Source organism: Pelophylax lessonae (assembly GCF_965119305.1).
Source record: "Pelophylax lessonae genome assembly, chromosome: 6".
NCBI lineage: Eukaryota > Metazoa > Chordata > Amphibia > Anura > Ranidae > Pelophylax > Pelophylax lessonae.
In genome coordinates, this window is record NC_138773.1 from 45,013,481 (window position 1) to 45,120,877 (window position 107,397).

Here is a 107,397-nt window from a genome sequence, read left to right on the forward strand (position 1 = left end):
TTCCCTACTCATCTTTTCTGACTGTTTTTCACTAGTTTTGCATTTGGCTAGGGTCTCTGTTACTACTGGTAGCATAAGATGATACCTGGACCCTATAGAGGTTGCACAGGCAGTCCAACTCCTCCAGGATGGCAAATCAATACCTGCCATTGCCAGAAGCGTTGCTGTGTCAGCAAAATCTCAAAAGCATAGAGGAGATTCCAAGAGACAGGCAGTTACTCTAGGAGAGCTGGACAGGGCCGTAGATGGTCCTTAACCTATCAGCAGAACCGGTATCTACTCATTTATGCAAGGAGAAACAGGATGAGCACTTCCAGACCCCTACAAAATGACCTCCACCAGGCCACTGGTGTGAATGTCTCTGACCAAACAATTAGAAATAGACTTCATGTTGGTGACTGGGGGCCCAAGGTCCTAGTGGGCTCTGTGCTCACTGCCCACGACAGTGGAGCTTGATTGGCATTTGCCATTGAACACCAGAATTGGCAGGTCCGCCACTGGCACCCTGTGCTTTTCACAGATGAGAGCAGTTTCACCCCGAGCACATGTGACAGACATGAAAGGTCTGGAGGAGCCATGGAGAACATTATGCTGCCTGTAACATCGTTCAGTATGACCAGTTTGGTGGTGGGTCAGTGTTGGTCTGGGGAGGCATATCCATGGAGGGACACACAGGCCTCTACAGGCTACACAATGGCACCCTGACTGCCATTAGTTATTGGGTTGAAATCCACAGACCCATTGTCAGAATGTACGCTGGTGCAGTGGATGATGGGTTCCTCCTGGTGCAGGACAATGCCCAGCCCCATGTGGCGAGAGTATGCAGCCAGTTCCTGGAGGATAAAAGAATTGATACTATTAAATGGCCCCAACGCTCACCTGACCTAAATCCAATACAACACCTCTGGAACATTATGTTTCGGTCTATCCAACACCACCAGGTTGCACCTCAGTCTGTTAAGGAGTTCAGTGATGCTCTGGTCCAGATCTGGGAGTATTTAGCCAAGGACACCAACCGTCGTCTCATTAGGACCATGCCTGACGTTGGCGGGCATGCATACAAGCACGTGGGGTCCATACAAACTACTGACTCCCAGGCCAGACCTCCTGCCTGCTGGAGTGGAGCTGTCTCCAACTGGGAGCTCTGAGTGCTAACCCTGGGGATAATATGAATCCAGCCCACAGGTGTGCAATCAGCAGGCCTTAATCAAAACCAGGCGTAGATTGCTAACACACACACAGTGATCCGGGGTCGCCTTCCTACTATATATATACATATATATATATATATATATATATATATATATATATATATATATATATATATATATATCCATATATAGTAGGAAGGCGACCCCGGATCACTGTGTGTGTGTTAGCAATCTATGCCTGGTTTTGATTAAGGCGTTAGCAATCTACGCCTGGTTTTGATAAATATATATATATATATATATATATATATATATATATATATATAATTTATTTATTTATTTTCCTTCTTCTTTGTATATACTAACCATTTTTTTGTCTCTGTCTTGGAGCTGAATTATTGAAAGGTTTTATTTTGTCAGTTTTATATAATATCATGTATCTGTGGACCAATCTTTTATATTTTTTATATATATCTTTACTTATTTCTATGTTTTTTACATTTATACCCAGGCGTGACCTTGATTACAGTCTTGCCTGGCAGTATTGCCTCCCAGTAATCATAGTTGCAAGTGTTAAACTCTTTACCCAAGGTATAAAAAGCACCCTAACATCCAATCAAACAGGCTTGACAAAGGGGCAGGTAAGGTATGGCTGATTGTCATATGATGTAATTTCCGGTCCAACGCTGCTCTCCACAGTGGCTTTACTTCCTGTTTCAGGTATTTCCTGGTTTCTCTCTTATACTCAGCTGATGGTGGTGACCAAGCACCCTGGCTTTGAAATAAGTCTTTTGTTTCTTCCTTTAAATGAGAGCAAGTATAACAAAGTGTGTCATCACATACAATATAAACGTAAAAAAAACAAACACTTTATTCCTAGACAGTGGTCCAAGACATGTAAATCATTCATTTTTGGGCTCCATGGTAAGCTGTACATGCAGAACCCACCAATGTATAGTACAGAACAGATACAGCCTAATTATACAGAGCCAGCTACCTTCTCTTGAATTGCAAGATTTGGAGCACAAGAGGCAATGGAAGAGGAAAGGAGCGGAGCTCAAAGGGAGTATTTTGTTACACTGCGCTCTTTTCATTAATGCAGCAGCAACTCGGACATCTATTACTGGGATCTGTAATGGAGATCTTGCAATCACTGCAGCCCTTATTTGAAATTTCCCTTTTAATAACCTGCTTATTAGGATCAGCTTTGACCAACACCCAACGTAGGTTTGTGTTTGGTGGGGCAGCCTCCCAACATGTGTATGTAGCACTAACCCCACAGGAGTTGCAAATGTTAGGGATACCCACTGCTGTACAGCCAGTCACTTAGCATTTTCAATATGCATCCAGACACAGGAAAACAGTCCTTGAGCTTTGTTTTGTTGTTTATTTCAGGGGATGATAAATAGGAATTTATGTGATGCCCAACTTGACAACAACAGAAAATACAGGGACAACATCCTCCCTACTTACAGCTCCTCTTCTTCCTCCTGCACAAACTTGATCCTTGTACAGATCCGCTAACTCTATGTTAGTTTAGCAAAAGCCCCTTACAGCTAGGAACTCTTAGCCCTTTGAAAAGTAGCACATGTGGAGTGAACTGCATCTTGTACCACCTTCTGCTTTCCTGTGGATATTGATCGCAGTTCTACTTCTTGCAGAAATTCTAGCCCACCTGACTGCCACCAGCCCACCAGCCCACCAGCCCACCAGCTCACCTGGGTGCTTCTTCTTCCCAGTCCTCCTGACTGACACACACTCGAGATCTCCCAGGGCAAGGTTAGATGAAGACTTAGCACACTGCCATCTTCAAGGGAGACCTGCTACAGCTGGCAGTCTCTCCCCTTCTCTGTCCCTGGACCATGCTGATCCACTCATTCTGTCTCTCTTTGCTCCTGCTGCCTCTCAGGAATAGTTTTCCTCCAGTTTCCTCCTGTGGTAGGATCCTTCCAGGCCAGCCTCCCGAGCTCCGGCCCAAAGTAAATCCCCTCCCCAGCAGGGGTCCCTCAATGGCCACTGACAGACTCCCTCAGCACTGCATCTCCATCTAGGGCTCCTAAGTTCCCTGCCAGTCCCGCAACCTGAGGGATTGGCTAAAGGCCCCAAAATATGCAAGACAGCCCTCCAAGTCTTTACCCACTAACCACTAGCCTCTAATAACCCTGACCCAGATTCAATGACTCGGCTTTATCCCTAAGCCAGATTATGGCTTGCCTGTAGAACACTAGAGAGTGCTACATGTACACGTTGGGGTCAATGGTTAACATGTTAGGAGGCTGTCCCATGGAGTGAGTAGACGTACTAAAGTGTGTGTTAAAGCTGATCTAGTTAGTGGGATATCTGAAGGTTTACTCAAAGTGGAGCTCTACCCATTTTTGTGTTTATTAGAAGTCATTAAAAGTGTAGCTGCTGACTTTTAATAAACACACACTCTAGGCCTAGGCGGCCCGAGCGGAAGTGGGAGCTGGTACCTGTCAAATCTAGGTACCCGCTCCCCCCCAAAGAAAATGACATGCCAGGAGGTCTTAAAGCTGAAGTTCCACATTTGGGTGGAACTCCACTTTAAAAAGGGCTGATTTATGGCACAGTGATGTTCTATAGCTAGATCTTAAATTTGTTATCCAGCTTATGGTAGACCAGTCCAAAGTGAACCCAAAAGTCCTTCCTTTACAGTACTACAAAGTAGAAAATACATGAAGCGGATCACGTCCACTTAAAGCTGAGAAAAGACTAAAACCTGTTTAGTTATAGATTCATCTCTGTCTTCTACAGGTGTCAATGAAGCACAAGTAATACAGGCTGCAATGTCAGACATTGAAAGCCTCACTTGCATCCGTTTCATCGAGCAGACATCAGAGGTTGATTACCTTAGCTATAAGCCTCAGGATGGGTATGTATATATAGCATGTGTCTAGACATGCCCATGCAGGAAAAAGCAACAGGTTACTTGCAGTTTTCCACTTATAATTGTATGTTCTATTAGTTTCCCTGTTATTCTATTCAGACTCTGGAAGTGATGTCAATGGTGTATCCTCCATATGTGCAATGTGTGTGGTGCACATGAGCCTCAAAGAGAGTGGGTCCCACTGTGCCCTCACACATTGTACAACAAGTGTTTGGAAAAGCCGTTCAGTTCCCCCTTCTGTGCCTCTGCTGCAGCTTCGCTTGTCATACTAAGTTCAAAGGTAGTAAGCATGTGATGCAGATTTCATAGGTCGGTTGTAAGTGATACTGCATCATGGGTCAGTAGTAGGCGACGCAGAGTTCAGAGGTCAGTGGTAAGTGATACTGAATTCAGAGGTTAGTAAGTAATGCAGTGTGCAGGGGTAATCCACTTACTGCTGACCTTGAACACGTGCCCCAATGTCTAATGTTGGGCCCTAAACCCTCTAGTCTACCTCCACAGATAATGTGCTGTACATTCGCTATTCAACACTGCCTCATGCTATACTATGTCAACTATGTTGACTAATGGCGCTTTTCCACTGCATGGAACCGAACGGTTCGGCTCACTTTTGTTCTTTTCCACTGCTGGTACCGCATGGTACGGTGTAGGAACGGTTTGGTACGGTACGGCGGCGCTTTTCCACTACATGGAACCGAACGGTACGGTAAACAGTACCCACCTCGATTGTGGTTCCAAGAGGTACCATACCGGTACCATATCCCACAATCCTTTGCATGCAGTCACTACTAGCCACTGATTGGTCACAGAATCGTTGTTACCCCACCCACTTAACTTTAGTACTACTTTAGTGGAAAAACAAACCATACCAAACCGTACCGAACCGTTCCAACACCGTACCATGCAGTACCAGCAGTGGAAAAGCTAACCGGGCCAAGCAGGGCCGAGTAGAGCCGAGCCGGTACTTGCAGTGGAAAAGTGCCATATGTCAACTGAGACTCTACTCACACCTCTATAAGCCATGGCCGATATTCAGTACAATGAGAAATACACCCCACTGTTTTCAGTGGCGTGCTATGTGCGCCGCCTTTTCTGGTTTGCAGCCAAACTTATAATCTTGCACATAAGTCCACTGATTTCAAAACCCCTCGTTAAGTGAGGTCTTTATTCATTAAGTGGAAATTGTGTCCTAGCTCACTGCCATCCTCTAGGTTTCAGACTACAGCTGCAGTTTCTTTTTTCAGATGCTGGTCTATGGTGGGACGAATTGGAGGTGAACAGCCTGTCTCTTTGGATATATCTGGATGTATATGGAAGGGAATAGCCATCCATGAATCCCTACATGCCCTAGGTCTCCACCACGAACATGTTAGGAATGACAGAGACAGCTATGTGAATGTGCTGTGGAATAACATCCAAGACGGTATGTAAATGAAGCCACTGAGTACTGAAGCTATTAGATGACCCCAACACAGATGGCCTTTTTGAGGCTTGTTTAAAAAGTGGCAGCAAGGTGCAATGGACAGGACAGACTATTTATTTTCCTCAATTGTGATATTGGAAAGTCAGAATTGTAATCTTTCCAAAACTAAGCTTGAGATCTAGTAGTGTTGACTTGTCTGTAAACTTGGCAGTCCGGCTGGGATGGGAGACAATGCTGATCCAGGTTTCCTCCTAATGTTGGCCCCACGTCTGATGGCCTAGTCCCTGGGTCACATTTCTGGTGAAGGTGAGGATCAGTTCTGACTGGCTGATCGTGTGATCTTTGTTTCTTTAAATTTTCCCATCCTCTCTGGTATTCCAGAGCCAAAACACAACAACTGAAATGTTCATTAGGACTAAGCATGTAAGCAGAGTCCAGGCATTTGTCTGATAGGGGGCTAAACCCACAAAGTAAACATTTTGTAGGCTTGGGAAATGTGGTTTAATTGACCAGACGAAGTAGTCATCTGAAGAGGGACAGTGCTATAACTAAAGGCTGGCTCCAAGAGAAAATAGGAGTTAATAACTACTCATACAGTGTTTGTATGTTTTTGTTACTGGTGTGAACATTTGTTTCGTCTTTCATTTTAGGCCTCGCTTATGCTTTTAAAGAGGTTGATACCTTCAATGTTGATCTCACCATGTACGATTATGGCTCCATCATGCATTACTCCAGGTGAGTCTAGTTTGCTGTAGACTACATTTTACTAAAAAAAAAAAAAACCTTTATCTATCTTTTAGACAGCAGCTTGACAAGGCCCACCAATTTTCTTACCTTAAAGCGGAGTTCCGGCCACAAAATCGACCTAATCGATTTTGGGGCCATCCGCTTGCTATTTGTTACCTGAAAAACAAATGGGTAGTTACGATTTTGTTTTTTTTACTTACCTTATTATTGAAGAAAATATACTCACCTTTCCTTCCACTTCCTCCCTCTGCGGCCGCTGCCCGCGCCGTCACTTCCTGTCCCGGCAATGCGTCCTGGGAGCTCTTACTCACACTCCCAGGATTCAATGGGCAGTGACGTAGGCAGCCGGCCGCTCCTCTCATCGCGTTATTTGCAAACAGGAAATAACGCGATGATAGGCATCCCTATACTATGCCGATCGCATAGTACTGGGCATGCGCGAGATTTCGCACTGCATTCACCGGCCCCCCTCCATCTCGAACCAGGAAGCAGGGCATCCATTTACAAACAGCGGCTTCAGGGGAACCCGGAAAAAGATGGCGGCGCTCAGGTCACATGGGGGGGGGGGTGACAGTTTGGGAAGTATTGATAAAAAAAAATGATTATTTGGGCGCAACTTCGTTTTAAGTTTCTATTGCTGTCTATGACCCCATTGGAAGGATTTTGCTTCCTGTTCTAGTGAAAGTGGGACAAGAAATGAGAGGAGTGGTTGTTAAAGGACCAATTCGGTACAAACTCGACAGTCAGTCTAATCCCTTACAATTTTACTTAAATAGCATTGTTGCAACTTTTATCCCCACAGAGAAAATGTTTTATTATGTCCTATACAGACGTTCAACAGGAAGTTAGGGGAAACCTACTCAATGGAGATTCAGATCACAAACAAAAACCTACAGTTCTATTTCTTCCACGGTCTTTTTTCTGCTCAGCGAAATTTGGAAAACATAAGGCACACTCTTAAGGAATAGCTTGATCACGCAACATAATTGTTGGCTATTGGAGCTTAAATGCCTTTAAACTTTGATTAATTGTTTCAATAAAAGAATTGGAAGTGGGGTGCCCTGAATGTTTCTCCAAGGAAAAAAAAGTTCAGAAAATATACTTGGTGATCCAGCAGTTTTGTGACTCTGAATTACTTCATGATACCTTCCGCTAGAGAGGTCAGTAAGGGCTTGTTTTAATGCATTTTTACTGTTGAAGATTACTACTTTTGTGTAGATAGTTGAATGTCTATAGCCTGACATTTCAAACCTATTACTCATTTTCGGTTTCCTTCCTACAGGTATAGCTTCTCCAAAAATGGCATGCCTACACTGGAAGCCATTCTCGACAGCAGTGTCAGTTTTGGACAGAGGTTTGCCATGAGTAGCCTGGATATCATAAAAATCAATACTCTGTACAACTGCCGTAAGTTTTTCTGAAAGTGTAGACTAAAAGGGTGAATTTTTTTATAAACAGTTTAAATCAAAGTGGAAAGTGCAGTACCCTTGGTGACCAATCCCAATCTGACCTCTTTAAAGTGGTTGTAAACCTCAGAAATTAAATGTGAACAAAACATATCCCTCTATGGTGTGTGCTTGTCTCCATTAAAAACACTAAGGGGTTGATTTACTAAAACTAGAGAGTGCAAAATATGATGCAGCTCTGCATAGAAGCCAATCAGCTTCCATTTTTTTGCCAAAGATTAACTGAACAAGCTGAAGTTAGAAGCTGATTGGCTCCCACAGCTGCACCAGATTTTGCACTCTCATGTTTTAGTATATCAACCCCTAAGTGCCACATCTGTCTGCTGCTTCATTCCTCTGCTATCAGCATGAGTCACTTCTGACACGTTTTCCTGACACCATGAGCAAAATGGTGACAGGGGAGGGAATCCTAGGTGACTGACATCTTCAGCTCTGTTCCTGTGTGCTGTGTGAAGGGGGATGGGGAGGGGGGGTGTCCCTTCCCTTCCCTCTAATCAGCTCTCAGAGCTCTTCTCACTGAGCTCTGCAGTGTGCAACTTCAGCTCTCAGCCCCCCTTTTTTTTTTAAATCTCAGACAAGCTTCATAAATTCTGGTCTTTTAACAGCTGTAGAGAAGAGAAGACTGCAGATACACAGGTACAACTTATGTAGGAGGAATTTTTTCATCTCTGTGTATCACCTGAGAGGGGAAGGTTTACAACCACTTTAACGCAGCATTAAACCCAAAACCAAAAATGTAATATATTGTGGCTTACAAATCATTTGATGTGGTGGCTACATCCATTTTCTTTTCTTTGAACTTTTCCCCTCTGTTTTCACCTGCTGATCTGGCCAGGAACATATCTCCTGTATTAGTAAGACAATGTTTGTCAGCTTGTGGGTGCAGCATGTTGCAGTGGCAGAAAACATGCAAAGTCTAGGTGCAGCAAACAGAACTGTATTGAAATTGAATTTGGCATTGCAACTAGGAGCACTCACAGGATGTAACAGTAATGTGTAGTAGCAGAAGGTCTCAAGTGTGCTGACAGCATCTCTCTCGAGAGGGGGATGTGGCCTGGCGTGTTCCTGCACTTTCCTTACTCATCTGAACCCAAGCACTGTCCCTGACAGACGGGTGACCAGCCACTGACGTAGCCACGTGTGCCAAACACGGAAACCAGGGTCTTAACCAATTGCCTACTAGGCACTTTCACCCCCTTCCTGCCCAGGCCAATTTTCACCTTTCAGCGCTGTCACACTTTGAATTACAATTTCGCGGATATGCAGCACTGTACTCATATGAAATTTTTATCTCTCTTTTTTTTTTTTACACAGATAGAGCTTTCTTTTGTTGTTATTTATTCGCCAGTGGGTTTTTTATTTTTTTCTAAAAAAACATTTTAAAGAAAAAAACACGTTTTTCTTAGTTTTTGTTTAAAATTTTGCAAACAGGTAATATTTCTCCTTCACTGATGTGCACTGGTGAGGCTGGACTGATGGGCATCGATAGGCAGCACTGATGGGCACTGATGAGGTTGCACTGATATTGGGCACTGATAGGCAGCACTGATGGGCACTGATGAGGCTGCACTGCTTTGAAACTTTGATAGGCACTGATTGGTGGCCCTGATGGGCACTGCTGGGGCTGCACTGATAATCAGGACACTGATGATCAATGCCCTGGTTATCAGTGTAGATGTCCCCTTTCACACTTGCCGGTTACCGGCTCTCCTAGGAGAGGAATGGCGACAACTGGCAAGTGTGTTTATTTTTTGCTAAACAAACAAAAAAAAGACCAAACATTTTGAAAAAAAAAAACAACAACTTTTTCTTAGTTTTTGTTTAAAATTTGCAAACAGGTCATTTTTCTCCTTCACTGTTGTGCACTGGCGAGACTGCACTGATGGGCATCGATAGGCAGCACTGATGGGCACTGATATGCAGCACTAATGGGCACTGATAGGAAACACTGATGGGCACTGATAGGCTGCACTGATGGGCACTGATGAGGAGGCACTGATATGCGGCATTGATAGGCAGCACTGATGGGCAATGATGGGCGGCATTGATGGACACTTTAAAATTTTGCAAACAGGTCATTTTTCTCCTTCACTGAAGTGCACTGGTGAGGCTGCACTGATGGGCATAGATAGGCAGCACTAATTGGCACTGATAGGCAGCACTGATGGGCACCTATAGGCTGCACTGATGGGCACTGATGAGGAGGCACTGATGAGGCTGCACTGATATGCAGAATTGATAGGCAGCACTGATGGGCACTTATAGGTGGCACTGATGGGCACTGATAAGCTGCACTGATGGGGAGGCGCTGAAAGGCTGCAATGATAGGCACTGATTGGCAGCACTGATGGGCACTGTCGGGGCTGCACTGATAATCAGGACACTGATGATCAATGCCCTGATTATCAGTGTGGATGTCCCCTTTCGCACTTGTCGGCTCCCGGCTCCCCTAGGAAAGGAATGGCAACAATCGGCAAGTGTGTTTATTTTTTGCTAAACAAACAAAAAAAAAAATTAGAAAAAAAACACGTGTACACAATGTGTAGTAGCAGAAGGTTTCAAGTGTGCCGACAGCGTCAGTCTTGAGAGGGGGGACGTGGCCTGGCGTGTCCCTGCACTTTCCCTGACACATGGGTGACCTGCCCCTGCTGTAGCCACACATTAAACGTGTGCCAAACTCGGAAACCAGGGTCTTAACCAATTGCCTACTAGGTAGGCACTTTCACCCCCTTCCTGCCCAGGCCAGTTTTCACCTTTCAGCGCTGTCACATTTTGAATGACAATTTGCGGATATGCAGCACTGTACTCAAATGAACTTTGTATCATTTATTTTACAAAAATAGAGCTTTGTTTTGTTGTTATTTTTTCGCCATTCGATTTTTTTTTTTATAACAAACCAAAAAAGACCAAAAAGTTTGAAAAAAAAACGGAAAATTTATATCAAATACTTACCGTAATTTTCCTTTCCTGACGGACTCCATGGCAGCATACGTATCGGGTTTGGCCCCGCCTCCAAACCTACCCATAGGACCTCACTCCCATAAATCTTTGCTCCTGTTCAGCACACGTGTTCTGTAACTATCCTCCACAGAAATCCGGGAGGGAACTCCTGCTGCCATGGAGTCCATCAGGAAAGGAAAATTACGGTAAGTATTTGATATAAATTTTCCGTTTTCCTGACAGACTCCATGGCAGCATACGTATCGGGAAATAACTCGCCGTACACACAGGGTGGGCAGGTGCTGAACAGAAAAGTTTTAATGCATTTTGTCAAACAGACAGGACTTGCAAACCAAAATTCACAGAAGAAAGAGCCGCTGGCTCAACACAGTAATGGGATAAGAAAGTGTTAATAGAGGACCACGACGCTGCTCTGCAAATGACTTCAGGAGCCACATGTCTGGATACTGCCCAGGAGGTAGAGATGCTCCGCGTCGAATGAGCTGTAACTACTGCTGGAGGGGTCAAGCCCTTAGCCCTATAAGCCCACTGGATGGTCTGGATGATCCAAGAGGAAATGGATCTTGTCGAGGCTCTTGAACCTTTGTTTTTTCCATAGAAGGTAACAAAAAGATGTTCTGATTTTCTGAAAGAGGAAGTGGCATCTAAATATTTCTTAATACACTCTCCAACATCCAGCGGATGAACCGAAGATTCTTCCTCTTCCTGTCTAAAGGTTGGTAATACTGTTTCTATGTTTTCATGGAAGACAGAGGTCCTTTTTGGTCTCGCATCCAGCATGGGGATGAGCACCACTCTGTCAGGAAAAAAGGTTAAGAAAGGCTCTTGTGTCCCAAAGGACCCAATTTCCGACACTCTTTTTGCTGAGGTTATAGCTACCAGAAACACTGTTATCAGTGTAAGCTCTCTTATGGTCAAAGAATCAGACATGTCTTGAATCTGACTCGCCAGGAAATCCAGAACTAGTGGCAGATCCCACTTGGGAAACCTGGGTTTTCTCTGAGGTCTGATTCTCACTGCCCCTTGGAAGAACTGACGAATTAGGGCATGAGTGGCCCAGGAGATCCCTGTAAAAGCGGAAATAGCCGAGACCTGGACTCTGAGCGAACTCACTGATAGAGGCAAATCCAGTCCTGATTGGAGAAAGCTCAATACATCCTGGATCTTAATTGAAGATTGAGGATCAGGCCTTGTATTCAGTTGTGCAGAAAATTTTTCCCAGATTCTCTGATACACCCTGTTCGTTGAGCTTCTTCTAGCACTAAGTAATGTCGAGATTGCCGTTTCTGGACAGCCTAAAGCCTGTAACCTCCTCCTCTCAACATCCAGACCCTGAGATGTAAACGGTCTGGGCACGGATGGAGTACAGACCCCTGGGACAACAGATCCGGTCTGAAGGGTAGCGGGATTGGGTCTCGGACACTGAGTAGCGTCAGAAGGGGAAACCATGGCCTGTTCGGCCAGAAGGGAATCACCGCCACTACCTCCACTGGCTCCGACCTGAGTCTCCGAAGGAACTGCAACACAATCGGAATTGGTGGGAAGGCGTATGCCCTGTGGAATCTCCACTGATCCGAGAGTGCATCTATCCCTGATGCTTGTGGATCTCTGAATCTTGAGTAGTACTTCGGCAGTTTGTGATTGCAGGGGGAGGCGAAGAGGTCTACCTCTGGAGAAAGCCCCAATGTTAGGATCCAGTTGAACGTTTCCTTGTGAAGGGACCACTCGTTGTTGTCCAGATCCACTCTGGACAAGAAGTCTGCTTTGACATTCTGGACTCCTGGAACATAAACCGCTGAAAGATTCGAGAGATTTTTCTGTGCCCAGGACATAATCGGCTCCACTTCCCTCAATAGGGACCAGCTGCGTGTACCCCCTTGTTTCCTGATGTATGCCACTGCTGAGGTGTTGTCCAGGCGCAGCATGACAGGTTGGTCTTTTGTCAGGTGAGCAAATGCTCGAAGAGCTTGGAATGCTGCTCGGAGTTCTAGTATGTTGGATACTATTCCTCGAGTGGAAAACTCCCACCTGCCCTGTGCCACCTCCGACAGACAGTGGGCACCCCAGCCTATGTTGCTGGCGTCCGAGGTAACCACTACCCACGGAGCTGGCTTCAGAGAGTGGCAGTTCAGCAGGTGGTCTCTGCATAACCACCAGGGGAGACTCGCTCTCATTGAAGGGGTTAAGAAGATGCGTTGATCCAGATGCCACGTATCCCATTGCTGAAGGAATCCCTTCTGAAAGGGTCTCATCCTCCACAGGGCCCACTTCACCATGGGGACTACTGCGACCATAGTCCCGATCACCTTCAGGCATTGACGTGCCTGAAGATGAGAGGATGAGAGGGCAAAGCGAATCCTGTCTCGAAGAGTCCCTATCTTTTCCTCTGGAAGAGAGATAGTCGCCTTCTCTGTGTCGAACAGAGCGCCCAAGTAGATCAGGGACTGAGTTGGAATCAGGTGACTCTTCTCCTTGTTGAGTAACCAACCAAACTTCTGGAGAGTGGACACGACCTGCTCCAGATGAACTAATAGTTGGTCTCTGTCTTGGGACAACAGGAGTAGATCGTCCAAATAGTGGTGAAGACGGATACCTTTCAATCTCAGTAGGGCTACCACGGCCAATAAGATTTTTGAAAAGGTCCGTGGAGATGTTGAGAGCCCGAATGGGAGACAGATAAACTGAAGATGTAATCCTCCCACTTCGAACCGGAGAAACCTTTGAAAATCTTCGTCCACAGGGACATGAAAGTAGGCGTCTTTCAAGTCGATGGACACCATCCAATCTGCCGGCTGGACTGACTGCTGTATGGACAACAGGGTCTCCATTTTGAACCTTTCTTTTTTTATGAATTTGTTCAAGAAGGTCAAATCTATTACTGGTCTCCATGATCCGTTCTTCTTTTGGACCAGAAAGAGCGGAGAATATATTCCTTGGCCTCGCTCGGACTCTGGAACGGAGATGACAGCCCCTTGAGCAATGAGAGCTTCGACGTAAGAAAACAAAATCTGACGCCTTTCTTCTAGGCATGGTATGGCAGTAGGCAGGAACCTTGAGCCTGGCCTCTCCTTGAAGACCCACTTGTGGCCTGAAGACACCGTCCTGACGGCCCAGGGGTCCTGAATCGAAGCCGCCCAGACATGTCGGAAGGAGCGTAGACGCGCACCCACCCGACATGTCTGAGCGGGCCCACCTTCAAAAGGACTTAGTGGGCTCACGGTCCCCCGAGGAGACGTTCTTTGTCGTCTTCCTGGAAGACTGTCTGGATCTCCAGTTCCGGTTGAACTCCCGACCAGGTCTATAAGAACGAGCTTCCCTGGCCCGGTCAGGCACAAATTTTCTGGTAGGCTGTCCTTTCTTGACGTTGAACTGGCGCCGATCCTGGGGAAGAAACCCAGACTTACCGCCTGTAGCCCGGGTTATGGCCTTGTCAAGTTTATTCCCGAAAAGGGAGGACCCCTCAAAGGGAATACGGCACCAAACTTGCTTTGATGCCGGATCCGCCACCCAAGGGCGGAGCCAAAGAGCTCTCTTAGCTGTGACCGAGGACAGCATAACTCTTGCCAATAGACGGATCAAGTCTATGGAAGCCTCCCCAAGGAACGACGCGCCCAGCCTAAGCTCCTGGATTGGAGCGCTTCTGGCCACCTCCTCCGAAACCGATCTGACCGATTCGTCTACCACATCAGCCCAAGACTCCATGGCTTTGGATAGAGCAGCTAAAGCCAGGACTGGTTTACAGGCCATACCTGCTGTAAGGTAGATTCTCTTCAAATCAGAGTCCATCCTTCGGTCCAACGGGTCTTTAAATGAGACCGTATCCTCTAAGGGAAGGGTCACGTGCTTGACCAGTCTCATGACTGCTGCGTCAACTAGGGGAGGAGACTCAAGATGTTTCACATCATCTTCTTTGAAGGGGTAAAGTTTAGCCATCTTGGATACTAAGGAATTCTTTCGTTCCACCTTTTTCCTCTCCTCCAAGATGATTTCACCCAACTCTCCCAGGAAGGGAAAATTAACACGCTCCTTATTGAGCTGTTTAAAGTACTTCTTCTGCTTGGGAGGGGGAACAGCTGACTCTTCCCAATTTAAGGTCTCTCTGACTGCTTTAACCAGGGAAGGCACCAAGGTATATTCAAAACCCAAGCAGGGATCCTCATCTTCAGAGTCGCTACCTGACAAGAGCATCGACTGATGGCTTGTGTGGGCCGACTCGAAATCTTCCTGTACCTGTAGAGCTACAGGGGAGGGGCTTGGGGAAGCCGTTGCAGTGTCTTGAGAACGACTGACACCCAACTCTGCCAAAGAGTCCTTAACCACTCTCTTGACCAAAGCCTCAATGCGCTGATCGGAAGTATCCCTTTCTCCCGCAGCCTGGGAGAAACATCTATCACAGAAAAGCTTCCTCTCCGGGACACTAGCGCCACAGCCTCTGCAACCTGCTTTGTCAGGTCTCCGTGCGTGGCTGGCTGAAGTAGATGATTTTTGATGATGTGAGCCCGAACGGGACTTTCCTGTAGAGTGCCGGTGGCGAGAGCTCGAGCGCCTTTCACTTCTTTGAGAAGAGTGCCTAGTCTCTGAACGAGGAGGGCTGTGAACAAGAGAAAAAAACAGAAAAAACAGACAGGAAGCTAGGAACACTTGAGTTCCTACCCCCACCCCCTATAACACACAGCCCCACCAAGAAGCCCCAAATACCTGTTAGGGGCGGGCTGACCACCGGAGGGCAAAGTAGCTTCCATTCTGATGCTGACCTACAAGAATGATCCGGACAGCAATGTCAGAAAACCAGCAAAAGAGGAGGGGGGGGGGGGGGCGCTCCCAAACTGGGGCCAGTACTCACCAAGAACCAGAGGTTAGCAGGCAGAGCGGCAGCGAACAGCAGGCGTCCAAAAACCGATCAGATGCGGAGTATAGAACACCCAGTATCAGCAGTGTGTATAAACACAACACTGCTGACAGTTCTGGGGTTTAAATATGGCGCCTGGTGACGTCATCAGCGATCGCCACCGACGCCAACTCACTGCGCATGCGCCGAGCTCCTACTGCGCACGCGCGAGAGCCAAGCCTCGTTCTCGAGGCGCCGCACATGCGCAGTAGCGTACCGCACCGGCGGCCGGTCAGGAAGTGAACCGCTGACCGGCCCCGGACCACTAGCCACCAGGGAAGGCAGGAAAGACCAGGTAAGAGACACATATATAAGCAAGGCAATATAAACATATAAAATAGCTGTATGGAGTGTACTCACGAACCGCAGACCACCAGGGATGGATGCACACCGGACTTATCTCTTCAAGGGTACCGGCCACCCGCAGCAGCTGGGCTTTTTGGCCAAGGCTGCTACATCTTCGCCCCTACTCCATACCCCGCAGCAGCTGGGGCTTATTGGAGAGCTCCATACCCGACTGGTAGAGCCATCCATCACCCGGAATCCCTCTTCAGGTAGGATATCAGGTAATCCTTTGGAGGACAAAAAAAGAACACGTGTGCTGAACAGGAGCAAAGATTTATGGGAGTGAGGTCCTATGGGTAGGTTTGGAGGCGGGGCCAAACCCGATACGTATGCTGCCATGGAGTCTGTCAGGAAAAAAGTTTTTCTTAGTTTTTGTTTAAAAATTTGCAAACAGGTAATTTTTCTCCTCCACTGTTTTGCACTGGTGAGGCTGCACTGATGGGCACTGATAGGCAGCACTAATGGGCACTGATAGGAAGCACTGATGGGCACTGATAGGCTGCACTGATGGGAACTATTGAGGAGGCACTGATATGCGGCATTGATAGACGGCACTGATGGGCAATTATAGGCGGCACTGATGGACACTTTAAAATTTTGCAAACAGGTAATTTTTCTCCTTCACTGATGTGCACTAGTGAGGCTGCACTGATGGGCATAGATAGGCAGCACTGATGGGCACTGTCAGGCAGCACTGATAAGCACTGATGAGGCTGCACTGATATGTGGAATTGATAGGCAGCACTGATGGGCACTGATAGGTGGCACTGATTGGGAGGCACTAATAGGCTGCAAAGATAGCCACTGATTGGCAGAGCTGATGCACTAATAGGTAAAGCTGCAAAACTGGGATCAGTCATCATATTGGGGGACTTCAATTATCCCGACATTGACTGGGAAGAGGGGACTGCACACTCGCATAAGGCCCGTCTATTCACGGAAACCTTACAGGATAACTACATGTCACAGTTGGTGGATTCCCCTACTAGAGAGAATGCAATCCTGGATCTATTGATCACTAATGACCCAGACATAATCTCGGAGGTAGGAGTCCAGGACAATCTGGGCTCTAGCGATCACAGGATGATCACATTTAGTATATATAACAATATAAAAAGGCAAGTGGGGAACATAAGAACCCTAAACTTCAGAAGGGCAGACTTTCCAAAATTGTACTCAATGATGGAAAGGGTAAACTGGGACCAAACCCTGGGATCCCTGACCACTGAGGAAAAATGGGAATGCTTTAGGAACATATTAAGCAAAGGCATCTTGCAGTGCATTCCTATGGGGAATAAATTTAGAAGAGACAAAGCCAAACCTGGCTGGCTAAACCGTAGCGTTAAAAAACTTATTAGGGGAAAAAAATTGGCCTTCAAGAAATATAAATCAGAGGGCACAGTATCGGCCTTCCAGCAATACAAGGAGGAAAATAAGAAGTGTAAACACGAAATCAAGATGGCTAAAATCAACTTTGAGAGACAAATAGCGGAGGATAGTAAAAAAAACCCAAAGAAATTCTTTAAATATATCAACAGCAAAAAAACTAGGGCAGAGCATATTGCACACATAATTAACGATGATGGGAGGATGGTTACAGAGGACACTGAAAAAGCAACCGTGCTGAATGCTTTTTTCTCGTCAGTCTTTACGCAGGAAAAGGAGGGGTACACTGACCATGACTGTATGGTTAGTAGTAATACACAGGACTTGCCACTATGGCTAACAGAGGGGGAAATCAGGGAAAGACTGGATAAACTTAACACAAACAAATCACCAGGCCCGGATGGCGTACATCCGAGAGTGCTCAAGGAACTCAGTATGGTTATATCTAGACCACTGTTCCTAATCTTTGCTGACAGTATTAGGACAGGAGATGTACCAGGGGATTGGAGGAAGGCTAACGTGATTCCGATATTCAAAAAGGGCCAGAGACATATCCCGGGAAATTATAGGCCTGTCAGTTTGACATCAATAGTATGTAAACTTCTGGAGGGGATGATAAGGGACTATATCGTAGAGTATGCTAAAGACAACAACATCATCAGTAGTAACCAACACGGGTTTACAAATGGGCGTTCTTGTCAAACCAATCTCTTAGCATTCTACGAGGAAGTGAGCTGTGAGCTAGATAGGGGCAGACCAGTGGATGTGGTGTACTTGGATTTCGCTAAGGCGTTTGATACAGTTTCCCACAAGCGCTTAATTTATAAAATAAGGTCTGCAGGTATCGACAGCAGGGTTTGCTCTTGGATACGGAACTGGCTAAAAGGCCGTGTCCAAAGGGTGGTAATAAACAGCGCATACTGAGACTGGGCTGAGGTAGTAAGCGGGGTGCCCCAGGGCTCAGTCCTGGGACCAACCTTGTTCAATTTATTCATAAACAGCATTGAGGACGGGATCAGTAGTTCGTTATCAATTTTTGCAGATGACACAAAATTGGCCAGGGCAATAACTGCACAGCATGAAGCAGATATCCTACAGAATGACCTGGACAAAATTACGGAGTGGGCAACGACATGGCAAATGAGGTTTAATGTGGAGAAGTGTAAGGTTTTGCACTTGGGGACCAAAAACATAAAAACACAATACATGTTAGGAGGGGAACCCTTGGGGGACTCAAAAATGGAGAAAGATCTGGGAGTCTTGGTTGATGATAGATTAGGCAACAGCATGCAATGCCAAGCGGCAGCTTCCAAAGCCAACAGAATATTAGCATGCATAAAGAAAGGGATGTATTCCAGAGATAAGACTATAATCCTTCCACTTTATAAAACTCTGGTCTGACCGCATCTGGAGTATTCTGTCCAGTTCTGGTCGCCAGTCCTCAGGAGGGATGTGTTGGAGCTGGAGAGAGTCCAGAGAAGGGCAACTAAACTAATTAGGGGATTGGAGGACCTTACCTATGAAGAGCGGCTGCAATCGCTCGATTTATTTTCCCTGGAGAAGAGACGTCTGAGAGGGGACATGATAGCAATTTATAAATATCTTAACGGGGATCTCAGCTTAGAAAAAAAGCTGTTCATTCGAAGGAATTGCATGAGGACTCGAGGACATACAATGCGATTAGAGGAGAAGCGTTTTAACCTCAGGCAACGTGGGGGGTTCTTTACTGTTAGGGCTACAAGATTGTGGAATTGTCTACCACAAGAGGTGGTTTCTGCGGGTAGTATGGTGACTTTCAAAAGACTCTTAGACTTACATCTCAAGGATCAGGAGATAAAGGGCTATGTTAGATGATTACAGTCACACACACCTACACAGGTTGAACTGGATGGACTATTGTCTTTATTCAACCTCACCTACTATGTAACTATGTAACTATGATGGGCACTGTTGGGGCTGCACTGACAATCAGAACACTGGTGACCAATGCCCTGATTATCAATGTAGATGTCTCGTTTCACACTTGCCAGTTCCCGGCTGTCCTAGGAAAGGAGTGGTAACAACCAGCAAGTGTGTTTACATGGTGATCAGCTGTGATTGTAGGGCGCGGTTCTCAGGAGATGTCATTAGATGCCCTCCCAGAACTCGATGACCGCACTGTGCCGTCATTCAGCTATAGCATGGTGGGCAAGTGGTTAAAAAGACTCAGCCTTACCCAAGATGGCTGCCAAAGTCACATGGGATACCAGCATCAAATAGGATGCTGCCTTTCTGAAACCAAGGAAACCATAGTGGAACTTCCGATCTGCACCACCAATGGTTGAGAAAATAGACTGCCCCTAACTACAAGCTGGTAGTCCAGGAAGATACAGACCTAGAAAAAAGGATGCATTACTTATTTAATTAGCTTATGATTTATTTATTTTTTTAATTCCTCCATCTCCAAAGGGACTGTTTATCACTTACACTACTGATAGCAGGAAATATATGCCTGAAGATTTCATTGTAAATACTGGCAAAGCACCAGGTTCATATATTTAAATCTGAACCCCAGCCAGGTGTAATTGAATGCAATGTGTTGATACATCATAAATTACAAGCAGTAACTAAATTGAACTTGGCATTGGCCTCTTCTAGCCCTTGTATAGGAGATCTCAGAGAGAGAAGCGTGTAGACAGTCAGGTGTGCTGCGGTGCAAGGAGCATGTTGAAGGGAGGAGAGCAGAGTGATCAAGATGACCATATCTGTCTCCCACTTCTTCTTTCACTGTCCAGTCAACATTGGTAGAACCTATAAAAATAGAACTGCAACAGAGAAAGATGGAGGTCTCCCCCTCCCCAGCCAGGACTACGGGACTGTGCTGTGTGGCAGAGCTGTGTAAATCTCAGAAATTGATGAACAGAATTACAGCTGCATTGCATTTAACCTGTTAATGGGTTTCAGCTGAGTTTAGTTTTGTTTATTTATGTCTGAATTGTTTCTGAAATGTGTTTTCTGCTTTTCCTTAACAGCAACACAATCTGCTTCGACATCTTCCAGTGATCAGACAAACACCATGACAACTCCAACCACCACCACAACATCAACTACAAGAACCACCACCACAACGGCACCTCCCACCATAACACAAACAACCACAACAACACCAACTACTACCACAACACAAATTACAAAAACCACCACAACACCAACTACTACAAGAACCACCACCACAACGGCACCTCCCACCACATCACAAACAACCACCACAACACCAACTACTACCACAACACAAATTACAAAAACCACCACAACTCCAACTACTACAAGAACCACCACCACAACGGCACCTCCCACCACATCACAAACAACCACCACAACACCAACTACTACAGGAACCACTACTACACTCAGAACAAACAGAACAAAAACTAGGAGAACCACCACAACAAAACCTCCCACCACAACACAAACAATCACTACAACACCAACTACTACAGGAACCACTACTACTGCCACAGTACCAATTACAAGAACCACCACAACAGTACCTCCTACCACAACACAAACAACCACAGCAACACCAATTACTACAGGAACTACTTCCACCACAATACCAATTACAAGAACGTCCACCACTGCAATGCCTAATTTGGTAATAACCAATGGTAAGGAAGTATTTGGGTTGGTACTGTAATAGTTCCTACGTCAAGTTACTAACCTTTTCCAAAACTGACATCTCAGATTTTGTGGTGCTGACTTTAAAGGTGTGTGTGTACAAAACTATTTTGTTTTTGTTGAATAAGGAAGGGTTAAAAGTTTTTTCTGCCCATGCAAGTTCTACTTTGAACAGAGACACAAATGGCAATAAGCTGTCAATAGTTCTAAAATTCCCAACGCTAGCCAAAACTGAAAATGAAATTGCTTTACATACACTTTAAAGAGTAATTAAATAAAACTATAATTTGTTTATGGGCTTAGATACTTTTAAGGTTCTATTAAGCTGCCTGTTCATGTACAGTATCTCACAAAAGTGAGTACACCCCTCACATTTTTGTAAATATTTTATTATATCTTTTCAGGTGACAACACTGAAGAAAGTGAGTGTACAGCTTGTATAACAGTGTAAAGTTGCTGACCCCTCAAAATAACTCAACACACAGCCATTGATGTCTAAATCGCTGGCAACAAAAGTGAGCACACCCCTAAGTCAAAATGTCCAAATTGGGCCCACATGTCAAGAGCTTCACAGGTTGCCACTGGAGTCCTCTGCCATTCCTCCATGATGACATCACAGAGCTGGTGGATGTTAGAGACCTTGCGCTCCTCCACCTTCTGTTTGAGGATGCCCCACAGAGGCTCAATAGGGTTTAGGTCTGGAGACATGCTTGGTCAGTCCATCACCTTTACCCTCAGCTTCTTTAGCAAGGCAGTGGTCTCTTGGAGGTGTGTTTGGGGTTGTTATCATGTTGGAATACTGCCCTGCGGCCCAGAATCCAAAGGGAGGGGATCGTGCTCTGCTTCAGTATGTCACAGTACATGTTGGCATTCATGGTTCCCTCCATGAACTGTAGCTCCCAAGTGCTGGCAGCACTCATGCAGCCCCAGACCATGACACTACCACCCCCATGCTTGACTGTAGGCAAGACACACTTTGTCTTTGTACTCCTCACCTTGTTGCCGCCACACACGCTTGACACCATCTGAACCAAATACGTTTATCTTGGTCTCATCAGACCACAGGACATGGTTTAGAAGAGGCTTCCAACTGGGACGACAGCCATGCAGACCAATTTGATGCAGTGTGCGGTGTATGGTCTGAGCACTGACAGGCTCACCCCCTCTCCTTTAACCCCTGCAGCAATGCTGGCAGTACTCATATGTCTATTTCCCAAAGACAACCTCTGGATATGACGCTAAGCACATGCACTCAACTTCTTTGGTCGACCATGGCGAGGCTTGTTCTGAGTGGAACCTGTCCTGTTTAACTGCTGTATGGTCTTGGCCACCGTGCCGCAGCTCAGTTTCAGGGTCTTGGCAATCTTCTTATAGCCTAGGCCATCTTTATGTAGAGCAACAATCCTTTTTTCAGATCATCAGAGAGTTATTTGCCATGGGGTGCCATATTGAACTTCCAGTGACCAGTATGAGAGAGTGAGAGCGATAGCAACAAATTTAACACACCTGCTCCCCATTCACACCTGAGACCTTGTAGCACTAACGAGTCACATGACATTGGGGAGAGAAAATGGCTAACTGGGCCCAATTTGGACATTTTCACTTAGGGGTGTACTCACTTTTGTTGCCAGCAGTTTAGACATTAATGGCTGTGTTGGGTTATTTTGAGGGGACAGCAATTTGACACTGTTATACAAGCTGTACACTCACTACTTTACATTGTAACAAACTGTCATTTCTTCAGTGTTATCACATGAAAAGATATAAAAAAATTTACAAAAATGTGAGGGGTGTACTCACTTTTGTGAGATACTGTATATTGTGTATGTATGTATGTTGTGTATTTATGCAGCGCGACAGATGGCTGTGGGATGCCCTTCCTCCCAGGCTCCCCCTCATCTTGACATGTCAGAGTTGAGGAGGAGCCTAAGGGAAGCTGACTTTAACACATTTGACAGGCAACCGGTAGTAAGAGGTGCCACAGGAGGATATGGGGGTGGGTAAGCAAGCCCTGCACAGTCCCAATCTGACAGTATCAATACAGGAGCACTGCAGTGGCACGAGGAGAAGCTAGAAGGGAGAGAGAGCACAGCCTGCACCTCCTTCTGACTCTCTCCTTCTCTTCCAGATTTAGCTTGTGTCTTCCCGGCTAAACTGATAGAAGTAGTTGATGCCACTCCCACTACTCCTGTCAGCTTGTAGTGGCAGGCACTCCCCTGCACCCCCCCCCCCCAACACACACACACACACGCACACACATCATATGATACCACAGCGCCCAGGGCAGCCACCCCTCCTGCCCCCCCTCCCTCTTTTTCCTAGCCCTGACTAATGCTCCTAAGCATTCCAAGTAGATAGTGTGTGTATAAATTCTTCAGCAGGAAAAAAAAAGAGGGGGTAATTATGACTTTTCTTTTTGCACAGGAACTTTAGTGAGCTCAGACAGTGTCATTGGGTGCTTGCAATGTCACACAATTTGCGGTTGCAGTACTTCATGATGTCTGCTATCCAGCTAAATCCAGGGGTCACATACTGACACAATACTGCAGGTTTATTTATTTTTTTTACATAAGCATGTAATGTACCTTTACCAAATACATATAGCCATACAGTTGATTATAGAGCCAAATACATAGTATAGCTATACTGAAGTATTTTCTCTTCCAGCTTGTGGTGGTGTGCTGACAGACCCACAGGGAGTTATTACTTCCCCCAACTTCCCGAACAACTACCCCAATAATGCCTTCTGTTACTGGAACATCACCACCACCTCCAAGGTAAGGATGCACACTATTTATCCAAGCCTCTTGTATGATGGATATTTACCCAAATCCTATATGTAAATTGTCATGTGCAAAATCATACCAAAGAGGAATCTCAATATTTTGCTTAGTAGGTAAAATATCTGCTTCCATTTTTTTTATTTGTTCTCTCCTTGTTCTCTCTCTCTTTTTCCCACTCTTGCTGTTAATAGCTCCGGTCTTTTTGTCTGGAATAACTGAACAAGTCATCTGACATATTATATTTGCATCTGTTTCATTCCAGATTAGGATCAACTTCACAGATTTTGATGTAAATGGTGATATGAACATAGGTTGTTCTGATAAGCTTTATATCTACAGTGCAAAGTATTTATTTGCTGCATACCAGAATATCTTTTGTGGGCAGACACTGCCAACTTCCATTACATCCCAGGAGAACGCCATGCAGATCATCTTCATTAGTGATTCCACTGTCTCTGGGAGAGGGTTTAGGCTCGTATATGGACCAGGTAAGCTCAGTCACAATTCTGCCCTTATTTTATTAGTTAAAGTCATCCCCTAAAATGGCAGTTTTATACTTCTGAGGGTCCAGTCTTGGTATGATGATCCCAGCTTCAAAATGGTCATATTTTATGTGTTTTTTACATTGATGGGGGAATTGGGGGATCAGGGGTAAGGCTTGAAGTGTGTGTCAACCAAGAATTTTTGTTGTTTTTTGGAGGAAGAATTAAAACTCCCATCAGGCTTTCATTACTGTCCAGGACTCAATTTCCCAGCTTGCTGACAAAGTTTTTCCAGACCAACTATTTCCCCTAAACCTAAAGCATATAACCAAATACTTGTCTTAAGTACAGTAAAAAATTGCCTAAATGTAGCTTGTAATTCTATGTCTAGGCCATGCGTGTAAAATGCAAATAGAAATTGGACAAACTGTGTGAAAAAATCTTCAAGGAGCCACAATATACCCACTTATTAGACACTTGGAGACCCTTTCAACTCGCCCATGCAGGACAAGGTGACAGTGTCCCTGGAAAATACATCTCTTGATTGAGCTTATCACAAGGGATGAGCTTCAGGTCAACCATGTGTTCAACCTGAACCCAGCCTGTTCATAGTTCTCCAAAATGGGCAATCAATTCGGCCAGTTTGCCTATTCACCCAAACCTCTAGCTGATACAGCCAGAAATCTGTCATGTAGCGGTGATGTTCTACCTCCTCTAAATGACAGTTCTTGCCAGCTTGTTTTAAATTGTAATGGCATTATTGACCAATATTGTCATGGCTATATTCAGTCAATGACATTACCTAGATTCCTGGTTCTGTTAATAAAGGACAGTGGTGTCAGAATATTTATACTGCTCTGAATATAACAGTGTCTATTTATGTCAATAAGCAAAGATCTGTAAGGTAGGAGAATCTCAACTTATTTCCACAAATCAATATGTAACGAATTATTTTTAATTGATTAATTTCTTTTTAAAAGCATATACCAATCTTAGTGAAAACAGTCTACAGTATGGAATATATAAGAATATTTATTCACAAGACATGTATTCACAATAAATGATCAAACTTGAGATGACACAAAAAGATAACTTTACATAAAATACAAACTTCAAACAACAAATGCAATGTGATATGTAGCTCAATAATGAAAGTGAAAATAAAACAAGATTACCTTTTCCCCAGGTATAGCATAAACCATAGGTAAGTGTTCTATATAATCAGACCACAATTGTCTGCGAATTGTGCAGCCGACAGTCACTCCACTGCCGATGGAGCGAGAATAAGCTATGCAAAACGGAAGACTAAAATCGCAAATAATGCGCTAAATCTGATATTAATAAAAATGTATAAAAACAAAAATCAGCTTTTTAGAGAAAAATCTACCATGGTTTATATGGCTGGGATTGTAATCTCATTACCCTTAAATATGCAATATAAAACATATAAGGAAGGAAATAAACAATATTGAATAAAATCAAATAAACAGCAAGGTATATTTACCACAATTAAGATGGCTGCTAGCTTCAAATGGTCATTACCAGAGTCCTTAAGATGGATGCCTTCTTAAAATGGTGGCCAGTTAGGGAGGAGTTTCGTTTGGCGTCCCTCAAAGTTTCAGATAAATGATGGAGCAAGATGGAGTATGTGTAGATGAGTATATAGATGTGTGTTGTTAGTAGTGTAATGTCTCACATCTGGGTTCTCCTTTTTATATGGTATTGAACAAAGGATTATTAAAATTACCATAAATTAAATCCAGAGGGATGAAGCTTTATCCCCATTGGTTAGGATATCTTCTCCATTAACTGGTGATGTCATTGGCAACACCTCTTTACTAGTGTTGAGCGAACACGGACTGTATTATTCGTGTTCGTACCGAATAATTGGATTTTTTTTACCCGAACACGGACACGGACACTTTACTGTATGTTCGGGTAAAAATCCGTGTTCGGTCGTTTTATTTCCGGGTTTTGCATGCTTTGGCGCTCTTTTCATGGCGGGCTTTCAACAGCCAATCAACAATCGTTTAACTGGTGTGCCTTAAGCCATCCCAGCCATGCCTGCAAATGTCTTAGTAGCTGTGATTGGCCGTCTGAAGCATGTGACCAAGTCTTTATAAGTTCGAGGCAGCCGCCGCAGCAGCGTCATTCTGCTGCTTAGCTAAGGGACAGAGCACACATCAATGTGCTGGCTGCTGATTAGGGAAAGATAGGCAGGAAAAAACCATTTGTGTCCGGATAGAATTGAGGGACAGGTCGGAGTGTTTAGGCAGGGCGAGTTGTAGGCATTTTAGGGATAGAGTCTGCTGAATTATAGGGTCAGTGTCTTCTACAAACTACAATCGATATTGCTGTGTGGGGGGTGGGGTGAATCTGCACTCAATCCTGATCTACGATCTCTTCTCAATCCTGTTAGGGACAGAGTCTGCTGAATTTTAGGGAAACTGTGTTCTACAAACTACAATCGATATTGCTGTGTGGTGTGGGATTGGAGATAGGCAGGTGTCAGTGATCCACATCCATTTTTCTGTGTGTGAGCTGCAGTGAACACAATCTTTTTGGGCTGCAGTGAACACAATCTTTTTGGGCTGCAGTGAACACAATCTTTTTGGGCTGCAGTGAACACAATCTTTTTGGGGTGCAGTGAACAAAATCTTTTTGGGGTGCAGTGAACACAATCCTTTTTGGTGTGCAGTGAACACAATCTTTGTGGGGTGCAGTGAACAAAATCCTTTGTGGGGTGCAGTGAACACAATCTTTTTGGGGTGCAGTGAACAAAATCCTTTTTGGGGTGCAGTGAACAACATCCTTTTTGGGGTGCAGTGAACACAATCTTTTTGGGGTGCAGTGAACAAAATCCTTTGTGGGGTGCAGTGAACACAATCTTTTTGGGGTGCAGTGAACACAATCTTTTTGGGGTGGAGTGAACAACATCCTTTTTGGGGTGCAGTGAACAAAATCCTTTTTGGGGTGCAGTGAACAAAATCATTTTTGGGGTGCAGTGAACACAATCTTTTTGGGGTGCAGTGAACACAATCTTTGTGGGGTGCAGTGAACACAATCTTTTTGGGGTGGAGTGAACAACATCCTTTTTGGGGTGCAGTGAACAACATCCTTTTTGGGGTGCAGTGAACACAATCTTTTTGGGGTGCAGTGAACACAATCTTTGTGGGGTACAGTGAACAGAATCTTTGTGGGGTGCAGTGAACACAATCTTTGGGGGGTACAGTGAACACAATCTTTTTGGGGTGCAGTGAACACAATCTTTGTGGGGTGCAGTGAACACAATCTTTTTGGGGTGGAGTGAACAAAATCATTTTTGGGGTGCAGTGAACAACATCCTTTTTGGGGTGCAGTGATCAAAATCCTTTTTGGGGTGCAGTGAACACAATCTTTTTGGGGTGCAGTGAACAAAATCCTTTGTGGGGTGCAGTGAACAGAATCTTTGTGGGGTGCAGTGAACACAATCTTTGGGGGGGGTACAGTGAACACAATCTTTTTGGGGTGCAGTGAACACAATCTTTGTGGGGTACAGTGAACAGAATCTTTGTGGGGTGCAGTGAACACAATCTTTGGGGGGTACAGTGAACACAATCTTTTTGGGGTGCAGTGAACACAATCTTTGGGGGGTACAGTGAACACAATCTTTTTGGGGTGCAGTGAACACAATCTTTGTGGGGTGCAGTGAACACAATCTTTGGGGGGGTACAGTGAACACAATCTTTTTGGGGTGCAGTGAACAACATCCTTTTAGGGTGCAGTGAACACAATCTTTGTGGGGTGCAGTGAACAACATCCTTTTAGGGTGCAGTGAACACAATCTTTGTGGGGTACAGTGAACAGAATCTTTGTGGGGTGCAGTGAACACAATCTTTGGGGGGTACAGTGAACACAATCTTTGTGAGGTGCAGTGAACACAATCTTTGTGGGGTGCAGTGAACACAATCATTGTGGGGTGCAGTGAACTCAATCTTTGTGGGGTACAGTGAACACAATCTCATACTTCTGAAGATTTGAGGGTGCTGCCTGTTCCATACTCCCCCTACTCCTCATCTAGCCTTTTAGGGGTACAAACAATAGTAATTGGGGCCTAGTGTGGTTGTGTACGTGTGATATACATACACTTTTTTTGGATCATATTTTCTATTCCGCTATTTAATCAAAAACCTTTGGGGATCAGTTAAATTGGGGGATAGTCTGTGTTGGTACGTGTGAGAGAGATCCACCTTTCCAAGTTGTTGGGGTTCATCTCATACTTCTGAAGGTTTGAGGGTGCTGCCTGTTCCATACTCCCCCTACTCCTAGCCTTTTAGGGGTACAAACAATAGTAATTGGGGCCTAGTGTGGTTGTGTACGTGTGATATACATACACTTTTTTTGGATCATATTTTCTATTCCGCTATTTAATCAAAAACCTTTGGGGATCAGTTAAATTGGGGGATAGTCTGTGTTGGTACGTGTGAGAGAGATCCACCTTTCCAAGTTGTTGGGGTTCATCTCATACTTCTGAAGGTTTGAGGGTGCTGCCTGTTCCATACCCCCCCTACTCCTCATCTAGCCTTTTAGGGGTACAAACAATAGTAATTGGGGCCTAGTGTGGTTGTGTACGTGTGATATACATACACTTTTTTTGGATCATATTTTCTATTCCGCTATTTAATCAAAAACCTTTGGGGATCAGTTAAATTGGGGGATAGTCTGTGTTGGTACGTGTGAGAGAGATCCACCTTTCCAAGTTTTTGGGGTTCATCTCATACTTCTGAAGATTTGAGGGTGCTGCCTGTTCCATACCCCCCCTACTCCTCATCTAGCCTTTTAGGGGTACAAACAATAGTAATTGGGGCCTAGTGTGGTTGTGTACGTGTGATATACATACACTTTTTTTGGATCATATTTTCTATTCCGCTATTTAATCAAAAACCTTTGGGGATCAGTTAAATTGGGGGATAGTCTGTGTTGGTACGTGTGAGAGAGATCCACCTTTCCAAGTTGTTGGGGTTCATCTCATACTTCTGAAGGTTTGAGGGTGCTGCCTGTTCCATACTCCCCCTACTCCTAGCCTTTTAGGGGTACAAACAATAGTAATTGGGGCCTAGTGTGGTTGTGTACGTGTGATATACATACACTTTTTTTGGATCATATTTTCTATTCCGCTATTTAATCAAAAACCTTTGGGGATCAGTTAAATTGGGGGATAGTCTGTGTTGGTACGTGTGAGAGAGATCCACCTTTCCAAGTTGTTGGGGTTCATCTCATACTTCTGAAGGTTTGAGGGTGCTGCCTGTTCCATACCCCCCCTACTCCTCATCTAGCCTTTTAGGGGTACAAACAATAGTAATTGGGGCCTAGTGTGGTTGTGTACGTGTGATATACATACACTTTTTTTGGATCATATTTTCTATTCCGCTATTTAATCAAAAACCTTTGGGGATCAGTTAAATTGGGGGATAGTCTGTGTTGGTACGTGTGAGAGAGATCCACCTTTCCAAGTTGTTGGGGTTCATCTCATACTTCTGAAGGTTTGAGGGTGCTGCCTGTTCCATACTCCCCCTACTCCTCATCTAGCCTTTTAGGGGTACAAACAATAGTAATTGGGGCCCAGTGTGGTTGTGTACGTGTGATATACATACACTTTTTTTGGATCATATTTTCTATTCCGCTATTTAATCAAAAACCTTTGGGGATCAGTTAAATTGGGGGATAGTCTGTGTTGGTACGTGTGAGAGAGATCCACCTTTCCAAGTTGTTGGGGTTCATCTCATACTTCTGAAGGTTTGAGGGTGCTGCCTGTTCCATACCCCCCCTACTCCTCATCTAGCCTTTTAGGGGTACAAACAATAGTAATTGGGGCCTAGTGTGGTTGTGTACGTGTGATATACATACACTTTTTTTGGATCATATTTTCTATTCCGCTATTTAATCAAAAACCTTTGGGGATCAGTTAAATTGGGGGATAGTCTGTGTTGGTACGTGTGAGAGAGATCCACCTTTCCAAGTTGTTGGGGTTCATCTCATACTTCTGAAGGTTTGAGGGTGTTGCCTGTTCCATACCCCCCCTACTCCTCATCTAGCCTTTTAGGGGTACAAACAATAGTAATTGGGGCCTAGTGTGGTTGTGTACGTGTGATATACATACACTTTTTTTGGATCATATTTTCTATTCCGCTATTTAATCAAAAACCTTTGGGGATCAGTTAAATTGGGGGATAGTCTGTGTTGGTACGTGTGAGAGAGATCCACCTTTCCAAGTTTTTGGGGTTCATCTCATACTTCTGAAGATTTGAGGGTGCTGCCTGTTCCATACCCCCCCTACTCCTCATCTAGCCTTTTAGGGGTACAAACAATAGTAATTGGGGCCTAGTGTGGTTGTGTACGTGTGATATACATACACTTTTTTTGGATCATATTTTCTATTCCGCTATTTAATCAAAAACCTTTGGGGATCAGTTAAATTGGGGGATAGTCTGTGTTGGTACGTGTGAGAGAGATCCACCTTTCCAAGTTGTTGGGGTTCATCTCATACTTCTGAAGGTTTGAGGGTGCTGCCTGTTCCATACCCCCCCTACTCCTCATCTAGCCTTTTAGGGGTACAAACAATAGTAATTGGGGCCTAGTGTGGTTGTGTACGTGTGATATACATACACTTTTTTTGGATCATATTTTCTATTCCGCTATTTAATCAAAAACCTTTGGGGATCAGTTAAATTGGGGGATAGTCTGTGTTGGTACGTGTGAGAGAGATCCACCTTTCCAAGTTGTTGGGGTTCATCTCATACTTCTGAAGGTTTGAGGGTGCTGCCTGTTCCATACTCCCCCTACTCCTCATCTAGCCTTTTAGGGGTACAAACAATAGTAATTGGGGCCCAGTGTGGTTGTGTACGTGTGATATACATACACTTTTTTTGGATCATATTTTCTATTCCGCTATTTAATCAAAAACCTTTGGGGATCAGTTAAATTGGGGGATAGTCTGTGTTGGTACGTGTGAGAGAGATCCACCTTTCCAAGTTGTTGGGGTTCATCTCATACTTCTGAAGGTTTGAGGGTGCTGCCTGTTCCATACCCCCCCTACTCCTCATCTAGCCTTTTAGGGGTACAAACAATAGTAATTGGGGCCTAGTGTGGTTGTGTACGTGTGATATACATACACTTTTTTTGGATCATATTTTCTATTCCGCTATTTAATCAAAAACCTTTGGGGATCAGTTAAATTGGGGGATAGTCTGTGTTGGTACGTGTGAGAGAGATCCACCTTTCCAAGTTGTTGGGGTTCATCTCATACTTCTGAAGGTTTGAGGGTGCTGCCTGTTCCATACTCCCCCTACTCCTCATCTAGCCTTTTAGGGGTACAAACAATAGTAATTGGGGCCCAGTGTGGTTGTGTACGTGTGATATACATACACTTTTTTTGGATCATATTTTCTATTCCGCTATTTAATCAAAAACCTTTGGGGATCAGTTAAATTGGGGGATAGTCTGTGTTGGTACGTGTGAGAGAGATCCACCTTTCCAAGTTGTTGGGGTTCATCTCATACTTCTGAAGGTTTGAGGGTGCTGCCTGTTCCATACTCCCCCTACTCCTCATCTAGCCTTTTAGGGGTACAAACAATAGTAATTGGGGCCTAGTGTGGTTGTGTACGTGTGATATACATACACTTTTTTTGGATCATATTTTCTATTCCGCTATTTAATCAAAAACCTTTGGGGATCAGTTAAATTGGGGGATAGTCTGTGTTGGTACGTGTGAGAGAGATCCACCTTTCCAAGTTGTTGGGGTTCATCTCATACTTCTGAAGGTTTGAGGGTGCTGCCTGTTCCATACTCCCCCTACTCCTAGCCTTTTAGGGGTACAAACAATAGTAATTGGGGCCTAGTGTGGTTGTGTACGTGTGATATACATACACTTTTTTTGGATCATATTTTCTATTCCGCTATTTAATCAAAAACCTTTGGGGATCAGTTAAATTGGGGGATAGTCTGTGTTGGTACGTGTGAGAGAGATCCACCTTTCCAAGTTGTTGGGGTTCATCTCATACTTCTGAAGGTTTGAGGGTGCTGCCTGTTCCATACTCCCCCTACTCCTAGCCTTTTAGGGGTACAAACAATAGTAATTGGGGCCTAGTGTGGTTGTGTACGTGTGATATACATACACTTTTTTTGGATCATATTTTCTATTCCGCTATTTAATCAAAAACCTTTGGGGATCAGTTAAATTGGGGGATAGTCTGTGTTGGTACGTGTGAGAGAGATCCACCTTTCCAAGTTGTTGGGGTTCATCTCATACTTCTGAAGGTTTGAGGGTGCTGCCTGTTCCATACTCCCCCTACTCCTAGCCTTTTAGGGGTACAAACAATAGTAATTGGGGCCTAGTGTGGTTGTGTACGTGTGATATACATACACTTTTTTTGGATCATATTTTCTATTCCGCTATTTAATCAAAAACCTTTGGGGATCAGTTAAATTGGGGGATAGTCTGTGTTGGTACGTGTGAGAGAGATCCACCTTTCCAAGTTGTTGGGGTTCATCTCATACTTCTGAAGGTTTGAGGGTGCTGCCTGTTCCATACCCCCCTACTCCTCATCTAGCCTTTTAGGGGTACAAACAATAGTAATTGGGGCCTAGTGTGGTTGTGTACGTGTGATATACATACACTTTTTTTGGATCATATTTTCTATTCCGCTATTTAATCAAAAACCTTTGGGGATCAGTTAAATTGGGGGATAGTCTGTGTTGGTACGTGTGAGAGAGATCCACCTTTCCAAGTTGTTGGGGTTCATCTCATACTTCTGAAGGTTTGAGGGTGCTGCCTGTTCCATACTCCCCCTACTCCTCATCTAGCCTTTTAGGGGTACAAACAATAGTAATTGGGGCCCAGTGTGGTTGTGTACGTGTGATATACATACACTTTTTTTGGATCATATTTTCTATTCCGCTATTTAATCAAAAACCTTTGGGGATCAGTTAAATTGGGGGATAGTCTGTGTTGGTACGTGTGAGAGAGATCCACCTTTCCAAGTTGTTGGGGTTCATCTCATACTTCTGAAGATTTGAGGGTGCTGCCTGTTCCATACCCCCCCTACTCCTCATCTAGCCTTTTAGGGGTACAAACAATAGTAATTGGGGCCTAGTGTGGTTGTGTACGTGTGATATACATACACTTTTTTTGGATCATATTTTCTATTCCGCTATTTAATCAAAAACCTTTGGGGATCAGTTAAATTGGGGGATAGTCTGTGTTGGTACGTGTGAGAGAGATCCACCTTTCCAAGTTGTTGGGGTTCATCTCATACTTCTGAAGGTTTGAGGGTGCTGCCTGTTCCATACCCCCCCTACTCCTCATCTAGCCTTTTAGGGGTACAAACAATAGTAATTGGGGCCTAGTGTGGTTGTGTACGTGTGATATACATACACTTTTTTTGGATCATATTTTCTATTCCGCTATTTAATCAAAAACCTTTGGGGATCAGTTAAATTGGGGGATAGTCTGTGTTGGTACGTGTGAGAGAGATCCACCTTTCCAAGTTTTTGGGGTTCATCTCATACTTCTGAAGATTTGAGGGTGCTGCATGTTCCATACTCCTCTTCCTCATCCTCCCTTTAGGGTAGGAAAAAATTTAATCGGGCCTAGTCTGTGTTTGTACGTGTGAGATACACAGTTTTTTATCCTATTCCGCTATTCAATACACACCCTTTTGGTGTAAAAAACATTAAATTGCGGCATAGTTTGCATATTTGACATTTGCATATATTGTGCCTTGTTGCGCTGTTTTGGGTACTCCACCAACATGGCCAGTGGCAATGACGCCATTCTCAGCTTAACTATCCCACTTCTATGCCTCCTTGAAAAAACAATTTGGGCGATGATGGAAGAGGATGTGGCACAGGATGAGGAGGAGGAGGAGGAGGATGAAGAGGTAACATTTCAAAGGCTTTCAGGGCAGTCATTCGCAAGGGGCTCCGAGGGTGGGTTCCTGCACACACAAACGCCAGGGACACAATTGTCCAGCAGGGGCACAGTTCTGGAGGATGAGGAGGATGAGGAGGAGGAGGAGCTGGAGGAGGAGATGGAACCATGTTCACAGCAGGGTGGCACCCAGGCCAGCTCATGGCCATCACTGGTGCGTGGCTGGGGGGATACAGAGGACACGGACGATACACCTCCCACAGAGGACAGCCTTTCGTCGCCTCTGGGCAGCCTGGCACACATGAGCGATTACATGCTGTAGTGTCTCCACAACGACCGCCGAGTTGCCCACATTCTAACTTGTGCTGATTACTGGGTGGCCACGCTGCTGGATCCCCGTTACAAGGACAACGTACCGTCCTTAATTCACTCACTGGAGCGCGATCGCAAGATGCGCGAGTACAAGCGCACGCTGGTAGACGCCATGCTGCTGGCATTCCCATCTGACAGCGGGGCCACAGTGGAAGCACAAGGCAGAGGAGGAGGAGGAGGAGGTCGCCAACGCAACCAGGGCACCGCCAGCACCTCAGAAGGCAGGGTTAGCATGGCCGAAATGTGGAAAAGCTTTGTCAGCACGCCACAACAAACAGCAGCACCAGCAGCTCAGATGGAACGTCTTAGCAGGAGGCAGCATTTTACCAACATGGTGGAGCAGTATGTGTGCACACGCCTACATGTAGTGAATGACGGGTCTGCCCCCTTCAACTTCTGGGTCTCCAAATTGGGCACATGGCCTGAGCTTGCCCTTTACGCCTTGGAGGTGCTGGCGTGCCCTGCAGCCAGTGTATTATCTGAACGGGTATTTAGCACGGCTGGGGGCGTTATAACAGACAAGCGCAGCCGCCTGTCCAGAGACAATGTGGACAAGCTCACGTTCATTAAAATGAACCAGGCATGGATCCCACGGGACTTTTCCGTACCTTATGCAGAATAGCAATGGATACCGACCTTACCCACCCATTGTTCCATTTTTGCTCTTTCTCACTCTTTTGGGGTGTACCCTCATTTAAAATTTTTGAAAAGAAGCAGTGTTGGCTACCTCGTCCTCCTCCTCAGGGCCAGATTAATGTAGGGGCTATTGGAGCTGCAGCTCCAGGCCCCTACCTTTTATATAGGCCCCGGGTTGGCCATATTCACTGTTACCGCTCTTCTGTCACTTGTAAACACAGAAGTCTGGCTTCTATGCTCGCTTCCCCAGGCAGCACCCTCAGAACCTCCCCACACAGCGTGAAGGCCGGACAAGGAGGGACAGTTGGCGATGCATGGATGTGTTTATGGGCTTCAGAGACAGCATCCCATGTTGAATTAGGCATGCATGGCTGCACCCTTCCTCCTCTGGGTGCATGGCAAGGCACGGCCCTTAAGGCCCTTCAAAATCCTCAGCACCAAGCCCATGATGCTGTTAATCCGGCCCTGGTCCTCCTCCACCGCCGCTTCCACCTACACCGCCCATAGGTGTGCGCAGCCTATTGCATTAAGGTGTGCACCCCAAAGTTGAAATACACATGCATGTGTTTGCCAGCAGGGAGAGTAATGTATCGGGGCCATGTACCTGTAGGCAAGGAGAAATAGAGCAGAGCAGGTCCCAGGGAGATCTTTCCCATCTCCTCACTGGCAATGCTATGTGCCCTAGGTGATTAGGGTGTGCCCAGGCACACCCAGCACACCCTGTGCGCACGCCTATGTCACCGCCACATCCACCACCACCTCAACCTCCCTCCTACTCCATATGGGCCTCGTCCTTCAGAGATGAAGAAGAACATTGTTTTATTTTTCTGTTTTTTTTTGTTGTTTTAAGTTATTTCCCTATCCACATTTGTTTGCAGAGCACTTGCCATGCTCTTAATTACGTTTTGCTGCCATTTGCAGCACTCTAGCCCTTTCCTTTGGTGTTTTAGAGCCATTTTAGTGCCTTAAAGTTCGGGTCCCCATTGACTTCAATGGGGTTCGGTGTCCGGGAAAAGTTCGGTAAAAGTCCGGGACACGGACCCGGACTTTTTTTTAAAGTTCGGCCGAACCCGTCGAACACGGACATCTAGGTGTCCGCTCAACCCTACTCTTTACTAATTATCCAATATTTTGGATATTAAAGCTATATGATCATTTCTTTATATTCAAGAGTAATCATAAACACAACATAAAAACTTGTCCATACTCTCAGTACATAAATGTCCATCTAATATCTCCATCACATACCTTGGCAGGAATTGGATCTGGTAAAGCCATTTATAAGATTATATTTTTAATACAATATATATATATATTTATTGGAAAATACTGAGTTACCCCGAGACTGCATTTAGTAGCATCTCCAAAGGGGGCACTATTGTACTGCTTATTAAATTCAGTATATAGAATAATTACCACTATTATCTGATGACCTATCCCGACCTCTTGGCTAGTGAAAATCCATTAATTATTTGGATTCTGTCAAACACTTCAGACATTTAGGCTAGCCAAGGCTGAAATAAATCTTATACAAACACTCCTTACAAGTGAAGCAATTTAAGTGGAATTCGTTTTACCTAAGTAAGATTTGTTATGTGCAAAAACCAAAATATGGTATAACATTCCTAAATATATATGTATACATGTACGTATAATTATTACTCATATTTTCTTACCCACGATATAATTTATCTTTAAAACTTATATAGTTTAAATGTCTGATAGAGTACACTGGACTATTGCCCATTGTTAAAATACAGATAAGAATACAAGCGATGGCAGCGGAGCGGGGGAACTCTCCCCCCCCTTTTTTTTTTTTTTTTGGGAGGGAGGGGGGAGGGAGGGTAAGGGACAAAAAAGGAAAATAAGGAAGGAATACAAGTTAAAGTAAATGATGAAAGAGTGGAATTAACAAAGGTTAAAATGAGATTGTACTACCTGCTGAATTGTAAATGTACTCAAACTTCCTGAATAAAAATTTATATTTGAAAAAAAAAAAAAAAAAAAAGAATACAAGCGAGACTGGCCACCAGTAACTGTTGGTGTTTGGCTAAAATGACCCTTATCTGATGAGATGTCTTTGTACTACTTATTTAAGACTACATAGGTAGACAGAATTTTCTGTTGAAACCATAGACCCTCTGTAAGAGACATCTTGTTTAAAAAAACATTTGAACTTTCATTCACCTTCAAACAAGATGGAAGCTGTTCTGTTCACAATCTATATATATAAGACTGAATTTACATGTAGCTTTTAATAATTCAATTTTTTTTTCTTTTATTTTATCCCCCAATAATCCTGACAGTGTAGTCTATAGTGTGTTTTTTTTTTCAAGAACAAGGGGTGAGGGCCAGATATCTGGGGCTCACCTATTGTAAAAGTGCTTCCAGATTTAAAAAAGTGCTACCCCCCCCCCACACACACACACACACACTTACAAAATCACACATCCATTATTAATGCTAGCCTTTCTAGTGGAATTTAAACATCTTTTACCTGCTGAATATCTGTTTTGTTTTTTTGCACCGGTACATGTTTCTCAGGACAGTGCCTGACCACCCATGCCTATTTTTTACCAAAAGCTTGCCAAGTTGGCCTGCAAACTGAACCCAGGCCAATTTACCAACACTCCCCAAACCTTGCAGCTTTGTGCTATTTTTGCAGCCGGTGGGAAGATCAGTTGTGTCTCCAACCTGGGAGAGTGGTTACAGGTTCAACAGGATTGGCTGTTAGACCTAAGCAGTGTCACAGATGGGCTGGTCACATGTTTATCCATACATGGAAGTGCCAGGTATTTTGCCATGGAAGAGCAGCGAAGGACTGGAGGTAAGGTGAGTATATGTGGGACGGGGAATGGATATGGATGTATGGACAAAGTCACAGTGTTTAATTGCAAATATATTTTTTTAACACTTTGGTCTCATGTTCATACGTTATAGTAATTGCAAACATTTTAGCCAAGAGTCAAACCAGTGTTTGCTCATAAAACATTTCCTAAGTACTGGGCTACAACTTTACATAAGGAAGTGGAGGCTTTTTCAACTGGGGAACAGCCAGGGCCTCATTCAGTTTATACTTTTTAAACCACTGAGCACTCCACTAAGATGCAAGAGGGCCACATCTAACCCCCAAAAACAGTTTGACTTGCCCGCCCTAGACCAAAAAAAGCTAGAAGAGAACCATTGTCATGCAAAGGCAACAGCAGGTGCCATTCTGTTTGGATCATTGACTCAAGCTTATTCAAAAGTGTGTGGCGAATGCTAAAATGAAAACCCAAAGGTATAACTAGAACCTTCAGGGACACGGTACAAAAAACCATGATGCCCCCCCCCCCCCCATCCCTTTCCATCGGTCCCCGGAACCTTCTGACTGATCCCAGGGACTTTAATCCCATCGCCGGGCTCTTTATTAAAACCAAAAATGCAGGAGCTCAGGATCCCATCAAAAATTAATAGTTTTTATTGCATACAATATAGCACACTTGCATTCAAGCAGCTCTATATCAGCATGGATAGAAGGGCCTGAGATGTTCACACAGGTGGGCAAGGCATTCCAACTAGGAGCACTCACAGTAATGTGTAGTAGCAGAAGGTCTCAAGTGTGCCGACAGCGTCAGTCTTGAGAGGGGGGACGTGGCCTGGCGTGTCCCTGCACTTTCCCTACTCATCTGAAACCAAGCACTGTCCCTGACACATGGGTGACCTGCCCCTGCTGTAGCCACACATTAAACGTGTGCCAAACTCGGAAACCAGGGTCTTAACCAATTGCCTACTAGGTAGGCACTTTCACCCCCTTCCTGCCCAGGCCAGTTTTAACCTTTCAGCGCTGTCACATTTTGAATGACAATTTGCGGATATGCAGCACTGTACTCAAATGAACTTTGTATCATTTATTTTACAAAAATAGAGCTTTGTTTTGTTGTTATTTTTTCGCCATTCGATTTTTTTTTTTTTAACAAACCAAAAAAGACCAAAAAGTTTGAAAAAAAAAAAAGTTTTTCTTAGTTTTTGTTTAAAATTTTGCACAGAGGTAATTTTTATCCTTCACTGATGTGCACTGGTGAGGCAGCACTGATGGGCATAGATAGGCACCACTGATGGGCACTGATAGGCCGCACTAATAGACACTGATGAGCCTGCACTGATATGGGGCATTGATAGGCGGCACTGATGGGCACTGATAGGCGGCACTGATGGGGAGGCACTGATAGATGGCAATGATAGGCACTGATTGGTGGCCCTTATGGGCACTGTTGGGGCTGCACTGATAATCAGAACACTGATGATCAATGCCCTGATTATCAGTGTAGCTGTTCCATTTCACACTTGCAGGTTACCGGCTCCCCTAGGAAAGGAATGGCGACAACCGGCAAGTGTGTTTATTTTTTGCTAAACTAGCAAGAAAAGACCAAAAATTTTCAAAAAAAAAAAACAAGTTTTTCTTAATTTTTGTTTAAATTTTGCAAACAGGTCATTTTTCTCCTTCACTGTTGTGCACTGGCGAGGCTGCATTGATGGGCATTAATAAGCAGCACTAATGTGCACCGATAGGAAGCATTGATGGGCACTTAAATGCTGTATTGATGGGCACTGGTGAGGAGGTACTGATGAGGCTGCACTGATATGCGGCATTGATAGGCAGCACTGATGGGCACTGATAGGTGGCACTGATGGACACAACATTTTGCAAACAGGTAATTTTTCTCCTTCACTGATATGCACGGGTGAGGCTGCACTGATGGGCATACAGTAGATAGGCAGCACTGATGGGCACTGATAGGCAGCACTAATAGGCACTGATAGGCAGCATTAATGGGCACTGATGAGCAAACACTGATGAGGCTGCACTGATGGGCATACAGTAGATAGGCAGCACTGATGGGCACTGATAGGCAGCACTAATAGGCACTGATAGGCAGCATTAATGGGCACTGATGAGCAAACACTGATGAGGCTGCACTGATAAGCAGCATTGATTGGCAGCACTAATGGGCACTGATTGGTGGGACTAATGGGCACTGATAGGCGGCTCTAATGGGGAGGCACTGATAGACTGCAATGATAGGAAATGATTGGCGGCACTGATTGGGGCTGTAATGATAATCAGGACACTGGTGATCAATGCCCTGATTATCAGTGTAGATGTCCCGTTTCACACTTGCCAGTTCCCGGCTCTCCTAGGAAAGATATGGCGACAACCGGCAAGTGTGTTTACATCGTGATCAGCTGTGATTGGTGGACGTGATTCTCAGAGGATGTCAATAAATGCCCTCCCAGAACTGGATGACCACACTGTGCCGTCATTCAGCTATAGCATGGTTGGCAAGTGGTTAAAAAGACTCAGCCTGCCCAAGATGGCTGCCAAAGTCACATGGGATGCCAGCATCAAATAGGATGCTGCCTTTCTGAAACCAAGGAAACCATAGAGGAACTTCCGATGAGCACCACCAGCAGTTGAGAAAATAGAGTGCACCTAACTACAAGGTGGTAGTCCAGGAAGATACAGACCTAGTAAAAGGATGCATTACTTGTCTAATTAGCCTACGATTTTTTTTAATTCCTCCATCTCCAAAGGGACTGTTTATCACTTACACTACTGATAGCAGGAAATATATGCCTGTAGATTTCCTTAAAAATACTGGCAAAGCACCAGGTTCATATCTTTAAATCTGAACCCCAGCCAGGTGCAATTAAATGCAATGTGTTGATACATCATTAATTGCAAGCAGTAATTAAACTGAACTTGGCATTGGCCTCTTCTAGTCCTTGTATAGGAGATCTCAGAGAGAGAAGCAGCACGAGTAGACAGTCAGGTGCGCTGCGGTGCAAGGAGCATGTTGAAGGGAGGAGAGCAGAGTGACCAAGATGACCATATCTGTCTCCCACTTCTTCTTTCACTGTCCAGTCAGGATTGGTAGAACCTATAAAAATAGAACTGCAACAGAGAAAGATGGAGGTCTCCCCCTCCCGAGCCAGGACTATGGGACTGTGTTGTGTGGCAGAGCTGTGTAAATCTCCGAAATGGAGGAACAGAACTACAGCTGCATTGCATTTAATATGTTTAATGGTTTTCAGAGGAGTTTAGTTTCAGTTATTTATGTCTGAATTGTTTCTGAAATGTGTTTTCTGCTTTTCCTTAACAGCAACACAATCTGCTTCGACATCTTCCAGTGATCAGACAAACACCATGACAACTCCAACCACCACCACAACATCAACTACAAGAACCACCACCACATCGGCACCTCCCACCATAACACAAACAACCACCACAACACCAACTACTACCACAACACAAATTACAAAAACCACCACAACACCAACTACTACAAGATCCACTACTACCAAAACACAAATTACAAAAACCACCACAACACCATCTACTACAAGAACCACTACTACAATCAGAACACAAACGAGGAGAACCACCACGACAAAACCTCCCACCACAACACAAACAATCACTACAACACCAACTACTACAGGAACCACTACTACTGCCACAATACCAATTACAAGAACCTCCACAACGGTACCTCCTACCCCAACACAAACAACCACAGCAACACCAATTACTACAGGAACTACTTCCACCACAATACCAATTACAAGAACCACCACAACGGTACCTCCTACCACAACACAAACAACCACAGCAACACCAATTACTACAGGAACCACTACTACTACTACCACAATACCAATTACAAGAACCGCCACAACAGTACCTCCTACAACAACACAAACAACCACAGCAACACCAATTACTACAGGAACCACTACTGCTACTACCACAATACCCATTACAAGAACCTCCACCACTGCAATGCCTAATTTGGTCATAACCAATGGTAAGGAAGTATTAGGTTTGGTAATAGTTCCTACGTCAAGTTACTAACCTCTTCCAAAACTGACGTCTCAGATTTTGTTGTGCTGACTTTAAGTGTGTGTGTGTACAAAACTATTTTGTTTTTGTTGAGTAAGGAAGGGTTAAAACTTTTTTCTGCCCATGCAAGTTCTACTTTGAACAGAGACACAAATGGCAATAAGCTGTCAATAGGTCTAAAATTCCCTACGCTAGCCAAAACTGAAAACGAAATTGCTTTACAAACACTTTAACAGCCCATTCAGACTGGCGCGATCCGACTTCAAGGGGCGACTTGCAGGGACTTCACATAATGGAAGTCTATGCAAGTCGCTCCCAGGTCACCCCAAAGTAGTACAGGATCCTTTTTCTAAGTCGGAGCGACTTGTGTCGCTCCTATTAGAACGGGTCCTGTGCTAATATATGGCGAGCGACCGAGCACGACTTGTCAGGCTGACAAGTCGCCTGACAAGTCGCGCTAGTCTGAATGGGGTCTAAAGAGTAATTAAATAAAACTATAATTAGTTTTTTGTTTATGGGATTAGATACTTTAAAGGTTTTATTCAGCTACATGTTCATGTGTATTGTGTATGTATGTTATGTATTCAGCTCTCTGTATGCAGCCAACATTGTATCTAGTATTTCATATAGTCTCCACCATGTGCAATGGTTTCTCCTGTTAGCTTCAACATCTGTAGAAATAAACAAGCCATCAGGAGAAATCACAGAACAGTGGTAGTGTTATCAGATGTTTTTGCCAAAGGGTGCCTACACCTAGATGGACGTAATACAACAAGAATCAGCATTATTTGTGAAAATTTGAAGTTGTTGGGTCTGGGCCCCATAACTAATGCCAGTGCAGGGACAAGGTCATCTAGCACCCATGGCGATCATACCTAAATGCACCCAGAAAATATTCCCTCCCCCCAAAAAAAACAATAGCACTAATCTGCGTCTTCATCCCCTAAGCATAAAGTCCCCCTCCTCCAAGTACAAATACCCTCCTTACTGAAGTCCCGCCTCCCAGCACAAATCTTTGCCTCAACCCCCCTCCAGCTCAAATCCTCTCTCTCCCCAAATCCTTCTCAGCACAAATTCCCCCTAATAAATCACCCCTCCTAGCACAATTCCTCTATCCCTCAAATTTTCCCTCCGAACACCATGCCTCTTCTAACCTCTAAATCCCTCTCCCAGCACAAATCCCTCCACCAATCCCCCCTCCTAGCACACATACCCCCCCCCCCCCCAATCATCCCTACTAGCACAAATCCTTCCCAAAAAAAATTCCCCTCCTAGCATAAATCACCTCCCCCTTCTCCTAAATCACCTATTCTAGCACAAATGCCCCAAATCTATCCTCCTAGCATAAATCCTCTTCCCAAATCCCCTTTCTAACACAAATTCCTTAAATCACCACTCCTAGCACCCCCTCCTCCTGCACACACACACACACATCCCCCCTCCCCCAGAACAAATCTCACCGCTTGCTGACTACAAATTCCCCCTTTCAGCACAAATCCCTTCCCCGCCCATCACCCCCCAACACAAATCTCCTCTTCTAGCACATACCCCCCCTAAATCCACCTCCTAGCACAAACCCTCTCCTCCCTTCGCCTGCTAGCACAAACACTCTTTTCTCCTTCACATGTTTGTTACTCTACTATCCCCACCCCTCTCAGTTCTGTACTCAGTACAATTCCCCCCTTCCTCCAACACTAATACCACAGATGCAGCGCGACAGATGGCTGTGGGATGGCCTTCCTCCCAGGCTCCCCCTCATCTTGACATCTCAGAGTTGAGGAGGAGCCTAAGGGAAGCTGACTTTAACACGTTTGACAGGGAGAGATGCTGCAGGAGGATATGGGGGTGGGTAAGCAAGCCCTGCACAGTCCCAATCTGACAGTATCAATACAGGAGCACTGCAGTGGCAGGAGGAGAAGCTAGAGAGGAGAGAGAGCACAGCCTGCACCTCCTTCTGACTCTCTGATTCAGCTTGTGTCTTCCCGGCTAAACTGATAGAAGTAGTTGATGCCACTGCCACTACTCCTGTCAGCTTGCAGGCACTCCCATGCACCCTCCCCCCCCCCACACACACACACACACACACACACATCACATGATACCACAGCGCCCAGGGCAGCCCTCCTGCCCCCCCCCCCCTCTCCTTTTTCCCAGCCCTGACTAATGCTGCTAAGCATTCCAAGTAGATAGTGTGTGTGTGTATACATTCTTCAGCAGGAAAAAAAAAAGAAGGGGGGTAATTATGACTTTTCTTTTTGCACAGGAACTTTAGTGAGCTCAGACAGTGTTATGGGGTAAGAAAAAACTATATAGACTGCGCTAACTAAATATAAACAAAGCTGCTAGCACAAAACCGACAAATAGGTTAATAAATAGCATGAATAATGTGTTAGAAAAGATTTTTCTTTTTTGTCTAAAATGTGGTCCCTGTAACCCTTGTCAACCAATTTGACCAATTCATTTTTGTATTGAACAGTGGTATTATCAGGTAGTTGGATCTAAGTATCATGATCGCTCAGAATCCTCTCCATTTCAGATAAGAGTGATTATTATTTGGAAATGGAGAGGTTTCTGAGCGATCATGATACTTACATCCAACTACCTAATAATCCCACCAAGTATTAAGGTTATCCAAGACCTATTCTATGAGCACTATCTGACCCATTTGCCTATGGGATTTTGGGTCTACAATCTCTGGTGAGCGCAATATTATTTACCCTCTGATGGTGTTGGGATCTGGATACCACCTTTATCACGCACATCAGTTTGGGTTGCTTGTTGTACCATTCACTTGGGACTTCCTTAAATTCATTATTTTTTTTCACTATATTTAATTTTTAAATGGACTTTGATAATCATGGATTCATTCACATATTCATTTTATGAAAAAGTTATATAATAAAATATAATGGCTGCGCTCAACCTATTAGTTAAATTGTATGATATAAGTGAATATAATAACGAGTAGTATAAACTAGCAAACCCAAATATTAGGTTTCAAATGCTATGAATTGATTAAATAGCATTAAATAGATTATGTGATATAAATAAACGTAGTGAAATATATTATTAAATGAATTAGCAGAAACCCAAGTGATTAGTTTCAATTTCTAAAAATAAGTGCAATAGCTCTCATAAATAAATATGCACATACATATATTAATAAACAAATACATACTAAAATAAATATTAATACAATAAAGTGCAAGGTGACTAATAAATTAATAAGCAAACAAAAAGTACCAACAATAGAGGTTAATGGACCACTGAAAACAGTCCAAATAACACCATCCAAATATATATGGAATGACTGAGGGATCCTATAATAGTGCTTCTTCTGATAGCAATACCTCCACCAAATAGCAGGGCCACCCGGTGTGTCAAACTATAAGCCTTTATCACAGATATATGACAGGGTTATTAGTCAATTCTCACTGTATTCATCCAACCGACTCTATATCATCCGCCTTGGAGTGTTATCCAGGATACAAAGCTCCCATAAATTATGCAGAGATGACAAGAAAGAACTCCATGGTGAAGTATATCGGTACAACATAAATTTATTATGAGAATAAAACTTACAATGTTGATTCTTGGTTCAGAGCGGATAAAAGACAATGAATGCCGAATGCCAGGTGAACGCTGCTTCCGCGTTCCGGTTTGCGTTCCACCCGGAGCATGACGTGGCAACGTAATGCGATCAGACGTTCCGACGCGTTTCGTCTTCGTCGTTTTCAAGGGTATTTTTTCCACTGCGCGGGATTGTTGGTGCTTAACACCAATATTTTTCACATATTCATTTTAGCGCTGCACTGTTTACACATTATTAGTGTTATGGGGTGTTTGCCATGTCACACAATTTGCAGTTGCAGTACTCCAACTAAATCCAAAGGATACACACTGACACAATACTGCAGGTTTATTTATTTTTTTACATAAGCATGTAATGTACCTTTACCAAATATATACAGCTATGTAGTTGATTATAGAGCCAATTACATAGTATAGCTATACTGAAGTGTTTTCTCTTCCAGCTTGTGGTGGTGTGCTAACAGCCCCACAGGGAGTTATTATTTCCCCCAACTTCCCGAACAACTACCCCAATAATGCCTTCTGTTACTGGAACATCACCACCACCTCCAAGGTAAGGATGCAAACTATATATCCAAGCCCAAGAGGAATCTCAATATTTTGCTTAGTAGGTATAAAATATCTGCTTCCATTTTTTTATTTGTTCTCTCTCTTTTTTTGCCACTCTTGCTGTTAATAGCTCCGGTCTTTTTGTCCGGAATCACCGAACAAGTCATCTGACATATTAAATTTGCATCTGTTTCATTCCAGATTAGGATCAACTTCACAGATTTTGATGTAAATGGTGATATGAACAGAGGCTGTTCTGATAAGCTTTATATCTACAATGCAAAGTATTTATTTGCTGCATACCAAAATGTCTTTTGTGGGCAGACACTGCCAACTTCCATTACATCCCAGGGGACTGCCATGCAGATCATCTTCATTAGTGATTCCACTGTCACTAGGAGAGGGTTTAGGCTCGTATATGGACCAGGTAAGCTCAGTCACAATTCTGTCCTTATTTTATTAGTTCAAGTCATCACCTAAAATGGCAGTTTTATACTTCTGGGGGTCCAGTCTTGGTATGATGATCCCAGCTTCAAAATGGTCATATTTTATGTGTTTTTTTCATAGATGGGGGATCAGGGGTAAGGCTTGAAGTGTGTGTCAACCAAGCATTTTTGTTGTTTTTTGGAGGAAGAATTAAAACTGCCATCAGGCTTTGATTACTGTCCAGGACTCAATTTCCCATATTGCTGACAAAGTTTTTCCAAACCAACTATTTCCCCTAAACCTAAAGCCTCTAACCCAAAATACTTGTCTTAAGTACAGTAAACAGTGCCTAAGTGTAGCTTATAATTCTATATCTAGGCTACGTGTGTAAAACATGAATAGAAATTGGACAAACTGTGTGAAAAAAATCTTCAAGGAGCCACAATATACCCACTTATTAGACTCTTGGAGACACTATCAACTCGCCCATGCAGGACAAGGTGACAGTGTCCCTGGAAAATACATCTCTTGATTGAGCTTATCACAAGGGATGAGCTTCAGGTCAACCATGTGTTCAACCTGAACCCAGCCTGTTCATAGTTCTCCAAAATGGGCAATCAATTCGGCCAGTTTGCCTATTCACCCCAACCTCTAGCTCAGTGGTCCTCAACTCCGGTCCTCAGGGCCCACTAACAAGCCAGATTTTAAGTATTACCTTGGGGAGATGCAGACTAGAGTACTGCAATCACTGAGCAGCAAATGATATCACCTGGGATGTATTTCAGTTATCTTGCAAACCTGGCCTGTTAGCGGGCCCTGTAGGCCAGGGTTGAGGACCACTGCTCTAGCTGATGCAGCCAGAAATCTGTCATATAGTGGTGATGTTCTACCTCCTCTAAATGACAGTTCTTGCCAGCTTGTTTTAAATTGTAATGGCGTTATTGACCAGTATTGTCATGGCTGTATTCGGTCAATGAAATTACCTAGATTCCTGGTTCTGTTAATAAAGGACAGTGTAGTCTATAGTGTGGCTTATTTTAAAAACAAGGGGTGAGGGCCAGATATCTGGGGCTCACCTATTATAAAAGTGCTTCCAGTTTCAAAAAAGTGCCCCCCCCCCCACGCACACACACAAACACACACACCCATTATTAATGTTGGCCTTTCTAGTGGAATTTATACATCTTCTACCTGCTGAATATCTGTTTTGTTTTTGTTTTTGCACTGGTACATGTTCCTCATGACAGTGCCTGGCCACCCATGCCCTTTTTTTGCCAAAAGCTTGCCAAATAGGCCTGCGAACTGAACCCAGGCCAATTTGCCAACACTCCCCATACCTTGCAGCTTTGTGCTATTTTGCAGCCGGTGCGAAGATCGGTTGTGTCTCCAACCTGGGAGAGTGGTTACAGGTTCAACAGGATTGGCTGTTAGACCTAAGCAGTGTCACAGGTGAGCTGGTGACATGTTTATCCAAACATGGAAGCTCTAGGTATTTTGCCATGGAAGAGCAGCGTAGGACTGGAGGTAAGGTGAGTATATGTGGGACGGGGAATGGATATGGATGTATGGACAAAGTCACAGTGTTTAATTGCAAATAAAATTTATAACACTTTGGTCTCATGTTCATACGTTATAGTGATTGCAACATTTTAGCCAAGAGTCAAACCAGTGTTTGCTCATAAAACATTTCCTAAGTACTGGGCTACAACCTTACATAAGGAAGTGGAGGCTTTATCAACTGGGGAACAACCAGGGCCTCATTCAGTTTATACTTTTTAAACCACTGAGCACTCCACTAAGATGCAAGAGGGCCACATCTAACCCCCAAAAACAGTTTGACATGCCTGCCCTAGACCTAAAAAAGATGAAAGAGAGCCAGTGTCATGTAAAGGCAACAACAGGTGCCATTCAGTTTGGTTCATTGACTCAGGCTGATCCAAATGTGTGTGACGTATGCTAAAATGACAAACCAAAGGTGTAAATAGAACTTTCAGGGACATGGTACAAAAAAACCATGATAGCCCCCCCATCCCTTTCCATTGGTCTCGGGGGCTTCTGACTGATCCCAGGGACATTTAATTCCGCTCCTGGGCTCTTAATTAAAACCAAAAATGCAGGAGCGCAGGATCCCATTAAAAACGAATAGTATTTATTGCACACAATATAGCACACTTACATTCCAGCAGCTCTATATCAGCATGAATGGAAGGGCCTAAGATGTTCACACAGGCAGGCATAGCTATATAAAGCAGAAGCAGCTGTCGATCCCATTTCCGGGATAGGTGAGGAAGTAGTGTTCCCTGCAGCCGTTCCACCTCATGTCGATCAGTGTGACCCTTTCACATGCTTTGCTGCAGGCCCACCTAAAGAGTCGGAAAGCCAGGGCCTAGTTGCAAGTGTGACCTTTGCTAACCTAGTAGTTCCGCCACTGAGACAACCTGTAGTCTCCATCAGAAGGTCTTGTGACAAGGTGACGATGCAGGAGTACAAACTGAAATCTAAGCAATGTCACCTTGTAGCCAGAAGTGCCTAAACAAGCCCTTCATGGTAGGATCACCAGGTTTTATTTGAAGCAGTAGATTAAACAGTCAAACCATTTTAAAGATGAACACAAGCTTTAAAGTGGATGTAAAACCTCACATATATCCAGTGAAGTGAACAGATGATACATGGAAATGAGACAAAGCTCCCTACATAGGTTTTATTTCTATATCTGCTGTCTTCAGTTTTCTATACTGTTTAGAAAGTGCACATTGTGTTAGAATAATCTCTTCCTGTTCCAGCACTGGGTGTGGAGTCACACCCCCCCCCCCCTCCACATAGACAGAGGAAGGAAGCTCTCTGCTAATCTATCTCTATGCTCCCACCCCGACACAAATTTTCAGCTGCTTTTATCTCGTGTGTCTGAGAACTTGTCAGAAGTTATAATGCTGATAACAGAGGAACGGAGCAGCAGAAAAACACGGGACTTAGGGCTTTTCAGAGAGATAAGTAAACACTACAGATATATGTGCCCAGGTCAAATTTAATTAATGGGGTTTACATCCACTTTAAGTAACTGATTTTACATCTATCTGAAACAAGTTCTTTCTCTTGCAGCATAATGTATGAAAACCCGACTTCTTGAAACTCTCAGGACTGATTTTTCCTCATTCTCAAGACTGGAGAAAAGAAATTATATGATTTACCATATAGTATTTTACAGTATAATGTTTTTCATGTTACTTTTTATGCAGCTGTCTTTAAAAGATATGTAGTGTTATCCATTCGAACAATTGATTCCCTTGTTTATAGTTACTATCAGTCAAAATCCATTGATTCCCCCATCTACCTTAATTAGCACGGTTGGAGGAATCTCCACATGCGAGCCATTGTATTCTGTAATATGCAGCCACTGTTCAGCCCATAATTTTTCATCCTGCTCAGTCGATTTACAGGCAGTCCACCTCCGACTTACAAATGACTCATACTTACAAACAGAGGGAGACAACAGGGAGAGAAAATCTACCCCTAGACAGACAGCAAAACAAATGTTACAGGGGTGTTAACTCTTCCCTATGCCAGCCTTTTTCAACCAGGGTGCCTTGAGGTTTCTTCAAGGGTGCCTTTGCAAAATGCATAAAAATTGCACAAAAATTGTATACAAGCCGGCATGTGGATGAAGGCTGCACTTTTAGTTACACAGGTTTTCATTGTGCACCATTACAATCTTCTAGCTGTGGGCGTACTAACCAATGGCGCCATCGGTTAATAAGGAGGATGTCAGTCATTTGTATAGCATCCTTGTCTGCCCCTCCCCATCAGCCTTAGGGTAACATTAGCTTGAGTGATGGAGTAAAAACTGAGAGAGAAGAAAAACATTGGCATACTAGTCAGTACTAGTTTGCAAAAGTATATTTGCTTTGGAAGACTAAATCCCCTCTAATGTTGGGTGTCCTACATGGACTTGTGGATGTTGCTGGATTATGTAAAACTATTAGAATAGCGTTTACATTTTAGAATGGGGTGCCTCAAGACTGTCCATAAATTTTTAAAGGGTGCCTCGAAACTGTCCAACATTTTTTAAAGGGTACCTTGGCTGAGAAAAGGTTGAGAAACACTGCCCTATGCTAGCCAAAAAACTTTAAAAATGTTTTTTTGGCTGGAGTTACTCCTAAAAAATGTGTCTGTTCCAACTTACATACAACTTCAACTTAAGAACAAATCTACAGACCCTATCTTGTTTGTAACCCGGGGACTGCCTATTTAACTTGACTTTTGTCAGGGATGATGGTGCTTGCAGGGTCACCCACAGCTAAAATTTTGGCATCAGCCAAAATTTGATCCATCTATGACCACTAGTGTGGTAGTAAACTTATGGGTGGCTAAAAAATTACTATTTCTGCAATCATGTTTCTTTTGTTTTTAAAAATGTATTTACTATGCAAAGTATGACATGATAAGTGTAAAGTAAACTGTTTTAATGTGTATTGTAATAAAGAAGAATTGCCTTTGTCTTATTTATTAGTCTGGAACTTTTGTTTTGGCACCTTTAGGGCCAGTTCACACCACACTTAGTCCAGTGTGGGTTTTTTTTGCATCAAAAAGGCATGGACAGTCGGCTACATGATTTTTAATGGCAAAGTTCACACCCATTTATGGGTTTAGACATGTGCATAATGAAAACATTTGTTTTGTTTAGATTCGTTAATCTAGTTATTTAGTTTTGTTAAGTTTGGTTGATTCATTCAATTTGCATTTGGGATTCATATTCAGAATTTGTTCTATGTATTTTTCACATTTTCTACAAATTTACAGATCTTTTTCTTGATTTGAAACATTCGAATCGATAAATTTTGAATCAGTCGAATTGAAAGTTTTAGATTTTTTTTTATTCGAATGTGGCAGCCGAGTAACCAAACATCTGCTTGTTATTTATACACAATGATCTTGCTTGTATTAGAGCCGGTTAACACTGGGGCGACTTGTCAGGCGACCTGGTCGCCTGACAAGTCGCCGCGGGTTGCCTGCCATAGATTAGCACAGGACCCGTTCTAATAGGAGCAACACAAGTCGCTCCGACTTAGAAAAAGGGTCCTGAGCTACTTTGGGGCGACCTGGAGCGACCTGCATTGACTTCAATTATATGAAGTCTGTGCATGTCGCTCCGAGGTCGCGGTGCGAGCTGCGCACCGCGACTTCACAGGTCGCCCGGCAAAGTCGGGTCGCGCCTGTGTGAACCGGCTCTTAATATTAGGTTTATTCAAAATATGCAAAATGTTCTAATTAATAAAAATAGCATCTTGCTTTCAACATTTTACTCATTTTTAGCCAGCTGAGAAAAAAATGTCAAGTATAAATGCTTTTAAATATTTATATTTTACTGGTTTCTTTTTATCAAATTTACACTTTCAAAATGAACGAACAAAAGAAAAATCATCATACGATAACAATTACTCTTTAAATCACCTTTGGCTTCACAAAAACAACATTTTTTCCAAATAGTACACTAATAACACACACAGTCTTTGATTTCAACAATATGTTTACAGCTCGAATTCGATGTAAAATTTTAGTCAAATTTCAATTTGAATTTCAGAAATTAGGAAGAATTTTGTTTTGTTATTCAAGGAATTTGGTAACATTTGTCTGTACTGTTAATCGGGTATTCGAATATATCCGAATCTCTGAATATCGAAAAATTTGTCCGAATATATATTCAAAATGAACCGCACATGTCTAGATGGCGTTAGTTAAGCTTTAAGCAGGCAGCAAATGGTTAGCCACAAACTGCTCCTGACCTCCAATCACCCCAAACTAAAAGAAATAAAAAAAAAAAGGAAAACACCCAGGAGAGGGCAAAAGTAAGAGTTATCCCATTTCTAAATCTCCTCCACTAACTAATCTGTCCTTATCCTCTCACCATCACCTGCTCTATCACACAGACACTGTGGGGTTGATTTACTAAAGGCACTCAATTTGCAAAAAATACCCAATCACATGCAAGGGAAAAAATAAAGCATTTCAGCTTGTACATGATAGGATGATGGAAGTATTCAGAACTTCACCTCATTCTATAAACTCTATTGAAAATTCCCTTGCAATATACAACTTCCCTTGTAAAATTTGCCTTTAGGAAATCAACCCCTAGGGATCATATAGAGAGTTGCTGGGTTATTTAGCTCCCACACCATTGGCTTTCGTGAGGCAGCCGACCAAGGTCAAAAGGTGCACAGGACATTATAAGTCAGGGCCAAAATTCGCCAACCAGGACTTTGACCAAAATTTGCAATCAAATTGAATTGGAATCCTGTGAAATTTGGTGCAAATTTAATTCAACCCAATTCCCAATATCATCCCTGCAAGTCACCCTGCTATCCATTCCTAAAATAGAGGTCCCAGACTAAACTAGATGTCAGCTGGTTTTTGGGCATCATAAAAGTGTTGCCTATCTCTATGATTACAAAGATGCATCCGTGAGACAATATGCTAGAAATATGTTATTGGTGTTTAAGGGTGATTTCCAATATTGCTGTCAAAATCATCATAGAGAAGGGGTCTCCAAACTGCAGCCCTTTGCTAGCCTTTCTCCAGCCCTTGGGGCACTATTCCTGCCAATAATATGAGGCACTATCCTCCTTCAAACAATGGGGCACTATTTCTTCCACTGATACTGATGACGCCCTCCGTAGAAGTCCTTGATGACGAAATGCGTAAGGGCGTGAGCACGCGGTCACCTTGGTTACGCCCAACGCCACGCTGCAGTCTCCGGCCGGCTTAGGTACCGAGCGGTCTTATGGTATAGAGAGCAGCGTTGGACTAACGGCTATTTTGATACAACGTCTGATGTTTTGTGCAATATTGTGAGTAGCATTCTGATGGGAACGGGGTTTTATTCATTGTGTGATGTTTAATAACACTTGACAAAGTCCCCATGCTCAGTAGAAATGTGTTTTCAAGTCTTTGCAAAGTAACATGACTAGAGGATTCATCAACCTTTTGGTCCTCAAACTTATAATAAAGACACAAACTGTGTGACGTGGGTTTGAACAGTTACAGCAGCCAATTTATTAACAAATGAATAAATAACAGAAATTTAGAACAAAAGAACAATTTCGACAATGTAAATTCAATAATGTAACCAGGAGAGGGTCTTTGGGTGTTCTTAAGGCACACTTTTTGACTATAATTGACCATGTCCTCAACCACGCCCCATCTGGCTCAAAGACGTTGTGACTTACACATTTTAGACTTTCCTCCAGGGGGCCTAGCTCCTGGGAGAACCACCAACAACCAACCAGGTGGAAGTGTCATACCCTAGATTGGCCCCCAATTCTTTAACAATATGGTTATTCACTGACTTCCCAAAGACCCCCTGATCCGCAAGCTGCTGCGACAAAAGTGCCAAATGTTCAAATCCTTTTCTTTTTTTGATGATCAAAATGATCAACACAAAACACTGCCCCTCAACCCATAATACACCATAAACCCAGAGTACAGGGCCCGAAAGTCTTCCCATTGCCTGAACTTTCCAGAATAGCTACCCATCAACCCCTGCACTGGACCACCATTGCGGCTCCACCCTACCCATCTGACCCTCAGCCACCAATCAGGCAAGCTACGCTCCTACCACACTAAACTACAGACTTCTTTAAACCCTCTCTGACTGTTCCTCTATTAGTCATGATGACCCTCCATCTATTCTCTCTTCTCCGGATTGCACTTAATTTCCATGTATATGATATCCTTAAAAATGGCTACAGATCATTAACAAATGGCAAATGCAGAATAAAATAAAAAACTTCAATAAATTAGAAAATGTGATGCATTATTAAAATACAAAAGCCCCCCACCAATTTAAAATGAGTACACTATCATCAACACCACTCGTTTCGGAAGCTATATAGCTGACTGTACAGTGCCTTGCGAAAGTATTCGGCCCCCTTGAACTTTGCGACCTTTTGCCACATTTCAGGCTTCAAACATAAAGATATAAAACTGTAATTTTTTGTGAAGAATCAACAAGTGGGACTCAATCATGAAGTGGAACAAAATTTATTGGATATTTCAAACTTTGTTAACAAATAAAAAACTGAAAAATTGGGCGTGCAAAATTATTCAGCCCCTTTACTTTTAGTGCAGCAAACTCTCTCCAGAAGTTCAGTGAGGATCTCTGAATGATCCAATGTTGACCTAAATGACTAATGATGATAAACAGAATCCACCTGTGTGTAATCAAGTCTCCGTATAAATGCACCTGCACTGTGATAGTCTCAGAGGTCAGTTGAAAGCGCAGAGAGCATCATGAAAAACAAGGAACACACCAGGCAGGTCCGAGATACTGTTGTGTAGAAGTTTAAAGCCAGATTTGGATACAAAAAGATTTCCCAAGCTTTAAACATCCCAAGGAGCACTGTGCAAGCGATAATATTGAAATGGAAGGAGTATCAGACCACTGCAAATCTACGAAGACCTGGCCGTCCCTCTAAACTTTCAGCTCATACAAGGAGAAGACTGATCAGAGATGCAGCCAAGAGGCCCATGATCACTCTGGATGAACTGCAGAGATCTACAGCTGAGGTGGGAGACTCTGTCCATAGGACAACAATCAGTCGTATACTGCACAAATCTGCCCTTTATGGAAGAGTGGCAAGAAGAAAGCCATTTCTTAAAGATATCCATAAAAAGTGTTGTTTAAAGTTTGCCACAAGCCACCTGGGAGACACACCAAACATGTGGAAGAAGGTGCTCTGGTCAGATGAAACCAAAATTGAACTTTTTAGCAACAATGCAAAACGTTATGTTTGGCGAAAAAGTAACACAGCTCATCACCCTGAACACACCATCCCCACTGTCAAACATGGTGGTGGCAGCATCATGGTTTGGGCCTGCTTTTCTTCAGCAGGGACAGGGAAGATGGTTAAAATTGATGGGAATATGGATGGAGCCAAATACAGGACCATTCTGGAAGAAAACCTGATGGAGTCTGCAAAAGACCTGAGACTGGGACAGAGATTTGTCTTCCAACAAGACAATGATCCAAAACATAAAGCAAAATCTACAATGGAATGGTTCACAAATAAACATATCCAGGTGTTAGAATGGCCAAGTCAAAGTCCAGACCTGAATCCAATCGGGAATCTGTGGAAAGAACTGAAAACTGCTGTTCACAAACGCTCTCCATCCAACCTCACTGAGCTCGAGCTGTTTTGCAAGGAGGAATGGGCAAAAACTTCAGTCTCTCGATGTGCAAAACTGATAGAGACATATCCCAAGCGACTTACAGCTGTAATCGCAGCAAAAGGTGGCGCTACAAAGTATTAACTTAAGGGGGCTGAATAATTTTGCACACCCAATTTTTCAGTTTTTTATTTGTTAAAAAAGTTTGAAATATCCAATAAATTTCGTTGCACTTCATGATTGTGTCCCACTTGTTTTTGATTCTTCACAGAAAATTACAGTTTTATATCTTTATGTTTGAAGCCTGAAATGTGGCAAAAGGTTGAAAAGTTCAAGGGGGCCGAATACTTTCGCAAGGCACTGTATATGAGTGTTCCAGATGGGGGGGTGGGGGGATGTGTTGTCATTTTAAATTGGTGAGGTTTTTGTTCATTTTAGCAATTAAATACATGTTCAAATTTCAAAAAGTTTTTTTTTTTTTTTTTTTTTATAACTTTATAAAGCGTTAGCCTTTTGTGCATCATCCGTAGCCACTTCTTCAGTTGTATTTTGTATATAGTAATTTTTTTGGTTATGGGCTAGAGCCTGAATATTTGGGTGGTTTAGTATCACCAATCAGATACCAACTTCCAAGATTAGCTAACAAGGTTATGAAAAAAAAACCCCAAGAGCAATGATTATTTATTTCTGCTTCTCCCTAAAGGGCTTAATACATTTTCCTTTTAACAAAAATACTACCGGGAATATCACACTGAGATTTGTACAATATGAATGCTGCGTGTTTTCTGCTTATTGTCAGCTGCAGCTCTATACACAGAGGTAGGTCAGGGTACTCTGCTCTGATACTTATTTCTTAAAGTGAATCCAAAACCAAAAACAAAAATGTATTATATTTCAGCTTACCAGTCCTTGAATGTGGGGGCTACATTTGTTTTTTTTCCCCCTTTTATTTTCACCTGAAGATCCTGCAAATAACAAACGTATTGTCCCTGAGTTGCTACATTTACCTTTCCCGCGTATCTACCGTATGGAGGAATCCATTGTAACCCCCTCCAGGATGGACTTTAACAACTAAGTCTACCTTTTGGAAAAAAAAAATGAATGCACATACTGTATAATTGATTTTTGCATATATACAGGTGCATCTCATAAAATGTGAATATCATCAAAAAGTTAATTTATTTCAGTAATTCAATTCAAAAAGTGAGACTGATATTTTAGATATAGATGCGTTACACACAGAGTGATATATTTAAAGCATTTCTTTCTTTTAATTTTGATGATTATGGCTAGTAAATACCCAAAATTCTGTATTTCAGAAAATCAGTATATTGCATAAGACCATTAAAAAAAGCATGTTCACCTGTTCATTTACATTGTTATGTTTAACCTCCTTTCTCAATAAAGCATTTTGGAAAACAAAAAAGCATTTTTATTACAGAAATGCTGTCTTACTGAAAAGTATGTCCATGTACAGTATAGAATGCACTCAGTATTTGGTCGGGGCTCCTTTTGCATGAATGACTGCATCAATGCGGCGTGGCATGGAGGCGATCAGCCTGTGGCACTGCTAAAGGTGTTATGGAAGCCCAGGTTTCTTTGATAGCGGCCTTCAGCTCATCTGCATTGTTGGGTCTGGTGTCTCTCATCTTCCTCTTGACAATACCCCACAGATTCTCTATGGGGTTTAGGTCAGGCGAGTTTGCTGTCCAATCAAGCACACTGATACTATGATCATGTGACCAGGTATTGGTAGTTTAGGCAGTGTGGGCGGTGCCAAGTCCTGTTGGAAAATTAAATCAGCCTCTCCATAAAGCCGGTCAATTGAGGGAAGAATGAAGTGCTCTAGAATTTCCTGGTAGAGGGCTATGCTGACTTTGGACTTAATAAAGCACAGTGGACCAACACCAGCAGAGGACATGGCTCCCCAAATCATCACAGACTGTGGAAAAAATTGCGTTTCATTTGGAAATGAAGATTCCAGAGTCTGGAGGAGGAGCGGAGAGGCACAGAATCCAAGTTGCAAGAAGTCCAGTGTGAAGTTTCCACAGTCAGTGATGATTTGGGGAGCCATGTCTTCTGCTGGTGTTGGTCCACTGTGTTTTATCAAGTCCAAAGTTAGCCTGAAAAAAAAAGAAAACTTTTTTTTATCTATGATATGTGTGCAGTGGCAACCACTGGGCTTTAACCACTTCAGCCCTGGAAGGATTAACCCCCTTCATGACCAGGCCATTTTTTGCAATGCAGCACTGCATTACTTTAACTGACAATTGCATGGTCATGGGGAGCTGTACCCAAATAAAATCAATGTCCCTTTTTTTCCCACAAATAAAGATTTCTTTTGGTGGTATTTGATCACCTGTGCGTTTTCCATTTTTTGCGCAATAAACAAAAAAAGAGCGACAATTTTGAAAAACTATATATATATTTTTTTTTTTACTCTCTGCTATAAAACAAATCCAATAAAAAAATGTAAATAATCTAATTTCTTTCTTCATCAGTTTAGGCCAATATGTATTCTGCTACATGTTTTTGGTAAAAGAACATCCCAAAGAGTGTGTATATTGATTGGTTTGTAAAAAGGTTATAGTGTCTACAAACTGGGATATATTTCTTACATTTTTATTTCTTACATTTTTTTTCACTAGTAATGGCGGCGATCAGCGGTTTTTAGCGGGACTTCGATATTGCGGCGGAAAAATCTGACACTTTTTGGGGACTGGTGACACCAATACAGTGATCAGTGCTAAAAAAAAAATCACTGTCACTATACTATTGACACTGGAAGGGAAGGGGTTAACATCAGGAGCAACCAAAGGGTTGAATGTGTTCCCTGGGAGTGCTTTCTAACTGTGTGGATGCTTTGGCTGTAAGAAGACAGAGGTCCATGTTTCTGCTTAGCAGAAACAAAGGATCTCTTTCTGCCCTACTAGCAGAACAGCTATCTACCTTGTTTACATAGGCCGACCGCCGTTCTGTCTCTCTCGGGAACATTCGGCGGGTCCCAGCCGACATAGGGTCTATTTGGCCCTGTGCTGAGCACATGCACTCTCCCAAGGAAAAAAAAGCTCTGGAAACACAAACTGAGCATGTGCAACAGACTCCAAGGGGTCTGTTCTGATGGATTGAGGACGCTGAAAAGGGGGAGGATCAGAGAAGACAGGATCAAACAGCCTTTTGGCACACTGCAGAGTATGAACCCCTTAGGTTTCACAGTGAGTATCAAAAGCATGCTTTACTGCATATACAGACTGATTTAACTGTTGTGGGTTTAGTAACAAAGTATTTTTGCACCCTCTAGTGTGTGCTACTAGAAGTAAGAGTAGGCAAACTACTCTGGCCCAGGGATAAATCTGAGTCACTGAATCTGGGTCAGGGTTATTAGAGGTCAGGGCTGGATGACTCATCCTGGCAGCTCTCTAGTGCCTCCCCCTGTTTCTAGAATTTTGGAGACCATTTTAGAAGTTAGTGGGTGTAAGCTAAGAGGGGTTGCCTTGAATATCTAAGTCCCTTTAGCCAATCCCTAGGTTGGGGGCCTGGCAGGGAACTAAAAAGTCTTTAAATAGACATAGGCCATGCCAGCATGGGAGTTGGGTGGAAGATGGAGAAGCAGTGCTGAGGGAGGCTGTCGGTGGCCCTGGAGGGACCCCCTATGGGGAGGGGGAGGTTTACCTCGGGCTGGGGCTCAGGAGGCTGGCCTGGAAGGATCCCACTCCAGGAGGCAGTTGGATGAACCCTAACCGGAGAGGCAGCAGGAGCAAGAAGAGACAGTGAGTAGATCGACATGGTGCAGGGACAGGCAAGGGTAGATACTACCAGCTGTAGCAATGCGCTCTTGAAGACAGCGGAGTGCCAAGTCTTCATCCAACCTTGCCCTGGGAAGTCGTCGTGTGTATATCAGTCAGGAGGACTGGGAAGAGGAAGCAGCCAGGTGTGATGGCATTTTCTGCAGTCAGTAGAACTGGGATCAATGTCTACATAGAGGCAGAAGGTAGTACAAGATGTTGTTCACTCCAAATGTGCTACTTCACAAAGGGACTGAGAATTCCTATCTTGTAATTGGCTGTTGCTGAGCTAACAAGTGACTGTTATGGGCCATACACACTATAAGATTTTCTGAAGACTTTTTCCTTTAGATTTACCAAAACCATATAATATGAGGTCAAACCGAAACACTTTAAATTTGTATGCAGTCAGGCAGGCCCCTGCACTACATAGAAATGGTAAATCTGAAGGAAATCTAACCACAAAAGTTGGATAGTGTGTATCCAGCTTAAGTTCCTCCAGGAGTGACCCAGCAGAATCTGTACAAAGGGAACCAAGTTTGTGCAAAAGGAAGGAAGAAGAGGGATCTGTAAATAGGGAGGAAGTTGTCCCTGGTTCTGTTTATGGACATTTTCAAGTTGGGCATCCCATAATCCCTTACCCATCCAAGTTATAATCCCCTGATAAAAACAACAACAACAAGCCAAAGGAATGATTTCTGTGTCTGATGCAAGAAGGAAATGCAGTGTAACTGGCTGTGCAGCAGTGGGGAACCCTGACTTCAGCAACTCCTAAAGGGGTAGTACTACATTTCGATAGAGACAAAATAGGAGAGAAAGGTGCTTGCATTGCAGAGATGTACTGTATATATTTTTTTGTTTTCATTACCTGCTTATTTTAAGTTTTTTATTATCTAGGTTGACAAAATGAAGGAGAACTATACTGCTGTCATAGAATTTTACATATCCACCTTTTCTGCAAAAACAGTAGAGAAGTCCATTGTTTTCATCTCATTTTTCCTACTTTACGTAATAGGTGTGGTGGCTAATTCGGCTGTAATCACAGCAATATCTGTGGATCCTCACCTGCACACCCCCTTATATTTATTTCTCTATAACTTATCTATAGTTGACCTTTTTTCTACTACAGTCATTATTCCAAAATTGCTAGACATGGTTTTATCTGGGAGTAACACCATATCCCTGATAGAATGCTTCGCTCAGGTGTACTTCTTCTTTCTTTCTGGAACTTCCGAAGACCTTCTGCTGTTCACGATGGCGTATGACCGATATGTGGCCATTTGTAGACCTTTACATTATAGCCTCATCTTCAGCAGAAGGAATTGTGTCCTTATTGTAGTCATTATCTGGGTTTCTTCTGCCCTGAACTCCCTATTGTTCACGCTGGCTGCTTCAAACATGTCCTTCTGTCATTCCAACATTGTCAAACAATTCTACTGTGATGCTAAAGCTTTGACTAAGATTTCCTGTGGTGGAACCAAATTGTTTTACATTGTTACCTGTCTAGAAATATTATTCTTTGGCGTTTTCCCATTTACATGCAGTTTGACCTCTTACATAAAAATGATCAAGATCATCTTGCAAATAAAGTCAAAAGATGGAAGGAAAAAAGCCTTTTCAACCTGCTCATCCCACCTCACTGTCATTATCCTTTACTACACAACAGGAGTGTGCGTTTACATGATGCCATCATCAGCCGGTGCTACTATGCTGGACGTGGTCTTCACAGTGCTGTTTACAACAGTTACCCCGATGCTGAACCCACTCATATACAGTTTGCGTAATCAAGATGTCAAAGTTGCATTAAAACATCTAATGGTGAAAATTACTTTTGAAAGAGATCAATTCCTAAGATAGTGTGAAGAGACAAGAACTCACTGCTCAAGGTGGTGTAATTGCCTGATGACTCACACCGGTGCATGCCCCGGCTCGCCTCCGTGGAAACTTTATAAAGGAAAAGGAATTGGCAGCACTCCAGGTTGAGTCAAAATCCAGATTTATTGACTGGACATCCAAATATGACAATCGTGACAAGGTAGACACGTTTCACACACTGACTGTGTGCTTATTTATTGACTGGACATCCAAATATGACAATCGTGACAAGGTAGACGCGTTTCACACACTGACTTTGTGCTTAATCATGATTAACCACACAGTCAGTGTGTGAAACGCATCTACCTTGTCACAATTGTCATATTTGGGTGTCCAGTCAATAAATCTGGATTTTGACTCAACCTGGAGTGTTGCCAATTCCTTTTCCTTTCCTAAGATAGTGTGACAAGAAATGATACTTCTTTTGTCTTCTACCTCCATGGAAGTATTGCAAGCATTGGAGCTCTTGACCCATTAAAGCAGATTTCACACTGCTTTTCACACCCTACTGAGTGTGGGTGGGGGCGGCGTGCTGCAGCAGCAGTAAGGCTCCATTCACACTAGAGCGACTGGTCAGCCTGACAAGGCGCGGTCCATTGACTGCTCCAGGACCCGTTCTAATAGGAGCGACACAAGTCGCTCCGACTTAGAAAAAGGGTCCTGTACTACTTCTGGGCGACCTCGGGGCGACTTGCATAGACATTCATTATATGAAGTCCGTGCAAGTCGCGCCGAAGTCGCGGTGCACTGGACTTCACAAGTCGCCCCCGAAGTAGTACAGAGTCGTGCCGCTGCAGTGTGAATGGGCTCTAACACACACACAGTCCAGATGCAATCAAAAGAAATTGTATAACAGTCAAACTATTTTGATTCACAACAGGCCCGGAAGGAAGGCAGCTGACCGGGAACACTCATGAACGACAAATTGTAGCAGAGCAGATCTCAGCCGAACTGACAGCATCTGTCTTGGGGGGCGAAATGTGGCCTGGCCAGTCCATGCCTAAATGGGGATGTTTCCAGGAAAAGTGCCAGATCTCTAAGATTTCCTTACTCTGGAACCTTTCCCTGTCACTATTACTGTCCCTAACAGATATATGACCTGTCCCTACACCAAACTTAAATAGATTCTTCCTGACCCAAGATGGCCACCAGAGTCACATGGGCTGTCAGCATCCAAACGGATTGCAGCCCCAGTGACCCAGGAAATTATAGAAGAACCATGTTCTTTCTTTCTGGAAGTCTCTCAAGACCTTCTGCTGTTCACGATGGCGTATGACCGATACGTGGCCATTTGTAGACCTTTACATTATAACCTCATCTTCAGCAGAAGAAATTGTGTCCTTATTGTAGTCAGTATCTGGGTTTCTTCTGCCCTGAACTCCCTATTGTTCACGCTGGCTACTTCAAATATGTCCTTCTGTCATTCCAACATTGTCAAACAATTCTACTGTGATGCCAAAGCTTTGACTAAGATTTCCTGTGGTGGAACCAAATTGTTTTACATTGTTACCTGTCTAGAAATATTATTGTATTATATTGTATTATAGTCAAACTATTTTGATTCACAACAACCTTTCCCTGTCACTATTACTGTCCCTAACAGATATATGACCTGTCCCTACAACAAACTTAAATAGATTCTTCCTGACCCAAGATGGCCACCAGAGTCACATGGGCTGTCAGCATCCAAACGGATTGCTGCCCCAGTGACCCAGGAACCATGTTCCTCTTGACTTCTCCCTCTGCACTGCTACTGCAGTTGAGCACCACGTTAAGAAAAAAGACTACACCTCCCTACAGGTGGTTTGTCCACAGCAAAGGTGTACCAGTGGTTTTTATGTGGTTAACTTCTGTTTCCCATAGACTTTCCATTAGATCCCATGTTTTTGGTGCATTTTCTGAAAGCATACCAAAGATGCAGCATGCAGGATTTTTGGTGCACTTTCATGAAAGTCTATGGGGAACTGCAGATTAACAGCATGAAATCCACAGGTACACTTGTGCTGCTGTCAAAGCACAGAGCAGCAGTATGAAACTGGCCTGAATTTGCTTGGCACCAGGATGAAATGATAAAACAGAATAAGAAATGCCTTTGCTTAATGATTTTAGCATATACTGTGCATTTGTTCTTGATACACAGCCTTGAGCAGTAATTCTGAACCATCAGGCGGTGCGCTCCTTCCTCCCAGACTTTAAGCTAGCTGCAGGTCATCTAATCTCACATAGTGCTACCCAACCTCTCATAGTGGTCTACAGCACCCCTCAACCTCTCACAGTTCCCTCAGGCCTGCTAAGAGCACTCAGTTCCCACAGTGCCCTTGAATCCCCTGTAGTGATCATTAAGGCCCGTACACACAATAAGAAAATCTGTAGGGAAATTTCGTCCGATGACCGATTTGCCGATTTTCGGATTGTTAGTATGGTGCTTTCGACAGCCGACTCCGACTTTTCGGCTGACAAAATCCTGATGTGCAGGCCAGAAAATGTTTGTCGTCCGTAATACAATGTCCGATTTTCGTCTCATTAGTACAGATTTTGACGGAAAAAAATATTAAGAGCAAGACTAGGCATGGTCAGAGATGAAAGAACACATACAAAGCAATCCAACACATGACATCACTTCTGAAGTAGAATTCTGTCGTACGAGAAAATTTGCATGAAAATAACCTCTTCACTTTCCACATCAGACTAGCATGCCACAAAAAACGGACGACAGATCGTTCGATAATCTGATCGTGTGTATGGGGCTTTAGCTTGCTGCAGGGCCCCCAGCCCTCCACATTGCCCCACAGCCATGCACAGTAAATTCCAGCCTCTCACATTGCACCTGCAAAACCTCCAGACTTCTGGAAAGGCCCCCAGTCCCCTTGAGAGATCTCACCCCCCACAATGGCCCCCAACTCCTAGAAACCTCATCCTCCTATGGGGCCATCAAGTTTGCTGCCGTCTTCTAACCTTCATATCTTCCATCAAGTCTAACTCAATGCTCCCCTATGATTGAAAATGTTCCTCAGTCATTCCTTTTCTGTGCATGTATTAATCTTCACACATCTCCAGCCTTCTACTAACCCTCATCCCAGATTATCTGTGTCCTCTAACAACCCTAGTTCTCTCTATGCTGCATTTATTTGTCCATATTTGACTGTCAAGCTTTTTTATCCACTGTAGCTTCCATTGTACTGAGATCACCTTTCATAGTATTCAGGAACATATTCAGGTCCATTCATTGTCCTGCATAGAGTCTTCAAGTTGTGAGAAACGGAGATATGAGCCCTGAGGTCCCGATACTCTTTCTATTGACATGTAAAGACTTCATTTGATGACCATGTATTAATTCCATTATATGAGTGAATAACCTGTATAACACAGTAGTGTTTGTATTCAGATTCACGAGGTGAGAACAGATCCACGTAATCTCTTGTTAATAAAGGCAGTTTCTGTCAATTCACAATGAATGCACCTGTCAGAGACGGGGAAAAGTTTAACTTTTTATTTATGCAAGGACATGTAATAAAGATGAGGCATAATGTAGTTTAATAGCCATCCACAACGCAACATAGAAAGTTCACAAAATCGTATGCTACTCCTTAGTAAGTGAATATCAATTAAGCTGTATTCACAATAGACAACCAAAATACCATACAAGAACCAAACAATTACATCACATAAATGTACACAGAAACCCTAACTTCCTCACATTGAGCCAAAATAAAAAATAAAGGTGAACAGGGGATAAAAATAAAGATTAAAACAAGTACAGAATTGTATTTAATAAAATGGTAATTGTTCATGATATATAGTAATCAGGGCAGCCATCAGAAATTTTGGGGCCCCTTACAAAGCTTTAGGCCAGGGCCCCCATGGGACCTGACCACCAACATTCCCCATGGCCTCCCACCAAATCTGCCCACTGGCCATCCCACCGAGTCCTTTGGTGCACCCACTTTTATTTTAACACTCTTAAAACCTAATATATGAAAATAAAAAGTGTATTATTCCCCATCCCTGCACAGAATTATCCATCCCTTTCCACAATGTATCCCCATCCCTGCCCAGGATAATCAATCCCTTTCCACAATGTAAGCCAATCCCCGCCCAGAATTACCCATCCCTTTCCACAATGTTTCCCTATTCCCTCCCAGAATTATCCATCCCTTTCCACAATGTTTCCCTATTCCCGCCCAGGATAATCAATCCCTTTCCACAATGTAAGCCAATCCCCGCCCAGAATTACCCATCCCTTTCCACAATGTTTCCCTATTCCCTGCCCAGAATTACCCATCCCTTTCCACAATGTTTCCCTATTCCCTCCCAGAATTATCCATCCCTTTCCACAATGTATTCCCATCCCCGCCGAGAATTATCCACCCCTTTCCACAATGTATTCCCGATCCTCGCCCAGAATTTTCCATGCCTTTCCACAATGTATCCCCATCCTCGCCCAGAATTATCCACCCCTTTCCACAATGTATCCCGATCCTCGCCCAGAATTATCCATCCCTTTCCACAATGTATTCCCATCCCCGCCGAGAATTATCCACCCCTTTCCACAATGTATTCCCGATCCTCGCCCAGAATTATCCATGCCTTTCCACAATGTATCCCCATCCTCGCCCAGAATTATCCATCCCTTTCCACAATGTATTCCCATCCCCAGAGAATTATCCACCCCTTTCCACAATGTATTCCCCATCACCGCCCAGAATTATGCATCCCTTTCCTCAATATTTCCCCATCCTCGCCCAGAATTATCCATCCCTTTCCACAATGTATCCCCATTCCCTCCCAGAATTATTCATCCCTTTCCACAATGTATTCCCATCCCCGCCCAGAACTATCCATCCCTTTTCAGAATGTATCCCCATCCCCGCCCAGAATTATCCATCCCTTTCCACAATGTATTCCCCATCACCGCCCAGAATTATGCATCCCTTTCCTCAATATTTCCCCATCCTCGCCCAGAATTATCCATCCCTTTCCACAATGTATCCCCATTCCCTCCCAGAATTATTCATCCCTTTCCACAATATTTCCCCATCCCCGCCCAAAATTATCCACCCCTTTCCACAATATATCCCCATCCTCGCCTAAAATTATCCATCCCTTTCCACAATGTATTCCCATCCCCGCCCAGAACTATCCATCCCTTTTCACAATGTATCCCCATCCCCGCCCAGAATTATCCATCCCTTTCCACGATGTATCCCCATCCCCACCCAGAATTATCCATCCCTTTCCACGATGTATCCCCATCCTCGCCCAAAATTATCCATTCATTTCCACAATGTATCCCGACCCTCACCCAGAATTATCCATCCCTTTCCACAATGTATCCCCATTCCCACCCAGAATTATCCATCCCTCTCTACAATGTATCCCCCATGGAAGCTCAGGCTCAGCAAAAGTAAATGGGACTTTGCCACCAACTTGCAAGGTGCCCCCACAATGCTAAAAATAATGTGGCCTGGTATGGTTCAGAAAGGGGGGAGTTGTGCACGCTCAATGCCTTCCCTTTTCATAACACCTCGAATTGCATGCCTGGATAAGGGTCTGGTTGGAATATTCAGGGGAGCCCAAATCCTTTTTTTTTATCTAATGTATACTGTCACTTTGATTTTCAAACATTATCCTGGGTGGCATTAGTATAAAATGGCTTTTTATGGTTAAACATGTCACCCAGGAATCCCCTGGAACCCCTTAAATTCACAGGCAGATTTTTACATGCCTGGAGGTCTGAAATATATGAAATGCATCACTATCATATGCAGATATGAAGATTTTCTCCTCTATTCCCAAAAACCAGCAGGCATGCTGGTATAAGTAGTTCCATTTATTTACTGTAACTTGTAATGTTCTGCTGGTAAATGTTATATCACAAGCCTTGTATTCAAGACAGGTTAACCACCTGTTGTTGTTTATAGCTACACGCCCATCCAGACCATCTTCCCTTCAATTTAAGCTTAGATTATTGTCTCAGGCTTTGCTTAAGCAACAGAATGTGTTGTTGCTAGTGCTCTTAGTGAAAACTCCTTATTTTCCTGGATTCCTGAAAGGGTTCCAAGTGATTCCCTGTACTCCTAGTGTTCTATGTTCTGAGAGAATCTTAATGCCTCCCATAATTTTTAGCAGAAACGTTTCCTAGTGTACCCCCAGTGCTTTCTAGTGGAAACGTTTCCTAGTGTACCCCCAGTGCTTCCAAATGTAGAAGATTCCGAGTGTACCCCCAGTGCTTCCTAGCTGAAAAGATTCCCAGTGTACCCCAAGCACTTCCTAGTGGAGAAGATTCCCAGTGTATCCCCAGTGCTTCTTAGTGGAGAAGAATCCTATTGTACCCCTCATGCTTCTTAGTGGAGAAGAATCCTAGTGTACCCCTCGTGCTTCTTAGTGGAGAAGAATCCTAGTGTACCCCCAGTGCTTCTTAGTGGAGACGATTCCCAGTGTATCCCCAGTGCTTCTTAGTGGAGAAGAATCCTAGTGTACCCCTCGTGCTTCTTAATGGAGAAGAATCCTAGTGTACCCCCAGTGCTTCTTAGTGGAGAAGATTCCCAGTGTATCCCCAGTGCTTCTTAGTGGAGAAGAATCCTAGTGTACCCCCCGTGCTTCTTAGTGGAGAAGAATCCTAGTGTACCCCCAGTGCTTCTTAGTGGAGAAGAATCCTAGTGTACCCCTCGTGCTTCTTAGTGGAGAAGAATCCTAGTGTACCCCCAGTGCTTCTTAGTGGAGACGATTCCCAGTGTACCCCCAGTGCTTCTTAGAGGAGAAGAATCCCAGTGTACCCTCAGTGCTTCTTAATGGAGAAGAATCCTAGTGTACTCTCAGTGCTTCTTAATTGAGAAGATTCCCAGTGTACCCGCAGTGCTTTTTAGTAGAGGAAATTCCTAGTGTACTCCCATTGCTTCCTAGTGGAGAAGATTCCTAGTGTACCCCCAGTGCTTTTTAGTAGAGAAGATTCCTAGTGTAATCCCAGTGCTTCCTAGTGGAGAGGATTCTTAGAGTTCCCCAGTGCTTCCTACTTAAGAAGTTTCCTAGTGAAATCCCAGTGCTTCCTAGAGGAGAAGATTCCTACTGTACCCCCACTGCTTCCTTGTGAAAAAGATTCCCAGTGTACCCCCAGTGTTCCCTAGGGTACCTGGCTTCCTGAGAATATTCTAAGTGACCCAAAGACTTCTCATGTCCCTGGCTTCTTGAAAGAATTCCAAGTAACCCCTTTACTCCTAGTGTCCTATGTTCTGAGAGACTCCTAGTGACCCTTTAGCTGTACCCCCCTTGTTTAAGTGTCTCTTTGAAAATGTCTGCCAGTGTATTTCAGTGTGATCTCTGTACCCCCAGTGTCCCCACTGTCTTTTAGCCTGTCCCCAGTGTTACTGTGTATTCCTGCTTGGAACCTGTATCCTTGCACCTGTTGTGTCCTTTTTGCATACCAGTATCCTGTCCAGCCTTCCTGTATCTTTGTGATCCACTGTACATTTATGCCTGCTATTTGTTAGCATTACCTGCGTTTGAAGTCTGCTTCAGTGTCTCCCATTGTTTTTGTAGCATGTTCCCGTCTCAGTGTCCCCATGCACCTCTATATGCTCCTAGAGATCCCTATGTGTCTCTTTGCATTCACTCCTAGTTGTGCTATGTGTCTCTGTGGATCTGTTCCCAGTGTCTGTGTGTGGTTTCATGCACACCTGCCAGCTTGGGCTGTACTCCCTACTGGTATGTGATTCTTGAGCCTCAGCGCTGCATGGGATTCTTATCTGCTTATCAGTCCTTAGTTCCTAGTTGCCTACTGCCAAGATTAGTTTGGGAATCTTCTTTTAGAGCAACCCATTGCCACCTTCAGGAGCTGTGGAGAAAACCAAGGACCCTTACCTTCACTGTTTGGGCAGGCTGAGTTCTACCCAGACAGTACCAATAGGTATCCTTCCTGTCCTAGACTCCTCGTGTACCCAATCTGTATCCTCTGTACCTGCATTTTCTGTGCAGCTCAGTGTTCCTCATACATATTGTTACCTTTGTGTAAGCTCAGCATTCCACTGCTGCTTTGATCCCTGTTAGCCCTTCACCCCAGTGCAGTAGGTGTCTCTTTTTTAGTAGTCTGTGTTTTGCTGGTCTGTAAGGCTAGTACCCCAGTGCTGCTCTATACTCCTGCCTTTCCTGTTTTGTATTCTGTGCTTTCCAAGATCCTCGACTCTCTGCTTCCCTGTACCAAATCAACTGTAGCATCTCTGAGCACACTGCCATCCAGCATGCAGGATGCACGGAGGGTCCAAGATCCCAACCATATAGGACAGTCCCCAATTCATGACACTAAACCGCTGACAACATACAAACTAATCTCTGGCTTGTGCAAAAGAGCACCAAATAGTGACAATTTTGCTAATAATACAATGCTAGGAGGGCTGTACCATAGGTCATTTAAAATTCACAGGTTGGTAGAGTAACTCTTCCTCTATAGTACCGTATTTTCCGGCGTATAGCATGACTTTTGAACCTCCCCCAAAAATGGGGGGGGGGGGTAGACTTATACGCCGAGTATGAAAGTAGTAGGTAATTAAGTAAGTGTAATCAAGGTACTGCAAGTACCGTAAATGTATTCTCTTATAAATCCCCAAGGTATTGTAAGTAAAAGTATTACCAGTAGATGTATAATCTTCTCAAGGTGCTGGCTGTGCGGGAATCCTGTACCAGTTCGGCTACGTAGTATACCGCGCTGAGCCAATCACGGTGAGCGTTGTATTCTATTATTGAATGCAAAAGCCTGCTCGGATTGGAGTCAGAGTAAGAGAAGCAGGATTATGTTACTCTCTCTGACTCCGCCAATCCGAGCAGGCTTTGCATTTAATAATAGAATACAGCGCTCACAGTGATTGGCTCAGCGCGGTATACTGTATGTAGCCGAAGCTATGGCACATACGGTATACCGGTACAGGATTACCACACAGCCAGCGCCTTGAGATATGATACATCTACCGGTAATACTTACTTACAATCAGTGTTAATTTCGTCGACTAAAACCGACTAAAACGTTTTCGTCGACTAACACAATTCAGATGACTAAAATACGACTAAAACTAAAATGGCATTTTAGTCTTAAGACTAAAATACGACTAAAACTAAAATGGCATTTTAGTCAAAAGACTATAACTAAAACTAAATTGAAATTTGCTGCCAAAAATTAACACTGGTGCATGTTCAAAGCATAAGTAATAACATATTCGATTTTTCACTCCAGGACCAGCAGTAGTATATAATGAGTTTGGAAATTGTAGAGAAATGCTTAAATAATGCATTACAAATTACAATTGAACTACACCCATTTGATTATAGATGACTAAAATGAGTTTTAGTCGACTAAAATGTAGGGCGTTTTAGTCGACTAAAATATACTGGAGTTTTAGTCGACTAAATACGACTAAAACTAAAACACTTGCAGAAGACTAAAATAGGACTAAAACTAAAATGCCATTTTAGTCCTAAGACTAAGACTAAAACTAAATTGAAATTTGCTGCCAAAATTAACACTGCTTACAATGCCTTGGATTTATAAGAGAATACATTTACGGTACCTTGCAGATGAATAGCACACAGACAGCCAGAGATTTCATAGATTACACTTACTTAGTTACCTTTGGGATTTGTATACTTATAATACTTCAGAGATTTCTAAGAGAATACATTTACGGTACCTTGCAGATGAATAGGGCACGGACAGCCAGAGCTTTCATAGATTACACTTACTTAATTACCTTTGGGATTTTTATACTCGGCGTATATGGCATATGGTGTTGCCTTGATTTGCTTCGGAAGGAGGGTAGTCTTATACGGCGAGAATAACCCAAAACCTATGTTTTAACTTAAAATGTAGGAGAGTCGTCTTATACGCCGGATATACGGTAACTCTTCTTTTTCATTGCAGGTAAATAATGGATTCCAGGAAGAAGCAACATGCCATCATTGAGTTCTTTACAAAGAAGGGGTGCATGCTGTCCAACATCCAGAGAAGGCTATAGAATGTTTATGGAGATGATACTGTTGACAAGAGTCACCAATGACCGGTGTCAACCCCGTAAACATTCTGCAGGCTTCTGTGGATGTCGGACAGCATGCACCCCTTTTGTCAAGAACGGCACATTTCTTCTACTTGGAATTCTTTATTTACCTGCAATGAAAAAGAACAAGAATTACTATAGAGGAAAAGTTACTCTACCAACATATGACATTTGAACAACCTATGTAAATAAAATAAAAAAGTTATGCCCACTTTTGCATTACTTCTGGTACAGCCCTTGCATAATGTCATAACATTTGTGAAAGCAATGCCAGATTTATAAAGGGGGGGGGGGGGGGTTGCACCGGGCCTTCCTTTAAAAAAAAAAAAAAAAATTAAAACTATTTTTCCCTTGAGACTTCAGTAGTGTGTTTGTTGAGGAAATTGTCCAGTTTGCAGCCTTTGCCAAGCTCCAGTCATGTCTCACCCCATCTCAACATGCAGTATTATTACATAATGAAGAACTTGCTGATACCTTTCTAGGTGTTAAAGGAGAAGTACAGCCAAAGCTCATTTGGCTGTACTTCTCCTGTGGATCACAGGAGTGCAATTCGTTCTGCATTCCTGTGATCCATTTCCAGGCGCTGGGCCAGCCGCTTCTGTCTGCTCAGTGATCAATAGGGTTTGATTGCTCAGTTCTCAACCTTAGAGCCGGCGGGGAACAGATGCAGCATCGGATCAATGCTGAATCAACCTAGGGAAGTATCATTTAAAAAATCCCAAATGCCTCTTTTAATGTAGCTCTTAGAATACATTTGAGTATAATGGTCATTAGTTCAGGAGAAAGTTCGTTCAGCAAATTGGCACTGATAAAGAATTATCTGAAAACCATGATGACCCATGAAAGACTAAAGGCCCTTTTACACTGATACATTTTCCTGCATTTTTTCCTTGCAAGAAAAACACAAGAAAAATGTTTCCCTATAAATCCTATAGGACTTTTCATACCACTGCGTTACAGGTACAGTATGGCCTGAAAGTCCTGCATACTGCATCTTTGGTGTGGTTTTTAACACTGCACAAAAAACGCAGCTTCTCATTAAAATGAATGGAAATCGTGACAAAAATGTGGTAAAAACGCACCAGATTTTTGCATTTTTGATGCTTTTTTGAGTCACATGTCCAATTTTCACAGGTGCAGGCAACCCAAAAAGGCACCAGAAACGGCCAGCAAATGCATCTGAAACACAGAAAGATCAGGATCAAGCAATATTTTTCTACAGCAGTGAGAAAGTACCCTAAGTTCTCTGTGCCTACTGGCTGTCGAAAGCAATGTCCTCAAGATGATACAGTTTGATGAGTAATGCCCCGTACACACGTACCGATCGTCGGCCGAACGATCGGCCGTCTTTTGTCCAGGGCTGTCGTGTCTGTTGAAAACTGCAAAAGACTGCACACGAATTTTGTCGGCCAACAGCAGCCGACTGCAGAAGTGATGTCATGTGATGGTTAACTTTCCGTGTGGTTTGTCTTTTCTGAGCATGCCCAGTCTTGCAAATCTGCTGATTGTCGGCCAAATTCTGTTCTGACTGGCGAACAATCGGCCGTTCTGGTGTTGGCCTACAAAAATTTTAATGCATGCACATCAGATTCTGTTCGGCCGAAAATGCGCTGTCGGCTGTCGGAAGCATCATACTAACAAGCCTACAATCGGCCGATCGGTCGTCGGCCGAATATTTACGGCTGACAATCGGTACGTGTGTACGGGGCTTTAGGCAACCCATAGATTTTGCAATTTTCTTTTTTTCCATCACGGATGGAAGGTAAGAAAAACACTCGCTTCTCCCATCAACACAGTCACTGTTGATAGGGGAATCCTCCCCAGAGCTAGCCACTGCTGAACCATCAGAGATTCTATACATCTATGGCCAGCTTAAGATAAAGATTTTGCAGATGCTAAGTGCTGGAAGGAAGACGTTTTGCACATAACTGTGATGTTTCAATTATCTGTATAACGTGTGTTCTTACAGTCAATAAAATTGGGGGAAAAAAATCAGACAAGTGTATTCTTCTAAACCCAGGGCTTTTTTTCAGCGGGAACACGGGGGAACGCAGTTTCGGTACCTCCAGCACTAAATGTATGTAATGGCAAGGAGTGCTGGGTTGTGCTACACTGCCTATTGATGCTGGCTGCTGAGGAACCTATTGTTGCTGGAGGGGATCTATTCCTGCAGGAGGATTTATTGCTGCTGGGAGTGTGGCTGCTGGGGATCTATTGTCTCTAGAAGAGATCTCGTTTTGCAGGGGGGTCTATTGTTGCTGGGGTGGGTCTTATGTTGCTGAGGGGTCAGTTGTTGCTGGGAGGGATCTACCGTTTAGGCAGCAGTCTATTGATGCTGGCTGCCGGGAGATCTGTTGTTGCTGCCGAGGGCCCATTGTTTCTGGCTGGATCTATTGTTGCTGGGGGATCTATTGTTTTTGGCTGCATGGGATCTATTTTACTGCTTTTTTGTTATCATTAACAAATTCCATACAAATTACTTAGTACCACAAATGTTACTTTGTTCTGTATTTTCTAAAAGGGATGGTACTGGGAGGTGGGTAGTGGGATGAACCAAGGAGCGGTTCACGGAGGTAGGTAGGGGCGGAGACAAGGGGTAAGTCCAAAAGAGGGAGTTCCTGCATCTATTCTCTGAGAAAAAAAGCCCTGTCTAAACCTATATATTTTTAAACACAAATCCAGATTATCATTCATTTCCGTTGACTTTTTATTTGTCATATCATTTAATATTAATGTTGAGAGGACCCCGAACTTGAAGTCCCCAGGCCCCCCAAGATCTAAATCCTTCAGAGCGTGAATAAAATCAATCAATTGAACAAATATATTGATCGTCTAAAATGCAGTGTGCAATAAAACCTGTGTAACCAATCCCATGGTGAACAGTGAATACCAGTGGCAGCTAGTGCTGGAGGATTTTGGGCAGTGTGGGCAGGCCCCTCCAGGTCTACAACTCACCCTATGGGTGGAGCCCTTCAGCAGTCAGGGCTCCCCTGGTGCTGCTGTGTTGACCTGATCTTCTTTCCGGGTTCTGGGTCTTGGGCCTCTGGTCCTGATTGGCCGGGGCAGGAAGCTGAGAGCCGAGTGTTCATTCGCTTGTATCGCAGGGTGAGAGGGTTCGGGGCAGCGCTCTGCACCCCAAAGTCATCATGAAACAAGCCAATTGGAGCCTCGGGCACTGGTCATGTGCTTGTGAGGGGGTGACGTACCTGGTAGAGACCTGTTGGCCCCACACAGTGTACGACCAGACACATGATGTTTGATTGTGCAAGCTAGGGGGGTAAATTGTACAGGCTGGGCCCCTGCGCTCCTTGTGGACCGGCCGCCACTGGTACACTTCTTAATAAATCACTATGACTAGGCCAAGGTGATTATCCAAAGCATGTTCTCCCAATCCTCTGGACACAGACACACCTTATTGCCCAAGCCATAACTAATTTATGTTAGCAAGAACAGACACGCTTGTATTTCCTTGCAGGTCAACCCAGTTAGCTAATTCTTCAATCTGGTTCCTGTGTCACCTTTCCACCTTAACCCTGTTTACTGGGCAATCAATTAGCACCATCACCTCTATTCAAATTGGCTATTAAGAAAAATTGTCCAGGTGTAATTAATTATACAAGCCTGTCCGACCTAGCTATTATGATTTAGTTTAGGTCTGGACAAAAGGGTGTGTCTGTGTCCAGAGGAGTGGGAGAGCACGCTTCGGACTATTATCTTGGACTGATCATAGTGATTAAAGAAGGAGTGTAGTCACTGTACATGATGGGAATTGTTATAGATGGATAAATAATATCATGTTTTTTGGCACACTAAAGGAGTTTAAAAGGATCAATATATTTTAATATGAAGGATGTGAACAATCAATGGATTTCAATCTCAATCTGAAGGATTTTTACAAATGTTATGGCATTATATCATTATAATAATCACCTGACCTCCGGTAGATTTACCCCCCTTCATGACCAGGCCATTTTCTTTGCTATACAGCACTATGTTGCTTTAACTGACAATTGTGCAGTCAAGCAACGCTGTGCATAAATTAAATTTATGTCCTTTTATCCCAAACACAGAACAATTGTTTACTTCATCCAGGCAGCTTAGGCCATTACAGCTCAAGTAGCACCAACCCTTTCTTGTTCATACCTCATAATGTTCTCACTTTGGGGTTGATTTACTAAAGCTGGTTCACTCAGATACTGGTGCAGCTGTGCATGGTAGCCAATCGGCTTCTAACTTTAGTTTGTTCAACTAAAGAAGTTGTAAAGGCAGAAGGTTTTTTAGCTTAATGCATTCTATGCATTAAGCTAAAAAACCTTCTGTGTGTAGCATCCTCCCCAGCCCCCCTATTACCTGAGCCCCGTCTCTTTCCAGAGATGTCCACGAGTCCCTCAACTTTCCAGGACTCTCCCTCCTGATTGGCTGAGACACAGCCGCGGTGCCATTGGCTCCCGCCGCTGTCACTAAAAGTCAGTTAGTCAATCAGGAGAGAGGGGGCGGGGTCAAATGGCAGCTCCAGGTCTGAATGGACACACGGAGCTACAGCTCGGCTCGGATGCCCCCATAGCAAGCTGCTTGCTGTGGGGGCACTCAATAGGAGATAGAGGCCAGGAGCAGCAACAACGGACCCGAGAAGAGGAGGATCCAGGCTGCCCTGTGCAAAACCAACGGCACAGAGGAGGTAAGTATAATGTGTTTTTATTTAAAAAAAAAAAAACGAGACCATACAATCATTTTAAGCTTTGATAATAAAACCTGGAATCGAAATGGTTACCATGCAGAACTGCAGTAGATTTTTCACTCTCTAGTTTTAGTAAATCTCCCCCTGTTACATAGTTACATAGTAGTTGAGGTTGAATAAGGACAATAGTCCATCAATAGTTCAACCTGTGTAGGTGTGTGTGGACGTAATTATTTCCCATACCCCTGAATGTTTTAATCCTTGAGATGTACGTCCAAGAGTCCTTTAAAAGTAGCCATACTCCCTGCAGTTACTACCACTTGTGGTAGAGAATTCCACTATATTGTAGCCCTTACTGTAAAAAACCCTGCGTAGCCTGAGGTTAAATCTCTTCTCCTCTAATCGCATTGTATGGCCTTGTGTCCTCATGCATTCATTGCGACTGAACAGTTTTTTTTCTATGTTGAGATCACCGTTGAGGTACTTGTAAATTGCTATCATGTCCCCTCTCAGGTGTCTCCTTTCCAGGGAGAATAAATCAATCGCTTGTAAGCGCTCTTCATAATTAAGGTCCTACAATCCCCTACTCAGTTTAGTTGCTCTTCTCTCGACTCTCTCCAGCTCCCTCACATCCCTCCTGAGGATTGGCAGCCAGAGTTGGACAGAATATTGGAAATGTGATCGGACCAGAGTTTTATAAAGTGGTAGGATTATAGTTTTTTCTCTGGAATACATCCCCTTCCTTATGCATGCTAATATTCTGCCGGCTTTGGCAGCTGCAGCTTGACATTGCATGCTATTGCCAAGTCTATCTTCCACGAAGACTCCCAGATCTTTCTCCATTTTTGATTCCCCCGGGGATTCCTCCCCCCCAAAGTGTATTGGTCGTTTATGTTTTTAGTCCCCAAGTGCAATACCTTACACTTCTCCACATTAAACCTCATTTGCCATGTAGTTGTCAACTCTGTTATTTTGTTCAGGTCATTCTGTAAGATTTCTGCCTCACGATGTGAAGTTATTGCCCTACTTAATTTTGTGTCATCTGCAAAAACTGAGATTGAGCTAATGATCCCATCCTCAATGCTATTTATGAATAAATTGAACAAAATTGGTCCCAGGACTGAGCCTTGGGGGACCCCACTTACTACCCCAGACCAGTCTGAGTATGCGTTATTTATTACCACCCTTTGGACACGCCCCTTTAACCAGTTTTGTATCCAAGAGCAAACCTTGTGGTCAATGCCTGCAGACCTTATTTTATAAATTAAGCGCTTGTGGGGAACTGTATCAAACGCCTTAGCAAAATCCAGGTACACCACATCCACTGGTCTCCCCCTATCTAGCTCACAGCTCACCTCCTCCTAGAATATTAACAGATTGGTTTGACAAGAAAGCCTTTTGCAAAACCCATGCTGATTACTACTGATGATGTTGTTCTCTTTAGCAAACTCTTGGATATAGTCCCTTATCATCCCCTCTAGAAGTTTACATACTATTGACGTCAGGCTGACCAGCCTATAATTTCCCGGGACATGCCAATGCCCTTTTTTTGAATATTGATATCACATTGGCTTTCCTCCAGTCACCTCCAGGAACAGTGGTCTAGATATAACCTTACTGAGTTTTGAGTACTCTCGGATGTACGCTATCCGGTCCTGTGTGAGTAGTATGATCTCATTCAATAAGTTAGTAAATTGCTGCACTATGGTGGTTTCACTGTCCTCTGTCTCATTCCCCACCACTTCCAATTCTTGCGTTATACCGGAATCCATCATCCAGGATTGGCAGAGACCTTATGGTCAGATTCAGATTCGGAGTAAACCTGTAAAAAGCATGCCACATCTGATTCAGAAGTTGAAGAGGTTTCTTTTAAAAGAGTTCAGCATACTGTGTCACCAAGCACGTAACAACTAACTAAAATGTGCCCTGCAAGCACCAGTAGTGGGTTACATCCTGGTTAAGTGAAGTACTATTAGTGGGGTGTTGCAACATCAGCTGTAAAGAATTAGGTCGACACGGTCCCAGAGAACCCATGCTAGTGTCCCAGATGCACTTTCTTTTTTTTTAAAAACGTTTTATTAGAGATTTCGAACATACAAGTAAAAGGTACCAAATTGAACAATTACAGAAAAGAAAAGAAGTGACAACCGTACGACAAAGGTACATATGATAAAGTCATAGTAGAAGCATGAATATAGGTCCAAACATAGGCATGAAATATATTTAAAGATAGTGAATCAACCAGAATAAGAAGGATTACAGAGGCAGCCTGATCCCCGCCCGTAAGGGGGTCATATAGGGTCTGAAGCGTGAAATCCAAAGCCATGACCTTATGTCCACTCCGGAGACCAGACACCCCCAGGGGAATCAAGCTGTGTCCGAGTCCGCGGAGCGGCCACCGTAACAGAGCTCCAATTGCTCTCTATATTAGCAGTCGGGCGTGGATAGGCAAGTGAAATTTAAGGTAGGTCTCAGGTGTATGGTAGGTGCTAAACAGGGACTTCGGTAGACCTATGAGGAAGTGCATCATCGTAAGGTATAAAGAAGTATGATGTAGGGTCGAATAGAGAAGAGGGGAGGACTAGACAGAGGAAGAAGAGAGAAAAAAAAAAAGGGGGGGGCTAACCAGAGCTGTCCAATAACTGGCGATATGCGTCAGAGTGAGAAAAATCTATCCATGGGGCCCATTTAGCATAGAACTTATCAGGGGAGTCATTCGCCAGATGTGTCAGGTCTTCCATTTCCCTGACTTTGCCAACTCTCCGTAGCCAATCAGCCACATCAGCCACAGACGGGGGGAAGGTAGAGAGCTACCGACACGGGACACACATTTTGGCTGCATTAATTAAATGAAGCATGAGTGAATTTCTATAAGTCTTCTGAGGAATGGAAGTATGGTGGAGGAGATACTGAGTAGGGGAGAAGTCAGGGGTGAAGGTGGTAAACAGGGCTGGCCCAAGACATTGTGCTGCCTGGGTCCAAGAATTGAATGCTGCCCCCCCAAAAAAAAAAAATCACGCCCACCAAAAGGCCCCCACATCCACTATTTTATATAAATATAAAATTTTGAAAGTATTATATATACTGTTATCTTCCTCCATAACTCACCACTGGACCGGTCCACCAAACACCTGATGTCTGTTCTCAGTCCTCCTGTGGCTGCCGTGCCCACCGCCCTAGAAGATCTAGTCTGCCCTGTGTGAAATGAAATGCGCTGATGTCTGACATCATTGCGCACACCACAATCATGTAAGGGACATTCCTTAGAGGAGACGCTCCACCTCCTCCTACTCATCAGTTTGCACTATGGGCAGCAGTATGAGATGTGAAAATGCCACCTGTAACGCGCGCAAACTGATGACACACAAAACTGCTGGTAAAAAATCTTGGAAGTCAATTTTCTGCCCCCTCTCCAAGTGCTGCCTGGGTCCAATGGACCCAGTGGGACCCATCGTAGGGCCAGCCCTGATCAGCCATACCCACCTGGGATACAGCAACCGCCAGCCATACCCGATGGGGGTGAGACATTTTATTCTGGTAAAAGCTGCACTGCAGTCACAATCACAATCAAGCCCAACAGTCTACCTGACTGCTTAAGGTTTTCATGCAAAAACAATGTAAGTTCACTCCATAGTCTAATGCAGGGGTCTCCGTCTCCGACCTTTTCAGTATGTGGGCCACATTGTGGATTTAAAAAATATTTGTGAGTTGAAATTAAATCTTTTTTTTCAAGAGTTAGCTCTTACATCCAGGAGTGTTGATCAGAGTCTTCCCTTATATAGCACTACCCCCGAAGGAGCTGCTGGTGGTGAATTGGGGTTCTCTGTTCTGCACCTCAGCTCCACAAACAACCTCAGCCCCTCTGCCACACCTGGTTGACTTTATCCTGCTTAACTTACAGACCGTAAAGCAGCACATCAATAGCCTGGCAGTGGCTCAGTCGCTCCCCCTGTTCACAGGTCACAGTTTTGAACGGAGGGTTGTGTACCAGCAGCAGCTCTGTCCTTCAGTTTCACTTGGAAGTGCGGTGCCAGACAGTAATGAATCCCCATGGCACGTCCTCTCTCTCTTCTTTCCCCAGTAGCACTGTCCTCTAAGAGCTGTTTCTGGGCTCCCTCTACTCCACCACAGAGCATGCTGGGGCTGTAGTTTACTCCTTTTCATTGCACCATGGCGCGGCCTTTTAGTTTTACACACCCATTTTCATTGCCAAGTTATTATTAATTGGTGGCACTGGCGTCAGTGGTTTTTTTTTTCATTTAATTTATCTTTACATACACATTACACTCACCGGTCACCAGTCTTGCCTTAGTGGTGCTGTTGCCTGGAAGCTGCTCCGCCGAGTCCGCTCGTGCGCTGGCTCCGCCTCCGCCCCACAAGCCCGCCCACCCACACTGCTCCAAACCAACCGGCAGCCGCATTGCCGCTCGCGACTCGCCCCGCTCGCCTCGGCTCGGCCAGTAAGCACTGCAGCATAGGGAGGTGAGTGACCGTGACAGACAGCAGCAGAGACAGAGACAGCGGCCAGACCAGACCAGTCAATTTGAATACTCCGAGACGAGTCCCAGCCGCGGCCGCCAGCCGCAACATTTACTGTCTGTGTGCGGCAATGAATTACCGTATTTTTTTTTCTTCTAGCGGCCGCCCCTGCTCATCTGCCGCCTGGGTCCAATGGACCCACTGGGACCCATTGTAGGGCCGGCCCTGGTGGTAAAGCATATGATGTGGGAGTGGATATCACGCCAGAAGGGTTGAATGGGGGGGCATTGCCACCAGATGTGGAGAAGGGATCCAGTCTGTTGGTGGCATCTCCAACACAGAGGGGAGATGTCTGCAGAAATGTTGTGCAGTTTGTCAGGGGTCCTGTACCATTTGGTGTAGATCTTGATCCTATTTTCCTGTGCAAAGACATTCATGGAGCCCTTATGGATGTGAGTGTGAATCCTTTCCCAATCACTCTCTGATAAATCGAGGGATAAGTCCCTTTCCCATTGACCATTTAATTTGTTTTCCCTCGGCATCCGTAGTGTGGAAAGGATAGAGTAGATAATTGAAATCAGATGGCGTTGGGGACCCTTATGGACACATAGAGATTCTAAAGGAGTGTGGACTCTGTGCCATTTAGCGGCGTCAGGAGAATGCAATAGAATGTTCCTAATTTGCAGAAAGTTGAAAAACGGGATCTTGTATTCCGGGTAGCAATTCAAAAGTGCTTCGTGGGTAAGTAGGGTCCCTTTCCCAAAAAAGTGCTCAGCTCTGTACGGTGCGTTAGTCAGGGGAGAGTCTGGCCGAGGTAGGGGAGGGAAATCTGGATTCCGATCCAAAGGCGTCATAGGACCAGGTGAAGACGACAATTGTATTTTTTTGCACAACAGTCTAAAAATCAGAAGAGTGGAGCTAGTTAATGGGTGTGTGGTGCTGGCAGCTGGGATCAGGTTGGGCTTAATCCATGGAAGTTGGTGGATAGGGAGGGTGGACATTGAGTCCTCAAGTGCAACCCAGTCTTTGATGTGGCAGTTAGTGCGCCAGTCGATGAGTCTGGACAGGTGACAGGACCAATAATACCTTAGTAAGTGTGGGAGGCCCAAATGCACTTCAACTCCTTTGTGGCTATTTTCTACTTCAGTAGTGCCTCTCACACCTCATAGCTTATAGTCTCCGAATTTTCAAATGCCAAACAATCTTTTGTAGGCTGCAGCACTGTAACAGAGGGAAGGTAGGGGAAATGGGCAACCGGAGAGGTGAATCATGGAAAGTAACGCATAAACAGTGTTGTAGAAACCCTTGGAGAATTCAGTTGGCCACAAAACAGAAATTCAGTTAGATCATGTACCTATCACAGACCAGTACATCAATCTGTGGATGCCAGGCCCTGAGATAGGACACTCCAGGGGGGATTCACAAAGGGTGTCAGACACCTTTAAAATGTCCTTAGTGTACTGCATCAAAATAGTTGTTGCTTGTACCCGATTCTGTCAGAGTCTGGCACTGAGGTCAGAATGTCCATAGTGCCCCCGCCATTTCCAGGCACCACGCCCATCACACTGACAGGCACATGGTAAAGGAGTGTTGTAGTAAGGATGGGTGAAACCTGCTATAGCGAGAGGTTTTGGTGTTAGTATAAAACGACCTGAATTTTCTTTTTTTTAGTCTTTATTGAGTTTAAACAGAACAGTAAAAATACAGTACATAGTATTACACGAACAGGCAGTACATAGTAACTGATCAAGAATCGATAAAAAGTATTTGGGATCTGAGAGGCTGTTAACATTAGATATCTACAGCATACAGTAGTGGGATCATGTCCTTTTTAGTTATGGTATTGCGTTGGGCTTTAAAAGGGAATACTATAAGTATAGTAACCTTTTGTGTGTGGGTTCTCGTGCGGAAGGGAGTTTCTCGTTGTCAGTGGTTATGATGAGTTGGGTGAAAATGAAGGTTCCTGATCATGTTACATGGGTTGGGGGGAATTTATGTTTGTGGATATGGTATGGGGGGGGGTTGGTGGTGTTTTGCCCATGGAAGATAGGATGGTGGTTAATAGGGGTAGCAGGAGGAGGGGGGTAGGTATGAGGGTAGTGTATTGAGCTAGGGTGGTGAGCTTATAATAGGGAGGGGGTGGGTATCCATCTCTCTCTCCCTCCGTTCGTATGTGGGTATGAGGGAGAAATCAGGGGGGGTGTATTTTCCCCTTTAGTGTATGTTATGGGGACACCATTAAGGCAAGAGGGATAGATTGGTTATGTCTTGTTGGGTGAAATAAGATCTTGATATTCAGATGTTGTTTAAAAGAGGTTCCAGCAGGCCCATGAAGGAGAATGTTGTAAGGGAGTCGTGTGCAATGCTTATGAGGCGTTCAATTTCTGCTATCTTTGCGATTCTATTGAGCCATTCCCTAATCGATGGGGTGTGAGTGGTACTCCAATGCAGTGGGATGCATTGCAGAGCCGCATTAATCATGTGCATGGGGAGCCATTTAAAGTAGGCTCTCTTTGGGATGGAGGGGAGATGAAGGACAAATTGCGCAGGAGTGAAGTCAAGATTGTATGTGGTTACCTTTGTGAGGATGCGGCTTACTTCTAACCAGAATGCTTGGATATTAGGGCATGACCACCACACATGTAGGAGAGCACCCTTTTCCTTTCTTGTATTCTTGTTTCTTCCTTGTACCTGGAACATGCGGATGAAATTTATGTAGGAGTTTAGGCAGTACCATCGGGCTTGGATTTTGTATCTTTTTTCCTGTGTGGAGGTGTTTACTGAACCTTTGTGAATATTTAGGAAGATTTGTTCCCAGTCTTCTGGAGTTAAGGAGATGGAGAGGTCTTTCTGAATTTTTCATCTGTGATGGTAATATTACTAAAACTGGTGCAAATGGTTGGCTGAAAAAAACACACAGAAAAATTCCATTAAGGCTATGTTTACACTTGCAGTTCAGGAAAGGGGATACAACATGTAAAAAGAGAGAAATGGCGGCACTTCCAGCGTAAAAAAATGAATCCGTTATTGTAAATCTATTAAAAACAATGGATTAATGGATTTACAATAAAGGATTCGTTTCATACGCTGGAAGTACTGCCATTTCTCTCTTTTTACCAACGTGGACTTGGTTGCGGACCAGGTGGGCACCCGACTCCCTACAGCAGCTTAGGATCCCACTTGTTACCTTGTGAACAATGCGATCTCCCAGTTTACTTGGATAAAACAGGTGGTTGTGCCTAATTTTTACTACCCCAACTGCCCCCATTAAGCTGCAAAAGTTAGTTAAATGGGGTTGTAAAGATGCAAAGAACCCCCCACAAAGAAGTTCGAAACTAGGCTCAATATTTGCAAGAGATGATCAAAACTTGAATGAATTTATCAAACTCTATGGACACCCTTTACGCAACACCTGTTGTTATGAAACAATAGTACTTGACAATACTTACTAGTGTAACAAATTTCTAATGACACAGAGCATCAAAGTATAATGAAAGGTGAGGCCAGCAGGATTGGCTAGTGGTATATATATAGGACATCAGAGGTTATAGCTAAGGTACTAAACCAGAAGCCTCAGCGAAGGAGTCTCTACAGAGCAGCGGAGAGAAAATGAAGACCTTACTACTTCTTGCTGCTATGTGCAGCCTGTGCTTGGCTTTACCTTTTCAGGTGAGTATAAAACTCTTTCATATCTTTATATTTGCAATGATGATGATTTTTATGTATAGTAGCAATAATGCCCAATCTACAAATCTCTAGGGATTACCCATATCCAAAGACTGGTGCTATGTTTTAAAAAAGAGTCTTTTGTCTATGAAAAGTGGGGTAAATAATCCAAAATTCACGTACATGGTATAGACCTCTCTGTGAATTTGCCTGAAACTGCCAAAGATGGTGCAATGAGTCAAAAATATCTACTAGCAAAGTAGTTATTTTACATAACTAGCTTATAACTTCTATTGCCCAATTAATTAATTAATTCCAGTGATCTAATCGAATGATTTAATTAGCTAATAGATAAAATATATAACTAGTTTATAAATTCTGATGTCCGATATATTTAGTTCCAGCTTTCTAATGTAATTATGCAATTAATAAAAGACAAAACTAGTTTATAGTTTCCATTAAAAGAGATTTGTGGATTAAAAGAAAAAAAAAAAAAAAAAACATTTATACTCATCTCCCTGCTGCAGCATTGGACTGATTCTGCAGCTGTCCCCCGCCGACTCTAAGCCCTGAAAACTGAGCGATTACACGACCACTGATTGCTCAGTTCTCTGTCTTCCTAAAGTCATCACTCTCTGCTCTGCCCCTCCAGTGCTCACTGGAGCACCGGGAAGAAAAAGGGCAGGAGCAGCTTGCTTAGGCTCCCAGCGGTACACTAAGAGACTGAACCAGCTGGCAAGCAGGCATCTGAGTGAATCCCAACATTATTGTCGGGATCCTTCCAGAGCCTGGTGCGACTCTATGACATCATATTGCAGCAAACTTTAGCCCAATTTGTTCTGACTCATGGGTCACACAAATATATGCACTTATGTGACTTACAAGAAAAGCAAGGCCAAAAAAACTTTGAACATACTTCACTTTTAAGTTAACTTAAAGTAATTCTAAAAGCTCAAGGTTTTCTATGCTGCTCCTCAACCCCCCCCCCCCCCCACCCCCATCAGTACTTACCTTAGCCTGATCTCGATTCAGCGATGTTCACAAGAGCTGGGGCACCATCCCTCTATTGGCTCAGACACAGCAGCGAGAGCCATTGGCTCTTGCTGTTGCCAATCACAGCCAGTGAGGAGGAAGGAGAGGCGGGGCTGAGCCCCATTCTGTGTGTCAATGGACATACAGAGTGGGGCTCGGGAGCGAGCAAGCACAAGTGCCCCCATAGCAAGTGGTTAGCTATGGTGGCACTCAGCAGGTGGGAGAAGCCAGGGTTTTAGGCTTATGTCCAAACATACCTGAGCTCATCTCTATTTCTTAATAAGAAAAATGTCTAAACAGCATTACCATTGGGTAGAACTGATCTGCAGAGTTTGAATTTTACTATTCTCTAAGAATGCCTATGTCTGTCCTATTAGAAATTCTGGCTGGAACTGTAACTTTTTTTTATTTGGGCAGAGGAGGGGTAAATAAAAAATTGTTATGTTAGTCAAGTCTGGCAGTCCATGTCTTATGTCTATAAGTATTTGTTGTGTTTGAGTCCTGACTTCAAAATTAGTCATAAATGTTCGGGGTAGTGCCTATAACATCTTGGCTTTGTTCTCTAACATGTATTGTTATGGTGTAATGATGCACCTGTCACAATGTTTAATTTTCCAGTTCTTGCTAAAAATTTCTAAATTTTATGTATGGTCAAAAGATGGAGGATCTCATAGGATGCCACAACTCTTGACAAGTTCGTAAATACAGGAGAAAGACTTGGCTAAACTTGCTTTTTTTATATCAATTTCAACAGTATTGTCTGTTGTTTTTTGGTCTTTGCCGGCTAGTCAAGACTAATTTAATTACTTATTTTTCTATCTTACTTGAATGATCCCCACCCATCAGAATGTAAAGAACCTAAACTCTGATCCTTCATGTTGGGCAGGCACAAAGCACTATAATGGATGAAAATTGTGCCAATACAGTAAACGTGATTGCTGTATTATTCAGTAATGTTATTGTTAATATGTCATATTGAAACATCTATGAAAATGTGAAAACAGAAATAAAGTGGAAGGTTTTGTCAAAAGCAGCCAATCAGCTCCTATGATTCTGTAATCCTAATTAGACTAATTGATACATAAGGTGTTGCTTATTGTCCACCTAACATCCACCATTGGTAATGGAATTGTATGTCTATTTTGGCAGGAAATACAACAAAAGGAGAAGTGGGAGATAATGGACACACAAGGTAAGACCCAATGGACTGGTTAAAGTTCTGTATAAATATGAGCTGGTGGTCAGACTTGATTGGTAATTGGTTTGTCCCAGTTATGAAATTATGCACTAAAAAACTGTATACAGACCAGAATACTTATAAAGCCTGATTGTAGGTTGCTTGAATGTTGCCAATCTTTGGATTATCGCAGATGAACTGCAGGTTTTAAAAATCAAAAGACTTGAGAAGCCTTTTGGTTAAACTAGATCTGGTGACAATATAGCTGAAACACACCAAAATATTTTGGCTCATTCGTCTTAAAAAGTTTATTTAAATAAAAATGGAGACAAGCTGTAGAGAAGGTTAAGAGGGTAATTTCCGCAGAACTCTTACACATTTTAATCTTTCACCACTTGTCTGCCAGCAACATTTATAAACAGTGGCTTGAAGCACAGGCTTTTAAACACTACTATGCAGCCCCAATGGTACTTAACTGCCACCCAGCTACCCCTTCCATGTGTTCCAGGCTCTGCTGCCCCAACTGTCAGCCTGGAATGGGCATGGAAGATGTCAACAGGTGGAGTGGAGGTTGATCTCCCTTCTAATGTATGAACCCAGAAGGGACTAGTATTTAACAGTGATGGGCTCAGGTGTTTGGACACAACTCTGAACCTGCCTGAGCTACAGTATACCACCAGGAAGCTGTCAAAGACAGCCAATCATAGGCAACGGAGGCATTCTATGTCCCGCTGCCACACATATGCAAGGTGATGTGAATAAGTGCAACCGTGGGGCAAGGAGTGCTTAAACTGTTGATGATTGGCTGTCTGTTTTAACAGCTTCTGGGAAGGATATCTAAGATGGGTTTGGTTTTATGTCTGAACATGTCTGAGCTCACCCCTAATATTTAATTATTTCTGGGTTCACAGTTGTTATTGCCTGGATACTGTGACCAGGGAAAAACGGATTAAGCACAATTCATGCTCGGTTCACACTTGTGCGATGCGGGATCCGCACATCTGGCAGTTCACACTGCCATATGCGATACGCAGGGGGTTTTAATTAAAAGTTAATGACACCCCCAGTTGCGATCGCATGTCGCAGTGCAATCTGACAGTTCGCACAGAATCGGATCGCACTAGTGTAAACCACTGTCTGATGCGGCTCAAAAAAAGCCTCATGTGCGAGTTTGCTGTGGATGCGCTGCAAATTCAGCCATACAAAGTGTATGGCATCACTCGCATCCACACATGAGATTGCATGTAATGAAGGAGCAGTGCGCTCCGAATTACATGCGATCTTGCAAACCGCACAAGTGTGAACCGGCACTGAAGCACAATCTAAGCTTCAGTGGGGCCCAAAGATGATATTGACGGTCTAATAGACCTCTAAAGAAAACCTGTAATTTGTACTAAGCTATCTTATAGGGGGGCTATTAACACTCAGTGTACAAGTATGTACCAGTACAAACCTACAAAAAAATGTGCCTTTCATCTAGGTACAAAAACAGTGATTGGTTATCGCCAGAGTGAACAAAAATTACAGAGCTATCATTCATGGTTTACGCTAAGCTTAACCTGTAAAGGCTTTTAAAGCATCACCTAGGAACCATTTTGGGTACCAAAGTTTGTTGGTGTTACATGGGTGCATGCTATTTTAAGGCTTGACATACTGGATATCTATCTATCTAACCTAACCTTTTATTTTACCTAGCGATTGGGTGATTGTACACTAAAATTTGTTTGTGACCTACAAAAATTGCAACCCCATTTTTCTTCCCAGGGTCTCTGTTTTCAGCAAATGTTTGAGGGGGTTAAACTAATCCTCAGGCCTAAAATGTGCATTTTACCATGTTTACAAAAAGAAATGACCTTGGTAGACAGGTAGTTAAAAGCATTAACTAGGAAGTATTAAAAACAATCACTTTTTCATGCGTTTTTATTGGTAAGCTTGTAAGGAAAGATCCACTGGACATATTTATAACTTTGTCCATTCGTAACTTTGTCTATCCGTGCCTGGCCTGTCTGCCTTCCCTATTTATGTAAATATGAACTTTTAGGCTAGCTTTACACATGTCCGGCTACGGTTTGCTGTCCTAGGTCTGGTGTGGTTTTGTTCACCTGTTGAGGTGCAATTCAGGTGCAAATTTTTACTTGAATTCTCACCTGAACCGGACCCAAAATCACACAGGACCCTTTTCAAAAATTGACCACGCCCACCCCAGACATGTGTAAACCGGCACCATTGAAAGCTGGTCCGGTTTACATGTTATGCGAATCGGATGTGATTAAAAACACATCCAAATCACATAAATGTAAACTGAACCTTAGAGGATCCAAGCATACTCCTTTAGGTGATAACCTGTCAATAAACAAGTCTCTGTGAATCAATGAACAACCTTGCATTACCTGGCTGACCACGCATAGCTCTCGACTTTAATATGTGAACAAAAGGCACCTTTAGGCCAAAGTATGTTGGCTTAAAAGGGAAAAAGAAACAAAAAAAAAAAAAATTTGTAAAAATGAGACCCTCCCTACACCCAAGTATTTTCATTTTCCTATATTGAGGTTTAAAATAATAAATAAATGCAATTGTTCAGAGGGTAGGGTTAGTACAGTGTTACCCTTTTCACATTATTTTTCTATAAGTCCACTTTGGTTATCACTTATCTATCTCCGCAGGACCATGAGCTTGATCCGAAAACAAGCCAGCTCTGTAATATACTGTATATATATATATACTGTATAATAGTAACATTATAAACCATGTAAGCTTTACACTGAATCTCTCCTCTTTACATGTGCCACAACAGACGATAGAACCGTAACTGATCTGATTTACGAAGTCAATAATAAAGGTAAGATTTTGAGCTAAAATGGATAACAGCCCTATTTAACATAAAGTATATGTAAATCTTAAAGCGTCACTAAACCCACATTATATAAGAAATATCAATAAATGGTGTATTACATGCTGTTCATACTCAGTCACTATGAGATTTGTTTTCTGTATTCTGCAAAAAAACCTGGTTGATCCTGCTGCTCTCTATCTCCCCCTTCTGTCCATGTCCCCAATTAAGCTACAGATTTCGAAGAGCAGTGTTGGCAACTCTGCACATGCTCAGTTTTCAGTGAGATTCTGTGCTGAGCATTTCCTCTCCATCCCATCTGAGCAGCCCATGTGACTATAGAGTCGCACATGTGGGTGTATACACAGTGGTAAATGACATCCCACGCTCTTCCTCCTCCTCAATGCTCACTAACCTGCTAAACACAATGGGGTGGGATATTAACTGTAGATTAGGGAGCTGCACCTCCTTCTTATTCTAAGACACAGACTGGAGGGGTGCGACGTGACACAGTCTGTAACTGCCCACACCCTGTTATTGCCAAAAAATAGTAAAGATTTGATTTCAAATATATATATATAATATTATTTATTTATTATTATTATTATTATTATTATTTTTACTCCAGTTAAAATTAATTAAAAAGGCTTTTTTTTTTTTTTAACATGTGACCAGCAGCAGGGGACTAAAAGCTCCTCCTGCTTATATTTAGGCTGGGAATGAGCTAGGTCATGTGACAGCTGCATATCAATTAGGAAATAAGTATTTTTTATTTAAAATAATTAGTGCCATTATTCATACACAGAAATAGAAAGGATAATGTAAATTAAACAGCGTGTGTTTAGTATTACTTTATAAGGTAATTCCACTATCTAAAAAAAAATTATAGCATCTAAAATTGCCATACAAGCCATTTTCTAATTTAGGGTTAAAGTGATTGTAAAGTCTCGTGTTTTTTTTTTTTTAAAATAACAAACATGTTATACTTACCTGCTCTGTGCAGGGGTTTTGCACAGGGCAGCCCCGATCCTCCTCTTCTCGGGTCCCTCTCCTGGCCCCTCCCTCCTGTCGAGTGCCCCCAGAGCAAGCAGCTTGCTATGGGGGCACACGAATCCTGCTGCAACTCTGTGTGTCCTTTCAGACACAGAGCTGCTGTTCTGCCCCGCCCCTCTCTCTCCTGATTGGCTAACTGACTTTTATTGACAGTGGTGGCAGCCAATGGTGCCGCTGCTGTGTCTCGGCCAATCAGGAGGGAGAGTCTCGGATGGCTCGTGGACATCGGTGGATAGAGATAGGGCTCAGGTAAGTATTAGGGGGTGCTGGGGTGGCTGATACACACAGAAGGTTTTTTATCTTAATGCATAGAATGCATTAGCCCCTGCCTAGAAACCCCTGTACTGCAATCTTTTATCAGATGTCTGCACTAAGATGCAAGTAACATTTTAGAGTATAACTAAAGTCAAACTTTTTTATTTAGTTTTGGATAGAATGGGAAGTGATTAGAACACTTGTTAGGTTTTTACTGTTGTCTGTGTCCCTGTTAGAGAGATGCTCCCTCTTTTTGTCCTGTTTACTAAAACTAAAAGTGAAAGTAAAAAAAAAAAAAAAGATTTTGTGTTGGAAATCTTCCAATCTTCTTAAAGATGACTCTAGGGAGGCTACCAATGACAACCCTTATGTTTTTTTTTTTTTTTACCTTTGAACCCTAAAAAAGGCCTCTTAGTGTATATGTATGTATGACTGTGATAACTGGATATTTTCAGGGCAGCTCTTTGGATCAGATGACACAATCCCGCTTCCTTTACCAAACACTTTATATTTAATCTTTTAGGACCAATAGTCGTTGGGGAATATGTTGTTGGGGATTTGGACATCGCTTACAGCAATGAAAGGATTGGTAATGGATGCCCCAAGGATATCTGCCTGTGGAGAAAATCTAATGATGGAAACGTTTATGTTCCATACGTTATATCCAGCGACTATAGTAAGTATTTCTTTGTCTATCAGTGTTAAAGTAGAATTTTGTCAAAATACCTTTATTGGTAATGATCTGGCAGTGTTGCTTGTCTTACTGATTGAAAACTCCAGATTTTAAAAATGACCCATTCACATTTAAAAGTATGGCATAATGCATAAAAAGGCTATTGCAGTTTTACAGAGAGTAATACAACTCTATCAACTTGGTGGTTAATAATGTCAACATGTATTAAAAGAATATTGTCATCACACAGTAAATACTACAGCGGTAACTACCAATTGAAAGTTTTTTGAAGTATAATTATAAGTTCCGATTAATAAAAACGAGTGCTACATTTATTTGTAAGCACATTTCCTCTTAGCTTTTCCTTACATGTGACCTGCAGTGTCTGATAATGGGTGCACTTGAGACTTGAGTGAGCTAAAAAAGCAAAGTGTGTCATCACATACAAAACAAAACTAAAAAAACAAAAACTTTATTCCTACTAATAGGACAGTGGGCAAAATATGCAAATCATTCCTTTTAGGCTGCATTGTTAGCTCTACATGGAGAACCCCTTCACATATACTACAGAACAGGACACACCTAATTATACAAATCCAGTCACTTCCTGCTTGCATAAAAAGGTTTCTGATTTTGCGTGTAAGCTTTTTTGTGCTAGATATGGAACATATTAAGCAATGGACGATTTAAAGGGGAAACTCAAAATGATTGTTTTATACTCTGTGGTCTGTTTATCATTGTAGCAGCAACTGGGACATCCATTTCTGGGCTCTGTAATGGGAACATCAGAAATCCATTTCTGGGCTCTGTAATGGGAACATCAGACATCCACTTCTGGGCTCTGTAATGGGAACACCAGACATCCATCTCTGGGCTATGTAATGGGAACATCAGACATCCATTTCTGGGCTCTGTAATGGGAAGATCAGAAATCCATTTCTGGGCTCTGTAATGGGAAAACCAGACATCCATCTCTGGGCTTTGTAAAGGGAACACCAGACATCCACTTCTGGGCTCTGTAATGGGAACATCAGACATCCACTTCTGGGCTCTGTAATGGGAAGATCAGACATCCATTTCTGGGCTCTGTAATGGGAAGATCAGACATCCATTTCTGGGCTCTGTAATGGGAACATCAGACATCCACTTCTGGGCTCTGTAATGGGAACACCAGACATCCATCTCTGGGCTATGTAATGGGAACATCAGACATCCATTTCTGGGCTCTGTAATGGGAAGATCAGACATCCATTTCTGGGCTCTGTAATGGGAAAACCAGACATCCATCTCTGGGCTTTGTAAAGGGAACACCAGACATCCACTTCTGGGCTCTGTAATGGGAACATCAGACATCCACTTCTGGGCTCTGTAAAGGGAACATCAGACATCCACTTCTGGACCCTGTAATGGGAACATCAGACATCCCCTTCTGGGCTCTGTAATGGGAACATCAGACATCCACTTCTGGGCTCTGTAATGGGAACATCAGACATCCACTTCTGGGCCCTGTAATGGGAACATCAGACATCCATTTCTGGGCTCTGTAATGGGAACATCAGACATCCATTTCTGGGCTCTGCAATGGGAATATCAGACATCCCCTTCTGGGCTCTGTAATGGGAACATCAGACATCCCCTACTGGGCTCTGTAATGGGAACATCAGACATCTATGTCTGGGCTCTGTAATGGGAGCATCAGAAATCCATTTCTGGGCTCTGTAATTTGAACATCAGACATCCATTTTGGGGCTTTGTATTGGAGATTTTACAATCAACGCAGTCCTTCTTTTAAATGACCCTTTAAATACATTAATCACAGGATCAACACTGACCAACACTCAACATAAGTTTGTGTTTGGTGGGGCAGCCTCCCAATGTGCGCACACGTTGGTATTGATGGTTAAGGTGTTTGGAAGCTGTTCCATGGAGTGAGTAGACATACCGAAGTGTCTGTTAAAGCTGATCCAGTTAGTGGCATATCTGAAGGGTCACTTAAAAATGGCTGATATATGGCACAGTGATGTTGCTAGATCTCAAATTTGATAGTTAACCAGCTTTGTACACCAGTCCAAAGTGAACCCAAAAGTCCTTCCTTTACAGCACTACAAAGTGAAAAAAACATGAAGCTATCATTTCCATTTAAATAAATTTACACTGAGAAAAGACTAAATTCTGTTTAGTTATATGTTCATCTCTATTTTCTACAGGTGACTTTGAATCAAAAGTAATACAGTCTGCAATGCAGGACATTGAAAGCCTCACATGTATCCGTTTTACCAAGCAGACATCAGAGGTTGATTACCTTAGTTATCAGCCTCAGGACGGGTATGTAATAAATAACATGAGTCCAAATATTCCCGTGTAGGGCAATAGCAGTTAATAATAGCAGTTCTTACCTCTAGATGAACTTATGTTTTATTAGCTTCCCTGCTGTTCTGTTCATCCTCTGGGAGTGAGGTCAGTGGTGTATTCACTATATGTGCAATGTGTGCGGTGCACACAGGCCCCAAGGGAAGTGAGGCCTACTATGCCCTCACACATTGCACAACAACAAGTGTGGGAAAACACAGTTCAGTTCTTTCTTTTGTGCCCTTTGTGCTGTAGCTGTGTTGAGATCTGTCACTTACTACTGACCTCTGTACTCTGTCACTATTGACCCCTGAACTCTGTAGCAAGTGACTCAAAGGACAGTAGCAAGTGATGTAGAGTTCAGGGGTCAGGAGTAAGTGATGCAAAGTTCAAGAGTAAGTGAAGCAGCACTCAGGGGTCAGAGGTGAGCGTTGCAGAGTTTAGGAGTCAGGAGTAAGTGACACAGAGTTCAGGGGTCAGGATTATGTAATGCTGAGTTCAGGGGGTCAAGAGTAAGAGATGCAGTGTTCAGAAGTCAGTAGTAAGTGTCGAAGAATTCGGAGCTCAGTAGTAAGTACTACTGACCACTGAGCATGTGCTCCAATGTCTAATGTTTGGCCCTGGCCCCTCCAATGTACAGATACTGTGCTGTAAACCCCCTGTTCAGCATTGCCTCATTCTATGCAATGTAAGTCAACCCAGACTCTATTTAATCACACCTCTTTAAGCAACTTTCAGTTTTCAGTGCAATATGAAGTCTCTCACTTTTGCACTTACTTCAAGGCAAGGGGGCACAATTTAAAATTGTGCACATAGGCCCACTGCTTTTAAAAATTATTCCTTGAGTTAGGTCTAATATTTATTAATTATGTGGCGATTGTATTCCAGCTCACTGCCATCCTCTAAGTTTTAGACTAAAGCTGCAGTTTTTTTTTCAGATGCTGGTCTCTGGTGGGACGAATCGGAGGTAAACAGACTATCTCTTTGGATACATCTGGATGTGTATGGAAGGGAATTGCCATCCATGAATCCCTACATGCTCTAGGTCTCCACCACGAACATATGAGGAATGACAGAGACAGCTTTGTGAATGTCCTGTGGAATAACATCCAAGACGGTATGTAAATTAAGCCATCTTGAAGGATTTTCAGCTGAGGCACTGAGTACTGAAGCCATTGGATCAGTATGACCCCATCACAGATGGAATTTTTTAAGATCAACTGTTGGAATCTCTACATACAACCAATGAACACTTTCATTTACCTTTTAACTCAAACTAATTTAAGTCACATGGCAAAATTTAGAACATTACACTCTGAAAATGTTGTATCTGTGCCTGCCTCATCCATTAGATATCCTGCTGACAGGCTTCTTTTTAATGCTGGCCACAAGTCTGACGGTCTAGGCATTTGGTCACATTTGTGCTGAAGGTGAGGATCAGTTCTGAGTGGCTGATCCTCACCTTCAGAAGAGATCAGGTGATCTTAATTTCTTTAATATTCGCATTCTCTCTGGGATGCCAGAAACAAAACACAACTGAAATGCTCATCAGGACTGAGGATGTAATGTCCTTAGGTGGTAAGCAAAGTCAAGGCATCTTTGTGCAAGGTGCTTAAACCACACAGTGAAAACAGTTTCTTTTTAGGTTTGGAGAATGTGGACCAGACTAAAGAAGTGTCATCTGAAGAGGGACTAGAAAACTGACTCCATAAGAAAATGAGTTTTAATAACTACTCATACAGTGTTTTTGTTACTGGTGTGAACATCTGTTTTGGCTTTTATTTTAGGCTTTGCTTATGCTTTTACGAAGACTGATACCTTCAACACGGATCTCACCAAATACGATTATAGCTCCATCATGCATTACTCCAAGTGAGTTTAGATTGCTGTAGACTACTTCTTTCCTAGAAAGGTGTATTTATCTTTTAGAGGGCAGCTTGATGAGAAACAGAAGTGTGTATTTTTTATTTTTTTTGTTTTTTTACACTTTATACCAATTTCCTTATATTAAATTTCTACTGTTGTCTGTGACCCTGTTGGGAGAATTTCACTTCCTCTTCTTATGAGAGTAAGACAAAAAATTAGGAGAGTGGTTGCTAAAGGGACAGTATTAACCTGACAGCGAGTCTAACCCCTGAAAATTTTACTGATATAGTGTTGTTGAGGTTTGTGTTCATACAGGGAAGATTTTTAATTACATCCTATATACCCAACAATAAGTTAGAGAAAATCTACTCAATGGGGATGCAGCTAACAAAAACCCACAATTCTATTTTTTCCCATAGTCTGCTTCTGTTCAGCACATTTGGAAACTCATGCCTAGTACACACAGACCCAATGTCGGGAGACATCGGCCGGTTCAATAAAAAATGTCTGACATTCGGCCTGTGTGTACGTCAGCCAGTCCGACACAAGCCAGCCGTTTGCCCAGCTTCTGTTGGAAAAGCATGCTGGGAAACCAAAAGTCAACCAGCTACCAATCAGCACTCCCAGTCAATGACTGAGAGCGCAGACTGGAGTGTTCTGGCGGGGAGCCAACAGCTCAGCAGGGAAGATCGCTGTACTAACGTCAGACTGTTAGTAAAGTGGCTCTAACCAGAGAGTTCAGGTATTTTTTTCATTCAACCTGCTAAGTGTGTACCAGGCTTTAGAGTCTCATCTGGAATAGATAGTAGATCACTCTCTCCATCATACGAAGCAGAACAAATGCATACAATGGTCTGCCCATTCATACAATTTATCTTACAGTTCTTTCTGCTTTGCATAGAGAGAGCTAAGCAATGTGACAGGGGATAATAAAAATGGGGTAGGTCTATCAGCAGCACGCTGTATGTAATGATTGGTGCATGCACCAATAGCACACTGCAGAAAACTAAAGTTAAAAAGTAGCGACCATACTGTCCCACAGTAAAATATGGGGCCAACAGTGGTATATGAAGGTATGATTTGATCCTGGCGTGAGGAGATGGAGAAAAAATGTCCCTGTGTTAGTGGGAAAAAAGCGTGTCATGGTGTCAGTCCAAGGCATCAGTGGCATTAAGAAAACAAATGAGACGAGAAGGCTGGGATGGGGGGGTTCTGTGGTATGTATTGAACAAAGGGGCCCTAGGTGGCTGTAGGGGGTTTTGAAGGACTCTTTGGGGCTTAAAGGGGGAGAGGGGAGTTATAAGTTGATACTCCCTTCCCTTCCCTTGATGAACTCACATTTCAGACCTTTATCACTGTGAGCCCACCCAAGAATGAAGATGGCTTCTTTTTCTCTCTCTGGCCATGTGATGTCACATGACAAGGTAAGACAAGAAGAAGGGAAGTCTGCCCTCATACCCCAGTGGCTGCCTAAATAGAGAAGATCTGTTCTCAGGGAGCACCCCCTCTCACTGTTCTCTTCCACCCCAATTAGGCTTCCATTGGAGGGAGGTGAGAGCAGAATCCTCATTCCAGAAGCTATCCAGTCCCTACTCTGCCACACAGGATTGACTCTACAGTCACTCCTGTCAATCAGTAGACAGGCAGAGAACTGAGCCCAGCACCCAGAAAGCTGGTAACCTAAGTGAAAAGCCAGAATCACTGGCTGGATAAAAGAAAATTAGTTCCCAGGTATGTTCATAAAATGGCAATAAAAATGCATTGCACTCATAGGCTTTACCCCAGAGGAAGGGGAATAAAATCAGTCCACATCCAAAAGAAGAGTCAAAGACACCGCTATTTCCTTCAGCAGCGCAGCAGCAGATCTTGGAGCACACCTGTTTCAGTCCAACCTCTCTAGCTGCAGGTATCATAAAGTAATTCATAGTCCTAAAAAAGGCTTGATCACCAAGTATTTTTTGTGAAGATTTTTCCACAGGCATATTTAGGAAACTCAATGCTCTATGTGACGATTCAACATAAAGTTTAAAATCCATTCAATGACCATTTCTGAACACGCTCGTGTTCACGCATAATGAGTGTTGCCTAATGGATTTTAAATCCTTTTAAACTTTGCTGAATTATTTAAAAGAAAAATGGAAGCAGAGTGTCTTGAATGTCTCTCTGTGGAAAAATGTTCACAAAATATATTTGGTAATTCTGCAGTTATGGGTCTCTAAATTACTTCATGATGCCTGCAGCTAGAGAGGTCAGTAAGTGCTTGTTTCAATGCAGTTTTACTATTTACAATTGTTACTATTGTGTAAATTAAATAGTTAAATGTCTATAGCCTGACATTTCAAACGTATCACTCATTTTCAGTTTTCTGCTTACAGGTATAGCTTCTCCAAAAATGGCATGCCTACACTGGAAGCCATTCCCGACAGCAGTGTCAGTTTTGGACAGAGGGTTACCATGAGTAGCCTGGATATCATAAAAATCAATACCCTATACAACTGCCGTAAGTTTTTTTAAAAATCATATAATAAAAGGATGCATTTGTTTATAAACAGTTTAAATTGAAGTGGAAAGTTTAGTACCCTTAGTGACCAATCGCAACCCACCTTGCACTAGCCCGATTCTGATTAGCTGCTATGTGGCACTGTACTTTGCTCTTAGCAATGTTTGTCAGCTGGTAGTCCAGGAAGATATAGACCTGTTAAATAATACATTACTTGTTTAGTTAGCTCATGGGTGCTCAACCTGTGGCCCTCCAGCTGTTACGAAACTAAAAGTCCCATCATGCCTTTGGGAATCATACTTGTACCTGTCAGCCTTGCAATAACTCATGTTCGGGTAGTATGGCACTCATACACTTGACAAAGGAGTGCGCATGTCCAGGACAGGACATCGGCGCATGCTCCGAAACGCGTTGTGAAGCCCAGACTGCCCACACCACCCTGTGACGTCAGACGCTACCGCCGTCCGTCGGCCACCGCACCGGTCTCCATCGCTGTACGGCAAACCCGGAAGGCTAGAGCGGGTCTCTCTCAGTTCCCTGGACATCAAGCTAATGCCTGGACACCTGGATGCAACCATCATCAGCCGCCCTCGGAGCGCTATGCATTGACTAGCTTACCCACATGTAAGTCACTACATTGTTTTGTATTAAAATCTGCTTTTACCACACTCAAGAGGGTGCTTCCCTCTTCTTCTTGCAATAACTCATGGGACTGGTAGTTCTGTAGCAGTTGGAGGGCCACAGGGTAGGTACCCATGACCTATGATTTTATTTCTTCCAAGGGGACTTTTTGACAGTTACATTACTGGTAGCCGGTAACATATGCTTGTATATTGTAATATGCATACTGGCAAAGCCCCAGATTCATAACTATCTTTAAAGCTGAACCCCAGGCAGGTGCAAATTAATGCAGCTCTGTGATGATACATAATCAAATGCAAGAAGTACATAAATTTGACTTGGCATGTACATCTTCTAGGGCCTGTATAGGAGATCTCAGAGAGGGAGACATTCGGGTATTTTACAGTGCAAGAATGTTGAAGGGAGGAGAGCAGAGTGACCAGGGTGACCATATCTGTCTCCTGCTTCTCCTTTTACTGTCCAGTCAGCATTGGTAGGACCTGTAAAAAAGAAATGCAACAGAGAAAGATGGGAGCCTCCCCCTCCCCAGCCAGGACTATGGGACTATGATGTGTGGCAGAGCTGTGTAAATCTCAGAAAATTATGAACAGGAAAACATGTGCATTGCATTTCACCTATTTAGGGTTTTTCTTGGAGTTCAGTTTCAATTATTTATCTCTGAATTGTTTCTGAAATGTGTATTTTGCTTTTTCCTAACAGCAAATGGCCAGACAAACACCATGACTCCAACTCCAGCTCCCACCACAACGCCTGGGTTGGTCATACCCAATGGTAAGGAAGTAAAAGGCTTGGTAATGTTTACTACGTCACGTCACTAACCTCTCTCAAAAACTGACGCCCCAGTTTTGGTCGAGCTGATCTTAAGTGCATGTGTGTGTGTGTGTATATATATCCAAAACATTTTTTTTTTTTTGGGGTTGAGTAGGGAAGAGTTAACTTTTTTTCTGCCCATGTACAATACTCGCTACTCTGTATTCTAAAATGTTTGATTTGCCTTCACTTTTTGTTTTAGTGACAGTGAGTAGTAGGACAAACAAAGGGGTGGACCTTATCAGTATGGACACAACTGGCAATAACTGTCAATTGGTCTGACATTCCCTACACTGTCCAAAACTAAAAACAACACTTCAAAGAGTAATTCAATAAAAATGTAATTTGTTCTTGGATTTAGATACTTTTAAGATTCTTTCCAGCTCCCTTTTCAACTAACTTGTGTTATGCCAGAGTGGCTATACAGTATGTTTGGTGTTTCTAAGATGGAGCAGTGGTCGATCAATGAATTGACCTGGGTACAATCAGCCTGCCCATAGATGGTTCGAAACTCGGCCGGTCCCTGCTGAAAAAGGCAAAATTCAAACCATTTATGACCCACCTAATGCAACAAGCGTCATTAGTGAGTGTGGGTGTGGGTGAGTGTGGGTGGGTGTGTGTGGGTTTGTACATTCTTCATCAAGAAAAAAAAAATTAAGGTAGGAATTATGCTTTTCTTAATTGTATAGGAACTATGGGGAGCTCTATGAGGGCTTTACCATATCATACCTTTTGTGATTGCAGTTCTTCATGGTGCCCACTATCCACCTACATCCTGGGGTTATAGGCTTTTACAATCCTGCGGGTTTCAATTTTTTTTTCTATATAAGCATGTGATGTAGCTTTACCAAGTTTATAAATCTATGCAGTTGAATATAAAGCCAAATACATAGTAATAGCTGTGTTATACCGAGATGTTTTCTCTTCCAGCTTGTGGTGGCGTGCTAACCGCCCCACAGGGAGTTATCACTTCCCCCAACTTCCCAAACAACTACCAGAATAATGCCTTCTGTCAATGGACAATCAGCACCTCCTCTAAGGTATGGATGTGCAATAGATTCAAACTTCATGTATGATGGATAAGTACCCAAATCTTACATCTAATTTTCCTCGTATAAAATCACACCAAAGCAGAATCTCAATATTTTGCTTAATGGGTAAAATATCTACTTCAATTTTTTTTGTGTGTGTTTTCTCCTCCTTTCCTCTCTTTGTTTTTCTTGCTTTTTTTTTTTTTTTTTTTTTTTATTATTTTTCCTGTCTTTTTGCCCCATCTCACTATACAAGACACATGAAATATCAAATTTGCATCTTTTTTCATTCCAGTTTCAGATCACCTTCACAGATTTTGATGTAGATGGTGACATGAACAAAGGCTGTGCTGATAAGCTTCAGATCTACAATGGACAGTATATGTTTGTCGGAAACCTGAATGTCTTTTGTGGGCAGACACTGCCACCATCCATTACATCCAAGGGGAACATCATGCAAATCATCTTCACCAGTGACTTCACTGTCCCTAGGAGAGGGTTTAGACTTGTTTATAAACCAGGTAAGCTCAGTCATAATTCTTTCCCTATTTTATCAGTTCAAGTCATTGCTTAAAATGGCATTTTTATAGTTCTGATGGCCCAGATTTCGTAGGATTATCACAGCTTCAATATGGCCACTTTTTATGTTGTGTTATACACCGATTAGGGGATCAGTGTTAAGGCTTAAAGTGTGTGTCAGCCCAAATTTTTTTGTTGATTGGAGGAGGAATTCAAACAGATATCTTGAGTCTTATATCCTTATAAGACTCAAGATATCTGTTTGAATTCCTCCTCCAATCAACAAAAAAAATTGGGGTTGACACACACTTTAAGCCTTAACACTGATCCCCTAATCCGTCTTGTCTGGATCCTTCTACCATATGGAATATATATAGAGCATGTTTGACCATCCGTCATAGGTGGGCTCACCTTCTAGTAAGGTGAATTTGATTCATTAGAGCACATTGAGTGTTGGAGACTTTTTCTATTTCTACTTTGTTCTACTATAAAAGACTTAAATCTGGAGGACTCACCACCATCTTATTTGGAGTTTTATACCATATATGGACTTATTACATTTATGAACTATTTTTCACAAATTTTCATGTGAGTTTAGATAGGCAGCTTTCATTTAAATATTTTGGATGTTGTTTTGATCTATTGCATATATTCAATTACGTTTTTTCATAAATATGTTTATATGATTTATTTGTGTCACACCTTTGAGCACTACACTTTCACATTATCGATTATAACTAGAACTGCCTTAACAAGGACCTTCATGGAAGGATCGCCAGCTGTAGATTTAAATATTAAAACCATTTAAGGCTCCATGCACATTGCTTCCACAGGAGGTTTGTGTTTTGCCCGTAGAAGCAGCTCAATGTTATCCTATGTATCCATACACATTAGGACAATTAGAGGCATATTTTGAGCTCAACCTTTTGACTCAGAAAGAAAATAAACCTTCTGGTTTGCATTTTTGATTGAAGCTTTCTGGCAAATAAAAACACTAAACACTTCCAACTCGCCTAAAGATGTGTACAAAATCGCTTTATATAAACATTTTGTTTTTCTGTTCTGCTAAGGTAACTGGGTTTTTTTAAGCCTAGTGTGCATGGAGCCTAAAGATTGATACTAGATTGTAGTAATTCATTTTATACCTGAAACAAATCCTTTCTCTTGCAGCATAACGTATGAAAATCCAACTTCAAAACCCTCCGGAATGATTTTCCTTCACTCTGAAGACAGGAGGTGGATGATAAAGAATGACATGATTTACAAAATACAGTATCTCACAAAAGTGAGTACACCCTTCACATTTTTGTAAATATTTTATTCTATCTTTTCATGTGACAATACTTTAGAAATGACACTTTGCTACAATGTAAAGTAGTGAGTGTACAGCTTGTATAACAGTGTAAATTTGCTGTCCCCTCAAAATAACTCAACACACAGCCATTAATGTCTAAACCGCTGGCAACAAAAGTGAGTACACCCCTAAGTGACAATGTCCAAATTGGGCCCAAAGTGTTAATATTTTGTGTGGCCACCATTATTTTCCTGCACTGCCTTAACCCTCTTGGGCATGGAGTTCACCAGAGCTTCACAGGTTGCCACTGGAGTCCTCTTCCACTCCTCCATGACGACATCACAGAGCTGGTGGATGTTAGAGACCTTGCGCTCCTCCACCTTCCTTTTGAGGATGCGCCACAGATGCTCAATAGGGTTTAGGTCAAGAGACATGCTTGGCCAGTCCATCACCTTTACCCCCAGCTTCTTTAGCAAGGCAGTGGCCGTCTTAGAGGTGTGTTTGGGGTCCTTATCATGTTTGAATATTGCCCTATGGCCCAGTCTCCGAAGGGAGGGGATCATGCTCTGCTTCAGTATGTCACAGTACATGTTGGCATTCATGGTTCCCTCAATGAACTGTAGCACCCCAGTGCCGTCAGCACTCATGCAGCCCCAGACCATGACACTCCCATCACCATGCTTGATTGTAGGCAAGACACACTTGTCTTTGTGCTACTCACCTGGTTGCCGCCACACACGGTTGATACCATCTGAACCAAATAAATTGATCTTGGTCTCCTCAGACCACAGGACATGGTTCCAGTAATCCAAGTCCTTAGTCTGCTTGTCTTCAGCAAACTGTTTGTGGGCTTCCTTGTGCATCATCTTTAGAAGAGGGTTCCATCTGAGACGACAGCCATGCAGACCAATTTGATGCAGTGTGAGGCGTATGGTCTGAGCACTGACAGGCTGACCCTCCACCCCTTCAACCTCTGCAACAATGCTGGCAGCACTCACACGTCTATTTCCCAAAGACAACCTCTGGATATGAGCACATGGATTCAACTTCTTTGGTAGACCATGGCGAGGCCTGTTCAAAGTGGAACCTGTCATGTTAAAACGCTGTATGGTCTTGGCCACCGTGCTGCAGCTCAGTTTCAGGGTCTTGGCAATCTTCTTATAGCCTAGACCATCTTTATGTCGAGCAACAATTCTATTTTTCAGATCCTCTGAGAGTTGAGTGCTTTGCCGTGAGGTGCCATGTTGAACTTCCAGTGACCAGTATGAGAGAGTGAGAGCGATGACACCAAGTTTAATAAACCTGCTCCCCATTCACACCTGAGACCTTGTAACACTAACATGATACTGGGGAGGGAAAATTACTAATTAGGCCCAATTTGGACATTTTCACTTAGGGATGTACTCACTTTTGTTGTCAGCGGTTTAGATATTAATGGCTGTGTGTTGAGTTATTTTAAAGGGACAGCAAATTTACACTGTTATACAAGCTGTACACTCACTACTCTACATTGTAGCAAAGTGTCATTTCTAAAGTGTTGTCACATGAAAAGATATAATAACAAAATAACAAATTTACAAAAAATGTGAGGGGTGTACTCACTTTGTGAGATACTGTATATATATATATATATATATATATATATATATATATATACACAGTGGTGATCAAAAGTTTGGGCACCCCAGGTAACAATTTGGGCTGTGATACTTACCAAAGGGGGCAGTACAAGATATTAACTCTGCAGGGTGCCCAAAATTGCAGACACCATTTTTTTGTTTTCTGTAATTTTGAAAGTGTCAGTGATGGAAATAAATTCTAACTTTTGTTGACATATTATAAGAATGTCTAATCTGTAATTTGATGCCTTTTGGAGATATTTCCATCTTTCCTTGGCTTCTTTATGCACATTAATACACATTTTTACCTGGGCTCCCCAAACTTTCGATCACCACTGTATATATTACACTATAATGTTTTTAATGGTAATTTTTTTTACAAAGACATACTGTATACTGATATATATATATATATATATATATATATATATATATATATATATATATATAACCAAATTGATTCTCTAAAGTCCTGATTTTCCCAATTTTATAAGTCCAGGCATTTATATAGCACCAGTAATTTACCCAGCACTTTGTATACTGTACAATTACATCAGTCCCTGCCCTCAAAGAGCTTACGATCTAAGGTCCCTATGACACCGGCATACACATACTAGAGGCAGTTTAGACAGGATCAAAATAACATACCCCTGTCCTGACAGGGATTTAAACTGGAGACTCTAGTACTTCAGAGCAGAAGGTCTACGAACCTAGTAATACAGTAATATTAATTGTAATTCAGTTAAAGTAGATGTAAACCCTGGCTTGCTAAAAGTGTGTATCATAAACAAATATTATTATAAAATGCTTTTATTGATCCAAAGCTCTCCTAAATACACTATATTGTCAAAATTATTGGGACGCCTGCCTTTACACGCACCTGAACTTTAATGGCATCCCAGTCTTAGTCCATAGGGGTCAATATTGAGTTGGCCCACCCTTTGCAGCTATAACAGCTTCAACTCTTCTGGGAAGGCTGTCCACAAGGTTTAGGAGTGTGTCTATGGGAATGTTTGACCATTCTTTCAAAAGCGCTTTTGTGAGGTCAGGCGCTGATGTTGGACAAGAAGGCCTGGCTCACAGTCTCCACTCTATTTATCCCAAAGGTTCTATCGGGTTGAGGTCAGGACTCTGTGCAGGCCAGTCAAGTACCTCCACCCCAAACTCTCTCATCCATGTCTTTATGGACCTTGCTTTGTGCACTGGTGTGCAGTCATGTTGGAACAGGAAGGGGCCATCCCCAAACTGTTCCCACAAAGTTGGAAGCATGAAATTGTCCAAAATGTCTTGGTATGCTTGACTCCTTAAGAGTTCCCTTCACTGAAACTAAGGGGCCAAACCCAACCCCTGAAAAACAACTCCACACCATAATCGCTTTTCCACCAAATGATTTGAACCAGTGCACAAAGCAAGGTCCACAAAGACATTGATGAGCGAATTCGGAGTGGAGGAACTTGACTGGCCTGCACAGAGTACTGACCTCAACCTGATAGAACACCTTTAGGATGAATTAAAGTCGAGACTGCGAGGCAGGCCTTCTGGTCCAACATCAGTGCCTGAGCTCACAAATGCGCTTCTGGAAGAATGGTCAAACATTCCGATAGTCACACTCCTAAACCTTGTGGACAGCCTTCCCAGAAGAGTTGAAGCTGTTATATCTGTAAAGGGTGGGCCAACTCAATATTGAACCCAATGGGTGCCATTAAAGTTCATGTACATGTATAGACAGGCGTCCCAATACTTTTGCCAATATAGTGTATGTTCTGGATGATTCCCGACTGTTATGATTAGTGTGTTGTATTTGTGTTGTGGCTACAACTATGAACCTGTTCTTCTTCTGTGTATCTGTGGAAAAATTAAACATATTTTAAAAAAATACTTGTTTTCACAATTTTCATCCTTTGTTGCATCTCAATTCTGCTGATCTCCCGCAGCCTTGTAGCAGCCATTATCTATTTACATACACTTGCTCCAAAAGAAGCAAATTACATTTCTTATGCAGGGTTTAATGATGGTGGCAACATTGGACCGTGTCTGCTTACTGTGTTTTCAAATGGTCAATTGGAAGCCCATGATTGACAACATGGAAGACAGGGACAAGTAGTTGTCTCCCTGTAATAGAAGTGCCTGCACTAGGACCTTAATGTCAGCATCACCATGTATTATTTTTATAAATAAAGCAGATTTAAAAATATTGTATTAGGGGTGAGCCTCTATAAAGTACCAATGAGGGGTACCATCATCCATATAACAACGAAAGAATCGAAAAGGAGACAATTCCCCCTAACAGTCTCCAAAAAAGAAAAAATTGACTTTCTTGGTACCTCAGACACAGCACACATAAAAATAAAAAAATAAAGCATTTTATTTATACAAAGAGCAAAAAAAACAACATATCTGAACATGTCCGAAAATGACAAATACATTTAAAATTCAAGAAAAGATATTGAGAGTTGGTCTAGCTGTACAATAATTCCACCAATACTTAGTATACTCCAGTTGGGAGATCAAAAGGTATAGTGGATCCTCACTGGGCACATACTCCTCTACATGTTTCGCGGTTAGAAACCACTTCTTCAGGAGGGACACATTAAGTGGTATCTTAAATATAGTAGCAAATGGTATACAGAAAACGATGTACAAAAAGTCATATACAGATGTGGACATACATATAATAATTAATACATGAGGTAGGGAGACGCTGGTGCTTACCATGCGCGGCCAACACACTAGACTAGAACGTTGGCTCCGCCAATGCTCCCCCACAGTGGAGGTGGGGGACAATTGTGGATGGCTGCATGAAAGCTGCGTAGCAACTATAATAAGGTAAATAAATACACTATAAGTCTGTATATATATATATATATATATATATATATATATATATATATATTGTGAGGGATTAGCTCGGTGGCGGGTGTGGATGACCCCTTTGGGGGTGCGTTTTCACAGAGAGATAGCCGAGCAGTGGTTGCAAACAACACTTTGATTTATTCATGCAATTTGCTTCACACAATTGCAAGCCTCAAAACAGCCAAAATAAAATAAAACAAAATAAATCCTTGCCACTGTGGGCGGCTACCTTCACACACACTGGAACCTATCTAACAAAGTCTGTCCCCAACCTACTGTTGGGCAGACTTGCTTATCCTACAGCGGATTCTCAATAGTCCATGTTTTATCTCTCCACCACAGCACATGTTCATTTAAGCTGTCCCTTTGTTTTTTCTCTACACATGGCAAACATTCCTTTATTTCTTCCACATAGAAATAGTTTGTTTATTTACCTTGAGAAGTCTTCACAACTGGTTACCCTCCTTAGCACACATCACTTCAGGGGGTCTTCTCCCATGCTCACCATCTTGTCGGGAGGCACTCATCTGACTGTCCTCCTTCTCCCAGCCCACACGGCTTCAGGAGACAGCTTCCGGAGGCAGCAGTCCTTCTCCCAGGCTTCCTCAGCGTCGGGAGGCACACATCTGTCTGTCCTCCTCTCCCAGCCCACAC

General features: G+C 43.1%; 1 protein-coding gene across 1 annotated transcript; it reads left to right on the forward strand.

Annotated features, from left to right (window-relative positions):
* Positions 1–41,908: 41,908 nt before the first annotated feature.
* LOC309558574 (tumor necrosis factor-inducible gene 6 protein-like) lies at positions 41,909–102,152 on the forward strand (the record flags this gene model as incomplete). Its single annotated transcript, XM_082261651.1, has 4 exons — positions 41,909–41,960; positions 100,358–100,467; positions 100,754–100,979; positions 102,148–102,152. The coding sequence occupies exons 1-4, from the start codon at positions 41,936–41,938 to the stop codon at positions 102,150–102,152; spliced, it is 366 nt and encodes a 121-aa protein (XP_082117777.1). The 5' UTR covers positions 41,909–41,935.
* Positions 102,153–107,397: the final 5,245 nt, after the last annotated feature.